This window comes from Scyliorhinus canicula, chromosome 10 (genome assembly GCF_902713615.1).
Source record: "Scyliorhinus canicula chromosome 10, sScyCan1.1, whole genome shotgun sequence".
In the NCBI taxonomy this organism is placed as follows: Eukaryota; Metazoa; Chordata; class Chondrichthyes; order Carcharhiniformes; family Scyliorhinidae; genus Scyliorhinus; species Scyliorhinus canicula.
In genome coordinates, this window is record NC_052155.1 from 36,679,668 (window position 1) to 36,823,846 (window position 144,179).

Consider the following 144,179-nt stretch of genomic DNA (forward strand, 5'->3'; position numbering starts at 1 on the left):
CACTTGCAGCACATCTTTGGGGATTTGTGGGAGGAAACCGGAGCACCTGGAGGAAACCCATGCAGACACGGGAAGAACATGCAGATTCCGCACAGACAGTGACCCAAGCTGGAATCGAACCTGGGACCTTGGCACTGTGAAGCAACAGTGCTAACCGCTGTGCAACCGTGCCGCCCATGTTGCTGCTTCTCCAAGACCAGGCTGCTTTTCTTCTACTCTTCAACCACTACACTACACTCCTACCCTCTGGAACTACCTGACTAGGTCCCTCCACCGTGTCATCTTCCTCCCCACTTTTAAAACCCTCCTCAAAACCTTTCTCTTAATCTAAGTTGCTTGGAGATGCTTCTCAGCACATGGTGAGTGGCGCAGTTGCTGTTGCTTGACCTGGAAATGCTCAAAACGCAGACTGAATTCAGCGTTTCATTCCTCAGCAGTACTATCAATTATCTTGAAAAGATGCAGAGCAAAAAATAAATAAATCTTTAATGCTGAAGGAAAGCTAACTGAAGAAAATCACAGATTAAAGTGAAATGAGTACAATATACAAGCTATAATAGATGCTTTGAGGCGAGTGTTATTTGAATGACTTGAATTTAAATATCTGAAAACAGTATTCTGGCTTAGAAATGGCCTTGGGCGTGAAAAATAAGTTCATGCTCTAAGCTTGTCATGTGCTGTAAACCAGACATAAAAATCAAGCTGTGTGAATAGGGTTTTTAAAATGCTTTATGAGGAGCTGAGCATTGCCTCAATCGCAAAGTATTTTTCAACAGAATTGCAAGAAAATCAAACAGTGAGTTCCTGTCAAACTAAGGGTGCTAAAAGAAGGTGATAATGATATGGGATATACAGTCTGTGGAGATTTGCTGTGTGAATTGCCATCTCTGGCTTGCAAGTCGGAAATTCATAATGTAAACAGACTGTGCTCACTTGGCGCAAGCTGATGTGATGTGTTGGGCTGCTAATCTGCTGCAAACTCCTTCGTCAGTGCTCAATTTTCTGAGGTCAAACGGCAGCGCAATCTCAGTGTGCTGCCATTTTATTATCTGAATTATGCTGTGGCGACCCTTTAGAAAAATAATGTCAGGAAGGACAAGGTCACATTCTCCCAGCTGTGTTCGACAGTGCTGTTGCTAATAGTAACAGCATTTAGACTTTTCCTGATGCCCCATTGGTAAAGTCACTACCTGTTGCAGCACAAAAGAATCCAAGAACACCTATTTGTATTTGCACAGAATCCTGAAGGTGGAAACAAAAAGTCCCAAGGAGCTTTATTCAGAGAATCAGGAAAATGAAAATCTAAGCATCAGTCAATGAGGATTCAGTAAATCTAGCGATGAGGATGGCATGTGATTGATCAGTGATTGTACTCCAAATTTCTATCGTCCTCCTTGCTGGAAAGTACATGTGATGGACCCAAGATTGTGTTTTAGTTTTGATGCCTCTTAAGTTAAATAGCCCGCCAACACTATCTGACATACATTGGAAGAATGGTTCAATGGACAGCAAGGCGGCACAGTGGTTAGTGATTAGCACTGCTGCTTCACAGCGACAGGGACTCAAATTCAATTCAGGCCTTGGGTCTCTGTCTGTGAAGTTTGCACTTTTTCTCCATATTGGCATGGGTTTCCTCCCCCAGTCTAAAGATGTGTAGTTTAGGTGGATTGGCCATGCTAATTTGCCCCTTAGTGCCCAGGGATGTGTAGGTTAGTTAAGGTGTCATTGGGATGGTGTGGGGAAGCGGGCTTAGGTGGAGTGCTCTTTCAGAGGGTCGGTGCATACTCAATCAGCTGAATAGCCTCCTTCTGCACTGTCAGGATTCCATGATTCTATGTGTAAGGCTATTGGGAGTTTTGGAAGAACGTTTCGGGTAAAAGGGGATAAAGTGAGAAAAATATAATTAGCAGCATAAAATTAATCAGGATTCATTCTTTTCCCTCCCGAACTTCATCTCTTATTTCTCTTATCTCTCTGTGGCCTAGCAGTAAATGGGCAGCAGCGGATGGGGCAAAATGGACAGAAGCTGCAGGGGTACCCTTGCAATTTCCTGGGCCATTCCTCATTAACTTGCAGTAAACAGGGTGCCAGCACTGAGCGTGTTCCTGCAAACCCGTTCACAGATTTGGAGGTGCGAAGACACTGACGCAGTTTCCACTTCATTACTGATGCACTTTGCCAAGGCATGCAGCAGGATCTTAAAGGGCACGTGAATTTTTATTGTGTTGCCTGCAGAGCAACAGCGGAATAGAGTTCAGAAGAGCAACTAAAAACCCTTTCAATTCCCTTAGGGTGAGACAATCTCACAAGCTGCAGCAGGAGCAAATATCTCCAGCAGTTCCAAACATCTTTATCGGACAGCAGCGCAGAATCCTACTCACTTCAGTGACAACTGTTTTTCTGAACACATTTTAATGAAGAAGCTTCACAGTTAAGAATGATATATAAATACAATTGTTGTTGTTGATTGAAGGAAGCAAGTTCGTTGTGAAATACTCCCAGAGATAAATGACCTGCCAGCACTCTGGGATGGATTTCACAGGGACATTCCATCTCATTGTGAGATGGTTTTCAAAGTAGCCGGATAAAAGGCGAGCTGTTTTTTCTGTTGCCATCTTGGGGATAGAGTACAATGTCAATGGAACAAAGTACAGAACAAATTGCGATCTAATTGAGTATCTCCACTGGCCATTCTTATATAAACCACTTGATGAGAACTTTACAGACTTTTAATTTCAAAGACCCCGGCATATATGATTGGAAAGACCCCTATTAATTTAAATGAATGTTTCATTACAAGTTAAAACCAGAGAGCAAATTCATCTCTGACAGTGAGTGCACACAGTAATCAAAGAGATATGGCCAACTTTAAATGTCAAAAGTGTTTACCCTTTTCATACATGCAGATTCTTGATTTATATTGGCCTGCTGTAACATTTTGATTAATGTTTGCTTATAAGCAAACATTAGACTAATCTTTTGCCTGAGGCCTCCTGTTAAAGTTTAATGAAAGGAAAGAATAAAAATGTGATTTGAACCAAGTCTACTGCCAGGCACTTACTTACAATGTACATTTCTAACTATTGAAGTCCATTTGTCCTTATTGGATTTGAAATAAAACATTCTGTATATCTAGAATTGATGATGACGCAACGTTGGAAGGCACTGAAATGAAAAGTGCAGCCAGAAGCAAAAGCTTACAAAGCAGTACAGTTGTTGAAGTAAATAAGCACAACTTTGGAGTTCAATATGGACAAGTATGAAAGGTCCCTTTGGACCTGAGAATAACAATTAAAAGGCATTTTCTTTTGCACAAATAATTTAAAACCAGTGGATGGTCAAAGAAGCAATCGAAATACTTTGAAAAGGCATTTAATTCAGTGCCGCACAACAAACTCGTGAGCATTGAATAAAAGGGAACTGCAGCAACATGGACATAGAATTGGTTGAGTGAATGGAAACAGAGTAGTGGTTAGTGGATATTTTTCAGACTGGAGGAATGTTCACAATGGAGCTCCTCCAGATATATGTTACTGATCTGGACCTTGGTGTACAGGGCACAACTTCAGAATTTCTGGATGATATGAAACTTGGACGATTTTTGAGCTGTGAGGAGGATGACTTTCCGCCCAGCACCAACTGGGTGTGCTGGAAGCATCACTGGGGAGGCCCAAATCGGGCTTCACGTCAGGCACAAAACCTTGTCTGAGTCACCCGACCGGTGGCACCTAGCTCAGTGGGCGTGATCCAGATAATCATTAAATATGTGCGGCTTGGTTGAGGCCACATCCTCCGATGCCCGGGAGACACCAGCAAGGCCTCAAAGGGCAGTACAGTAGCACAGTGGTTATCACTGTTGCTTCACAGCCCCAGGGACCCTGGTTCGATTCTGGGGCTGGTTTAGCACAGTGCTAAATCGCTGGCTTTTAAAGCAGACCAAGGCAGGCCAGCAGCACGGTTCAATTCCCGTACCAACCTCCCCAAATATGCGCCGGAATCTGACGGCTAGGGGCTTTTCACAGTAACTTCATTTGAAGCCTACTTTTGACAATAAGTGATTTTCACTTGGGTCACTGACTATGCGGAGTCTGCACATTCTCCCCATGTCTGCGTGGGTTTCCTCCAGGTGCTTCAGTTTCTTCCCACAAGTCCCCAAAGACGTGCTGTTAGGTGAATTTGACATTCTGAATTCTCCCTCAGTGTACCCAAACAGGAACCGGAGTGTGGCGACGAGGGGATTTTCACAGTAACTTCATTGCAGTATTAATGTAAGCCTACTTATGATAAAAATAAAGATTATTAAACAAGTGCTAATTAGTACTGGCCTGCACAACTAGAGACCAGGCGTAATGGCCACTCTAGGGGCCTTGAATGCATTGGAGTCCCCCTAGGTGGTCATGAACAGGGCAGGGAAGTGCCCTGGCAACCCCATGGCACTCTGTGCAAATCAGGCACTTCCAGAGTGCATGGTTGGCACTGTCAAGGGCTGGGGCCTGAGGAGGGTATTGCCCAAGAAGCTGGGGTAAAGGGAGCTATGAGTGGTAGCAGGGGAGGCATGAAGGAGCTTCATAAAGGATCAGGGTGGAGTGGGGGCCCTGAAAGGGGGTGTGGGGTGCTTGAAAGTGGGTGCCCTCAGCCACCCCATAACAGGATGTGCTCATTTTGGGGGTTGTCCATGGGTGGGGGTGTGGGAGACTCGCCATCTCACTTAGAGATCAGGACACCTATTAAAAATGGCACCCTGATCTCTGAGGAGCTGGTCTCGCCAGTGAGTTCAGTTCTCCACTGATGAATAAAGTTTCTAAGTGTGGGAAAGATTGTAGAAGGACTCCCCAAAGCCCCTAAAAAGTGTAAGTGAATCTAGGTCTGGATTTTATCCAAAGAGCTGTCGGTAAATATCCCGACAAATAATAATCTAGCCTTGCAGTCCTTTGAGGATAATATATTGATAGGTAATCCAATCAAGGTGTTTAAAGTGCGAAAGAGATTGAATAAGGGAGATAAGAGAAAATAATTTCTTCACATACAGAGTAGTAGAAAATTGTCTGGAGCTTTGTCCGCTGAAAGGTTGTTTGTGTTGGGTCACTTGAAGCTGTCAAGACTCAGATTGGCAAATGTTGGTGAGGTATGGGTGTCAAGATATATGGAACAAAGGTGGGAAAATGGATTCATGATGCCAATCAGCCATGACCCAATGATCAGTACTCAGAAGAAAGTCAGATAAGCACATTGTGGAGAGAAAGAAATAGAATAGTGTTGGTGGGCACAGATGAAGAAGGGTGGAGCATAAACATTGCTCTGGACCTGTTGGGCTAAATGGCCCATTTCTGTTCTGTATTACTTTAAGACTTGTGATTGAATGGTGGAGCAGGATTGAGAGGTAGGCGGCCTACTTCTATTTCTAGTCCCATAGGTGGCGCACCTTTACCTTCTCAAGGGCAAACAAGGACGGGCAATAAATGCTGGCCTTGCCAACGACGTTCACGTCTCATGAACAAATAAAGAGAAATGCAGGATATGCGATACAAACCTCAAGCCCAACACTTCACTCATGTTCATTAATGTTATATTTTTTTATGTCAGTGCTGGATTTTCTGGGATTGATCATTGCTTGTGTTGGCTTTAATCAAAAAGCAAGAATGTTGATTAGCTTTCAGATCACCATAGCTGATCATTCCTCGGATGGGTAGACGTGAATTTTCTGGATCCTATTTCATTAACATAATAACTAAAACATGAAGGACTTTTATTTTCTCTGACGAAACAGCTTTTCTAAAGGTGCCTGTAAGCTTGAGTACTAACGGGACCTACAATCCAACAAAATTTGTCATTGCGCAGCCTTATCACTGATCCTATGACTCTTCATGCAAAGTTACAGTGCTGGGTTGCAAAAGGTGCAACGTGTGGAGTGTGGAGGTTTGCAGAGTCGTGCCCCGATAGACCCCTTGTTTCCCTGCCCTCCACTCCCTTTTGCATCCATAATGTTTTTTATTCATACACGGAATGCTGGCTGGGCCAGCATTTATTGCCCATACCTAATTGCCCTTGAGAAGGTAGCGGTGAGCTGCCATCTTGAATCACTGCAGTCCCTGAGCGTGTAGGTACATCCAAAGTGCTGTTTGGGAAGGAGTTCCAGGTTTTTTACCCGGCAACAGTGAAGGAACAGAGATGTATTTCCAAGCCAGGAGGGGAACCTCTAGGTGGTGGTGTTCCCAACATGTTTGCGAATATGTGCACAGCTAAGGATTTGAGGTAAAAGCACAATTTAATTATGCTTTTCTGTCAGTGAACACAACGTATTGAAGGTATCACTGTTGCTTTCTCTCCAAGTTTCTTCCCTCCAAAGGTGAAGATTTGTGCTCAGCTTGTACTCACTGGCTGCCATCCAGCACGTCATTAAAACGGCCATGCTTCATGTGTGAATCTAAATGGTGAGTGTCTGAATGATTCAACGAGAAAAGTCACAGCAGTCACACAAAATCCTACCTTGAACCCACATACGTGATTTTACTTTTCAAGAGGAATCATTGGATTCGAGATCAATTAACTCTGCAGTTGAACTGCTGGCAGGGTGATTTTCAACATAGAGCACTCCACCTACAAATAGAGATTGTTGTGTAACAAAGAATTATACATGGTTCTCATGGATTTCTCCAAACACAAAACATTGGAAAATACACTTCAAAGCACTTATGAAAGTGTTTTGCAATACAAAACATTAACAATGTATTGGTCCAGAGACAAGAGTACTTCATTTTGGCTGCATCGTCAGAGGTGGCATCTTTTAAATGAACAAGATCCCATTTGCCTGGTCAGGAAGGTGTAAATGATCCCAGAGCAATATGCAAAGAGGAACAAGAGAGTACTCCTTGTGCACTAGGCAATATTTATCCCTCAAACAACAGACCTAAAAGCTGTTTAATTTTTCACTGATTCTATTGCGATTTATTCTTGCTGTGCTTCTACATTCCTTTGCATTGCAGCAATATCAACATCTCAAAAGTATTTATTTGGTTGCCCATAATTCACAGAAGGTGCAATTTAAGACAAGCTCTTTGTTTTAAAATCTGCATCATTGCTCGTGCCAGTGAGGAGCTCATATTGGCAATTTCACCAGAGATTCAGGAGTTCATTATAGCTCATATGTAAAATGATAAACAGTTCAAGTATCTTTCACCAGCACAATCTTTACTAACCAGTTGCTCTTATGTCTGCTCACTGCTGGCATAATTGAAAATGCGGAATGGATCAATAAACTGGAGCAACTTTGCAATGCAAGACTTGGTATGGATCAATAAACTACTCTGGCTATCAAAATAAAAGTAAAAATACTGCAGATGCTGGAAACTTGAAATAAAGCAGAAAATGCTGGACATTCTCAGTAGTTCAGGCAGCATCGATGGAGAAAAAGAGTTGACATTTCAGGTCGATTGCATTATGATGAAAGGTCCTCAGCCTGAAACAAAACTCTACTTCTCTCCAACGAGGCTGAATATTTTCAGCCTTTTCTGTTATTATTTCCATCTATGAATAGTTAGATTTATATTGGCCTTGGAAGAGGACACGCACTACAAATTCTAGGCATGAAAGGAGGCAATTCCAATGCAAACTTATTGAAGTCAACCATCAGGAAGGGATGGGAGTCAGTTCCAACCGAACCTGCCTGTCAGGGAATTGACACAACCAGATGTGCTATATATTGAGCCTCAAAGCCATCTTTCAGTTGAAGATTGTACAGACGAAGATGAACACATGTTCAGCTACAAGCAACCATCAATGAAGAAACTGTATTTGCACCTCCAAAACAGAGAGGGCAGCAGAAAGGCAGAATAACATAATGCTCAGCTCTTGCGATATATTGTACTCTTTCCCTGTTTAAAATGTAAAATGGTACATGTACATAATTCCTCATAATACAATATGACTGAACCAATATCAATAATACCAAAAATGTAACAGATTTGGTTGCATTGTTGTTTTTACCGTAATTACAACCAAAACATATATGGCCAATATTTCTCGAGTAATTAACATGCAAAATATTTTCCTTAACACCTTAATAAAAATATCATAATTTGACAAGAAGTAATTAAACTAACAATGTCCTCCTTCCTTCCTACATTCTTTCAGCCGAACTATCTGGCTTCCTCCTTCTCTGTCTGAGTATCTCCTTCCATTCCAGCTTAACTCTCTGCTCTTACAACATCTCTGACAGTGTCACACCTAAACTTCAGCTTTGACTACTATGGTAGTACGACTAGAGGTACTACGGTAACTGGGAGTGTGAGCTACCATTGGTGGAGAAGGCCCGCTGCTCATTGGCCCAAGTGTTTGCATTTCATTGGTCGGGACGTAAAGTAGCTCCGCCCAATGAGGCGGGGAATAAGAACATGTGTTTCCCAGCAGCCAACCTTCTTTCTGTACTCGAGCTGCTGGGGAAACATCTTGTTGATTAAAGCTTTCAATTCGGACTACTCCTTCATTTCAGTAGTTATTGATCGCACATCAACCACCAACCCCACTTCATAGTTGGGACCGTGACATTGATTGGTGTGGCTTAATCAATGGCCTTGGCTCACTTTGTTCTATCAGTGGATTCTGTGACACAGGCAAACTTTCAGTTTCTTTTTGACTTTCATTTTCTTTCTGACTGTGGGAGGAATTTGGATTAGAGGCCATTTCTCATGCTCTGCCTTTGTCAGATATCCTCTTTCAAGCAAATGATGGGCATGGCACTCTCCCTGACAGTGTATCTCTCCAATCTTTACTTGCTATGTGAATGCACGGGATCTCCTTAAAATAACTCTAATCACATACTTCTTCTTATCACTATGGTGGTTTTCAGCTTGACTTTCTGACCAGCATTCAACTCTTTACATTTCATACCTGGTGTTTCATAACTCATCATCGCTCTGTATTGTTTTTTTCTTACTTTGTGATTGAGGTCAGGCTTAAGCAAACTAAACCTCATCCGAGGGGCATGTTGAAACACTAACCCGTAAGGTGAGAAACCTATTGCAGACTGTGGGGTTATTCTGTAAGTGAACAGAAAATAATCCAACCTGTGTCAAAGGTGAATCTGCCTAACTGGTCACCAACTCAGCAAATAGCTTCTCCAAAGACTTCTTCACAATCTGAACAGTCCTTTCTGCAGCAGCAATCAATGGTGGGTGCTGGGTGATATGATGGTTTTCCAGTCATTTGACTCCATTCTTATTCAATATTTCAATCTCTCCTGATGTAAACTGGACCATTAGCTGATATCAATATCTCTCAAAACCCATAAATTGCAAACCAACATCTCAAAACCTCAAAAGACTTCGCATTTGTGATGTTGAACAAACACAATGGGCGGATTCTCCATCGGCCGATGTTGAAATCGAGAAATGTGATTGGGCAGAGAATCTGTTTTGACGTCAAAATCGTGGCGGGCACCGGTTTCAAGCCGAATCACAATTCTCCGGAGCCTCGCCAGAGGCTTCAATGAATTCCACTCCACTCTTGCAGTAAATGCCATTGACATATCAGTAGCCGGCCTGACCCGGTATTCTCCGGGGCCATCCCACCGCCCCCACATTCCACTCCCCGGCCAACCGGCCAATACCCACCAGCGGGGCATCTCACTGCCCAATCAAGGGCAATGCTCACAGTAGTCCACACAGGTTTGGGGGGGGGGGGGGGGGGGGGGGGTCACTTAGTGTACCACTGGCAAGGGCAGCAGCAGCCGATTAATGGTTGAAGAATTGGTCTGGGGACGGTTTCAATTTTGCAGGTGTAGAACACCAACAATTCAGTCACGATGTCTGGCGTGGAGAATTCCACCAACTAACTCTGTAGCTACTTAATTTGATATCCTGGGATGCAACCCATCAGGTTCAAGGAATGTAATGATATGTATATAGTCAGGATAGTGAAGGGTTAATAATTGCATCTATGTTTAAATCAAACACTAGCGGGCATTACTAATTCACTGTATTTAACACAGCCTCTCAAGGAATTCTGGGAGAAGCTGAAGAGAACATGGAGAAGAGTAGAGTGAATGTTGACGAGGGAAATATAGCACAAAGTCAAGTCATGGTGTAATTAGTAATTAAATAGAATATTGAATCTATAACCCAGTAGAGTGTGCAAACTTCATTCAATTGGTCGCGTAATAATAAATTAGTTTTGTTTCAATCTTTTGACTAGTATATTCTTTGTCAACACTACATCGGTTCACTCTGGAAGAAAAGACAAAGAATACAACATATTACCAGTCGTGGTAAGATAACAGGGGACTTATTTGCATTTAGCCACATTAGTTACCCTAGTACTTTTTCCTTTGTGATTATTATTGTATTTGTTTCCATCCCTCTGCCCTCCCCCTCTTTTGTCACTTGATTATTTATTTTTGAAATGATATTAGTGATTTCTACTGTGAAGACTGATGCAGAGTGTTTGTTTAGCTCCTCTACCATTTCCTTGTTCCTCATGATTAGTGCCCCAGTCTCATTCTCTGAGAGGTCTATGTTCACTTTGGCCTCTCTCCTCCATTTTATATATTTAAAGAAGCTCTTGATGTCTGTTCTTATATTACTCGCTAGTTTGCTCTCAGAGCTTATCTTCTTTGTCTTTATTATTTATTTGCTCATCTTTTGTTGGTTTTTTAAAACTTTCCAAATCCTCTGGCTTACCGCTAATCTTTGCCACAGAGCTCCGGTGGCGGCATGTGCGAGGAGGTCGCACGTTGGGTAGCTCCCGCGAAAGTTGGGGTTTTGGCACTTTCCACCCTTTTTGGGGGAGGAAAAATCATAAGAAAATTTGTCCTCAGTGAGTCTTAGTTGGCGAAGAATGTCCAACAGCCAACGAAAAGCTGCTGGAAGGATTCGAGTGCTCGTCTGCCGGCAGGGCTGAGCACAGGGAAAGGTGTGTTGGCAGGAAAGATTCCGGAGTCAAGCTCGCAAGGTGGGACCGCCTTTATAACAATCGATACACTGATAGAGGTGATGGCAATTTCAACATCAGTTTAATAAGCGCTTTGAGTGGCAACAGAGGGAGTTGTTGGAATTGCTCAAACATTTGGTGAAGGATCTGCTGGCCCCGATGAGGCTTGGGAGAACAGCGTCTGCAGTGCGGGAGCAGGGTGAGGTGCTGAAGTGGGTGGAGGAGGCACTGCCAAGGCACAGTGACCAGCTCGCTTTGCTAGGAGCTGAACTGGCCAAGGTGTAGGACAGAAATAAGGACCTGAGAACAAAGGTAGAGGACCTTGAGAACAGATCATGAGTGCACATGGTCTACTCGAGGATCGATTTTTTAATAATGGGGAGGTCATTGTTGCCGGGGGTAAGGAATGTAGAATATTCAGTGATTCATGCTTTCCGACCATGTCCGCAACTGGCTGATGTGGCTTTGGAGAGGGGGCTGGCCCAACAGCTGGCGTGGAGTTTGGATATAGGTTGCTCGCGGATCTGGGTTTCTTGTGAGGATGACCAAGGTGTTGGAAGTGTACATGGAATTTAAGAACAATGGGGAGGTCTAGCCCTCGATGCTATAAGAGGCTTTCAGGACAGTGGTAAGGAAGCGATTGCCAGCAAGGTGCAGGTGAATAGTAAAGCAATGGAGGAGCGCCAGCGGCTGGTGAGTGATATATTGGAGGTGGATGAGAAATATTCGGAGGACACAACTCTGGAGTTTTCGTCCAGCAGGAATCTGCTGCAGGGATAGTTTGGTCTGGTGTCCATAGATAAAGCGGTCCAGCAGTTGAGGCGGGAGAAGGGGTGGTTTATGAGTACGGGAAAGAGCAAGCTGCCAGGTGGTGTGCCAGTTCTGGCGGCAGGTGGCATCCTGGAAAATTGTTGGGATTCGAGCGAGAGGGTGGGGAGCAGGTGTCAGTACCAGAGGAGGTGAATGGAGTGTTTGAGGCATTCTATAATAAATTGTACAGCTCAGAGCTGCGGGGGGAATGAGTCGGATATTGTGAAGTTTTTGGAGAGATTGGAGTGTACCAGGTTGGAGGGGGAGGGTCAGGAGGGGTTGGAGGAGTCGTTGGGGGTGGAGGAAATTAGTAAAGCGATTGGGAGTATGCAGACAGGGAAGGCATGGGATTTGGATGGGTTCCCAGTGGAGTCATCATAGAATCCCTCATAGTGCAGAAGGAGGCCATTCAGCCCATTGAGCCCACACCGGCCCTCTGAACATGCACCCTACCAAGGCCCACTTCCCCACCTTATCCCTGTAACCACCACCGCCCCCCTCCCATAACTTCACCTAACCTATGGGCAATTTAACATGACCAATCCAACTAATTCACATATCTTTGGACCGTGGGAGGAAACCAGAGCACTCGGAGGAAACCCACGTAGGCACGGGAGAAAGTAAAAGCTCCACACAGACAGTCACCAAGGCTGGAATGGAATCCAGGTCCCTGGTGCTGTGAGGCAACATTGCTAACCACTGTGCCATCGTGCCGCCTCATTTTACAAGAAGTGTGCAGATCAGGTGGTGCTGTTATTGGTGGAAGCTTTTCAGGATTCAGTGGCCGGGCTCATTCCCGGACACGATGAGCCAGTCATCTATCTTGCTCCTACTGAAAAAGGACAAGGACACGGTGGAGTGTGCATCATGCTGGCCAATCGCATTGTTGAATGTTGATGCAAATGTTTTGGAAAAGCTGCTGGCGCTTAGGGTGGAGGGGTGTCACCCGCAGGTTCACAGAATCACAGAATCCCTACAGTGCGGACGGAGACCATTCAGCCCATCATGTTTGCACCGACCGTCTGAAAGAGCACCCCCCCCTCACCCCCACCCCCCCACACCACTTAACCTACCGATCAATTTTTTTTATCATGGCCTATCTACCTAACCTGCACACCTTTGGAGCACCAGAGGAAAACCCACACAAACAGGGAGCGAACGTGCAAACTCCATGCAGTCAGCCAGGGCCGGAATTGAACTGGGTCTCTGGCGCTGTGAGGCAGCAGTGCTAACCACTGTGCTACTGTGTCACCCCATTGTTGCGGAAGATCAAATGGATTTTGTTAAGGGTAGGCGACTGTCTTCTAACATGTGGCACCTACTGAATGTGGGAATGTTCCAGGCAGAGAGGGGGGAGAACAAAAATGAAATGAAAATGAAAATCTCTTATTGTCACGAGTAGGCTTCAATGAAGATACTGTGAAAAGCCCCTAGTGATAGTGGCATGAGATGCGGAGAAGGCCTTTGATAGGGTACAGTGGGGGTTTAGGAGAACGAGGCAAGTGTGCCTTATGTCCCTTCTCCTATTTGCATTGGTGATTGAGCCGTTGGCATTGCTTTGAGGAAATCGAACAAATGGAGAGGGGCAATGAGAGCGGAGGAGCATCGGGTATCGTTATATGCTGAAGACCTATTGCTGTACATCACAGACCTGAGGCGGAATTCTCCGACCCCCCGCAGGGTCGGGGAATCACCCAGGGCCGGCGTAAATCCTGCCCCCGCCGTGGCCGGAATTCTCCAACACCCGGCAATCGGCGGGGGTGGGAATCACCGAAGTCCCGTCGCTGACAGGCCTCTCCCGCCACCGGGAATTGGAGCACCTCTGGTGCTGGCGGAATTGGCGGCATGAGCGGCCCCGGGGCCCTGGGGGGGGGGGGGGCGATCAGACCCCGGGGGGTGCCCCCACGGTGGCCTGGCCTGCGATCGGGGCCCACCGATCGGCGGGCGGGCCTGTGCCGTGGGGGCACTCCTTTTCTTCCGCCGCCATCACGGCCTCCACCATGGCGGAGGGGGAAGAGACCCCCCCTAACGCGCATGCACCAGTGGTGACGTCAGCGGCCGCTGATGCACCGGCGCATGCGCGGACCGGCGAAGGCATTTCAGCCAGCCCCGACGCTGGGCGGCGGGCGAGGCCGTTGGCGCCAGTTTTGGTGCCAGTCGGCGTGGCGGAAACCACTCCGGCGCGGGTCTAGTCCCTAAAGGTGCCACTCCGCTACGCCGGGACCCCCCGCCCTGCCGGGTAGGGGAGAATCCCGGCCCTGGGTCCCATGATGGGGGATGTAATGGGGCTTTTGAAGGAGTGTGGGGCTTTCTCTGGGTACAAATTGAATTTGGAAGAAAGTGAATGTTTTCTGTTCACTCCACGGGGAAGGGAGTTAACTTTGGAGTATTGCCGTTCTGCCTGACGAGTTCTCATTTTATATATTTGGGGGTACAGGTGACATGGGACTGGGCACAGCTATGGAAACTGAACTTTCTCATTTAGTGAGCAAGGTTAAAGTGGACCTGCAGACAGTCGGCCTCTGTCTTTGGCTGGGCGAGTGCAGTCGGTGAAGATGAATATTCTATGAAGGTTTTTGTTTTCATTTAAGTGCCTTCCAGTGTTTCTGACAAAGGCGCTCTTTGTGGGATGGAATGGTATTTTTTGTCGTTCATTTGGGTGGGTAAGGTGACGAGTATTAGGAAGGTGGTCCTGCAGAGGGACTGACAGTCAGCGGGTTTGGCGCTGCTGAACCTGATTTATTATTACTGGGTGGCGAATGTGGAGTAGGAATTGATTTGGTGCAGGGGTCAGGAGGAGGTCTGGGTGAAGATGGAGGCTAGTTCGTGAAAGGGGACAGGGCTGCGGGCACTAGTGACCGCCCAGCTTCCGTTCTCTCAGGGATAATCCCCTATTCGAGCCTACAACATTGATGCCAGGTTTAGAGGTCGGGAGTATAAAGGGCTGGTGGTAATGGGGAAATTATTCCTGGAGGGGCTGTTCACAAGTCTGGCGAAACTGGTAGATAAGTATGGTTAATTGTTTGAGGGGGTAGAGGATAAGTGTAAGCGGTGTGGGAGGGACCCAGCAATCATGAATGTATGTTCTGGGCATGTCATAAGCTGGTGAACTTCTGTGCTCCTTCCTCAGCACCTTGTCAGCAATGTTATAATTGGAATTGCAGCCTGATCCCCAAGAGGCCATTTTTGGGGTGTCGGGCCGGAGCTCAGACAGGGGCCGGGGCAGATGACGTAGCCTTTGCATCGCTGATTGTTCGCAGGCAGGTTCTGTTGGAGTGGAGATCAGCTTCTCCACCCAGTGCCATGGCATTGTTGGGGATCTCATGGAGTTGTTGTATCTTCAGAAAATTAAATATACGCTGAGAGGCTTAATTGGGAAGTTTTATATAAGACGGCAGCCATTGTCATGTATTTCAAGGGATTGGTCACCGTCAGATGTTAGGGCGTGTTAGGGGGAGGGGTGAAGAGGGATGGAAAGGGCTTTTTCTTTGAGGTGTTTATTTGATTTGTATATATGAATAATGTTTATTAAAAATATATTTTTAAAAAATTAATCTTTGCCACATATGGCCGGGATTCTCCGAAATCCCAGCCAAGTGCTGAGGCCGGCGTCAAAACCGGCGCGATCAACGGTGGCATCAACGGGCCTCCAGGCCCAGTCATTCTCCCTGTCCTCTGCACCTAGAATGGCGCCAGAGTGCTGTGCGCATGCGCGCCACGGCTGTCTTCACGCTGGCCCACGGGAACATGGCGGAGCGCTACAGGGGCCTGGAGGAACATAGGCCGGCCCCAGAATTGGCACTCCAGCCAAACGGTTGCCCGTGATCGCGGGCCTGCCCACCGTGGAGGCGATCCCCGGAGTCGGCTCCCCCCGCCCTCCCACCAGGACGGCCCTGCAGCCAGAATGCCGATGTCTCGCCGGGTAGGACCATACGCAAACGACGACGGCGGGACTCGGGTGAAACTCGGTGGGCACTTGGCCCGTCGAGCGTGCAAAATTGCCACAGGGGCCGCTTTTAACGGCCCCCGACCAGCATCGCGGCGACCGTGCCAGCATGATTGTCGCCGATTCTCCGGTTGCTGGAGAATCGGTACCCCGCCGTTGGAGCAGCGTGGCGCGATTCACCCCGCCCTCCCCCCCCCCCCAACACCCCCAACACCCCCCCCCCCCCCCCCCCCCCCGGTGATTCTCCGACCCAGCGCGGGCTCGAAGAATCCTGGCCTATATATTTATTCTTTCTGTTTAATACTATCCTTTATATCCTTGTGATGATACGGCCTTACAATCATGCATCATCCCTCTAAGGCGGGGGGGGGGGGGGGGGGGGGGGAAGGTATATAAGATTCCTTACTATTTATTTCCTTTGTTGCCATTTCATTTATGTTATTTTATTATTTTAGTTTGTGGACCCATAATCAGAATGTTCCTTTAAATAGAAGACTCAAAGTTGAAGCAGCCTGCTTGTCAGGCCACTGTTTCCATGTTTTGTTTTTGGAAAGGAGAAGTCAGATATCTCGGCACCGAAAGGATCTTCGGACTCGGATTTGGGGAAAGTTGGATCAATTGGTTGGCTGGGAACCAGTGTGTTGGCCAGGGACAGTGTTCTGCCTGACTTCCGTCAGTGATTGGTCCCTCCGTGATATTTTCTGAGATAACTGGGCAGAAACGTTTAGATCTTGGAGTGAAAGGAATGCTCTGTCTCCTACACACTAAAGTGAAAGAACTGCTCTATTGTTCTGAAAGCAGTGAGTACCTGGCAAGTCCTTTGCTGTGAACCTGAAATGATGCGGAACCTGCAGATAAGTAGATCACCTTGCCAGAGGAAATCAAGAAGGAAGAAGTATCAAAATGAAAACCGAACTTCAGAAAGATACTAACTAGAATTCATCCAAGTGCATCAAAGATCTTTGTCCTTTTATTTTTTTGAACATTTTCTTTCCTTTCCACCAGCTCTTCCCCTCTGTGTTATTTGTCTGTGTGTGTCTGTAGAGAGAGTGGGGGTAGTTAGAAGAGTGGGGGGGGGGGGGGGGGGGGGGGTAAGGAAAGGGGTAATAGAGACACAGTTGCATTAAAATCCTGTACATAATAAAAAGTTACATGTGTTAAAGTAACAAACCTGGTGTCTGCAGTTTATTGGGTTCAGCGAAGGACTTCAGGTATTTTAAATAAAATCTAATCTAAGGGGCTGGCTTAGCACAGGGCTAAAGAGCTGGCTTTCAAGGCAGGCCAGCAGCACTGTTCAATTCCCGTACCAGCCTACCCGAACAGGCGCCGGAATGTGGCAACTCGAGGCTTTTCACAGTAACTTCATTTGGAGCCTAATTGTGACAATAAGCGATCCGAGTACAATCTACACAGACGAAGGAGGCGGAGCTACCCTATTATACCAGAGACCGCTGGAACATAAATACACTGGCCTAAGTGTGGACCGGGTGTGGGTGATCCTTTCGGGAATAGGTGCAAATATATATAAGGAAATACATCTTACTTTTTCTACAGTCGCCGCTTCCGAATGTTCGCTTGCCTGAGATTTTACACATGTCTCCAGCATGTGGAATGGCTGCAAACTACCAAAAGTCAAATATTCTCGGCCCTGGGCCAATGTAGCTACTTTCTAGAGGCAACCCAGTCCAAGAAAGGTCACATTTTCCTGCTTCAGGAAAAAGTTAGGCATCACAGATATATTGCTAACATGTCTGGCATCTCTAGATGCATGTAACTACCATGAGAGATAAATGGCTCTGCATCTTCTGGTGGGGCCAATCACTGGGACGGCCTGATACAAGCAAAATTGCTGGAAGCATATCCTCAGAATTTTACGCGCAATAGCATGCAATATACATATTTAAATGGCCTGTGTCATTGCCATGGTCTGAACATCTTTTTTTATATTTACAAGTGTGAGAAAATTACGTAGATGCTTCAGAGTTTCACGACACATGCCGTTTGAAAATCAGAAATTTCAGCTACATCTTGACAACTGACATCTGATCCAGCAGAGGTCAGCAGAGCGGAGCTGCTGATTGGCTGTTGCAGGTAAAATTTGCATCAGTGCATTGCGGTCACTGTATCTAGAAGGTGGTTTGTGGAGGAGCTGTTGTCAAGTGACAGTTAAACCCCAAACACTTCTTCAGTGTTTCCCTCCATACCACCTCCTCTAACCAAGAAACAACAGTCACTGTAAGGATCCCAGCAGATCAAGAGGGAGACTCAAGGGCAGGTAGAAGTAGAAAGATGTTGAACCGTGATGTCACAGCCTGCAGGTAAATGATTCGGTGGTGACTGGTAAGTAGTTTTTCTTTTCCCTGAGGTGTTCTCGTGTGGGGCGCAGTGGTTGCTGAGTGAGTGCTTGCTAAGAAGGGGAGTAATTTTTTTAAAAACCTACTGTTGAGAGTTTCCAGCTAAATATGGTCAGAGTGAGGACAGAGTGACTGCTGGGTAAGTAGTAAAGATTTAAATTGTTTGCACGGGCCCATAACAGCTGATTGCTGTTATTGTGCGGAGCGCAGTGGTTGCTGGTTAAGTGTTTTAGTTTTACCTGTATTTAAGTTGGGCGGTTCCTGAACCCTAGACACTACACTTGTAGTGTCCCCCACCCTTCCATCTCCTCTAACCTAAGGGGTAGAGTGAAGAACAGGTAAGCTCTGTCTTTCTTTTTCTTGTTTTATCTAGAGGGGATGGCAGGGAAGAATGTTTGAGGTGAGAGACGCCGTCAGTGTCCCTGCTGATTTCACCTGTGGGAAGTGCACCAATCCCCAGCTCCTCAGAAACCGCGTGAGGGAACTGGAGCTGGATGAACTTTGGATCATTCAGGAGGCAGAGGTGGTCATAGATAGTAGCTTCAGGGATGTAGTTACTCCAAAGAATCAAGATAGATGGGTGACGGTGAGAGGGGCTGGGAGGAAGCAGTCAGTGCAGGGATCCTCTATGGTCGTTTCCCTCAGTAACAAGTATATCGCTTTGGATGATGCTGAGGGGGACGACCTACCAGGGGTAAGCCACAGTGAAAGGATCTCCAGCACTGAGTCCATCCCTGTGGCTCAGAAGGGAAGGAGGGAGAGCAGGAGAGCAATAGTTATTGGGGTCTCAATAGTTAAAGGGACAGATAGACGGTTCTGTGGCAACGAAAGAGACTCATGGATGGTATATTGCCTCCCGGGTGCCAGGGTCCGTGACGTCTCGGACCGTGTTTTCAGAGTCCTTAAGGGGGAGGGGGAACAGTCACAAGTCGAGGTACATTTCGCTACGAATGACATAGGTAAGGGAAGGGACGGGGATTTAAAACAGGAATTTAGGGAGCGAGGGTGGAAGCTGAGAGCCAGGACAAACCATGTTGTCACCTCTGGTTTGTTGCTGGTGCCATGTGTTAGCAAGGTGAGGAACAGGGAGAGAGTGCAGATAAACACATGGCTGCAGGGATGCTGTAGGAGGGAGGGTTTCAGTTATGTGGATCATTGGAGCACATTCTGGGGAAGGTGGGACCTGGACAGACAGAATGGTTTGCACCTGAACCAGAGGGGCACCAATATCCTGGGAGGGAAATTTGCTAATGCTCTTCGGGGGGGGGGGTTTAAACTAATTTGTCAGGAGGGTGGGAGAACGAGCTGTAGTCCAGAAGCTAGTGTTGAGAGTAGTGAGGTACTGAGGAGGGTATCAAGGTCGCAGGAGTGTACCGGCAGACAGAAAGGTGGGTTGAAGTGTGTCTACTTCAATGCAAGGAGCATCCGGAATAAGGTAGGTGAACTTGGAGCGTGGATTGGTACTTGGGACTACGATGTTGTGGCCATTACGGAGACATGGTTAGAACAGGGACAGGAATAGTTGTTGGAAGTTCCGGGATATAGATGTTTCAGTAAGAATAGGGAAGGTGGTAAAAGAGGTGGAGGAGTAGCATTGTTAATCAAGGATAGTTTAACGGCTGCAGAAAGGCAGTTCGAAGGGGATCTGCCTACTGAGGTAATATGGGCCAAAGTTAGAAATAGGAAAGGAGCGGTCACATTGTTAGGAGTTTTCTATAGGCCCCCAAATAGTAAGAGATGTGGAGGAAGAAATTGCAAAACAGATTATGGATAGGTGTGGAGGTCTCAGGGTAGTTGTCATGGCTGACTTTAACTTTCAAAATATTGATTGGAACCTCTATAGGTCGAACAGTTTGGATGGGACAGTTTTTGTACAGTATGTGCAGGAGGGTTCCCTGACACAATGGGCGCGATTCTCCCAAAACGGGAGAAATCGTAAGGCTGGCGTCAAACCCGGGCGGGTTTGACGCCAGCGCGCCCCTTCCCGACCGGGAACCGATTCTGGTCCCCGGTCGGGGCTAGCAGCCCGACGCCGCAAGCTCCGGCATCACGGGCTTAACGAATTTCGTTAAGCCCGCTTGCCGGAGTTAGCGCCGGCTGATGTGTCATATGACGTCAGCCGCGCATGCGCGGATTGGAAGACTCCAACCCGCGTATGCGCGGATGACGTCATCGCGTATTTTCGCGAAACCCGCGCATGCGCGGGCCGGTATGCCCCTCAGGCGCCCCGCGAATGGATACTGCGGGGCGGCGGAAGGAGAAATAGTGCGCGGGCATTGGGCCCGCTGCCCGCGATCGGTGCCCACCGATCGCGGGCCCATGGCACCCTTGGCACGGCCGTGGTACTGCCATGCCAATCGGTGCCATGGTTATAAAAAGCGAGTTGTTCCCGCCGTTTGTTCCAGAACGGCCAGACCAGGTGTGTTTGCCGTTCGTAAAAACAGCGTAAAGGGCTGGGACTTCGGCCCATCTATCAGCTGTGAATCGCTGCCGGCCGTAAAAAAATGGCGGCAGCGATTCGTGTCGGGAGTTGGGCGGAGGGGGGGGGGGGGAGAATAGCGGGAGGGCGGGAAAAATGTCGGGAAGGCCCTCCCGCTATTCTCCGACCCGTCGTGGGGGGCGGAGAATCGGGCCCAATATGTGGATAGGCCGAAAAGAGGTGGGGGGCACATTGGATTTGGTACTAGGTAATGAATCGGGCCAAGTGTTAGATTTGTTTGTGGGAGAGCACTTTGGAGATAGTGATCACAGTTCGGTGTCTTTCACTATTGCAATGGAGAGGGACAGGGCCATACGGCAGGGCAAGGTTTATAATTGGGGGAGGGGTAATTATGATGCGATTAGGCAAGAATTCGGGAGCATAAGATGGGAACAGAAACTGTCAGGGAAAGGCACAAATGAAAAGTGGAGCTTTTTCAAGGAACAAATACTGTGTGTCCTTGATAGGTATGTCCCTGTCAGGCAGGGAGGAAATGGCTGTGTGAGGGAACCATGGTTCACAAAAGAGGTTGAATGTCTTGTCAAGAGGAAAAAGGAAGCGTATGTACGGATGAGAAAACAAAGTTCAGTTGGGTCGTTTGAGGGTTACAAGGTAGCAAGGAATGAGCTAAGAAAAAAGGGCTTAGAAGAGCTAGGAGGGGGCATGAGAATTCCTTGGCAGGTCGGATCAAGGAAAACGCCCAAGGCTTTTTACTGTTATGTGAGAAATAAAATAATGACCAGGGTGAGGTTAGGGCCAGTCAAGGACAGTAGTGGGAACATGTACATGGAGTCAGAAGAAATAAGAGAGGCGTTGAATAAATACGTTTCTTCAGTGTTCACCAAGTAGAGGGGCCATGTTTTTGGGGATGAGAGTGTGATACAGGTGGTAGGCTGGAGGAGGTAGATGTTCTGAGAAAGGACGTATTAGTAATTTTGAAAAACCTTAGGGTCGACAAGTCCCCTGGGCCAGATGGGATATATCCAAGGATTCTTTGGGAGGCAAGGGATGAGATTGCTGAGCCTTTGGCTTTGATCTTTGGGTCCTCACTGTCCACGGGGATAGTACCAGAGGACCGGAGAGTGGTGAATGTTGTTCCTCTGTTCAAGAAAGGGAATAGCAATGACCCTGATAATTATAGGCCGGTTAGTCTTACTCCGGTGGTCGGTAAGTCAATGGAAAAGGTCCTGAAGGATAGGATTTATGACCATTTGGAAAGATACGGCTTAATCCGGGATAGTCAACAAGGATTCGTGAAGGGTAAGTCTTGCCTCTAAAATTTGATTGAATTCTTTGAGGAGGTAACTATATGTGTAGATGAAAGTAGAGCAGTTGATGTTGTATACATGGATTTTAGTAAGGCGTTTATAAGGTTCCCCATGATCGGCTTATGAAGAATGTAAGAAGGTGTGGGATAGAGGGAAATTTGGCCAATTGGATAAGTAACTGGCTATCACATAGAAGACAGAGGGTGGTGGTGGATGGAAAATGTTCAGATTGGAGACCAGCTACCAGCGGTGTACCACAGGGATCAGTGCTGGGTCCTCTGCTATTTGTGATTTTTATCAATGACTTGGAGGAGGGGGCTGCAGGGTTGGTCAGTAAATTTGCTGATGACACCAAGATTGGTGGAGTCATTGATGAGGTGGAGGGCTGTTGTAGGCTGCAAAGAGCCATTGATAGGATGCAGAGCTGGGCTGAAAAAATGGCAGATGGAGTTTAATCCTGATAAGTGCGAGGTGATTCATTTTGGTAGAAAAAAATTTGAATGCGGATTACAGGGTCAACGGCAGGGTTCTGAGGAATGTGGAGGAACAGAGAGATCTGGGGGTTCATGTCCACAGATCTCTGAAGGTTGCCACTCAAGTGGATAGAGCCGTGAAGAAGGCCTATAGCGTGTTAGTTTTTATTAACAGGGGGCTTGAGTTTAAGAGCCATGGGGTTATGCTGCAACTGTACATGACCCTGGTGAGACCACATTTGGAGTATTGTGTGCAGTTCTGGTCACCTCACTATAGGAAGGATGTGGACGCATTGGAAAGGGTGCAAAGGAGATTTACCAGGATGCTGCCTGGTTTGCGGGATAGGTCTTATGAGGAAAGGTTGAGGGAGCTAGGGCTTTTGTCTTTGGAGCGGAGGAGGATGAGACGTGACTTAGTAGAGGTTTATAAGATGATGAGGGGCTAGATAGAGTGGACGTTCAAAGACTATTTCCTCGGGTGGATGTCGCTGTTACAAGGGGGCATAACTATAAGATTCAAGTTGGGAGACATAGGAGGGATATCCAAGGTGGGTTCTTTACTCAGAGAGTGGTTAGGGTGTGGAATGGACTGCTGTGATAGTGGAGTCGGACACTTTAGGAACTTTCAAGCGGTTATTGGATAGTCACATGGAGCACACCAGAATGAAAGGGAGTGGGATAGCTTGATCTTGGTTTCGGACAATGCTCGGTACAACATCGAGGGCCGAAGGGCAGTTCTGTGCTGTACTGTTCTATTTTCATTCATTTTTTTCATAATTTTGCCTGCGTTATGACTCCAGGTCAAGCTGGGCTGGAATTGACTACACACTAGCCCAGGGTGTTGTGACACTCCAGATTCACATCATGTCGCTGGCTCTTAACTGACCTCTGAAATGGCCTCACAAGTCACTCAATTCAAGGACAATTAGGGATATGTGGGGGTGGGCAAGAAATACTGCTCTTGCCCGCAATGATCACAACCCATTAAAGGATACACTTTCATGAGGTCCCAGATGCTGTGTGGACCACACTGCACCATAACCAATTTGTATTTTCAGCAAATGGTGGAGCAAAATTATACGATTTGATGAGTGACGGCAGCATGGTTGCACAGTGGTCAGCACTACTGCCTCACAGCTCAAGGGACCTGAGTTCGATTCCGACTTTGGGTGACTGTGGAGTTTGCATGTTCTCCCCATGTCTGCGTGGGTTTCCTCTTGAAGAATAGGAGAGAAGACATGGAAAGATAAGTTTCAATTTAGTGTCTTCAGAAGCTGTTAAAAGTGAATGATGTCGATAGGTTCCACAGTCCTGGAACAGATTATACATTAGTGAAAAATGAGAATCCTTGTTTTGTGCATAATATATTGCTCAAGTAGACATTTTTGTTTATCGAATTTCAGTGCATTTCCCTGCCAGTGTTCTGCTCTCTAAGGTTTGGGTAGTTTTGCAAGAGTTTAACATCTTGAATAAAACCCTGTGCATGGTGATATTCACGGTGACAATAGCCGTTTGCTGCTTACTTAAAGTTGTTATTTATTATAATGCTTATTTTAAAGCATGCTGCAATGATCGGCCAGTCAGATGATACATTTCACCGCCACAGCTATCCCCTCTAATCACAGAGGATTTGATCTTTAAATCCTTTCCAATGACAGCAATCAGTTCAACTGCAGGAGGAACATGTTTCCATTGTGTAATAATATTGATTGTTACTGCTGCAGTTCAAAAGGATACAATATCTATTAGGCTGAGTAAATAACCTGGGGAAACTAGTCCCTCATTGGAGGGGACTATGGACACTGGTACTTTGTAGCAAATGAGGTAAATACTGAAACATGACAGTTTGGGAGTGAGTCTGGCAGTCATCTGTTAAATTTGTAGACACCTTTAATCCCAAACACAGCTGGGGTGGGGGGTGGGGGCTGGCCAAAGGATGAAAACAATTGCTTAATGCTTGCTGTAGTCTTAAGGGTAGCTAACCTGTTTTAATAAAATGAATTTGAAAATACATCATATTGATTCTAATTGCTGATTACCATAAAATTAACTTGCCCAGCTAATTAAACCAGAAATGTGCAAGTTGAGCATTCAAGTGTTGACCAATTTCTCAGAGCAGTATTTGTGGGGTCCTCGCATCCACCTTCCACTGAAGTCGTGCACTTGATGTTCTTTGTTTTCTGAATGTGGATGGCTTTGAAGTGTAGTGCCTCACAAATAACATCAAGCGGTGTATTGAACAAAGCTAATTTATTTACACGACAACTAGATTTGACTTGCTTGCTAAGATATAAAAGGTAACTGATTGAATAAACTGTGATTCTATCTCCAGAGTTCGTAATAGCACGACCATTCTCTATCTCACCTAACAACCTTCTCCCCGAATCAAGAATATCACATGATCCATGTGTAGGTGCTTGATCACCATCTAGTGGTTGGATGTTACAGTAAATTGTTAACCCTTCATTATTGTTACAATACACATACTGTCACAGTGAAGTGTGCTGGTGCATATGGCAGGATGGTTCAAAGGATTGGGTGGCACACGGATGTAGCAATCGACATCCTGGTGGGGGGAGGTCCAGAAGAGGATGAGGAATGTCTGGTGCTTGCAGAAGTGAAGAATGTCACTTTGCCCTCCGTTCTCCTGTAACTTGCGCAACTCATTCTGGCCTTATTCTCTTCCAATTGATTTCACAGAAGAAGGGGGGGTCTCCAAACAAAATGCCTATGAACAAAAACTCGTTCCTCCTTGTGACTCCTATAAGATGTAGTAGTGCAGCACCTTTTTAGGTAAAGTCCTCAGAGCAGGGCAGCACGGTAGCACAAATGGATACCGCTGTGGCTTCAAGAGCCAGGGTCCCAGGTTCGATTCCCCGCTGGGTCACTGTCTGTGCGGAGTTTACACAGTCTCCCAGTGTCTGCGTGGGTTTCCTCTGGTTTTCTCCCACAGTCCAAAGACGTGCAGGTTAGGTGGATTGGCCATGATGAATTGCCCTTAGTGACCAAAAAAGGTGAGGAGGCGTTATTGGGTTACAGGGATAGGGTGGAAGTGAGGGCTTAAATCGGTCAGTGCAGACGCGATGGGCCAAATGGCCTCCTTCTGCACTGTATGTTCTATGTTCTAATTTGTGAGATACATTGTGCTTGAGCGTTAGCAGGTTAGTTTTTATTCATTTACCAGTGGGCATTTCTGGCCAGACCAGAAATGCGGTAAACAGTGGCATTGTGGTATTGTCACTCGGCCAGTAATGCAGAGACTCAGTAATTTAGAACATCAGAGACCCAGAGTCATTCTCTGAGAACCCGGGTTTGAATCCTGCCATGGCAGATGGTGAAATTTGAATTCAATAAAACAAATCTGGAATTAAAAGTCTACAGACGATCATGAAACCATTGGTGATTGTTGTAAAATCCCATCTGGTTCACTAATGTCCTTTAGTGAAGGAAATCTGTCACCCTTACATGGTTTAGCCTAGATGTGACTCCAGATCTACAGCAAAGTGGTTGTCTCTTAAATGCCCCCCCATGGGATAGGCAATAAATGCTGGCCCAGCCATGAACAAATTAAAAAAAAACATTTATTGCCCATCCCTAGAGAAGGTGGTGGTGAGCTGCCTTCTTGAACCGCTCCAATCCCTGAGGCGACACCCACTGTGCTGTAAGAGAGCGAGTTCCAGGATTCTGACCCTGTGACAGAGAAGGAATGGTGATATATTTCCAAGTTAAGGTTGTGAGTGATTTAGAGGGGAACTGTCAGGTGGTGGGGTTCCCAGGTATCTGCCACTCTTGTCATTCTAGATAGTAGTGGTTGTGGGTTTGGAAGGTGCTGCCTTAGGAACCTTGGTGCATTTCTGCAGTGTTTCTTGTACATGGTACACGCTGCTGCCACTGTTCGTCAGTGGTGGAGGGAGTGACTACTTGTCGGAGGTATAGCAATCAAGTAGTCTGCTTAGTTTTGGATGGTATCGAACTTCTTCAGTGTTGTTGGAGCTGCATGTACCCAGGCAAGTGGAATGTATTCAATTACACTCCTGACTTACACAGATACATACAAAGATAATAGAAGCAGGGTGGGGGCATTCGGCCCTTGGAGCCTGCTGCACCATTCATGATGATCAAGTCCGATCATCAAGTTCAATACCCGGATCCCGCCTTCCCCCCATATTCCGTGATTCCTTTGGTCTCAACAGCTAATTCTAATTTCTTCTTGAACTGTGATTGTAGATGGTGGACAGGCTTTGGGCGGTCAGGAGCTGAGGTACTCGCTGCAGCATTCCTAGCCTTGACCTGCTCTGGTAGCTCGACACTGGATTCTCCGCCCAATCCGATTTCCGATGTTCGAGGTGTTGCTCGTTATGCTTTCCCTTAATTTGTTCTGTTTTAATTGCCTTTGCTCAAGATTCGCCAGGTATCTTTCCGATACCACCACAGGGTTCAAAGCCGAATACTGATCAATGACTCGATACACCAGTTAGTAAGTTTGAAATCAATACACTTTTATTTACACACACAGTCAATTATTACTCATGCATAAACTCTACTCGCTAAACTACAACTACTACTAAAAGCCTATACTTAGCTTCGGGTAGCCCACTCAGTCAGAGGAACAATGGCCGTTGTCCGGTTCTGATACTGCTGGCTTCGAACTGGTATGGAATAGTAGCTAGGAGCGTCTATCTCGTAGCGTGCGTTGACCTGAGACTTACTTGGCTGGTGCTTGGCGGCCTCTTATCGCTGAGAGCCAAATGCCAAGGTGAAGATGGAGAGGAGTAAGAGTAAGAGAGGGAACTGACCTTGGGGACTCTGCTTTATACCCCCAGGAGTTTTGCGCCCTTCTGGGTGGACCCTGGACTTGGTCCCAATTAATTGGACCATGTCCCAATCGTTTGTATCGATTCTCTCCAATAACGGGGTTGTTCCCTGATCGTTGGGCGGGCTCTATGTAACCGTTGGCCTGCCTTTGTTTTAGCTTCCACTGGCACCGGGAAGTCTGTCCTGGTACCGATTGTTTCAATGTTTCTTTTTGTCCCCGGAGATAGCTCATTACTATGCTAATGGATAGTAGTTTCAGTTCTGTCTGGGTTCTGCAGGTTTCAATCCACAGGAAACCTTGCACCTGCTTGTTTTTCTAGTGCTGTCCATTTTTCCCTGCACTCTTTGCGAGTGTCCATTTTGGAATCGGGACGTGGCCACCCCAGGTGGCTACACTGGTGAGGAATAGAGAATACCTCCCAATATGGCTGCAAGGATAAAGGTACCTTGAAGCCTCTGGTGGACTGGTTAATGAATGGCACATTAACATTTCAAGAATCCAGACCAAGAATATACATCCAAGCCAATGGGAAGAAGTGGGAGTTATGTTGCATGAACCCTCTCTCACACGATCCTGTCATGAGTCTAAAAAGCCCAGGAAGGCTAACATTTTCCTTTCTGCATTCTGACAGTGCAATTCTGACTATTCCCAAGCTAAAGCTGGAATCCACAATGTGTAACGGGTCCTGCTCATTGGCAGACAGCAGTACCTATTCTCGGCAAAAAGAGAAATGAGGATTTTTGTTCACACAGTGAATTGTTGCGCATTGCCTGGAAGTGTACTGGAAGCAGCTTCAGTCGTATATTTTTGAAAGGGAATTGGATATATACTTCAAAAGCAAAACTTTTCAGGGCCACAGGGAAAGAACAGTAGACATGACTAATTGGATTGCTCTTTCAAAGACTCGGTGTAGACACAGACCATAGGGTCTTCTCTTGTTTGATTTTATGATTCTATTATCATGGCAATAAATCCAAGCATATTGTTGCCATCAATAAATGTTATGCGTATCACTACAATGTTTCCCTTAAGTGATTTATTACTTAGACTACAGCTCCTATGTAATGCATCCCCAGTGGCTACAGTATGGGTAGTGAAAGGTTGCGAGCTTTTCAGATGAGACGTTCTTGCGGCCGTGTAAAGCCGATGAGCATCTGACTGCAGACTGCAAGTGGATGCTGTTGGGGAAATTTGTCCCAGCTGACTTTACTGCATTGTGGTCAGTGCCAACTGAATGGATGTCAAGTGTGTTCATGACAGAGGGCAACACTCATTGAGCCAATCTGCCGGAGAACAAACTGTGGAAGCCTTTTGAAGAGTCTGAAAGGTAAAAACATGGGGCTGGATTCTCCCTTCTTGAGAGTAAGTGTTGATGCCGAGGTGGAATTTGTGGACATTCACGACAGCAAAGCCAGCGTCGAACCTGGATCGATTCAGTATCTGTGGAGTGGCTAGCACCGTGCGATACGTGGAACACAATTGATTCCAAAGAAAAAAGGTGTGGGATTCGTCAGGATTGACACTCGGTGGGAGCTGACAAGCTGCAGCCACATATATACATTACAATCCCTACACACACTCATCCCAGCCAACTAGATGGCACTGGCTGTGCTGGAGTGTGTCTATACAGTTGATGGGTAGGCTGGGGCCAGAGGGCACCTAGGGAGGTGGCCTGGGGGGACACCTATACGACCCGTGGACCTAAGTTCACAGTGGGCTGTCAGCGGCGTGCGCAGCTGCATGGCTGCCTTTCCGGCTGCGCCAATAGCGTTCCGTGCCCCTCCACCCCAACCCTCCAGTCCACCTCCTGGCCATCCCTCGCTACTCCTCCCGGCCCTGGCAGAAGCCCTCATGCTATGGCAAGCTTTGGCGACGTTGGACACTTTCTGTACCCCCTCTCACTCCTTCAGCAGCCATGGCGCATGTTTCATGATTTTTAAAAGCACAAGTGAACCCCGCCATCGGAAACTCAGCCCATCAGAGGCCGAGCTCCAAGGAGGCTCTGGAGAATACCGGACCGGGTCCGTTAATGACCTGCAAACGGTGTTTACTGTACGTGCATTCTGGACTGCATTTACATCGCTGTCGAGGTGACGGAGAATTGCGATTTGGCGTCAAATTTGCACCCGCCGTGATTTTAGCGTCAAAATCTATTCTCTGCCCAATCGCGTTTTGTCATTTTGCCGTCAGCCAATGGAGAATTCTGCCCATATTCTTTATCATAGAATCATAAAATCATAGAAATTACAGTGCAGAAGGAGACCATTCAGCCCATCAAGTCTGCACCGGGTCTTGGAAAGAGCACCCCACTTGAGTCCACGCCTCCACCCTAGCCCCGAAACCCCACTTCACCTTTTCTGGACACTAAGGGCAATTTATCATGGCCAATCCACCTAATCTGCACATCTTTGGACTCTGGGAGGAAATGAGAGCACCCGGAGTTAACCCACGCACCCATGGGGAGAATGTGCATACTCCACACAGACAAGGACCCAAGCTGGGAATCGAACCTGGGACCCTGGAGCTGTGAAGCAACTGTGCTAACCACTGTGCTACCGTGTTGTCCTCTTTGACCAGAAATGCATGAACTACTGACGTAGAATTCTGTCTGAACAGTTTGGCTACAGTATTGTCATCATCCAGGAGACACAATGGAGGAAGGTTCAAACAAATTTATTCTGAGCTCAAAAGTAAAGTACAACACAAGTGTCCCTGCCCAGGGCTAATTCAACCCCAGTCCGGGTCTGAGACGGCAATCACAATAGTTGCATTGCTTTTGTGTTTCAAACTCATTTGTATATAAAACAAAAATGAATGTTATATTCTAAACTCCCAATTTTCTGTTGAAAAAAATTACAAAATTAGCAATTCAACAGCACCAATTAAGGTGTATATCTTTAATCCTCTCTGACTGATCCCAAAATCTCCTACTGTGGTAAACAAATAGAAAACACGACAAAACATCATGTAATGTAAATTAAAAACTTCAACAATTACCTTTTGTAAAGGCCATAATTACAAAATTAAAAAAAAAATGTTTTGATTTACAAAGAGGCCCTGCTGTTACCTAACATTCATTGCTGTGAAATTAAGTTGCAGGTCTGTCAAACTCATACTTACCTCTTACTGAGACCTCCAAGCCGGTCTCCAAGGTAAATGTGGTTGTTGCTAAGTTACGGTGAACACCTCCCACTGTTCCACACAATGCCATCCCAACTGGAGCTCAAAAATCCAGGCAGATGCCTACCTCTCATCTTCTGCTTCCTGTCACTGCTGCCAAAATCTGCTCCCTCCTTGGTCCCCTCATCCTATCCCTCAACGTCTGTCAACACCCCCACAGTGATTACTGCATCTATCACTATACAACTGCACTCTCCTCCCCGCCCCCCACCCACCCTTTTATCAGTGCCAACACAACTTGACCTGAGTCTCCCATACCCATTCCACAGCTATGACCGAGATAGGTATAATCTCAAAAGTCCAATCCCAAATCCTGGCTGACCCCCCTACAGAGTGCAAAACCACATATTCAAGCCCGTTGCCGGAAACTGTACGCAGCTATTTCAGGATCTTTGCCGCTGCTGCTCCCTTAACCAATGAACTGAACCCTCTCCCTCCCGAGATGTGGCACTGACCACCACCCTGTGATCTTGAGATTGGCTTTGGACCCAACCACCTCACAAACCGCAGTGATAGGGAAAACTAGATGAATGGGTATAAGATTCTTTAAGAGAAGCATCAGCAGTAAGAGCTTCAGTTCTATTTAATTTAAATAATGTAGGTTTTCCCAGCTCCTAATCTACTCTACAACTGGCCCCCATGCCTCCAGCTCCTTTGAAAACCCATTGCAACCAAACCCCCTTTCAACAGCACAGCTAAATAACCAGATATCAAGCCTTGAAATTCTAGGTCAAAGCTGGCAACAGCAAGGAGAGGGTAATCAAAGTAGGGCAGAATTGCAATCAACTGGGCAAGCTTGCACTATTAAAAAAAATACTCAGCCTTGTTTGCAACCCTACGCACTCCTGTAGGCGACTGTTCAGGAAAAAAACATATCTGTACACCTCTGAATCATTCTTCTCCCCTACCAAAATCTCTCTGTTATCAACCTCTGCTTATCAACTATCTTTCTCTCAAACCCACTCCCTCCTTTGGCTTTGCCACACTCAGGCCTTCCTCACAACTGACCCATTCCTGAGAAAACTGCTATCATTGCTCTTTTGTAAGCAGGATCTGCAACCCCTTCAGCAAGAGGCGGCAGAGAAAGAAGCTACTCATAGAAGGAAGAGGAAGAAAGCTCTCAATAGAAGACTTTTCCATTTGGGATCTTGTTAGTTATTGGGGGTCCTTCAATCTCCAAATCCAGGTCGGAGAATCCCCGGGGGGGGGGGGGGGCGGCGGCTGCCGCGTTCTCCGGCGCCGGTTTTCGGGCGGGGGCGGGGATGACGCTGCGCCGGTCAGGGGCCAATGACAGCAGCCCTCCCCGGCAATTCTCCGGGCCCCGATAGGCCGAGCGTCCACCCGATTTCGGCCAGAACCACCGGCGTGAAATGGACATCGTCCATCACAACGGGACCTGGCTGGTCGGCCATCTAGTGGGGTCCTCGGGGAGGCGTGGGGGGATCGGGTCCCGGGGGGCACCCCACGGTGGCCTGCCCCGTGATCAGGGCCCACCGATCTGCGGGCGGGCCTGTGCCGTGGAGGCACTCTTTCCCTCCATGCCAGCCTCTGTAGGGCTCCGCCAGGGCCGGCTCAGAGAAGAAACCCCTTGCGCATGCGCAAGAACACGGCAGTAGTTCTGCGCATGCGCCAGAACACGTAGGCGGTTCTGCGCATGCACCAACTCGTGCCGGCCCTTCTTCGCCGGTTGGCGTGGCGCCAACCCCTCCGGCGCCGGCCTAGCCCTCAAAACTGCAGAGGATTCCGTAACTTCCAGGCGGCCCAACGCCAGAGTGGTTCGCGCCGTTCTTGGCACCGGCGTCAGGCGATCCGGCCAGTTGCGGGAGAATCCCGCCCCATGAGTTTGGGCAGCATGGTAGCACAGTCGCTTCATAGAATTTACAGTGCAGAAGGAGGCCATTCGGCCCATCGGGTCTGCACCGGTTCTTGGAAAGAGCACCTACCCAAGGTCAACACCTCCACCCTATCCCCATAACCCAGTAACCCCACCCAACACTAAGGGCAATTTTGGACACTAAGGGCAATTTATCATGGCCAATCCACCTAACCTGCACATCTTTGGACTGTGGGAGGAAACCGGAGCACCCGGAGGAAACCCACGCAGACATGGGGAGAACGTGCAGACTCCACACAGACAGTGACCCAAGCCGGAATCGAACCTGGGACCCTGGAGCTGTGAAGCAATTTTGCTATCCACAATGCTACCATGCTGCTTACACGTTCTCATCGTGTCTGCGTGGGTTTCCCCCGGGCACTCCGGCTTCCTCACACAAGTCCCAAAGACGTGCTGTTAGGTAATTTGGACATTCTGAATCCTCCCTCTTGTGTAGGTGCCGGAATTTGGTGACTTGGCGCTTTTCACAGTAACTTCATTGCAGTGTTAATGAAAGCCTACTTGTGACAATAAAGATTATTATTTCTATTTTTATTGTTGTTATTATTATTATTATTCCCTCCATTGTAGTCTGTTAGCCAGCAACCCTTCTCCCAGTGCTCCTAAACCTTGCCCAGTGCTCTCATACTCCCAAATTCACAGGTATTATACCCTGGGTTTCCTCCCTCGCCACTGCCATGCCCAGTATTTCCTCCCACGTCTGAAAACCCCTCGCTCACTCCCAGCACACTCTTCCCAATGGTCCTGAAATTCATGACTCGTCTCCCCTTGTGCTTGCAGATCCTACTAATCACTCCCCAGTTCTGCCAGAGATTTTACCTTCTTGCCAATCCTCTCTCTGCAAAACCATTTTTGGGCCATTCTTTCATCTGGGGCTGATTTAGCTCACTGGGCTAAACCGCTGGCTTTTCAAGCAGGCCAACAGCACGGTTCAATTCCCATATCAGCCTCCCTGGACAGGTGCCGGAATGTGGTGACTAGGGGCTTTTCACAGTAACTTCATTGAAGCCTACTCGTGACAATAAGCGATTTTCATTTCAGTTTCATTTCAAAACCAAAGAATCACATAATTGTTATGGTGCAGAAGGGGACCATTTGGCCCATTGTGTCTGCATCAGCATATAAGTTATATGAACTTAATTTATATAAAGTTACATAAAGCCCCAGTCTGTGCAATACAGAATATATACAATCAACTCCGACCATTTTTCACTTTATTCTGAACTTTAAAGAGAAGATGAAAACAATTAGCTGCAGTTAATCTAATTACTAATGGTAATTGAAATGGATGATTTACAGTCTCCAGCTAATATTCACAAACTCATACTACTGAGGTTATAAATATCGTTAACACTCCTGCTATACGCTATAAAAAATAAAATCACAGATGACTTATTTAATCACTGCAAATCAATGTCCCTGTTGAGATATTTTACACTACAACACATGTATTGTCATATTCACATTGAACATTGCCAAAGGAAAACTGATATTTGACCATATTTTGGTTGTCTGTCCTCAAAGTGTGGTTTAGCTATTTTATTCCTTTCATCCATTTTTTGTTTTTATAAATTTAGAGTCCCCAATTATTTTTTTCCAATTAAGGGGAAATTTAGCATGGTCAATCCACCTAGCCTGCACATCTTTGAGTTGTAGGAGCGAAATCCACACAAACACGGGGAGAATGTGCAAACTCCACACGGACAGTGACCCAGAGCTGGGATCGAACCTAGGACCTTGGTGCCGTGAGGCAGCAGGGCTAACCCACTGCGCCACACTGCTGCCCCTTTAATCTATTATTTGTCTTCACCCACATTTCAAACCACTGGGGCCTTTTTTGCACTATTTGACATGTTCTATGTTCTACATGCAACCAGGGAATCCTTACGGTAAATTGACAAACAGCGATTGGTTACAGTGCGGAAAAAAGGGCCAAACAAAGAAAATACATGAGCAAGAGCAGCATAGGGCGTTGTGAATAGTGTTCTTACAGGGAACAGATTAGTCCGAGGGGGAGTCGTTGTGGAGTCTTGTAGCTGTGGGGAAGAAGCAGTTCCTATGTCTAGATGAGTGGGTCTTCAGACTTCTGCACCTTCTGCCTAATGGAAGGGTCTGGAAGAAGGTGATGTCTGGGTGGGAGGGGTCTCTGATAATGCTGTCTGCCTAGCTGTGCAACCTACAGATGGATGTCATATTGTACATGAATAACAGACGTGAGAATTCCAATCTGGCAGGAAACATGAACAGAAGATCCAACTGCTTCACAAACATTTAAATTTCACCTTTTGGTTGAAAGTCTAGGTCCCACCTGCTCTCTGACGTGCATGTAAAATGTATCATGACACTTTTTTGAAGTGGAGCTGCGGTGCCCTGGCCAATGTTTATGCCTGGGCCAATAGCACTAAGACAGATAATATTGTCATTATCATTTCCTTCCTTGTGGGACCTTGCTGTGCACATATTGACAACTGTGTTTCCAACATAAAAACAGTGGCTGCACTTCAAAAGTACCTGGATGCAGGTCATCCTGAGGCCATAAAAGGCACCGTATAAATACAAGTTTGCTTTTTCCTTTGCAAAATGGCTGACCCCCCATCTCAATTTAATTTATCCGTTTTTGCTTCATATGCCTTGATACCCATAAACTAACAAAGTTTTATACTCTCTGAGATGGACGAGTAAGCTATTTGATTTTATCAATCCAATGTGATGTGATCCAAGGACGTGAGCATCGCAGGCTATGCCAGCATTTATTGCCCATTCCTAATTGCCCTTGAGGGAGCAGTTAAGTGTGAACCATATTGCTGTGGGTCTGGAGTCACATGTAGGCCAGTCCAGATAAGGATGGCAGATTTCCTTCCCTGAAGGACATTAGTGAACCAGATGGGTTTTTCCAACAATCGGTAATGATTTCATGGTCACCATCAGACTTTTGGTTCCAGATATTTTTATCAAGTTTATATTCCATCACCTGCTGTGATGGGAACCCTGGTCCCCAGAACATTATCCTGGGTCTCTGGATTATTAGCCTCGCGACAATACCACAATGCCACCACCTCCCCACTAATCCTAATAGGCAATCCTAGTGGATGGACTCAGTCATTGGCTGTACACATTTGGAAAGACAGCATTGCCATGACATCATTATAAACAAGGATCCTTATTTTTCAGACTTCTCCCTGCCTTCTGGCCTAATATTAGCAGAGAATCGGTGGTGAAATGGGTGGCACGGTGGCACAGTGGTTAGCACTGCTGCCTATGTCGCTGAGGACCCGGGTTTGATCCTGGCTCTGTGTCATTGTCCATGTGTGGTTTGCACATTTTTCTTGTGTCTGTGTGGGTTTCACCCCCACAGCCTTAAGATGTGCAGGTTAGGTGGATTGGCCACGCTATATTGCCCCTTAATTTGAAAACAATTATTGGGTACTCTAAATTTAATTTTTAAGAAGAATTGGTGGAGAAACAATGTAGGCAGCTGCTTTTAGTCATATGCCCCATTTCTTGCATTTCTCCACTTGGAGAAACCCTAAGGAAACTCCAAGAAACATTTTTGAGGAAGTGAATTTCTAAAAAGTGAGTACACTATAGGTATTACAAATTGCTGCCAATGTGCATCGGTGGTGGAGGAAGTCAATGTTTGTGGAAGAGGTAGCAATCACGCTTTGTCCTGGACGGTGTTGAACTTCTTGAGTGTTCTTGGAGCTGCACCCATCCAGGCAACTGGACAGCATTCCATTGCACTCCTAACATGTGCCTGTAAATGGTGAACAGGCTTTGGGTAGTCAGGAGGTGAGTTACTCACAGCAAAATTCCTAGCTGCTCTTAGAAGTGAACAATTGCTACAGTGTAGAAGGAGGCCATTTGGCCATCAATCTCTGCACCGACCCTCTGAAAGAGCCACGGTATTTCAATGGCTCATCTAGATTCAGTTCTGATCAATGGTGACCCCAGGATGTTTATAGTGGGGATTCAGCAATGGTAATGCCATTGACTGCCAAGGGATGATGGTTCGATTATCCCTTGTCGGAGATGGTCACTTAATCAACTTGGAGTCATAGGTTTAAAATAATTAAATAATAGGCAGGGCAAAGGTCCACAAGCACATGCTGTAGTTACACTGTAACCATTTTCCACTAATATCTAGGCTATGTGTGTTAGAATAAAATCCACTTCTAATAAAACGAGCTAATTGTTGCCAGGGAACACAATTGCACCAGGTTTCTGAACAGCTGAAATTGCCTATGGAGGGTTGAGAATTTGAGGTATCCTGTAGTCTCACTACCTCCCCAGTGAAACATTACCCCCTGCCAGCATTTTTCCTTAGGATTAATGGTCAAGGTTATCCTGTAGATTAGCACTTGTAGTAGCCTATCTGCTTAGCAGCACCCATTTTATGGCACGAAAGCCCATGGAAATCATGGCATACGTGATTCATGCCACTGCTTACTCCACATCATAATATCCGAGGATGTTTGGACAACTCTGTCAATATCCTCAGCAAGGATCATCATTCTAGATCATTCTAAGAGATTCTGGGATTTCCATTGATTAATGCCGGTGATCATGCTGCTGCAAGTTAGCCTGAAACGTAATGGTACTTGTGACCTGACAACAGCATAATTTATTGCTCCAACTTTGTTTCTTTAAGATCTTTAAACATGTTTTTCAGTTGGGCTGAGTGTGTTTGCTTATTTCCCAGTCGCTTCCATGCAAATAACAATGAGTAAATCTGCAAAATGCACTGATGGTTCAATGTCACCATTTTACACTATCATGCAAACTCAAAATCTACCCCAGAGTATTTGATTTATTTCAAAGCACCCATTTATTCTAAATATTATATAGTTGTATGATGAAATGCTTACTAATCTAAGACTTAAATAACCAGGCAGTGCAGTCACTGAAGTCACTGATGTGACTTCCAACTACCATGTAATTTGATAGTTCAAGCACATAATTAGTTTGCAACCAATATTTCCATTATCTTCCTCAAATCTTCCTTTACAAATCACAAAACAATAAAAAAAAACATAATTCAAACTCTTGTGGTTAATGCATAGAGCCTGGTAGCTTTTTATACAATTAAATATCTGAGGTTTAGATTTATTGTCACATGGACTGTGACGGATTTCGGTACTCCAAAGCAGAAAACACTATCTTACAAACCTATTATTAGGTTATACCACCAAAAGAGGGAAATGTGTTTCTCGCCTAAGACTCAGAATAGCTCTCACGAGGGGAGGTTGTCTTTCTGTGTCTCAAATAGCCAAACAAGATTTCAGTTACTTTCTCATGGAAGAACTTCCGATACGTCACTCATAACTAAAAATCCCTTATCTCTGTTGGTCGTGGATCCTTGTCATTTAACACTTCCCGAAATGAGTATCTAGGATCTAAAACATATTGAGAGTAAGACTACACGGTTTAATTTCTAATAATAGTATTTTTATTACAAAATACTCTCAATTGATACACATAGAATTGCAGAGTTAAAAATATAAATTGATTAACAGTCCTTAGTTATCTGTTAAGGATATAAAACAGTTTACAATCCTTTTATTTCTCCTAACAAACTATCTTCTCTAAGAGAATGATATATCTAAACATGGAAAATCCTAAAGTATCTCATATCAATTTCTAAAACATTTCTAAGGAGTTTAATAGAAACATACTTACAAAAACCACTTGGTCTTTGTTTGACGAGACAAGCTGCAGAACAGAATCTTGATCCACTCCAGCAGGAGAGAGTGAGATACCAATTCAGCCAAAATGCCCCTCAATGTATACATAATTTCTCCTATTTAGTGTAGGGTTTTCCTGTTATCTTATCTCTTGATGTTGGATAATTTCCTGTAACCAAATGGCCAGGTTTGTTGTCTCATCAACAATATGTGACCAAACATAGAACAGTACAGCACAGAACAGGCCCTTCGGCCCTCAATGTTGTGCCGAGCCATGATCACCCTACTCAAACCCACGTATCCACCCTATACCTGTAACCCAACAACCCCCCCCTTAATCTTACTTTTATTAGCACACTACGGGCAATTTAGCATGGCCAATCCACCTAACCCGCACATCTTTGGACTGTGGGAGGAAACCGGAGCACCCGGAGGAAACCCACGCACACAGGGGGAGGACGTGCAGACTCCACACAGACAGTGACCCAGCCGGGAATCGAACCTGGGACCCTGGAGCTGTGAAGCATTTATGCTAACCACCATGCTACCCTGCTGCCCCTAATGTGCTTTAATGATCTCAGCGTCTGCTTGAATGTCAGGTGTCTAAAATATATGGTTGGGCAAGAAGTTGTTTGAGAGATCTTTCTACTTCTGTCTATTTTCAATGTGTCAAGTTTCTTGGATATATAGATGTTCAGATAGACACTATTCCGAATGGTGTTATCTTAAGTGTCAAAAGTTATACAGCTAAGGAGGGAATTTGTTCATTTATTTTTGATTGCTATCTCAGAATGTCTTTCCCAAGGTCTAGTTTTTGGTTATAATTGCAGGAAGGTAATTTAAAGAATTTACGGACTATCAATTGAAGGATCTTCCTCATCCCACATTTGTCTGGAATGACTTAATGATCCTTGGGAACAGCTAAAGTTTCTCGCAGCAAATGGTGATTTTTGAAGGATCTTACACTGAAGTGATTTTATTCCACTTTGAATTAAAATACTTGATGCATTAATTTCTGCTGCTTATACTTGTTCTTATTCTAAACCGAATTCTGCGGCGAGTGCGATCTCCATCACAGTACAGAGTACAGTGAAAAGTATTATTTTGCATACAGTCCAGGCAGATCGCTCCATGCATGAAAAAACAGAGGTTATACAACAAATAGGCAGAGACATCGAGTGAAGGATATGGAGTATAGTGCTAACATCAGCCGAGAAGATGCACAGAGAGATCAGTTCAGTCAATTAGAGGGTCATTCAAGAGTCTGGTAACAGTGAGGAGAAAGCTGTTTTTCAATCTGTTAGTGTGTGTTCTCAGACTATTGTATCTTCTTCCCAGTGAAAGAGGTTGCAGAGAGAATAATCTGCAGCAGTGAAGGAGGAGCAACATCCTGGAACTCCCACCCTAACCACACAGTGGGTGTACCTACACCTCAATGACTTCAGCGGTTCAAGAAGGCAAATCACCACCACCTTCTGAAGGGCAGCTAGAGATGGGCAATAAACGCTGGCCTAACCAGCAAAACTCACATCCCGTAAATGAATAAAAATACATATACAGAGAATGTAATTAATAGGAGGAGTCAGGTCTGTCTGTAGTTTTGCAGTCTGCTAGAAGATTCAAAGTTGAACACCAGTATGCCATAGGATTTGAGTCTGACAAGACAAAAGTATTTCCAGGTAGTTCCTGAAAGGGACTCTCTCCAAAGGTCTACACAGATAAGCAAGTAACCTGGATTGTTAACATTATTTATAAGTGGCATTTGAACTGTATTAGGTTGCTTAATTGGAATATAGTCGCAGGTGTAGGTAGTTAAAGATTTTCCTTTTATGTAAGAACTGTTTAACTGTTAATTTCTTTGATGTCAATGTGGTTAATTGTGTGTTTAAATTAAAGTTTTTTTTCACATAAAAGATACCAATCAATCAGAGTCATCACTCCTGGGTGAAGTATATTTTCCTCACAATTTTAAAAATTGAAAATTGCTTGGGGTTTCTCCTCCGATATACTTACAAAAGTTGGGGTCTGGCCAATTATCCTAACAGAAGGCCAATGAATAGAAAATGAGTTATAATTGGATCGATCGCAAGAGGGTGCACATCTTAGGTCTACAGCTGCCCTAATTTTCCTGTCACTGCAATTGTTTCCAGGCCCTTCTAAGAATGTGCCAGGATTGCAACTGAGCCAGTGAGGTGAACTGAGAAGGGAAACTCAATTGATTTTGTGGCTGGATATGCAAATGTACCTGATGTACATTAATCCTGTTTAATGGCAGGATAGAAATCGACCTACTATCCATCACAGTATACAACGACCTTCCTTCCAACATAAGGTCAAATCTGAGGATGTTCGCTGATGATTGCACAATCTTCAGCATCATTCACAACTCCTTATATACTGAAGCAGTCCACATGACAATGAAGCAATACCTGGACAATATCCAGGCTTGAAATGACAAGTAGCAAGTAACATTTGCAACACACAAGTATCAGGCAAAGATCACCTCCAATAAAAGAGAATCGAACCATCTCCGATTTATATTCAATGGCGTTACCATCGTTGAAACCCCCACCATCAACATTCTAGGTGGTTACCATTGACCAGACACTGAACTAGGCCAGCCATATAAATACTGTGGCTACAGGAGCAGGAGAGAGGCTAGAAATCCTATGATAAGTAACTCACCTCCTGATCCACCCCCCCCCCCCACCCCCCCCCCCCCCCCCCCCCCCCACCCCCCAAAGCCTTTACACCATTTACAAGGCACATGTCAGGAGTGTGATGGAATACACTCTTCTTGTCTGGATGAGTGCAGCCCCAAGAACACTTGAGAAGCTCAACACCATCCAGGACAAAGCAGCCCATTTGATTGATACCTCTTGCACAAAGATTCACTCCCTACACCACCGATGCACAGTAGCAACAGTGTGTATCATCTACAAGAACATAGAACATAGAACATAGAACATTACAGCGCAGTACAGGCCCTTTGGCCCTCGATGTTGCGCCGACCTGTGAAACCACTCTAAAGTCCATCTACACTATTCCCTTATCATCCATATGTCTATCCAATGACTATTTGAATGCCCTTAGTGTTGGCGAGCCCACTACTGTTGCAGGCAGGGCATTCCACGCCCTTACTACTCTCTGAGTAAAGAACCTACCTCTGACATCTGTCCTGTATCTGTCTCCCCTCAACTTAAAGCTATGTCCCCTCGTGCTCAACATCACCATCCGAGGAAAAAGGCTCTCACTGTCCACCCTATCTAATCCTCTGATCATCTTGTATGCCTCAATTAAGTCACCTCTTAACCTTCTTCTCTCTAACGAAAACAGCCTCAATCCCCTGAGCCTTCCCTCATACGATCTTCCCTCGATACCAGGCAACATTCTGGTAAATCTCCTCTGCACCCTTTCCAATGTTTCCACATCCTTCCTATAATACGGCTACCAGAACTGCACACAGTACTCCAAATGCGGCCGCACCAGAGTTTTGTACAGCTGCAACATGACCTCATGGCTCCGAAACTCAATCCCTCTACCAATAAAAGCTAACATATTGTACGCCTTCTTAGCAACCCTCTTAACCTGGGTGGCAACTTTCAGGGATCTATGTACATGGACACCAAGATCTCTCTGCTCATCCACACTACCAAGGATCTTACCATTAGCCCAGTACTCTGTCTTCTAGTTATTCCTTCCAAAATGAATCACCTCACACTTTTCTGCATTAAACTCCATTTTCCACCTCTCAGCCCAGCTCTGCAGCTTATCTATGTCCCTCTGTAACTTGTAACATCCTTCTGCACTGTCCACAACTCCACCGACTTTAGTGTCATCTGCAAATTTACTCACCCATCCTTCTACGCCCTCCTCCAGGTCATTTATAAAAATGACAAACAGCAGTGGCCCCAAAACAGATCCTTGTGGTACACCACTAGTGACTGGACTCCAGTCTGAACATTTCCCATCAACCACCACCCTCTGTCTTCTTCCAGTTTGCCAATTTCTGATCCAAACTGCTAAATAACCCTGAATCCCATTCCACCGTATTTTCTGCAATAGCCTACCATGGTGAACCTTGTCAAACGCTTTACTGAAATCCATATACACCACATCAACTGCTTTACCCTCATCCACCTGTTTGGTCACCTTCTTAAAGAATTCAATACGGTTTGTGAGGCACGACCTACCCTTCACAAAACCATGTTGACTATCTCTAATCAAATTATTCCTTTGCAGATGATTATACATCCTATCTCTTATAAACCTTTCCAAGACTTTGCCCACAAGAGAAGTAAGGCTCACTGGTCTATAATTACCGGTGTTGTCTCTACTCCCCTTCTTGAACAAGGGGACAACATTTGCTATCCTCCAGTCTTCTGGCACTATTTCTGTAGACAAAGATGACTTAAAGATCAAAGCCAAAGGCTCAGCAATCTCCTCCCTAGCTTCCCAGAGAATCCTAGGATAAATCCCATCCGGCCCATGGAACTTATCTATTTTCACTCTTTCCAGAATTGCTAACACCTCCTCCTTATGAACCTCAAGCCCTTCTAGTCTAGTAGCCTGTATCTCAGTATTCTCCTCGACAACATTGTCTTTTTCCTGCGTGAATATTGACAAAAAATATTCATTTAGCACCTCCCCTATCTCCTCGGACTCCATGCACAACTTCCCACTACTGTCCTTAACTGGCCCTACTCTTACCCTAGTCATTCTTTTATTCCTGACTGAAGCACTGCAGGGACTCACCAAGCTCCTAAGGCAGCACCTTCCAAACCCATGACCGCTACCATCTCGAAGGACAAGGACAGCAGATACCTGGGAAAACCACCACCTTGAAGTTCCCCTCCAAGTCACTCACCAGCCTGACTTTTAATAATAATCTTTATTAGTGTCTCAAGTAGGCTTACATTAACATTGCAATGAAGTTACTGTGGAAATTCCCTCGTCACCACACTCCGGCACCTGTTCGGATACACTGAGGGAAAATTCAGAATTCAGGAAGTCCAATTCACCTCACAAGCACATCTTGTGGGACTTGTGGGAGGAAACTGGAGCACCCAGAGGAAATCGACGCAGAGACGGGGAGAACGTGCAGACTCCTCACAGTGACCCACACCAGGAACCCGTGTCCCTGGCGCTGTGAAGCAACAGTGCTAACCACTTGGCCATCTGGCTTGGAAATGTATGGCCGTTCCTTCAATGTCACTGGGTCAAAATCTTGAAACCCTCCCTAATAGCACTGTGGATGTATTTACACCACATGGACTGCAGCAGTTTTCAAGGCAGCTCACCACCAAAGTTTCAAGGGCAATTAGAGATGGGCACACAAATGCTAGCCTAACCAGCAAAGCTCACATCCCGTAAAAATGAATTAAAACAATTCCCCAGCTGGAAATTTGTAATACATTGTAACATGTAGTCAAAACCCTAATATTCTGCTCATTGGCTCATGTTCAAATATGTCTCATCTGAATTCAACTTTCTTTCACCTTGTTAACACACAGTCAAATGTTCGTTCCTGAATTTAAATATAGAGCAGATATTTTTAAAAAGTGCTGTAAGCGACATCCGAATAAAGGAACAATTTCAGACAATTAGCAAAGTAATGAAAATGCCGCAAATTCCTTGAACCACTGACTGCATAATTTACAGTATCTTCCTCTGAACTCTTTTATTTGGGTCTCATCTGCTCTTCATCTATAATCAGTATGTCTTCTCCATCCCTGAGCTTTCTTATACACCCTACTTCCTATCTGAACTCCTACCTGATCCTAAATAAAAGCAAAATACTTTGTGGAGATTTGAAACCAGAGCTGAAAGTGCTGGAAAAATTCAACAGGTCTGGCAGCATATGTGGCAGAGAAACAGAGTTCATTCGCCACAGACCGGCTGCGCTTTTCCAGCACTGCTTTTATTTCCCGCCTGATCTTTTTGTTCACGGGGCTGGAATATTAAACGGTGAACGCCATTTCCAATGGCAGAGCAGGAAGTGGGTATCACTTCAGCTCACTTGCTTTGTGCTGTTTCCCCCCAATTGCAACTGAAATTTGAACTGCTGGTAACGAACATGGGAAACTGGTCTGGTCACGTGGATGAGGAATGCCTTTCAATGGGAAAATCTACTGAATGCAGAAAATACAGGTGGACTATTAAAGAGCCTCTGTATAAATGGAGCCTCATTCTCATAACTTTCCCGCCCAACTCCACTACCATTAACATTCGCCTCATTGAGAAGCCAAGAGTGACAAAGGAGTTTTCAAATTTAAAATTTGCTTTTCAATTTTCACATTGTATTGGTTTTGCTTTGATCATATGTGCATCGTTGCTTTAATGTAATTAATGGGGGGAGCTAAGGTACCAGCCGTTGTGCAGAAACACAATTTAGTTGGGTTTCAGATTGGGATGTGAGCAGAAGTCAAACATTAGCTCTCACCAAAGTTCAGCTAAAGATATGTCTGTAGACAGATTAGCAGTTTCTTTCCAAGGAGTTCCGAATTTTGAGGCTGGAAGGTGAGCAGAAACAAGCTGAAAAGCGGCTTCAGGGTTTATGCATGGTTCTGATAGGATTGAGGTCTTGCCTTTAAAACAGTCTCAAAAATCATTTCTGTAAGGCAGGTATTCCAGGGGCTGGTTTAGCACAGTGGGCTGAACAGCTGGCTTGTAATGCAGAAACAAGGCCAACAGCGCGCGTTCAATTCCCGTACCGGCCTCCCCAAACAGGCGGCGGAATGTGTCGATTAGGGGCTTTTCACAGTAACTTTGTTGAAGCCTACTTGTGACAATAAGTGATTATTATTATTATTATTTCTGAGTGCTAACTATATTTGAAAGTGGATTGGGAGCTGAGATAGTTTTGTTGTTTGCTTTGGAATAACAATAGCAGTTAAGGGTTATTGTGCCACTATATTCATTAGCATTGATTAAAGGGTAATGGTAAGCTATTTTTGTTGTGGGATGTTAAAGATTTGTTAATAATAAAATTTGTTTTAATATACCACGTGCCTATTTTTCATGATATCTCTCCTGGAGCTAGGTATTCTTTCCTCACAACTAAAATAAAATATTGGGATTTCTGACCAGTATCCAAGACACTGTTGGTGTCTGGACTGCTATCTAATACCCATACTATTGCTAGTGCTTGAGCACAACGATGCAGTCCTTACCCATTTTCCGAAAGAACTTATTCATGGCAATTGCCCAAGCTGTGCTTCTCACTGACTTCAAACCATTGCAAGAATTACCGGGCCTGTACCTAGGCAGTAAATCCCAAATATAATTAGACAGGATTTATTGTGTCAGGGTAACAAAATTAAGTCTGCCATTTGTTAGACTTGCCTTTGCTGGTTTTAAATGTTTTGCAAGTCAATCTGCTCAAAGTGAGAGATGGCAATGTTACTGACTGGGGAACTGGGTCCAGGCGATCTGGGTGAACAGGGCAGGCAACTGTATACCTTCCTAAACAAACAGACAAACAGGGGGTGGGGCACATGAAATAGGGCATACACCCAGCTCACCACCTTCCGGTCCGCCGCTGAGCTCACCCTCATAAAATGTGGGGAGGACGGGCACCAAAATCGATAGCACGCCCACCATATTTAAATAGATAATCAAGGGTTGATTAAGCTTTTTGCTGAAATAAATTTGCCATGATAATAGGCTTCCCACTCCATAACATGATTCACATGGGAAATCAGGTGACAGTGAGGAGCCTGGCTTTTTAAAATAACCTCTTCATAGGGTATGAAGAAGGCAATGGGGGAGGGGAGGGGCTAGGGGTGAGAAGGGGGCTATCTTTGCCAATTGGGGAATGCCCCCCCCCCCCCCAATAGGATAGAACCTTTCCTCCCTCTCTTCCTCTCCGACCACAGCCTTAAAACCACCCTTCGTTTCCCCGCTCCCCACCTCACTGACCTGCCCAAACCTGCCCTGTCCAAGACCCCAGATGTAACTGTTTCAGAGAATCGATGGGCCGTAATCCTCCTGCTCTTGCAGTCAGAGCAGTGCCAACTAAAGCGCTCTTTGTGCTGCTGGAACTGATCGGATTGGCTGAGAGCTGGAGGTCCCACTCGGGCCTTGTTCAGTCCACCCGCAGTTTGTTATGGCTGAAGAGTGGACCAGCATGGAGTGGGCCAACTCAGTACCAACTTTGCTCCCGGGAGAGGTGTGGGGGAGGGGGGGGGGATGAGCTGTCCACTTCTTACACCTCCCTCACTTAGTACTCAAAGCCAAAGCATGCACTCATGGAATAATGAAGAAAAGTACAGACATATTCAGTTACAAGAACAAGTAAAAAGAACAGAAAATAATTATCTACATTCTACTGATGGAGTTTCTCTTCAATCTGCATTAGATATGTGGATGCACGTAATCGCTTTCCATCAACTCCAATCACCTCAGTCAATTTTCACCATGACCTTCCGAGCAGCACTGAGCTCTCTGAGTTTCATGCCTGGTGTATCTTGACTCATCGTCGGTCTCTATTGCTTTTCTTGTACTTTGCTATTGAGGTCAGGCTTAAGCAACTAAACCTTGTCCGAGGAACATGTTGAAACACTAACTCGCAAGGTGAGCAACCGATTGTAAACTGTGGGGTTATTCTGCAAGTGAACAGAAAATAGTCTAACCTGTGTCAAAGGGAAACATGGAAATCACAACCTAGCTTGTCACTGAAAAAACATTTCTGCAAAGACCGCTTCACTCTGTACATTCCTTTCTGTAGCAACGTTTGATGCTGGATGATATGCTCATAGTATAGTCTGTTTGATTTCATTCTTTAAAATATCTCACAACTCAACAAGCTTGAATTCCACAACTGTGGACCATTAACTGACATCAACACCTCTGTTAAATCATAAATTTCATCCCAACTTCTCAAAACCTTTATGGTTTGGGCACATGTGGTATTGGGCATAGACTCAACATTTATCCACTTGCTATAGCTATCAACCAAAAGAAAGTACTCTTTCCCTTCCACTTCAAAGAAATTGACACATATGCATTTCCAAGGTTTGCTGTATTTGATCATGCAATGAAAGGAACCTTGGTGGATCATTTCTCATTCTGAGACAGAACAACTTTGCACCAACTCTTCAAAGTCTCTATCTACCTTTGGACACCAAAAATTATCTTCTTGCTATTTCATGCAGACTGCCCTGTGCACGCTTAATAAAATGGCTCTAACAATGTCTCTCTAAACACTGGTTCAAAGCCGAATTGCTGGCTGGAGGCCTCTAATTTGCCTGCCATGCCATCCTTCAGTGCTTCAATGATCAGGGCACGATATTTACTTGCTGCCCCTGTACGCAGCTAGCACACTTGCCACTGGAAAGTCATGGCTGCCAAAGTTAGGAACCATAGTGCTCAGCTTGGCCCATGGAGGCCACTTGTCAATTGCCATTTCAGCATAGAGTGAAGGATTAGGAATGCTATCCTTGGGCAGTGTGCCATTGCCACCTTTGTCAGGGGATATTGTTGCTTGCCCAGTCTGGTAATGATACAGCTATACCAAACGGGCAATTGAATTTGGTAGTCTGTGTCCCAATGATTAAATGCTGAGCATAATCATTAGCACTCTCACACATAGGTTATGTTTGAGTGTGCACAATTGTTTGACTAGTCTGGCTCCAAGCATGTCAATTGGGCTCAAGTTAAACAGTCTCATCGGCAACAGAGTGCTCATCGTTCACATGTTTTTCCATTTGTCTTCATCCGACCTCCATCTGCACCAACCCTTCCTCCCCCACCTGCCCCCAGCCCCCCATGATTGCATCGCACCCTGAGTCCATGCCAATTTTGCCCAGCCCCAATCAGACTGAAGCCTATATCCCAGCTTCCCTTCCTTTTCCCCCTTGACCCCTGAACTGAAACCCATGCCCTGGGCTTCTGTTCCCTCCCTTCAGATCTATATTGAAGTATGTGTCCCATCACCACAAGGCAGCTAAGAAGAAGGTGCCATGCAAACCTCCCTGTGTACCCCCTCAGCCGGGGGTAGGTGCGGAGCCGCTCTACAGGCTCTTGAGTTCACTCTGCGTTCCCCTCGGAGTTCTACTCGAAAAGTGCACATCTATTGAAACCAATCCTACATCGTGCCATTCAGACATTACACCGCATGTCCTAATAATGATATGCTAATGTATTACAATGATGTTCCCGACATTCAATGGGAGGAAACGCAGTCAGTCACTGAAAGGAGGAAGGAACGATTGCGACATTGACGGGAAATGTGTCTCAGGTCTTCCCGTGAGATTTTCCATTCTTTCCGGGAAACCTGCCCGATGCAAATGGCTAATGGTTATTCAACTTCAGAGGTGTATCCTTGACCTACACGCTTTTCATTTCTAATTTGAGAAACTTCTGCAGTTCTGCATCATCACACTTTTTAGGCCAGACCCTCATCATGTAGCTGCACGGTATACTGAGCTCCATATCCTTGTGGGCTTCTACACTAATTGCTCTGGCACACACTGTCCTGTATGCAGTGTAAATCACAGGCATCTGAATGGCTAAAGATGACTCAGCATTTATTCATATTCATAATGATCTGCTAAATTGCGATATTTACAGGAGGATAAGTTGGGGAGGGGAGGGTTCTGTACAATCCAGCCCACCATGTGGATTCACAGGCATGATTGTATTAACTTGATCTATATCTCCCCAACAGAAACACACATACTATTCCACCTCTCTCTGAAGCCCTCATCGGACCTCTCACGAACCCTTACCACATGGTACTCCAGTCTCTGACCATTGTGAACCACAATATATCGAGTTCCATTTTGCTTCCCCCTACTCAGTACATTCCTCTCAAGCCCAGCAAGCATGTTCCGTCACTGATAGATTATTGATTTATTGATTCATTGATTTGTTGATGTCTTTAGGTACTGATTGAATGCATTGCTAAAGAATGGAATTATTCAATATGCCATGACTGTGAATACATTGTTTCATAATGAATTAACTATTGAACTTTAAGGTCTTGTCTGTAGAAATTCAGACATTGTTTCAATGACTGTTTCATATAATGAATTGACCATCGTATTTCAGTATATGTAGTAATAAGAATGTATCAAATAATTAGTTACAGCAAGGCCTGTGGCCAGCAGTGGCGTGAGAAAACCTATTCTCATGAGGTGGGCATGTCGACATTGAATTATTCTTGATGAACATCAGTAAATCTTAAGTAATGGCCAATGTTTGATTGATAACTTGTCCTCCAAGTAACAGACATCTATTTGAACAAATCGGAGGTCTCAGCTTAGAATTAAAAACCAATGAGAGTAAACAAGGGATTCGATCATAGATAAAGATTCCTTTAAACTTAAGACCTCGGGGCGGCATGTGGCCCAGTGATTAGCATTGGGACGGCAGCACTAGGGTTCAAATCCCAGCCCTGGGTCACTGTCCATGTGGAGTTTGCACATTCTCGCCATGTCTGCATGGGTTTCACCCCCAGAACCCAAAGAAGCACAAGTTAGCTGGATTGCCCACACTAAATTGCCCCTTATTTGGAAAAAAAAAAAATTGGGTACTCTAAATTTATTTTTTTTAAATTAAGACCTCATAGTCAAGGATTTATTCCTGAATTTCTGCTGTCCTAAATTCTTGAATCATCTATCCGTTCGTTTGTGTTTAAAGTGATATTTTATGCTTTTACGTTTAGTGCTTTTTTGCCATGTGTTTGACCCTTTTATGTATTGTTTGATATTTTGTTTCTACGTTTTCATTCCGTTCTTATTCAAGTGTATCCAAGTGAATAATTAGCGATAAAGTTGTATTTTTGACACCTCCAATCAACCGGACTATTGATTCTCATGAGAAAGTAAAATAAGAGACCCCGCAGTTACTCCTTCTCTCTTTCAGTTGCGAACCAAAAAAATGGTTGTGAAGTAAAGGTATATACTTCAGCAGCGCACTGGTGTGACATATCCTGCCATGAAACACATTGGATGGAAGTTTCTGGTCTCGCCCATACCAAGACAGACATTCCGCACAAGTTCAATGGATCTTTCAATGGTTTGTCAAATTTTCCATTGGGCAGCACCGGAAAAACGCATAATTATTTTGGCTCTACAAACCACATGTGCGTAAAGTCTGACCACAGCCAAAAAACACACCCTTTGACATCCTTTTCTACATGTGTAACATTTTTAAGTGAGCAAAAGAGCAGCCCATGTTCGGTTTTCTCTCAACAATGCATGAGAGCATCTTATGATTGAAGAGTTGGAAGCTGTCACGGAGTTGCTGTTGAAGTAATGGTAAATTTGGGGATGGCTTCGCTTAGTTGGCAGAACAGCTGGTTCGTGATGTAGAAAGAAGCCAACAGCGGGGGTTCAAGACCCATATGGGCAGAGGTTATTTGTGTCTTCTCAGCCTTGCCACTAACTTGAGGTGTGGTGACCCTTAGGTTAAGTCACTACCACTCATTGGTCCCCTTCAAAGGGGAAAGCAGCCTATGGTTATCTGGGACTACGTTGACTTTACTTTTATTTTAGTGGTAAATTGACTCCTCTTTGGTGGTGGGAAAAAGTTTTCCTAAGTCTGAGATAGATCACCTGATCCATGAACCTGAAGTTACTGGCTCGATTGGGCACAGCAAATATAGGAATGTTGGGCTGGAGTGCCGTGATGTGGTATACTGTTGCTCTGTTTCGGTCCCAACAGCATTGCCAATACTGTAGGTATTTCTATTTATCTTGGTGAACCAATTTCCTTTATATTACTTCCCTTCCCTTATATCAGTCAAATGACCACACAAACAGTTAGTTAGTTCAAAGGATAGTTTATTTACATACACAAGAGTTATCTCACCATGCAAACACAATATCTACTACGAGCTAAACTACACCTATCAGCTACAATAACCAATACTTAACATCAAGGCGACTGGCACTGTGCAAATGGATAAGGCCTTTACCTGGATTTCACTTGGCTGGTTCGAAGAAAGTGGCTCTGTCTCTGCTGGGCTCATCTATCAGGTAGTGATCGTTGGTCTTGAACTTGGCTGGCTGTTCCTGAGGCAATTGGGCAGGCACAGGCCGGATCCAAAAGAGACAACACATGGCAGTTCTCTATTTTATCCCTCTGGGATTTCACGCTCTTTGGGGCAGCCCTTAACCTTGAACCCAATAATTCAACAGGGCTCTTTGATTTCGGCCAATAAAGGGGCGGGTGCCTTGGTAGCTGGGTGGGTCCTTAGCAGTCATTGACCTTGGCAGTTGTGCTTTCTGAGTAAGGGGAGTGGCGCCAATCAGTCTGTGGCTGTACCGGTTGCTTGATTGGAGTTCTATTGTCCTGGGAAAATGGGCCATTGAAATGCAAACGAGCGGGGGTTACCTGTGTTTTAGATACACACAGGCTGTGTATCTGTCTGAGTCATGGGTTGGTCATAATTCCCATGGCCCTTTGCAGGTGGCCATCTTCGATGGCGACAATGCCATTCACATTAATTGTTGAAATTTCCTCAAGGTTAAGTGCCTTTCTCCGCCAATTTCCCACTGATCACTGTGGTACACCCAGGAAGTGTAACAAACCCAACAAATAAATCTGTCCGATTCTTGTGTATATTTTCAATGCGGAGAAGGGAAGGCCTCACTCTGGGTTTTCCTTGTCCACTTTCAGCTGTTCAATCCCTTCCTGCGTTACCTTCATCGCAACAGTTTAATTAATGCGTTATTTGCATGGAGCTGCTGAACCATTTTTGATAAGAGCAAATCAAAAGCCCTGAGGGACTATCATCCACCAAATCACAGGCGAGTAAAGAGGTCAGGTTGTGTCAACTTTAAAATGAAGGGTTATCCTGCACAACCGGAATTGGCAAATATGGAGAAATATAGGGGATAATGATGTGGTGGGGAGGGGGTGGGGAGGAAGAAACATCACTTAAATGTGTCTGCTTACTCTGAATCCTTTTTTCAGGAAGTGTGAAATCATATCTTGAAGCATGAAATTACAGCATAACTAACCCAAGTTACTATCATCCGATGACTCACACACTTGCGGAAATGAACTGGTCGCATTGTTACATTGTAAAAAGAGCTGTCAATTCTATTTCTATCGTTTTGGCCAATTTACTCGGCAATTTATGTTCATGCAAAGTGCTTCAGCTCCTGCGTCAATGCAAGTGATAAGGTACAACTGTGGAGTTCGGCACTGTTCACTGCGATAGCTGGGAAGCTGTTCCATACAAGTCCACTATTTGGGGTGTTGGAGGGGCTTTATTTTGGGTTCATGTCTTCAAAAGAAGCAAAGAGAGTAAAGAGAGGAGATAATTGAAAAACAAAAGGGAGATATTTTCTGCTTTGTGATTGGGTGGTATAAATATAGATCACTACACAGTCAATTCACACAAGCTGCCAAAACGCAGTGCAGAGAAAGCATTGTATATGTATATATATATAAACATATATATATTTCCACTTCTGCTGTGGACCATGGAGTAAGCGGTCACACACAAGGCAGCTCCTGCCCAAGGTTACAGAAAAGAGCTCTTTTTTAAATCAATACGGGGTGGAATTTTGATGAAAAGATGTAGGTGAATGTTGGAGGAGTAATTTCCTCCAGGAATGGTATCTCTCTTGGTTACCAGACCCGACAGAAACAGTGAAAGATTTGGCTGGAGCTGCAGCAAAGACAAAAGCCTCTTCCAGCATGCAGGCGGGTGAAGGGCGAGCTTAAAGGCTTCAAGCTGGCTTGAGGGCCTTTATTAAAGCTGAATTCTAGCAGCAGAGGGAACAACTGTGAAATGATCTTGCAAAGGCCATTGAAGAAGCGGTGACAAGACTTCCGGTGGTGGCCATGGAGGAGTAGGTCGCGCATTCGGCAGCTCCCGTCTGGAACGGACTCTCGGACCTTTTTCAGGAGTTTCCACTGACTTTTTGGGGCAGATTAGTGAAGCAAACACTGCCAAAAGGATTCCCTCTCTGTTGTATGATAGCTGGACCAGGAATGGCTGGGTGAAGCTATTAAGTGCCAACAGAGAGAAGCGTGCAGAGCGGGCGCCAAGGCACGGCATGGTGGCCGGTATAGACCAGGGTGCATGGGCGCAGTGGGCACAGGAGCAACAGGAGTTCCGTAGGGGATGCTTTGCTGATCTTAAAAAGGACATGATGGCCCCAAAGAAGGCATCAATAGACCAAATGATTGCAACTCAAGTGACACAAGGGAAAGCGATTAAGGAGATGGAGAAAAAGCTACCTGACCCTGAGGACGAGTTGGTCGTATTGGCCCTTAAGGTGGAGGCGCAGGATGACCTCCACAAGAAGTGGCAGGAGAGGCTGGAGGACCTAGAAAACGGGTCCAGGAGACAGAACTTGAGAATTGTGTGCATCCCCGAAGGTGTGGAGGGGTTGGATGCGGGAGCATTTGTGTCCAAGATGCTGAAGATGCTGATAGGAACGGGGGTATTCCCTCGACCCCTGGAGCTGGACGGGGCGCACAGAGCCCTCGCAAGGAAGCCCAAGGCGAATGAACTGCCGAGGGCCATGGTGGTGAGATTTCATCGCTTCTTGGACAAGGAACTTGTCTTGCGGTGGGCAAAAAAAGAACGGAGCAGCAGGAGGGAGAACAGCATGATACACATCTACCAGGACCTGGGTGCGGAGCTGGCCACGAAACGTGCTGGATTCAACCCGGTGAAGGTGACTCTCTTCAGCAAGGGCGTGAAATTTGGGATGCTACAACCAGCAAGGCTATGGGTCACGTCCAAGGAACGGCATCACTATTTTGAGACACCGGACGAGGCGTGGTCATTCGTCAAACAAGAAAAGCTGGACTCGAATTAAAGGACAGCTAAGCTTTGGTGGAATGCGGCGGTCGGGCTGGGTAACACGGTACCGTTTCTAATATAAGATTGTATACCATTTTGGTTGCATGTAAGGGCTGTGGTGTTGACTGGAGGGTGCTGTGTTTTCAGCCAAGTTGAGATACGGAGAGGGGAGGGGGCCCTGTACTTGGCGCAAATTTTCGTGAAGTTGGAGACTTGCTTCAACAAGTGTCTCAAAGTGTTTCGTTTCGTATTACTATTTACTCACTGGGGCTGGAGAGATAGTTTAATTGGTTTGTTCATGTGGGGAGAAGGGTCCGGACCATGAGGCGACAGTCTGATCGGTGCCAGGGGAGGGAGCTGCCGGTGTCAGCATGGGTCAGCTGACACCCGGGAGCGTAGTGGGGGGTGAGCAAGTGCCCAGCTGGTGCTTGGCGGGGGGTTTTAGGTCGTGGGGTTGTCGGGGGGGGGGGGGGGGGGGGGCGGGGGGGGGGGAGGCGGGGGGGGGAGGGAGGTGGGGGGATGCTTCTTTGCTGACAGAGGAGATATCAGTTTTGGGGTACCAATTGAGGGTCGGAGGTGGCGGCTCCCTGTGGGGGCGCTCGAGGAAGCGAATGGCGCGTATCGAGTTTGGCCAAGAAAGGGCAATGGCTAGTCAGCCGGGGGGGGGGGGGGGGGGGGGGGGGCTGTGTGTGTGTGTTAGCCCCCCCCCCCGTCCAGGCTGATCACGCGGAATGTGAGGGGTTTGAATGGGGGGGTCAAAAGAGCACGCGTGTTCGTGCATCTAAGGGGGTTAAAGGCAGACGTAGCAATGCTTCAGGGGACACATTTAAAGCTCGCAGATCACACGAGATTGAGAAAGGGCTGGGTAGGCCATGTGTTCCATTCAGGGCTGGATTCGAAGACCAGACGGGTAGCAATTCTGATCCGTAAGGGTGTGGCATTCGAGGCTGGGAGAATTGTGGCAGATAAGGGGGGCAGGTATATAATGGTGAGTGGAAAGTGGGAGTGGGTCCAGGTTGTGTTTGTGAACGTCTATGCTCCGAATTGGGATGATGTGGAATTTATGAGACGTATGCTAGGCAACATCCTGGACTTAGAGTTACACAACCTATCATGGGGGGAGACTTTAACACAGTCATTGACCCCGAACTGGACCGGTCGAAGTCCAGGACAGGGAAGCGACCGGCAGTAGCTAAGGAACTGAAGGGTTTTATGGGGCAGATGGGGGGGTGGATCCCTGGAGGTGCGTGCGGCCTAGAGCGAAAGAGTTCTCTTTTTTCTCCCACGCTCATAAGGTTTATTCCCGCATAGATTTCTTTGTCTTGAGCAGGGCGTTAATCCCAAAGGTGGCAGGGACAGAATACTCAGCAATCACAGTCTCGGACCATGCCCCGCACTGGGTGGACCTGTGGCTTAGTGAGGAGAGAGAAATTTTCTGAAATATTGAGCCTACTCCTGATGAGGACCTTCAATGAGGCTAGAGAGAAAGGAACCCTCGCCCCAACAATGTTACAGGCTTTGATCTCACTCTGGAGACTGGATGTGGGGCTGCTGGCGACGAAGAGGTTTGTAGGCGGATTAGCAGAAACATCCAGGATTCCCCTGAAAAAAACTATACGGGTGAGGTAGCGGCAACGGTCTGGGAGGCTCTGAAGGCAGTTGTCAGAGGGGAACTCATCTCAATTCAATCCCATAGGGAAAAGAGAGAAAGAGCGGAGAGGGAGAGACTGGTGGAGGAGATACTCCGAGTGGGCAGGAGTTAAGCGGAGGCACCCGAGGCGGGGCTACTGAGGGAGCGGCGGAGTCTGCAGGCGGAGTTTGAACTGCTGACCACAGGGAAAGCGGTAGCACAGCTGAAGAAGGCAGGGGGGGCAGTCTATGAGTATGGGGAGAAAGCGAGTAGAATGCTAGCACACCAACTGCGAAAGAGGGAGGCGGCCAGGGAAATCGGGGGAGGAAAGAATAAGGAGGGTAACACGGTCTTTAAGGAATTCTATGGTAAACTATATGAGTCGGAGCCCCCAACGGGAGCGAAAGGGATGAGGCAATTTTTGGACCAGTCGAGGTTTCCATAGAGGGAAGAGGACCTGGTTGAGGGGCTGGGGGCCCCGATTGAATTGGAGGAGATTGTCAAGAGCATAGAGGGCATGCAATCGGGTAAAGCCCCAGGGCCGAACGGTTACCAGGTAGAATTCTATAAGAAATTTTCTGAAATATTGAGCCTACTCCTCATGAGGACCTTCAATGAGGCTAGAGAGAAAGGAACCCTCACCCTAACAATGTTACAGGCTTTGATCTCACTCATTATTAAATGAGGGAAGGACATGGAACATTGCGGGTCATACAGGCCGCTTTTGCTTTTAAACATGGATGCCAAATTGCTGGCTAAGATTCTGGCCACAAGAATTGAGGATTGCGTCCCAAGGGTGATAGAAGAAGACCAGATTGGGTTTGTTAAAGGCAGACAACTCAATACCAATGTCCGGAGACTTTTGAATATTATAATGATGCCCTCAAAGGGAGGGGAGGCGGAGGTGGTAATAGCGATGGATGCAGAGAAAGCCTTTGACCAGGTGGAGTGGGAGTACCTGTGGGAAATGCTGGGGAGGTTTGGGTTTGGTGAGGCCTTTATTGGCTGGGTAAAATTGCTGTACCAGGTGCCTGTAGCAAGTGTATGTACAAACCGGCTGAGGTCAGGGTACTTTGAGCTTCACCGGGGATGAGGCAGGGGTGTCCCCTCTCCCCGTTACTATTTGCCCTCGCTATAGAACTACAAGCTATGACGCTGAGAGCCTCGAGGAACTGGCGGGGACTGGTTCGGGGGTGGGGGGGGGGAACATCGGGTCTCGCTATACGCGGATGATTTGCTCCTGTCCATTTCGGACCCTGTGGAGGGGATGGGGGAGGTTCTGCAGATCCTGAGGGATTTTGGTAGTTTTTCAGGGTACAAACTGAACATGGGAAAGAGCAAGTTGTTTGTGATCCAGGCCAAGGGGCAGGAGGAGAGACTGAAAGAGCTGCCGCTCAGGATGGTAGAGAAAAGTTTTTGTTACCTGGGTATACAGGTGGCCAGAAAATGGGATGCCCTGCACAGGCTCAACCTGACCCGGTTGGTGGAGCAAATGGGAGGGGACTTTAAAAGGTGGGATATGCTCCTGCTGTCACTGGCAGGGAGGGTGCAGACCGTGAAAATGACTGTCCTCCCCTGATTTTTGTTTGTATTTCAGTGCCTCCCCATCTTCATCCCTAAGGCCTAAGGTCCTTAGGAGTAGGATCATTACGGGCTTTGTGTGGGCGAATAAGACCCTGCGAGTAAGGAGATCGCTGTTGGAGTGCAGTCGGGGGGAGGGGGGAGGTGGACTGGCGCTACCGAACTTTCACAACTACTACTGGGCAGCCAACATAGCTATGATTAAGAAGTGGGCGATGGGTGGGGGGGGGGGGGGGGGGGGGGGGGGGAGCAGTTGGAGGCGGTGTCATGTAAAGGTACTAGTCTTGGAGCTTTGATACCAGCTCCTTTGCCGTTCTCGCCGTCCCGTTACTCCACAAGTCCGGTGGCGGTGGCGACACTGCGGATCTGGGGACAGTGGAGGAGGTACAAGAAGGTGGAAGGAGCGTCGGTCTGGACCCCGATATGCAACAACCACAGGTTTGTCCCAGTAGGATGGATGGTGGGTTCCAGAGCTGGCAGAGGGCAGGCATCAGACGGATGTGAGATCAGTTCATAGATGGAAGCTTTCCCAGTTTGAAGGCGCTAGAGGACAAATTTAATCTGCAGCCAGGAAACGCCTTTAAATATCTGCAAGTACGTGCCTTCCTGAAAAAACAGGTAGTGGCCTTTCCGACGCTGTCGCCACTGAGGATACAGGTCCGGGTGGTCTCCGTCACCTGGGTGGGGGAGGGGAGGATGTTGGATATCTACCAGGAACTACAGGAGGCGAAGGAAACCCCGGTGGAGGAGCTCAAGGGCAAGTGGGAGGACGAGCTAGGTGAGGAGTTGGAAGCGAGTCTGTGGGCAGAGGTCCTGGGCAGGGTTAATTCCTCCTCATCATGTGCCAGGTTCAGTTTAATTCAATTTAAGGTGGTCCACCGGGCACACATGACGGCAGCGAGAATGAGCAAGTTTTTGTGGTAGAAGACAGTAGTATGAGGTGCAAGGGCAGCCCTGCAAACCATGTCCACATGTTTTGGGCATGCCCAGAGCTTAGAGTGTTCTGGCAAGGGCTCGCGAGGGCAATGTCCAAGGTGCTTAACACATGGGTGGTGCCGAGTTCAGAGATAGCGATCTTTGGAGTGTCACAAGGCCCGGGAGTTCAGGGGGCGAAAGAGGCCGACGTCTTGGCCTTTGCCTCCCTCGTAGCCGGGAGACTAATTTTATTAATGTGGAGGGACTCGAAGCCCCCGAATGTAGAGACTTGGGTTAACGACATGGCTGGGTTTCTCAGCCTCGAGAAAATAAAGTTTGCCTTAAGAGGGTCAACGCTAGGGTTCTCTCTGAGGTGGCAGCCGTTCGTCGACTTTCTTGGGGAAAATTAAAATGTCAGCAGCAGCAGCAATCTGTGGGGACGGAGGGGGGGGGGGTGGTGGTGTGGGAGGGGGTGAGTGCTTCATTGGGATGGTGTGGGAAGACTGGGTCACGTGGGGTAATGTCCATTTAATTGTTATTGTATATTCTCTTTTTGCACTATGTTAATGTTCACTCTAGTTTGTTTTGTTATTATGGTTACTACTGTTTTATAATGAAAATTTCTGCAAAACCTTAATAAAAATACTTTAAAAAAATATATATATGTATTTCTAAATGTTGCAAAAGCACAACAGGTCAACCAGTATCTGAAAAAGGAAAGACAAAAATTAACATTTCTGTCATTGGGTCGTCCCACCTAAAATGTGAATCTGCCTCTTGCTACCTGTTGTGCATTTCCCAATTTAGCTCATAGAGATGCCAATTCTTATGCTCAGCTATTTACTGCACTAACACCCCGGCACGGTGAGGATTTAAGAAACAGGAAGCCAAGCCAATTTTACAGCACCATAGTTTTATCAACAAAGCAAAGGCTATAATTAAGCTTTTGTTCAGACCTCAGCTGGCAGGAGCGTCACTGTCTCCACAATCTGCCTTGGATTTAAGTTGTACTCATTTCCTCAGCTTCAGGGGTGGTTACTTGCATATATGACAGCAGGAATTACAATCTAATAACTGACACCAGTACCTACTTTTAGAGAAGTGCAATTAGCTGGCAATCTGAGAATAGAAACAGAAATTTGCAGCAAATCAATTGACATCTGAAAGAGAAAGATGTGCAGGGATCTGCTACGACTGTTGAAAATAACCTTGAAGGATCAGTAGTTTCAACATGAACGTGTCCAACCTATGTAAAATGGTGTAAAATTAAAGGAAACAGAAGATGCTGGAAAGCTCACTAGGTCTGGCAGCATCTGTGGAAAGAGCAACAGAGTTAATATTTTGAGTCTAATATGACCGTTTGATACAGTTCACTCCGAGAGTCCACGTTGCTGTGACAACATGCACTTCCTACAGTGACGAAAGTAGGAACATTTTATATTTCTTGCATTATGTATCTGTTGCAGTAATGTCATTAAAAGGATAGGTTAAGGTATCCAGACTTATGTCTGCTAAAGCTGTGATGTCGCTCATGGGAGGGGCTGAGTCTGTTTTCAGTTTTGTTTTCAGCCCTGCCCTATGTCTGTTGTTTTCAGTTTTATTTTAGAATTCTACTGTGGATTCTGAGGAACGGAGGTGTGTTTCTCAGACTGACTTTTGAAAGCTTCTCTCCCAAGCACTTTCTGAATAAATCTGTAAGCCAATCAGTGCTAACTTTATTAATATGTAGGGGGCACAGTGGTTGCTACTAATGCCTCATGGAGCCAAGGTCCTGGATTCAATCCTAGCCCAGGGCACTGTCCATGTGGAGTTTGCACATTCTCTCCTTGTCTGCATGGGTCTCAGCCCCTTAACCGAAAAGAGGTGGATTGGCCACACTAAATTGCCCCTAAATTAAACAAGAAGAAAACAACTTTATTAATAAGTGTATTTACTGTGTGGATTTGCTTAATTGAAAGTTTCGAAGTAGATGGGCAAGTAAGCTCAAGGACCTTAATTTTGTTTTCCAACTGTTTACCAGTTAACAATAAAGTTTGTTTCAATGTAATCAACCTCTCGTTATCCGGAGAATCACTCCTGGAGAGAAGTATCCTTGCCTCACAGTTGACAAATTGAAAAGTTGTTGGGGTTTCGTCTGGCTTCCTAAAATAAATTAGGGTCTGGTCCGGGTGCCATAACACGACGTACATTTTGTAGTGAGGGCTTATGGGTAGCAATGCGAGAGTCTCCAACATTCTTTTCAACACATGGCTGGTCAGGAACCAACCTGTTTGGTTGGGTTATGAATGCAGTTTCCTTGGCCATCAAATCCTGGGGTTAAGCTCAAACCCAGACCATCTGGCTCAGAGGCAGGCATGCTACACTTTGTGCCACAAGACCTCTGGTCCACGTGAAGCAGCAGTCAATGAAGCCAATTAAATATTAAACAATGTCGCCAAAATAGCAGAAGTCAGGTCTAACACACATCAGAGGAAGTTACGATCAAATTGCACGGTGCTCTAACCAGGTCACCCTTCAGACATGGTGCCCAATTCAAATTGCTGAGACACAATGCATAAGAAATAGGCAGAGAATGGAAGCAGGGTTGCATCATTCGGCTCCCTTGAATGTACTCCCGACCTCCCAATCCCATGCCCTGGCCAGGCCCACCACCTCCCCTCTCCCCACCAGAAGGAATAATCTGTTAAAACTAGTTGAAGACTGTCGCTGTATCTACCAGGCTTTTAACCGGTAGGGGACCAATCGGAACAATGGAGAAATCCAACCAAAATCATTTGGCCACAGGTATTGTCAGCCAGCTTTGGCGGTGACTAGTTTGCGATTGACTGGAAATTGACTGGCTGATGTTAGGGCACTGTTTTCTCTATGTGGACGCCTGCAGTCCATGGTGCCACATATGGCTGATCAAACAAGAGTTCCACATTCGTGTGCATTATCAGATTTGACAAAGGTTGCGAACCCTTGCGCATGTGCTGGTTGCCGAAGTTTGTGAGGTTATCCATTTTGGTCTCAAAAATAGATTATTATCTGAATAGCCATAAATTAGGAGAGGGAAATGTGCAACAAAACCTGAGTGCCCTCATACTGAAGTCACTGAAGGTAAGCATGCAGGCACAGCAAGTGGTAAAGAAGGCAAATGGTATGTTGGCCTTCAAAGAGAGAGGATTCAACTACAGGAGCAGGGATGACTTGCTGCAATTATAAGGGGCCATGGTGAGGCCGCACCAGGAATACTCACCCAAAGCCCTGTATCATCCAACTCAATAGCCTAATCCCATTTTCCCCCCACATTTTTGATCCTCTTCGCTACATCTAACTGCTTCTTGAAAACAATTTTGGCTTCAACTGCTTTCTGTGGTAGTGAATTCCACAGGCCAACCACTCTCTGGGTGAAGAAAGTTTTCCTCCTCTCTGTCCTAAATGGTCTACCCCGTTTCCTGAGTTTGTGACCCCTGATATTGGTCTCCTTATCTGAGAATGGATGTTGTTGATATGGAGGGAGTGCAGGAGGTTTACCAGATTTTTTTCCTGGGATTGCAGGACTGACGTATGAGGAGAGATTCAGTCAGTTAGAATTTTATTTTCTGGAGTTCAGTAGAATGAGGGGGGGATCCCATAGAAACCTACACAATTCTAACAGGACTAGACAGAGTGGATGCAGGAAATATATTCCCGATGGAGCTGGCATCCAGAATCAGGGGTCACAAACTCAGGAAACGGGGTAGACCATTTAGGACAGAGAGGAGGAAAACTTTCTTCACCCAGAGAGTGGTCGGCCTGTGGAATTCGCTACCACAGAAAGCAGTTGAGGCCAAAATTGTTTTCAAGAAGCAGTTAGATATAGTGAAGGGGATCAAAGGATGTGGTGGGGAAAGTGGGATTAGGCTATTGAGTTGGATGATCAACCAAGATGATAATGAATGGCGGAGCAGGCTCGAAGGCTCGAAGGCCCGTTAGGCCACCTCTTGTTTCTATTTTCTATGTTGCTATGCTTACCAGGTAGTTCTGTGTTATAATATTGCACCGACTCCCTCCAAGCCTCTATCCAAGGTGACCAACCATTCTGTATTTAACAGGATTGGCCCAGAATTATTGGTGTAATCCAATAACTCACAGGGCTGGAGTAGAGTGGGTGGTTCAACAGGTCTGGGGGTGAGGGGCAGGGGGTTCTGAGAGGGGGGGTGCTGTGGGTCAGGGGGATGTGGGGGTCTGCTGACCCGCCATATCCCATGGAGGACCGGGGTGTGGCGGATCAGCAAGCCTATAGGTGTGGTATCCTGCCAGGTCTGTGAGTGTGGGAGTCTGCCAGCCCATAGGTGCTGAGGGCTAGCCAAGCCTAGGGATGTGAGGTTTGAGCAGGCCCAGGGGTGTGGGGTTCTGGCAGGCCTGGGGGGGGGGGGGGTGTGTGTGTGTGTGTGTGGGGGGGGGGGGGGATGTGGTTCCAGCAGGCCTGAGAGTACAGATGATTCACTAAAAGACCCACCTTCCTGGTCACTAGTATTGGCAAAGTGTCACTTATTTATTTCCAGCAGAGCTTGACCTGCCTCCACCTTTTCATCCAATTACTTTCACTGACTCAGTGCAATTGCAAAAACAGCTAGGTGTGTAGGTTTAATGTAACTCAAGTTCCCATGAGTTTGTGCAGCTCCAACAGGAAATGCTTCATTTGCGCGTGTCTCATTTCCTCAATGCATGAATGTGCCTTCCATCGAGGCCACACAGCTCCTAGACCTGCAGTTCTGGTTTGTTTTTTAAAGTATTCAATAATTATTTCAAAAACTTTGGTCCGAAATATGCTTTCACAAACTTTTTCAAAATAAATTTAGAGAAACCAATTAATGTTTCCCAATTAAGGGGCAATTTCGCGTGGCTAATCCACCTAGCCTGCACATAGAACATAGAACAGGCCCTTCATGTTGTGCCGAGCCATGATCACCCTACTCAAACCCACGTATCCACCCTATACCCATAACCCAACAACCCCCCCCAACCTTACTTTTTGGGACACTACGGGCAATTTAGCATGGCCAATCCACCTAACCCGCACATCTTTGGACTGTGGGAGGAAACCGGAGCAAACCCACACACACACGGGGAGGACGTGCAGACTCCGCACAGACAGTGACCCAGCCGGGAATCGAACCTGGGACCCTGGAGCTGTGAAGCATTTATGCTAACCACCATGCTATCTTTGGGTTGTGGGAGTGAGACCCACGCAAACACGGGGAGAATGTGCAAACTCCACACAGGCAGTGACCCAGAGCCGGGATCAAAGCTGGGATCTAGGCGCCGTGAGGCAGCAGGTCTAACCCACTGTGCCACCGTGCTGCCCTGCTTTCACAAATTTAATCTTAGCTAGCTCATCCATGGATATTACAATTTGACGACTGTAGATGGTCTGTACTCACAGAGTGACAAGTAAAACAAAAGATTAGTGATTGTATGATTAAAAACAGAAAATAATGTATTTCTCACTACCTCTTGCCCTATCGCTGCCTCTCTCTCCTCCCTCCCTGCCCCCCTGCCTGTTCTCCCTCTCTCTTCCTTCTCTCCCCATCACTTTCCCCCTTTCTTTCCCTCTCCGTCTCCATCATAGCTATTCAATAAGACCATGGTTGATCCGATTCCAGACCTCAACTCCACTTTCCTGCCTGTCTCCATACTCTTGACTCTCTTTGCCAATCAGGAATGTGTCCAACGCAGCTTTGAATATGCTTGAATATGCTTGAATATGCTTGAATATGTTCAATGACCGAGCGTTCATTGTCCACTCGGGAAGCGAATTCTTAAAAATTACGACCCTCTGAGACAAGAAGGTCCTCCTCATCCCCATCTTAAAATGGGAGACCTCTTATTTTTAAACTGTGGCCCCTGGCTCTCGATTCCCCCACAAGGGGAAAGACCATCGATCTTGCCCAGCCCTTCAGAAGTATATGCTTCAATAAGATCATCTCTCATTCTTCAAAACTCATGATCAACCTTTCCTCAGAAAGCAACCCCTTCATTCCAGGAACTAATCTAGCGAAGGGTCTCTGAACAGTCTCTAATGTAAGTATGTCCCAAAGCCCTGAGAAACATTAGGAACATGAATAAGGTAAGCCCTCAGGCCTAATTCATCATTCAGTTAGATCATTGCTAGTTTGCACGTCAACTCCAGCTTTTTGTCTTTGTTCCATATTTCTTTATACACTTAGCTGACGACAATGTGTTGAGCTCAGGGTTGTTAGTATTTGTTTGTCCTATCATCTGTGACCTTCTAGGGGAGAAAGTTCCAAGTTTTCACTCCCCTTTGTGTGAAGAAAGTATTTTCAAATTTTGTTCCTCAGTGCCCAAGTTTAATTTTAAGGTTATGAGATTGATTGTCAGTGTGGAAGAGAAGCTATTACGGCCTGAGAATGAGGCACCTGGGAGGTGATCTCATTGATGTATACAAGATAGTTAAAGGAATGGGGACGATAAATCCAGAACAGCACAGCTTCCAAACAGTAAAAGGCAAATTTAGGACCAATATCAGGAGATTTGAGGGTAGATGAGTGGTTAACTTTGCTGCTCATATAAGCTATACACAACGGAGCCAGGGAAACTTGATTTAGATACTGAGTGAAAAATTAACATCTCTCGTTGAAGAGAATTAAACTCATCGAGAGTAACTGCTGAATTAAAAAAGCTAGTGCAGAAGATGACATAGGATGTACAGCACAGAAACAGGCCATTCGGCCAAGCAGTCCATATTGATGGTTATGCTCCACTTGCGTCGATAATTTCTCATCTAAATCTGCAATCACCATTCTCACCATTCTTTGAATAAATAAGTTTCCACTGAGTTCCCTGCTGGCTTTCTTGGTGACTATCTTATATTGTTGGAGTCTAGTTATGCTCTTCCCCGTAACAGGAAACCTTGGGCGCTATTCTCCCACAAAATGATGAAGGGCTCGATTCGCCTAAATGGGAACAAAGGCCCATAGCGAACGTGATTAGCTGTGTGTTTTCCGGTGCTCGCAGGATGCGCACAGCCATGTTTGTGCACTGGGGAGCTATGCTCGCCGGAATGCCCCACTGAAGCAAGAGATGGATGCCATTTTTAAATGGGGTTCCAATCTCTGAGGCTCCCGAAGCGATCCATGACCCCCCCTCCATCCCAAACGCACTATCGGGGAGTTCTCCAACTCTGCCCGCAACCCTCCTAACACCCACACAGGGCAGTTCCGGCCCGTTCACACATAGGCAGAAAATGCCAGCTTTGCACCTTAGCAGTGTCACCCTGGCCGGGCACCTGCCAGTTGTTAGTGCCATGTTGGCACCTAGGTGGCACCAGCAGTACATGGGCACCACCCTGCCCAAAGGGCATGCAGCTGGGGGCCTCCGATCCCCTGGGAGACCTCCACCAGTGTTGTTCCATCTGGTCTTCATTTGGGGAGACCAGTACTGAACAGTGTTTGCCTAAGGTCTCCGATGTAAAGGGGATGAATCCCAAAATCTGAGGTACCTCGGGAATCTGCACATTACAGTGAGACTAACTGTGCCACCGTGAAAGAAAGTCTGCTTTTCTAATAAATCAATCATTTTGAGTTTATTGAAGGGAGCTTCTTTTATCCTTGATCTTACAGTAACAAAGGTAAATAACCGGCCATTCTGGTGACTGAATTAAACTTTTAAACTAGTAGTGTGACCTGTGGAGTAATGTGGCTAGATAAACCTCCCTTCCCTGTCATAACATACTGGAAAAGTCTTTACTGGAGTGCGCAATGCTCACGGGGACAGTTAATATAAAATATTACTTTTCGTTTGCACCTTGCCTGTTAAGGATTCTTGATGTTTCCAGACCACCTGAACTGTGACTCCCTTCTACATAATCCTTTGCAGTGTATTAACTTGGAAAGTTGCCCCAATTTCCAAAAGCCAGGCTCAGCTGCTGCCTCCACCTTCTCAGAGTGAATTCTTTTCCAGCTCTTATATCATGACAATTTGTCATCCAAGCAAACCTGCCAAGATTTACTCCCCACAATTGTCCTATGCATTTCCTCAAGAATTGCAAGAGCTTCATAAAATCTCAGCCAATTGGCAATTTAATTGCCTTAATATTAATGCATAATTGTCCATTTTTAGAAGCTGTACCCCAATGGTCTTCCATGTTGTTGTGGACAAAGGTGATGATTTATTTTTTATTTGTGCATGGGATGTGGGCATCATTGGCTGGTCCAGCATTTAGTGTCCTTCCCTGAGGGCATTTAAGTGTCAAGCATATTGCTGTGGGTCTGGAGGCACATGTAGGCCAGTCCAGGTAAGGACGACAGATTTCCCTTCAGAATCACAGAATACTGTCGTGCAGAAGAGGCCCTTCAGCTCATCGAGCCTCCACCGACGCATGGAAGGCCCTGACCTAACCACCTAATCTCACTTTCCAGCACTTGGCCCATAGCTTTGAATGTTATGGCATGCTATGTACTCATCCAAGGATATTGGGCAGCACGGTAGCATTGTGGATAGCACAATTGCTTCACAGCTCCAAGGTCCCAGGTTCGAATCCGGCTTGGGTCACTGTCTGTGCAGAGTCTGCATGTTCTCCCCGTGTGTGCGTGGGTTTCCTCCGGGTGCTCTGGTTTCCTCCCACAGTCCAAAGATGTGCAGGTTAGGTGGATTGGCCATGCTAAATTGCCCTTAGTGTCCAAAATTGCCCTTGGTGTTGGGTGGGGTTGCTGGGTTATGGGGATGGGGTGGAGGTGTTAGCCTTGGGTAGGGTGCTCTTTCCAAGAGCCGGTGCAGACTCGATGGGCCGAATGGCCTCTTTCTGCACTGTAAATTCTATGAAATGAGTGAACCAGATGGGTTTTTACGACAATCGACAATGGTTTCATGGTCATCTTTAGACTTCTAATTCCAGATGTTTATTGAATTCAAATTTCACCATCTGCCATGGTGGAATTCGAACCTGGATCCTTAGACCATGACTCTAGGTCTCTGGATTACTGGTTCAGTGACAATACCACTACGCCACTGCCTCCCTGATGTCAGCTTCCTGGTCCAATGCCATGATAGCTGGAAAGTTATCTGATCAGCCACAGTTAAATTCAGCCCTTTGTCTTTATTCATCTATGGAGCCCCGTTAATATTCAGTTTGTTCTTTCTATTTAACAGAATACATTTTCACTTAACACTGTTGAACACCATTTAAAAAAAAAAATTTAGATTACCCAATTATTTTTTCCAATTAAGGGGAAATTTAGCGTGGCCAATCCACCTACTCTGCACATTTTTGGGTTGTGGGGGCGAAACCCACGCAGACACGGGGAGAATGTGCAAACTCCACACGGACAGTGACCCAGAGCCGGGATCGAACCTGGGACCTCAGCGCCGTGAGGCGGTTGTGCTAACCACTAGGCCACCGTGCTGCCCTATTGAACACCATTTTAAATATTTCCCATTGTTGTTCCACACCACTGTTTATCAATATCATCACTCATTTTATTTTTCCAAGTTTTATTCTCAGCCCTCAAAATCAGCTTTTCTCTCATCCATTAATGTGGTTTCAATCATACTATGTCCTTCTCTATCATCAGCTTAAAGTGTATGATATTATGGCCACTATTGCCGAGACGGTCCCCTACATTTACATCTCTTATTTGCCATTGTTCATTCCCCGTTCCGAGATCCAATACCAAATCTTACCTTGTTGGTGTTTTACATTTTGGGTTTGAAAGGAGTCCTGTATACATTTTAGGAATTCTATCCCATTATCCCCTTTTACCTACCTCTTCTGCCAATTAATATCAGGGTAATTTTAATACAATGTTATTATTGTTCTGTTTTTCAAAATTGAATTCCCGAATCTGTCTGCATTGTTCTTCCATTGCCTCTCTTCAACCATTAGTTGGTCTGTAGACTACAACTATTAATGTGACAGATCCTTTATTAATTTTAATCCCTATTCGTATGGTTTTATTTTTATCTTACCGGTTATTACATTCCTTTATCCTACTGCCATTATGTTCTCCCAGGTAAGTACAGCTATTCCAGCTGCCAGTTTTCTCTCTCTCTAACTATATTACACCCAGTCGTGCTTAATTCCCAGTCCTGATATTTCTGCTACCATGTCTCAGTAATCCCTACTGTGTCTGGTTCTTTCCAATGCATGAATATCTCCAGCTCCCCTGTTTTATTATTAACACTGCATTGCTATACAGACATCCTGACTCATTTTAATAGGATTTGCTCTCATTTATGCTCAACCGCCTTTTTAGATTCCGTTACATAACTCGATTTATTCTCTTATGATCAATGTTTCTATGTTCTCCTGACCTGTGCTGTTTACATTTAGACTGTTTACATTTCTTGTAAATCATTACCCTCACAAACCACCCTTCCCCCCTTTCCACTTACTGGTTTGAAGCCTTTGCTACTTCCCCATGTGCCTTTCCACCCGAAAAGGGGTTCCATCCCATTGATGCTGCTTCTTCGTGTAAACCCTTGAAAAAGAACCACTCTTTCCCACAGCGTTCCTTATCCACCTTTTAATTTTTCTTCTCAGTCTGCTCCTATTTCAATTTGCACGCAACCTGAGCAATATCCAGAGATAATGATCGTCGATGTTCTGCTTTTAAGTTTAGAGCCTATCTTCTGATATCCCTTCATCAGGACCTGAATCATTGGGGTCTGTTCTGCATTGTGGCTGTCCTCCTCGCAGTCTTTCCCCTTGTCCTAACAGGTCGAGAGTACATTGTACCTGTTCCTGTTGGACAGGACCAGTGCCTGGGGTATGTCTATATTCTGGATAAAATTGTCCAGTGACTCCTTGCCCTTCCTTATGTGTCAGGGTCTCTGCAACTCACTCGACAGCTCAATGACTCAAAGCCGGGGCAATTCAGGATGGAGACATCCTCTGCAGAAATGTTTGCTCATGACTGTCCACAAACTTCAGCCTTCTGCAGCCCAAACACATGATCAATGGCAAAGTGTATCTCTGATAATCATACACTGTTATCTCTGGCGAGATTCCAAACAGCAGCCTTATAGTTTCAATGTTGCCGTGAGTGATCAAGACATTAAATGGAGGTAAAAAAAACACTGGGATGATTGACAGGACAAATGAATGTTGCAAACAGGGAGATTTGAATCTTTCCAGGTGGATAAAGGAATATGGTGTGAGGGGCCTCCCTCTGATTTTAATGACTTTATTGTGATCATGTCCCCCAGGGGCTCCAAGCAATGCTTGAGATGGAATTGAACCATACAGGCTAACTGGATCACTTGGTTTGTCTTCAGTTGATTAGGGTAAGCAGCAAAATAGTAAGATATCTCTGGATGGGAAAAAAAGTAATGAGGTGATTGGCCTTCCTTATTTATAAATATCCTATGGCCTCAATACAATCATAAGTGGCTTTACAACTCATATAGAAGGAAAAGGAAAATAACTGATAATAATTATGTTCCTGATAGCTACTAAATGATGTATAGCTGCTGAAAAATGTCATTATTTTATTGTCAGTTGAGGGACAGAATTGGGTTTGATTATAATGTTCCCTGCGGCAGAATTCCCTGATACCCAATGGCTACTTGAGTGAGATACCTCACAACACGTTGGTCGGAATTCTTCGATTGCTGCGATTCAATTTCCCTGCTGGCAGCGCTCCCCCGCCAGTGGATTTCGCAATGGCGTGGCGTGGCTACAATGGGAACCTCCTTTGACAATCACGGGAAGATAGAATCCTGCTGCCAGCGAGCGGCAGCGGTCGAGAAAAAGTGGCTGGCGGACCGGGGAATCGTGCCCAGTGTCTCAGGACTGCAAAAAAATTGAAGGGAGAATTGAAAAAATAAATGGCTGAAAATGTACGTTGGTACAAACATATATGAGTTAAATTCTCTTGTTTCCCTTTTTCCCATGCCATTGTGACAGATTTCGCCCTCCCCCTCCAATTTAGCGTCTAGCTCTATCAGCACATTTGTTCAAAGCTCTCTTGCAAAAAGACTCCTGAATTGTCTGTGGATGAGTGCACTGCTGGGTAAAATAGTACCTAAGGCAAAGTGTATTCTCTCTGCAAATTTCTTTATTCTGATTCCACAAAAAGGAATTCATCTTTTCTTATTAAACGTACACACAACAGCAGGTCAGCATTCTAAATTTATTACTCTAATGTGAGGAATTGATAAATATAAAAATGAAAAATGCATTGGGAGCTGTACCCGCAAGGTGGTGTAATTTGTCCAGTTAATATTTTGTTTCGTGGAAAAAACCATGCATTTTCTCAAGATTGAAATCCAGGTCAGTGATGCATTATTGTTTTTCCGAAAAAATAACCCTCCCTTAATAATAGAGCAAACAATGCAGTGTAAGCTTTCGCTAATGGTAGCACTCTCATCTCCGATTCTGAGGATTCTAAATTTAAATTACACTCCAGAGACTTGAGCACATAATCTAGGATAACACGATGCAGCATTGAGGGGGTGCTGTGCGGATGTATCATCTTTTTGATCAAATATTAAATGTGGGTTTGGGGTTATCGAGACTGGGGTGGGGGGGGGGGGGTGCTCTGCTGGGGAGGATTGGTGCATGGGTCCTCCACGCCAACCCCTGGATCATGTGTACCAGTTCAGGGGTCAACACGAGTCCTTGCCTGTCTGCCCCACCAACCACCCATAACTCCCACTGATCGTATAGGCTTCTGGCCATGTAGCTGCAGGCTATTGCTAATCGGGAATTGGCAATCGTAGTTAAGTGAGCACTTCACACATCACAAGTGCATCCCTGTGGGTGGGCGCACCATGGAGCATGTGAGGCTTATTGTGGAGCATCCCAATCAGACTGTGATGCCCGGACACTGTGCTTGATCACTGCGGATTGGATTGGATTGGATTGGATTTGTTTATTGTCACGTGTACCGAGGTACAGTGAAAAGTATTTTTCTGCGAGCAGCCCAACAGATCATTAAGTACATGGGAAGAAAAGGGAATAAAAGAAAATACATTATAGGGCAACACAAGGTATACAATGTAACTACTTAAGCACCGGCATCGGATGAAGCATACAGAGTGTAGTGTTAATGAGGTCAGTCCACAAGAGGGTAATTTAGAAGTCTGGTAACAGCTGGGAAGAAGATGTTTTTGACTCTGTTCGTGCGTGTTCTCAGACTTCTGTACCTCCTGCCCGATAGAAGAAGTTGGAAGAGTGAGTAAGCAGGGTAGGAGGGGTCTTTGATTATGCTGCCCGCTTTCCCCAGGCAGCGAGAGGTGTAAATGGAGTCAATGGATGGGAGGCAGGTTCGTGTGATGGACTGGGCAGTGTTCACGACTCGCTGAAGTTTCTTGCGGTCCTGGGCCGAGCAGTTGCCATACCAGGCTGTGATGCAGCCAGATAGGATACTTTCTATGGTGCATCTGTAAAGGTTGGTAAGGGTTAATGCTGACATGCCGAATTTCCTTAGTTTCCTGAGGAAGCACAGGCGTTGTTGTGCTTTCTTGGTGGTAGCGTTGATGTGGGTGGACCAGGACAGATTTTTGGAGATGTGCACCCCTAGGAATTTGTAACTGCTAACCATCTCCACCTCAGCCCCGTTGATGCTGACAGGAGTGTGTACAGTACTTTGCTTCCTGAAGTCAATGACCAGCTCTTTAGTTTTGCTGGCATTGAGGGAGAGATTGTTGTCGCTGCACCACTCCACTAGGTTCTCTATCTCCCTCCTGTATTCTGATTCATCCTTATTCGAGATCCGGTTCACTATGGTCGTATCGTCAACAAACTTGTAGTTGGAGTTGGAACCAAATTTTGCCACGCAGTCGTGTGTGTACAGGGAGTAGAGTAGGGGGCTAAGTACACAGCCTTGCGGGGCCCCAGTATTGAGGACTATTGTGGAGGAGGTGTTGTTGTTCATTCTTACTGATTGTGGTCTGTTGGTCGGAAAATCGAGGATCCAGTTGCCGACTGGGGAGCCAAGTCCTAGGTTCTGGAGCTTTGATATGAGCTTGGCTGAGATTATGGTGTTCAAGGCGGAGCTGTAGTCAATAAATCGGAGTCTGATGTAGGAATCCTTGTTGTCGAGATGCTCTGGGGATGGGTGTAGGGCCAGGGAAATGGCGTCTGCTGTGGACCGGTTGCAACGGTATGCGAATTGCAGTGGATCAAGGTATCCTGGGAGTATAGAGGTGATGCGTTTCATGATCAACCTCTTGAAGCACTTCATTACGACTGACGTCAGGGCCACCGGGCGGTAGTCATTGAGGCATGTTGCCTGGTTCTTCTTTGCGCCCGGTATGATGGTGGTCTTCTTGAAGCAGGTGGAGACCTCGGAGTGGAGTAGGGACAGGTTAAAGATGTCCGCGAATACCTCTGCTAGCTGGTCCGCGCAGGCTCTGAGTGCACGATCAGGGATCTTGTCCGGGCCTGTTTCCCTCTGAGGGCTCACTTTCAGGAAGGCTGATCTGACTTCGGAAGCTGTGATGGTGGGTATGGGTGAGTTATGGGCTGTTGGGACACTAGATAGTGGATTGTTGGTTACCTGCTCGAACCGAGCACAGAATGCACTGAGTTCATCGGGGAGGGGTGCACTGCTGCCAGTGATATTGCTCAGCTTTGCTTCGTAGCCCATTATGCTGTTTAGCCCTTGCCACAATTGGCGAGAGTCTGTCTGTGACTCTAGCTTGGTTTGATATTCTCTCTTGGCATCTCGGATGGCTTTGTGGAGGTCGTACCTGGATTTCTTGTATAGGTCAGCGTCGTCAGACTTGAACGCCTCAGATGTGTCCTGGGGCTGGTTTAGCTCACTCAGCTAAATCACTGGCTTTTAAAGCAGACCAAGCAGGCCAGCAGCACGGTTCGATTACTGTACCAGCCTCCCCGGACAGGCGCCGGAATGTGGCGACTAGGGGCTTTTCACAGCAACTTAATTGAAGCCTACTCGTGACAATAAGCGATTTTCATTTCATTTTTTCATTTTTCAGTATGGAGTCAATCTCGTGATCGGGCCAGGGTTTCCGGTTGGGGAACGCACGTACTGCTTTCTTTGGCACACAGTCGTCCACACATTTGCTGATGAAGTCTTTGACAGTGGTGGCATACTCATTTAAGTTGGTCGCTGAGTTCGGGAGGCAACACCACAGGCACAGCAGCCAACCTGCAAACACTCAGGTATGGGCCCCAGTTCCAGGAACATGTCCACGGCCGGGGAATGGCGATGTTCTGTTTGGGTGTCTGGGGTGCAGGGTGTGTGTTTCGGTGGGCAGGCATCCACCAGTGCGGCCAGATGTGCGTGGGCAGGGCGTGTCAGATTGGGGGGTGGGGGGGTGTATGTGGGGGGGAGGGGGAAGGACCCCATGTTTGGGGGCATAGGGGCTAGGGATTGGTGGTACGCCTGCATCGCGAAACAAAGAGTCAGAGGCATCATACTGATTGTGGTGAGGGTTTTTAATTTGTCTCGGACAAGTGTACACTCTCCTGATAGTGTTGCTCCACTCTCAGCCCTCCCTCCCCCCCCCCCCCCCCACCTTAACCCTCCCTCCCCCATCCATCCCCACCTACGCACACTCCCCTCCTTACCCTCCACATACTCTCCCCCTTCCCCAAATGCCCTCTCAGTGATCCTCGACGTGCTTGGCCTTCCTTGCTCTACCGCTGTGTCCAGGTGTCTTCCCACGATGCACATCAGAGGCGGAGGCAGCCAGCTGCTTCCCAGGTCCCGTGGCCTTCGATGCCCCTGGCGGGTGTCCTCAGGGGGTTCTGGTGCCCCTCAAAATCTGCCCTGTCAAGACACCTCAGAATTTTATATTACATCCACCATCAATTAAGTTACCATCATCTTTATTGATGGTTGAAAGATAATTATTGCCCAAAGCTGAAAATGGAGCCACATCTCCAAATCAACACAATGAGGCTGGTGGATGTTTGCCCTTGCACCTATTTACAAATGTTTACATCTTCAAATTGAGCCTGTTTTCCTGGACCGAACATCAATACTAGGCATTGGAGGTATTGTTTTCAAATTAAAATATTTGCCAACAGAGGGACCAGCTGACACCAATAAAACGAGTAAATAATAGATGGCAGAGTTTACAGAAGAGCTGTTGAAGTAACCCTGGTGAATTTTCTCTGGAGATTTGTGTCTCATGCATACCCTCTTTCCAAGAAACTGTATTTTACAAAGAACAAGTGAGCTTTACATCTTTGACTGACATAAAATAATGCTTAGGGCCTAACCGTTCTGCAAAATACTGCAAAGTCTCCCCTCATGCCACCGTGATCTCAATTTAGGGTGTAATTATGCAAAAATTATGTTTTTATTAGTGATAAATACATGCAGCCTGCTTATCTAGTTCATTCTACTTTGCTTAATTTCCAGTGCTGTGTGGTAGTCACCACTGATGTATATACTGTATATATAGGATGTGCTTTACAGTAAGGCCCCTGTACTACAGGTACGGGGGTAGGTCCCTGCCTGCTTGCACTGCCCAGTAGTCGGAGTATAAATATGTGTGCACCCCGTACAGCAGCCATTTCATAAGCTGCTGTAGGAGGCCACACATCTCAGTGTAATAAAGCCTCAATTACATCCTACTCTTGTCTTTGCGCCATTGATAGTGCATCAATTTATTACACTGAGTTTTTCAGAGATGGACCTCCGCATCAAGCCGGATCGCCTGTAGCTGCATCCTCAAGCAGACAATGCCAAAAAGGACTTCGAACATTGGCTAGCCTGTTTTGAAGCGTACATCAGGTGTGCGCCAGACACAATTCCCGAAGCACAGAAGCTCCAGATCCTGTACACGTGGCTGAGCTCCAACGTCTTTCCACTCATCCAGGACGCGCCGACCTACGCAGAGGCCATGTCGCTACTGAAGGAAAACTACACCCAGCGGACTAACAAAATCTACGCTAGGCACCTCCTCTCCAAGCGGCGCCAACTTCCCAGTGAGTCGGTGGAAGATTTCTGGTGTGCCCTGCTCGCCCTTGTTAGAGACTGTGACTGCGAGGCCGTTTCGGCCACGGAACACTCAAATTTGCAAATGAGAGACGCATTTGTTACGCGCATAGGGCCTGACTACATCCGCCAGTGCCTCTTAGAAGGGGGCCACGCTCGACCTTACGGAGACCAAAAAACTAGTGCTCTCACTTACGTTCGCATCACGCAACATTCAGGCCTATGCCCCGACTGCGCGCCCCACCCCCTGTCCATCGTGGACCCCATCAGCGACCTCCCTCAGCCAACCCCACGCCTGTGCCGCGCGGCAGCCAACCAACACGGGGGGCCCAAATGCTACTTCTGTGGGCAGTCAAAAAACCCCCGACAGCGCTGCCCGGTGTGGAGCGCCCTCTGCAAGGCTGTGCCAATAAGGGACATTTTGCTGCAGTGTGCCAGGCCCGCTCAATCGCCACTATTGTCCCGGCACACCCCACGTGCGGCCAGTGGGCGCCGCCATCTTGCTCTGCTCACAACACGTACGGCCCGTGGCCGTCACCATCTTGTTCCTCCCAGGACCAATGGGCGCCTCCATCTTGCCTTCGTCACCCCATGTGCGGCCAATGGGTGCCGCCATCTTGCTCAACTCACAACACGTGCGGCCCGTGGGCGCCGCCATCTTGTACCTCCCAGGACCAATGGGCGCCGCCATCTTGCCTTCGTCACGACACGTGCGGCCCGTGGGCGCCGCCGTCTTACCCGACTCAGGACCTCTGCCCATCGGGCACCTCATCGGGCCGCTCATCGCCTGCAACCACCAACGACCAGCCGCGCCTCGCCTCGGTCATCATTGACCAGTCTCGACCACACAACCTCGCGACTGCTTCAACTAAAGTGAAGGTCAATGGGCATGAGATCTCCTGCCTGCTGGACTCCGGGAGCACTGAGAGCTTCATTCACCCCGATACGGTAAAGCGCTGCTCCCTCGCGGTACACCCCGCTAACCAGAGAATCTCCCTGGCTTCCGGATCCCAGTCCGTGGCGATCCGGGGGTACTGCATCACCACCCTCACTGTCCAGGGCGTGGAGTTCAGCAGCTTCCGCCTCTACGTCCTCCCCAACCTCTGTGCTGCCTTGGTACTCGGCCTGGACTTCCAGTGCAACCTCCAGAGCCTAACCCTGAAATTCGACGGGCCCCTACCACCCCTTACCGTGTGCAGCCTCACAACCCTTAAGGTCGACCCGCCTTCCCTTTTTGCAAACCTAACCCCGGATTGCAAACCCGTCGCCACCAGGAGCAGCGCCCAGGACAGGACCTCAATCAGGTCTGAAGTTCAGCGGCTGCTTCGGGAAGGCATCCCTGGAGAGCCCAAGTGGTAGTGGTCAAAACTGGGGAGAAAAACAGGATGGTCATTGACTACAGCCAGACCATCAATCGGTACATGCAGCTTGACGCGTACCCCCTCCCACGCATATCTGATATGGTCAATCAGATTGCACAGTACCGGGTCTTCTCGACAGTGGATCTGAAATCTGCCTACCACTAGCTCCCCATCCGCAAGGCGGACCGCCCATACACTGCATTCGAAGTAGACGGCCGGCTTTAACACTTTCTTAGGGTCCCCTTCAGCGTCACTAATGGGGTCTCGGTCTTCCAACAGGAGATGGACCGAATGGTTGACTGGTACGGGCTGCTGGCCACTTTTCCGTACCTGGACAATGTCACCATCTGCGGCCACGAACAGCAGGACCATGACGCCAACCTTGCCAAATTTCTCCACACCGCCACACTCCTCAACCTCACGTATAACAGGAGAAGTGCGTGTTCAGCATGAACCGTTTAGCCATCCTTGACTATGTGGTCCAGAACGGAGTTCTGGGGGCCGACCCCGATCGCATGTGCCCCCTCATGGAACTCCCCCTCCCCCACTGCCCCAAGGCCCTCAAACGATGCCTGGGGTTCTTTTCGTATTACGCCCAGTGGGTCCCTAACTATGCGGACAAGGCCCGCCCACTCATTCACTCCACTGTTTTTCCTCTGATCCCGAGGCTCACCAGGCCTTCAACCGTATCACAGCCGACATCGCCAAAGCCGCGATGCATGCGGTCGACGAGATGTTACCATTCCAAGTCGAGAGCGATGCATCAGACGTCGCTCTGGCCGCCACTGTCAACCAGGCAGGCAGGCCCGTGGCATTCTTTTCCTGCACCCGCCATGCCTCCGGAATTCAGCACTCCTCCGTCGAAAAAGAGGCCCAAGCCATCGTTGAAGCTCTGCGGCATTGGAGGCATATCCTGACCTGCAGGAGATACACCCTCCTCACTGACCAATGGTCGGTTGCCTTCATGTTTAACAACACACAGCGGGGCAAGATCAAAAACGATAAAATCTTGAGGTGGAGGATTAAGCTCTCCACCTACAACTACTAGATTTTGTATCGCCCCGGTAAGCTCAACGAGCCCACCGATGCCCTTTCCCGAGGTACATGTGCCAGCGCAAAAGTGGACTGACTCAGGACCCTGCACGACCACCTCTGTCACTCAGGGTTCACCCGTTTTTACCATTTCATCAAAGCCCGCAACCTGTCCTACTCCATCGAGGAAGTCAGGGCGATCACCAGAGACTGCCAGGTCTGCGCGGTGTGTAAACTGCACTTCTACCGGCCAGACCGTGCGTACCTGGTGAAGGCCTCCCGCCCTTTGAACACCTCAGCGTGGACTTCAAAGGGCCCCTCCCCTCCACCGACCGCAACACGTAATTTCTCAGTGTGGTCGATGAATATTCCCGATTCCCCTTTGCCGTCCTTTGCCCCGATATGATGTCTGCCACCGTCATCATAGCCCTCAACACCATCTTCGCTCTGTTCGCCCCCCCCCGCCTACGTCCACAGCGACCGGGGATCCTCATTCATGAGCGATGAGCTGCGCCAGCACCTGCTCAACAGGGGCTTTGCCTCGAGCAGGACGACCAGCTATAACCCCAAGGAAAATAGGCAGGTTGAAAGGGAGAATGGGACGGTCTGGAGGGCCGTCCAGCTGGCCCTACGGTCCAGAAATCTCCCGGCCTCCCGCTGGCAGGAGGTCCTCCCCGACGTTCTTCACTCCATTCGGTTGCTCCTGTGCACCTCGACTAATGAAACCCCCCATTAATGTCTCTTTGCCTTCCCTAGGAAGTTCACCTCCCGGGTCTTGCTCCCAACATGGCTGGCAGCTCCAGGACCCATTCTCCTTCGTAAACACGTTCGCCTCCACAAGCCGGGCCCGTTGGTTGAAAGGGTACAGCTACTTCACGCCAACCCACAGCACACTAACGTAGCATACCCCGACGGCTGCCAAGACACAGTCTCCCTCAGGGACCTCCCCTTGCTCCCACCCAGGGATGAATAGGATTTCGACACGCTCCCGGAGTCACCGAAGACCAAGCCACCGCCAGAGTCACCACCAGCACTTCAGCACTCTCGACGACAGATCAAGGCACCGGACCGCCTCGATTTGTAATATTATCTGTACTTTTAAACAAAATTTTCGGTATATAGTTCTTCACCACCCCCACCGGACATATTGTTTTTAACAGGGGGTGAATGTGGTCGTCCCCACTGATGTACATATTGTATATATAGGATGTTGATATCGGTGCATTACGGGAAGGCCCCTGTACTACAGGTACGGGGGTAGATCCCTTCCTGCTGGCTCCTCCCAGTAGGCGGTTTAAAAATGTGTGTGCTCCCCGTACATCAGCCATTTTGTCAGCTGCTGTCGGAGGCCACACATCTCAGTGTAATAAAGCCTCGATTACATCCTACTCTCATCTTTGCGTAATTGATAGTGCATCATGCTGAAAAATTAATTGAATTTTAGAGAGGGGTGGCTACATAATTTACTAGAACCATCTCTTTCTGCAGGCTTGGAAATAAACTCTAAAATAAAAGCAAAGTGTTGCAGACACTGGAAATGTGAAATAAAAACAGAACGCCCTGGAAAAGATATGTAGAGGGTCAGGTTGTGTTGAGGAAACAGGGAGGCTGTTGAAGAAAATGGGCATGCTGGGAGAGTGGGCAAAGAAGTGGTGGATGGACTATAATGTTGAAATGTGTGGGTATATGCATTTTGGTACGAAGAATAGAGGCATAGATTATTTTGTAAATGGGGAAAGGCTTCAGAAATCAGAAGCACAAAGGGACTTAGAAGTCCTAGTTCAGGATCCTCTTAAGTTTAACATGCAGGTTCAGTTGGCAGTTAGAAAGGCAAATGCAATGTTAGCATTCATGTTGTGAGAGTTAGAATACAAGAGCAGGATATTACTGTTGAGGCTGTATAAAGCTCTGGTCAGATCCCATTTGGAATATTGTGAGCGGTTTTGGGCCCCGTCCGTAAGGAAAGATGTGCTAGTCTTGGAGAAGGTTCATAGGAAATTTACAAGAATGATCCTGGAATGAAGGCCTTGTCATACGAGAAGTGGTTGAGGATTCTGTACTCAATGAAGTTTGGAAGGGTGGGGGGGGTTCTCATTGAAACTTACAGAATACTTGCAGGCCTGGATAGAGTGGATGTGGAGAGGATGTTTCCACTTGTCGGAGAAAGTAGAACCCAAGGGCACAGCCTCAGACTGAAGGGATGATCTTTAAAACAGAGATGAGGAGGAATTACTTCAGCCACAGGGTGGTGAATCTGTAGAGCTCATTGCCATCCATATGGTTTTTCCAGTATGGAATGATCTGTTTGCGCTAAGGCAGAACAATACTTTTCACTGTACCTCAGTACACATGACAATATACCAATCCAATCCACAGAAGACTGTGGAGACCAAGTTACTGAGTGTCTTTAAGGCCGAGATAGATAGGTTCTTGATTAATAAGGGGATCAGAGGTTATGGGAAGAAGGTAGAAGAATGGGGGTGATAAACATATTAGACATGACTGAATGGTGGAGCAGATTCAGTGGGCCCAAGGGCTTAATTCTGCTCCTATGGCTTATGGTCTTATGGTCTAAAAGCTCAGCAGGTCCACCTCAATGAAATTTGGGTTTGGCACAGTAATTAACTCTTTTTTTGTCGCCTTCACCTATATGCTCATTTCTTTAGTCAGGAGTCCTGCTGCCGGCCAGCAGACTCCTTCACCCACATCCAGTACTCTTCCTCCACTTGAAAACCTTCCCTCTACACCCTTACCTGCATTGAGGTGCGACAGTGACATCTCAATTTCTCTGCTCTCACTAATCGCTCTGTCTCCCTTTGAATTTGCTGCACTCTGCCCTCACAGGAAGGACCTGACTTTGCGACCAAACCTCCCCCTGGACCATGAAACTATCACATAACATCAAGCCATTGATTCCTCTGCTTTCACTGACCTCATTGCCTCTGAAGATCGTCCCTCCAAAACCTCCCAGCTTATAGTTCCCAATCCCTGTACAGCCCACTTTGACCTCCTTCCCAAAATCAACAAACAGAACTGTTTTGATAGACCCATTGTTTCAGCCTGTTCTGGGCCCACTGAAATTCATCTTCCTATCTTGGTTCTATTTTTCTCCCCTTGTCCAGTCTCTTCCCAGCTACATTTGTGATTCCAGTTTCCTGACCCTAAACGCCTTCTCTTCATGGTGGCTGTCTAATCCTCCACAAGGCTGGTTTAAGAGGTCTTAGCTTCTTCTGAGCCCAAAACAATCTCCATCCACCACCACTCTCTTATGCCTGACTGAACCTGTTTCCTCGTTGATTAATTCATCAATTAACTTGTCTCACTTTCTCCAAGTAAAAGGCTATGCTATGGCCATCCACAAGGGCTCTAGTTATGCCTGTCTTTTTGTGGAATATGTGGAACATTCCTTGTTCAAGTCCTACTCAGCAATCTCCCACAACTTTTTTCTCTGGTGCATCATGACTGAATTGGTGTTGCTGCCTGCTCCTGCCCGGAACTGAAAAAGTTAATCAATTTTAATTCCAATTTCCACCTTTCTCACAATTCCATACAGTTCAACTCCATCACTTCTCTTCCTTTCCTTGACATCTTTATGTCCATTCTGGTGCAGGCTGTCTACTGATATTCATTATGAGCCCACCGACAGCTATTTTGACTACAAAAAAACAGTTCCAAACAGAGTCATATTTGACTCGAAATGTTAACTCTGGGCGGAATTTCTTCAAAAATGGTGTAATGTCACAATGTGCCAATTTTTACAATGTGTTTAATGCTTTTATTGTGAGGGGCGGGGTTTAAAGATGCCAGCAAGCCCAGTTCCACAGAGATGGGGTACCCAATCTCAAATTGAATTTAAAGCCCCCCTCTCATCATCCTCCATGGAGCTTGGGTCCCCCCCCCCCCCCCCCCCACACACACACACACACAACCCCCCCCCCTCCCGATCATTGATTTCAGGCATCAACCTGAACACCCGCCCATCATTGATCGCTGGCATTGGGGCATCGTGGCCCTCCCTATAGGGCTGCCCCATGGCCCAGCCCCTTAATGCCCCGACCCATTAAGCCCAAACCTTCAGGCCCTGCTCCTTGGCACTGCCAGGCTAGCACTACCAGGATGCCAGGTTGGTGCCAGGCCACTGCTCTGCCATGTCCCTGACCACCCAGCAGGAGGTCTCAAAGCTCCTGGCGTGGTCATCACATCTGGTCTCATTTTTGGAGACCAGTAGTGAATCACGCCGGTATGCCGCGTCTCCGGCAGGTGGGAACATATGACATGCCTGGAAGATTCGGTGTTAAACCGATTTTGAAAATTTAATTATATTCAAGTCCATGGCAATCAGGTCCATGAGCCTTGCTGGACATGACCCTGATTATGTCACCAGCGAGAGGGTGTGACAGGTGTGGAAAATATTTCATTCTGAGACCTCCGTCGCAAATCCCGCTTTGGCGCACTCACGAGTGTTTCCAGTCATTACAGGATTTGTGCCCACGGAGAAGGGGCCTGAAAAATCGAGGCCTCTGTTTCCCTCTCCGCAGATGCTGCCTGACCTGCTGAATTTTTTCAGCACTTCCTGTTTATATTTACCATTGAAAATAAACCTTATCATTGCCGCACACAGTGAAAACATAATCCCAAAGAACTCAGAAGCAGAATCCTCCCCACAAAGGAATGTATTCTGTATCACTCAGTTCCCCTTGGGGAAGTCACTGAAACAGCACAGATAAAAAATTCAGCTAGTTCTATTATTGGTTATTATTATTGCAATAGTGTTTGCAGAACTACAATTCTGCACCTTTTATCCGGATAAAGCTGCAGTCAAACAAAACAGGTAATGATGGAATTATTTTAGTTCGCCTCAATCTACTGAAAGCTATTCTCTGGGATCCAGTCCTCTATTGAACTAACCGTTTCTTACATTTAATGGAGGCCAGTAGCAATGCAGGACAGTTAATAAATTGGCAGGGTAAATTTGATTGAGAAGGAACCAATGAGCTGACAACACAAATTAAGATTCCTTATGGCAACTTCTTGCTGGTGAAGGTCAGCAATGCCCCTGCTGAGAAATTAGATTATGGAAGAATTTCCCAGTGTCAAAAGTAAGATTTTCCTGGTCAAGTGAAATGGAGAATAAAGCTTGCTCTTTCTACCCACAAAAGGCATCAATACAACATTTTGCCATCACTTACATGAGCCATCCTTCTGACATATCTGTGTAAGATGCTCCCTCTCAACCTTTCCTCATCCTGACAATGCATAGGTCAGAATTTTGTCTGTCCCTGTCGCTAATTATTCCTGGAACAGGGTCGTTATTCTGTAGCTAGGGGTTTGTAGCGTGAGGGGCATTACAACACATCATGCATAGCCACACTCACACACACACACACACACACACACACACAAATTAAGGGACAATTTCATGTAGCCAATCCACCTGGCCTTCCACCTGGAACTGAGATGAAACTGGAGCACCAGGCGAAAACCCACGCAAACATGGGGAGACAGTGCAAACTCTGGAATCAAACCATTGTCCCTGACGTTGTGAGGCAGCATTGCTAACCAGTGTGCCACTGTGCTGCCCATTTATGACACATTTAGTGCTAATTCTCAAGAAATTAGGATGATTTACGTTTTGTGGGATTATATCTATCGGGAGCACATTCAGAATGTGAACTCATACAGAATGCTGAATGATCCTCGACACTTAGATTGGATTTCACTTTGCTCCATACATAATGAAAGCCTTGTTCCAAACATGGGTATCAACACTGAATTTGAGTGGTAATATGAGAGTAATTGACCTTGTAGCATATCACCAAGAGCACTAGTAAATCTGAGTCAATGAGAATTGAGAGTTAATCCTTCTGTGATTGAAGTCATACATGGCAAAATCAAAAACGACTGCGATTGTTTTAGTCCGGTTGTCTTAAACCAATGACATAATATATGGAGTTCCTCAGGCAACTGGCTACTGTTTGATTTGCTTATGGCCTTTTCTCCATCAGAAGGTCAGTTTTAACCATATAATTTTCAGCTCCATTCTCATTGGTTTGACTGCACCTGGAGTACAATGTGCAGTTTGATCGCTTTATCTTAGGAAGGATATTATTGCCATGGAGGGAGTGCAATGAATGTTCACCAGACCTGTTCCTGGGATGGCAGGACTTCCTATGAAGAGAAATTGGGGAATCTGATACTGCATTCTCTTGAGTCTTGAAGAATGAGAGGTAATCCCATTGAAACCTTCAAGGAAGAGACAGGGTAGAGGCAGGTAAGATGTTTCCCTTTCTTGGGGAGTCTAGAACAAGGTGACATAATTTCAAATTACGGGGGAAGTCAATTAGATGCGGAATATGTATTTTACTCAGGGTTGTGAAACTTTAGAATTTTCTACCCCAGAGGACCGTGGATGCTCATTTATTCAGTCTGTTTAAAACAGAGGTTAACACATTTCAAAGCACCAATGGCATAAGGGTTTTGGGGATTTTGTGGGAAAAAGGCATTGAAGTGGATGATTAGCGTTAATTGTGATGGAACAGGCTTGATGGGCTGAGTGACCTGCTCCTGCCCCGATGTTTCTATTTTCAGTTCCTGAACTGGTGCAATTGTCTAAGTTTATATGCAGCAGGACTGGGATATCATCTGGCTTTGACAAAGAGTCGGCAGCATGGTGGCGCAGTGGTTAGCACTGCTGCCTCACGCCACCGAGGTCCCAGGTTCGATCCCGGCTCCGGGTACCTGTCCGTGTGGAGTTTGCACATTCTCCCCCTGTTTGCGTGGGTTTTGCCCCCACAGCCCAAAAGATGTGCAGGTTAGGCGGATTGGCCACGCTAAATTGCCCTTAATTGGAAAAAAATGAATCGGGTACACTAAATTTATTTAAAAAACAAAAAAAAAGCTTTGTCAAAGAGTCATCCAGACTCGAAAGGTGAGCTCCGTTCTCTCTGCACAGGTGCTGTCAGCCTTGCTGAGATTGTCCAGAGTTTTCTGATTTTTTTATTTGATCCAGACTGTGTTGCCAGGCAGAGATAATGACTGGAATTCTCCGACCGTTCGCTGGTGGCAAGATTCTCTAGTCCCACCGGCAGCTCACCCTATCCCATGGGTTTTCCCAATGGTGTGGGGTGGCTTCAATGGGAATTCCCATTGCCAGCGGCGGGAGCAGAAAATCCCGGCACCAGTGAACAGTGCACCACCTCCCATCACCGAGAAACATGCGGATGGGAGGCCGGACAATCCTGCCCAATATTGTGCAATGCAATAACCAACCCCAGCAAGAAGGAGATTAACCACTTCTCTGCACTGCCATCACCCCTACCTTGACATTTATCAGCATTACCAATGAGCCAAATCCCCATAATCAGAATTCTGGAGGAATACCTTTAGCCAAACCTCAATTGGACATGCAGCATAAATTCTGTAGCCATAAAGTGGATGATGAGGTTGGGTATCCAACATTTGACTCCCCATTGTTTCTTCACGTGCCAGGGGTGTGATTCAACACTCTCTATTTGCCTGGAAGGGTGTAACTGAAATAACAATGAAAAAACCTATTGCTTGGACAAGCTAATCCTTGATCGGTGCGGCATCTACTTGCCTACACATTTGTTTTCGTCAGTAGCTACCATCCATACGATACATAGCCATTAGATTTTTAAAATTAGACAAACATGCAGGTGTAAATTTTGGCCTCTGTGTCACCAGCTGTAGTCCAATGGTAGAGTCCCAGGACAGGTCGCAAGAGCATTGGGGAAGGATGGGATGATCAGTTGTGTCAGAGAAGTGATTTGGAGGAGGGTGGTCAGAAATTGATAACAGTTTACAGAACTGCTGTGGAGCCTGGAAAAACAGCCTCGCTCTTCCACTTTCATATTGAACTAATTACCTTTTTAAGAAGCCTTCTAGTGCATCCTTTAAAAGCCTTTGGTTAGGCCGTGTGTGGACTCAGTTATTCTGAATGCAGCATGCTCAATGTGTGCTGTGGTCCTATAGTGAGGATGCTGATAGACTACACAGCCGTGAATGTAAAAGTCACCCTCTAGTGTATTGATGTAATAACATGACCAATAATAAATTCTACTCGAATATTTGAGAATAATGCAGTCAGCTTTGAGAGCTGATAGCATTCCACATTATAAAATGTACTGTTACATGACTCACTACATCTTAATGCCATTAGGCTCAAAATTCTGATGCAAAGCAAATGCAGGTCTTTAAGTGTGTGCATGTTTAAAATGATGGAACATTAGCAGAAGGATCAGTGAAACAAAGCAGTCAAATTGCTTTAGGCAGCCGGGCATAATCCCGAGTAAAAGCTCTTCAGTCCTATTTGCAACAAATGAGTATCAGGAGATCAAAAGATGATATGAGTTTGAGATGCTAGAAGTTTCATTTAAAGATGCAGCTTCATGCCATTAATGGTGTGAGTGTGGAGCCTGCATTAACTGAGCAACTGACATGTAAAAGACATTTTAAAACGCTAGATTATAGTTGTGTACCAAATAATATGAGACAATATTTTAACTGTATTTCAGGTGGAGTATTGCATCAGAATGTTAGAAATAGGAACAGGGTAAGCTATATGGCCTGTAGCGTCTGCCCGACCATTCAATGTGATCATGGCTGATCTTAGGCTTCAACTCCCATCCAGTCCCTCTGTACCTTGATTCACAAGGCAGCAAAAATCTCTCTATCTCAACCTTAAATATATTCAGTGATGGCTCATTCACAACCATTTGCGGTAGAAAATTCAGAAGATTCTTAATATGGATTGTAAATAACAGGCCAGAGCATTGATCCTTGCAACTCTTCAATCCTTTTCTTTTTGCAGGATTTTGCTGGCTAGATCAGCATTTATTCCCCATCCCTAATTGCCCTTGAGAAGGTGGTAGTCAGCTGCCTTCATAAATCACTGCACTCCCTATAGCATAGGTACACCCACAGTGCTGTTAAGGACGGTAGCCCAGGATTTTGACCCAGTGACAGTGAAGGAATGGCGATATATTTTCACAGTAAGAAGTCTTACAACACCAGGTTAAAGTCCAACAGGTTTGTTTCAAACACGAGCTTTCGGAGCACGGCTCCTTCTTCAGGTGAATGGAAAGGCTTGTTCCAGAAATGTTTATATAGACACAGTCAGAGATGCCCCGGAATGCGAGCACCTGCAGGCAATCAAATCATCAAAGATGCAGAGAGAGAGGTAACTCCAGGTTAAAGAGGTGTGAATTGTCCCAAGCCAGTTCAGTCGGTAGGCCTCTGCAAGTCCAGGCTTGTTGGTGGGGGCCGAATGTAATGCGACATGACATGCGACATGAACATGATATATTTTCAAATCAGGATAGTGTGCGACCTGGACAGAAACTTCCAGGTGGTGGTTTTCCAACGTGTCTGCTGCTCTTGTCCTTCTAGATGATAGCAGTTGTGGGTTTGGAAGGTACTGCCTCAGGAGCTTGATGAGTTCCTGCAGTGCATCTTGCAGATGGTACACATTTCACGAGGCACAGCCTGCCAATTTGAAAATGCCCCATTCATCCCTACTCTCTGCTTCCTGTTCATTAACTAATCCTCTATTCATGCTAATATATCACCCAACTCTATGAATATATCTTGTGTATGAAGCTTGTGTAACACATTATTGAATGTCTTTTGAAAAGCACGTATAATACATCTACTGGTTCCCCTTTAGCTACCCTATTAGTTATATCCTCAAAACATCCAATAAGTTTCCCTTTAGTAAAACCATGTTGGTTTGTTCTAATCAAACTGTGCTTTTCTAAGTGCATCGTTAAGACTTCCATCATATTGTATTCCAGCACTTTCTTGGGGCGTGATTCAACGGATGAAAGTTAAAGTCCGGTTTGGGCATGTTTGGCGGGGAGCTTCACGTTGTCACGTTGGCAAGATCGCAGCCGTATTCAACTTAGTGCCAAAAATGAGCTCCCATGAGAATCTCAACATTACTGGCTCACTCACACTTTGATTTCCCGACTTGTGCCTCAGCTGATGGCGACTAACAAGGGGGAGCTGCTTTTAAATGCTCCCTCGCCACTCACTCCCAGTCAACACACAAGTATAGAAGCATACAGATCTGCTTCTCGCTTTTGCAATGCTGACCTGACAAGGCTTCTTGACACTGTGGATGAGAGGTGGGGTCAGAGGACCAGCAGGAGTGCCAGCAATGCCACTTGGGAGGCAGTGGCAGCAGCAGAGAGTGCGGGCAGCATGACCAGGAGGACAGCCGTCCAATGTAGGAAGAAGACAAACAACCTCAAACAAGCTGCAAAGATATGTTACCACCTCCTTCCTGGCATCAGCTGCTGGTGCACATCAGGTGCAGGCAGGAACATCCAAGGGATACAGCAATCGGAGGTCTGCTGGATCCCAGGACACAGCTGGGTCCAAGCCAGATGTTGAGCCTCTGGACAAGGTTTTCGCAGAGCTTTTGCAGATGATTGGACAGAGCCCTGAGATTCAGGACAGGGTGTCAGCGGCATTTCAGTTATTGCTAGGCTGATTGGAGGAGTCCCAAAAGCTTCAGGCACAAGAGACGGTGCCGGCCACGCATAGTACCGAGGCCAGCTCTGCTAGGGTGGTGACTATGGTGGAAAGCTTGGAGTGGAGTTGTCCAAGGCATGGTTCAGTCTGTGATGACCATGGCCGAGGGCCTCAACATTATGTCCCAGTCATTGAGGGACGTGTCTCACTCTCAGGTGGACATTGCCGAGGTGCTCCAGAGCATGGCAGAGTCACTGAGGACCGTCGCTGAGGGCATCGACACCATGGTGCAGACAATGGGGGGCCTCCAGGACTGGCAGAACCAGATGACTCAAAGGCATCTGGAGCTCACTTCAACTGCCCCTCCACCCTATCGAGTCCCCCAGGGCCCGATGGGCACCATCACGGAGGAGGAATTACTGGAGGCCAACCTGGGGTCTTCCAAGGAGACGACAGTGGTCTTCAGTTCTTCTGAATCTCCCTCTCCTGACACTGGTGCATCTCAAGGGCAGCGGGCAGAACAAGGTGACACGGCAAAGCCAGTGACACTGTTAAGTTGGCCTGGGCCCTCCAGTTCCATGCCTCCAGAGGACGTCCACGGGGTCCACAGGGTGAGGAAAGCAGCAGGCTGCCTCCAGCTCTGATGTGCACCCTGGTGACATACCCAGACGTAGAACTAGACCACGGAAGATCAAGAAGAGTGAGGGGTGCTGAGTGGGCACTGGTGAGGTCATTATTTGCTGCTAGGGAGAATGGAAATCTGTCATGTGAATAGTTCACTGTTAAAACATATCATACCTGTACATGTGAAGCCTCTGTCATTGTAGTCTTCACAGTGGGTCTGTCCCCAACTTCTGTTCCCCGCGGCTCCCCACATCCCACTTGCACAGTGGACGAATATAAAAGCGCCCGATGCAAACCCCATTCAGAGGATGGTGTGAGCATGCTGTCAGCATAAAGACAGAATTTATCAGATCCTGAGCAGCACCAGAGTTTTCCTCATAGCGAGCAAGTATCACTCTCCTGCCTTGTATAGTGACTGGCTGACAACACAGGCCCATCACCCTGGAGTGATGTTACACAGAACTTCAGAAGGGGGAACAGGATGGTCGGGGACGGGGGCGATAAGATGGAGGTGGGGCAGGAATGGGAGGGGGGAGGGAAACATGGGGGAGAAGGAAATGGGGGGGGGGGGTGTCATGTTGAGCTGATGGACACAGCCTTGTCCTAGGAGAATCTGGAGACAAAGAGGGCCTCCTTGGTCTTTCTCGCATATCAGACCTCATTGTAGCCTATCCTCCATCTGCCAGCTCCCCCTTGGCCTGTCCTCCTGATCCTCCTCCTCAGATGAGGCCTTATGTCCCTCTGCCTGTACCTCTTCCTCCTCCTTCAGCTTGTTGCCCTGCTGCTGCGCGAGATTTTGGAGGACACAGCAGACCACCACAAAACTGGAGACCTGTTCAGGGTCTTCTGCAAGGTACCACCAAAGCGGTCCAGGCATTGGAGCCACATTTTCAGTAGCCGAATGCAGCACTCAGTGACAGCAAGGGTGGCAATGTGGGCCCCATTGTAGCAACTTCCACATCGGTCTCAGGCCTCCGCCCCGGCGTCATCAGCCATGTCCTCATCAGGTATTCCTTGTTCCCCACAAGCCAATACATCATCCTGGGGTGGTCCTCCAAGACACCGGGGATCTCTAAGTGCCCCAGGATGTAGCTGTGTTCCCAGGGTAGCCGTCACCTCCCAGATGCAACCCTGGGTGGAAAATTGGGATATGTGGGCTACCACCTCCAGCCTCTGTTGGCATTGCCGCCACCTTCTCCAGCATCTGCCCAACTCAACTGCCACAAGCACAGCGAGGGAAGCCTTCATGGGATCTACACCACCAAACATTTTTATCTGGAACGAATTGGAAAAGGAGAGAGACCAAAAATCAGTGAGGGCTTCCATCCCGGAATCCTCAAATACCCCAAGCATCCCCAACCCATATCACCCCTACCTGTTGTGTCTTCTCTCAGAGTGCCACCCAGTGAGCCAGTTGTGCTAGTAAACCTTGCTCTGCACACTCACCTCCAGCATGATCTGGATCCCCTAGACCCCAGACCTCTGCTGGGAACATTAGGAAGGCCGTGCTCAGCTGCCCTCCGCTCGTCTACACATTAACCTTTGGCCGCGAGAGGATCCTCAGTGGATAGGCCCTGCTCTTTAGTGTTTGATTGTTGGACTGTGGGAGGAGTCAGGAGAACCTGGAAGAAACCGACGCACACATGGGGAGAACGTGCAAACTACACTCATTCATCCAAGTCTGGAATGGAACCCAGTTGCCTGGTGCTAGTCACTGTCCCACCATGCTGTGCATTGGGAGACTAAAGGGAAGCTGCGTGACTGCTTTGCGAAACACCTTTGCTCTGACCGCAAGCATGGTCCCAACCTTCCTGCAGCTTGCCATTTTAACTCAGCACCTTGCCCTCATGCCCACATGCCCGCCCATGGCCGACTACAGTGCTCCAGCGAAACCCAAAGAGAAGCTCGAGGAGCAGCACCTCATCTTCCGAATAAGCACATGACAACCCTCAGGTTCAACATTGAGTTCAACAACTTTAGACTGTGACCTTTCTCTTCCATTTTAAATCTCGTTTTTAAATAAATAGGATATAATCCTCTAAATTTATTGTCTCAATACAAAAACTCTCCTCCCCCAATACCAGACCATCTGTCTGATGTTTTTAAGGTCGCTATCTGTGTTGTTGCAATCTCCCCCAGCTACAGTTTAATAACCAGTACATTACTCCTCTCTAATTCTGTTGAAGAGTACATAGACTCAAAATGTTAACTCCGTTTTTCTCCCTGCAGATGCTTCCAGACCGGCCCAGTTTTTCCCGCATTTTCTGTTCTTGTGTTAGTCGTAACTCAATGGTAGCATTCCTTAGTTTCACCCTTACGAAAATGATTAGGAAACACCTCACAGTCTATGATAGTCCATGTTAGGAATGGATAATGGCAAGAAAAACCTACGTGGATACTAATTATAATATTAATAATAATCTTTATTGTCACAAGTACGCTTACATTAACACTGCCATGAAGTTACTGTGAAAATCCCCTAGTCACCACATTCCGACGCCTGTTCGGGTACGCTGAGGGAGAATTCAGAAAGTCCAATTCACCAAACAGCACGTCTTTGGGACTTGTAGGAGGAAACCGGAGCACCCGGAGGAAACCCATGCAGACACAGGGAGAATGTACAGACTCCGCACAGACAGTGATCCAAGCCAGAAATCGAACCTATGACCCTGGAGCTGTGAAGCAACAGTGTTAACCTCTGTGCTACAATTAAGAGCACGAGTTGAAAAAGTGGCAGATACAAATGGAACCAAGCTCAAAGAAATGAACATAAAGACACAAGAGGGGAACCTATCCCCTTCCTGCACGAATACTATTCCTTCTGGGGGACATTCCTTGCTTCTCCCACTCTCCCGTAATTGCCGTCGCCCTCCTGCTCCCTCCTGCGGCTTCCCAACCTCTCTCCAGTCATCGGATCCTGTACTGCTTCACTTGCCAAACTTCCAGACACGCCTCTCATGAGCTGCTTAGTTGCAGCAACACCCCTCACTCCCATACATGCCCGGCCCCTGCAGAATGTGTTGCATTCTGCATGGAACAACTGGGCAGGTGCATTGAAAACATGCGATGTAACACTGTTACGTTGCAACACCATTGATTTCGATCCATAAACACCAGTAAAGTGACCAGATGGAATGTACATACCGGTTGAAGATTAAGGTGCTCGAGGTTGTGGATAGCACTCTGAGGGGCAGCAGCAGCGATAATGATGCCTCCGGCATTGGTGAGTTTGAAGAGAGCACTCGAGCGAGCAACTGCAGCCAGAGTAAATATCCTCTCATCGATTCCCGATGTGAATGCTTTTTGAGATATCAGATCAAAGCGAGATGCTTTCAAAAAATATCTCCTCTCTGGCAGAATTAAAGCTTGCCTGAAATAAAAGGAGGCCAGAGAGTAACAATGGAAGAGAGAGTAAGGAGGTTTTGACATAATGCAGATTCCAATCCAAGAAGAAGCAGCTGGAGGCTATGAACTATATAAGCTGCAGGAAGAATGATGGAACTGTCAAAACTAGATGAGATACAACTGTTATCTTAATGTTACATAGTACACCTCTTTCGTGACTGATGCAGCTCTGTCTAATCATAAACAGATGATGGAGTAAATTAGTGTTGTACAACTGACCTCCCAACTCTAATATATAAACGATGCAAGTTATTTTTACCTGTGTTGCTCGGCTAGATGAGTCTGTAAGTCTTTTGTACACTGCAATTGTTTTCAAGGTAAGGATTCCATTAGACCATAAGACATAGGAGCAGATGTAGGCCACTCAGCCATCGAGCCTGCTTCACCATTCATTGAGATCATGGCTGATCTGATATAATCCATAATTCCACTTAAGTAAAGCTCATAGTAAATCTGAGCCTGTGTTATCTTTTTACATGTAGGATACTGAATACATACCTGTTTTACTGACAGGTAAAACTGTCAGGTGACATTGAGGTACCAACGAGAATGTAGAATAAGGTGTATACACACACAACAAATTTCTTATTTGCCAGGGGCTTGGCTGTTGGTGTCTGGAAGTTCGATGGACTGAAGGGAACGCTGTTTTATTGCAGGCAGCATAGAGGACGTCATTTCCCTCAGCAGCATGTTGCTTTGAGACACCTTGCCACAGAGGTTCTTGACTAATTTAAAGCTTAAACCTTGATCTAACTTTGCATGTTTCACCCATCACCTCTAGAGGTAGCTGGGGAGGAGGTTTTCAAAAAGAGCAAAAATAATGTCAGAGAAAATACACAACTTCAATAAAAGACAGAAATCTGGCAAACCATTCAATGTGCAAATGTATGGAAAGCTTAAGGTCTGTGTTTTGATTAACCGCTTCACTTTAACATTTTTGCATTTGAACTGTGCTTTTTTGTTGGTTTTGCACTGTTTATTTGCCTTTTGCTTGTGCATCACAATAAAGCTTGAAACTTCCAGTGCACATGGTCAATTTATATTTCACTGGCACACAGCACAGGCACATCTTTTTTCTTTCATTAAATTAGTGGTATTGTTAGGAAAACAGAAGTAGCTTTAATGGATTTATACTTGCAAGAATAAACATTGGAAATAAGGTATAGTTTTAAGTGTATTAAAACCTATCGTTAGATTTGTGCTGAACAAAGGTGTTCGTATGTGTGGGGGTTAGTGAAGTTCCAACTGTGTGTCTATTGTGCTTAGAGGGCTTTGGCATGAAGAATAACTAAAAGTGATAAGCATGTGGATGTTGCTTAGCGACTGGGTTGTAAGGTAGATAAGCTTTTAAGTTTTTAGCTGAAGTAATGGGCGGTTGGGAGGAGCGATAGATAGGTCATGAAGGGCGGCATGGTGGCACAGTGGTTAACAGTGCTGCCTACGGCGCTGAGGACCCGGGTTTGATCCCAGCCCCGGGTCACTGTCTGTGTGGAGTTTGCACTTTCTCCCCATGTCTGTGTGGGTCTCACCTCCACTTCGCAAAGATGTGCAGGTTAGATGTATTGGCCTTTCCAAATTGCCTCTTAATTGGAAAAAAATATTGGGTGCTCCAAATTCATTTTAAAAAAGGAGATAGGTAGTGAGAGAGAACGTAGCACTTGCTCTACTGGAAACAATTGGTTTGGAAGGCTAGGGGGAAAATATCTCTCTCAACTTTGCGAGAAGAAAAGTCATACATGGAATAATGGTTAAGTAAACAAGTGCAGAAATCTAAAGAATAGCTAGTTAAGGAAACTAGAAAAATGAAGCGAAATGTCCAATATGTCTGAAGTTAAGTGAACAGAAACCAAGGTGTGAAGAATTCAGGGAAAATAATACAAAGTGTTATGAGTTAAACTGGAGTAACTAGGTTTAAAGTGGGTCAGCAGCCTTCAAAAGTAAATTTGATGCCATTTTCGTACAGTCTGGGAATTGAGAGTTAAAGCAATTGTGAATAGTTTGCACAGCAGTCAAGACAAGTAAATCTCAGCAGAAAGCTTAACTGTCTTTGATATGGTCCAAGAGCTGTAAATCATGGATAGATGTTTATAAAGATTGTGGTTAGTTTCATATCTGACTACTTGAAATCCACTCAAGCATGAAGGGAAATAAGATTAAATAACCCAGACTGCTGGCTGTGTGTGCAAGATGTCAATTACAGCCTAATAAAATCAATTTTACATTGAAATGAATAAAAGCACTGCAAATAAAAGCTCTGAGGGGATTTAAACCCAGTTGATGTGGTTTTCTCATTCCAGGAATTATAGGTGATGCTCCCTCGGCCTGAACCAGCAGGTGTAGCTCACAGGTGACCTTTAAAGCAATTATGTTTTTCTCTGTTTATATCTAAACTGCTCTCAAGATTCCCCACAGGAGTCTCTGTAATGGGGGCTTCCAGGCAGGGATCTCCATTATAGGGGGCTTCCAGACAGGGTCTCTAATGGGGGATGGGGTTTCTGGTGGGAGTCTCTACAATGGGGGTTTTTTGGTGGGTATCTCCCTTATGGGGGATGGGGGTGTGCTCTATGGGGGACTCTGGTGGTGGAGGGCCAGTGGGGTAGGGGAGCTGTTGGTGGTGGTGTGGGCAGGTTTTGCATTGTGCGGGGTAGGGTGGGCAGTGCAGAATCCAGACTCATAATTATGAGAGTAAATTTTAAAGTGTGTTTTTGGGAGTAGAGTTTGGAAAATCTCACATGACAATGAACTGGGGAGATTCTGAAGAGATATCCACAAAACATCACTTGGGGTTTTGTATGGTGAATGTATTTACCCACAGTCATCTTGTGTGTTTAAAATGGATTTTGTGTTAATTAGACTAAGATGCACTTTATGATCCATGTTAATCTTTAAATCTTAACGTATTTGTTAAGCTAAGGGGGGAGTAAATGAGTATTGTATCATAATCTAATTTTTACATATCTAATAAATGTTTTTTCCTTGTTGAAAATAATTAGCTGTCCTGCGACTCTGTTCCTCCACATTTTACAAGAAAAAGATGCCAGTTACAGTCTTTTGAATCAGTCACGGTCTTTTGAACATGTGCCTGCAGAGTGACCTGTCCCATATTTTATGGAATTTCTCTGTGGCTGCTTCTCCCATAAAGACGCCTTGTGTCCTGTGGTGGTATGATTTGCATAGCTGTCTGCCATTGGTGCAGAACACCGGCTTACCATTGGCCCTGGTCGGTCATGTGCCTCTCGACCGATTGGTTGAGACTAGTCATGTGACGGCTCTCCGAATGGTCGAGAGGCTGAGTTAACCGCGCCCCCATACCGAGGTATAAATAGTCAGAATGCCCGGCGGTCGTCCATTTATTGTAGTCGACCGCAGGGCTAAGTTCTAGCTTATTAAAGCCTAACCTTTGTACAGCAACTCATCTCACGTGCAACTGATGGCTCATCATGTCCTATGTTTTCTGGACAGGCTGTGGCAGACTGATCCTGGGATCTTCCAGGGCGAGTGTGAACGATTCAAGTGGGACTGCAAGTGACTGAATTTGTCAGCAGGGAGATGATGGAAACATAAAAGAAGCAGGAGGAGGCCATTTGGCCCTTCGAGCGTGCTCCACCATTCATTATGATCATGCTGATCATCCCAGTCATTAACCGCTTTCCCCCATTATCCTTTGGTTCCTTTAGTCCCAAGAATTATATCTGATTCCTTCTTGAAAACATGCAATGTTTTAGCCTCAACTTCTTTCTGGGATTTCTGGGAGCGAATTCCACAGGTTCACCCACCTCTGGGTGAAAACATTTCTCCTCATCACAGTCCTAAATGGTTTACCCTGTATCCTTAGAGTGTGACTCCTCTGGACTCCCCCGCCATTGATAACATTCTTATTGCATCTACCCTGTCTAGTGCTGTTAAATTTTATAGGTTTTGATGAGAAACCCCGTCATTATTCAGAGCATATAATCCTAACCAACTCAATCTCTCTTTCTCCACCAGTCCCACCATCCAGGAATAAGTCTGCTAAACCTTCATTGTGCTCGCTCCACAGCAAAAACATCCTTCCTCAGATAAGGAAACTAAAACTGCACACAGTATTCCAGGTGTGATCTCACCAAGGCCCTGTATAATTACGGCAAGGTATCCCTGCTCCTGTACTCGGGTCCTTTCACTAGAAAGGCCAATATACCATTTGTCTTCTTCACCGCCTGCTGCACCTGCATGCTTACTTTCAGCCAATGGTGCATAAGGACACTCAGGTCTCATTGCACATATCCCTCTCTCAATCTATAGCCTTTCAGATAATAATCTTCCCTCCTGTTTTTTTCTACCAGTGTGGGTAACCCTCACATTAATCCACATTATGCTGCATCTGCCATGTTTTTGGCCACTCACTCAACTTGACGAAATCACACTGAAGCATCTCTGTATCCTCCTCAAAGCTCACCCTCCCACCCAGATTTGTGTCATCTGCAAATCTGGAGATATTACATTTGGTTCCCTCATCTAAATCATTAATATATATTGTGAATAGCTGGGGTCCAAGCACCGGCTCCTGAGGTACCCCATTAGTCACTGCCAACCACTTGCAAAAAGACTTGTTTATTCCTATTCTTTGTTTCCTGTCTGTCAACCAGTTTTCTATCCATCTCAGAACATTACCCCCAATCCCATGCACATTAATTTTACACGTTAATCTCTTATGTGGTACTTTGTCGAAAGCCTTCTGAAAGTTGAAATAAATCACATCTAATGGCACCCTCTCATCAACTCAATTCTCAAAGAATTCCAGCAGATTTGTCAAGGATGATTTCCCTTTCATAAATCCATGCTGACCGTCCAAACCTAGAATTCTTTTCCAAATTCTCTGCTATTAAATCTGTTATGATGGACCCTAGTATTTCCCCACTTCCAACGTCAAGTCCATAATTCCCTGTTTTCTCTCCACCTCCCTTTTCAAATAATGGGGTCACATTAGCCTCCCTCCAATCTGTAGGAACTGTTTCTGAGTCTATAGAATCTTGGAAGATGCCCACCAATGGATCCATTATTTCTTGGGCTAATTCCTTAAGTAATCTGGGATGTAGATTATCAGGCCTTGGGAATTTATCCACCTTCAACCCCTTCAGTTTTTCCAACACCCTTTCCCTATTAATACTGATTTCCTTCAGTTCCTTGCTCTCACTAAATCCTGTGCTCTCCAACGTTTCTGGTATGTTATTTGTGTCCTTCTTTGTTAAGACATAACCAAATATGTGCTTAGTTAGTTAGTCAGCCGTTTATTTGTTCACCATTATAAATTCCCTTGTTTCTGTCTGTAAGTGACCTACATTTGTCTGCACCAGCCTTTTTCTCTTCACATACTTATAAAAGTTTTTACAGTCAGTTTTTACGTTCCATACAAGCTTACTCTACTTTCCCCTCCTTTATCAATCCCTTTGTCCTCCTTTGCTGAACTGCTCCTAGTCCTCAGGTCTGCTGTTATTTTCCTGCCAATTTGTATACCTCTTCCTTGGATCTAATACTATCTCTAATTTATCTTGCTAGCCATGGTTTAGCCAACTTTCCCTTTTTATTTTTTGCCACAGACAGGAATAAACAATCTTTGCAGTTCACCCATGCGCTCTTTGAATGTTTGCCATTGCCTATGCACTGTCATCCCTTTAAAGTAATGTTCCCCAGTCCATCATAACCAACTCACATGTTGTACCATCGCAATTTCCTTTATTGAGATTCAGGAATCTAATCTCAGAATGAATTTCATCACTCTCCATCTTAATGAAGAATTTAATCATATTATGGTCGTTCATCCCCAAGAGACCTCACATAAGTAGATTGCCAATTATTCCCTTCACATTACACAATATCCATCCTAGGACGACCTGTTCTCTATTTGGTTCTAAAACATATTGGCCCATAGAATCATCCAGAGCATACTCTGGGAATTCCTCCTCTGTGGAAATGTTATGAATTTTATTCGCCCAATCCACATGCAGAATTACTGATGTTCCTTTCTTGCATATGTCTTGAATTTCCTGGTTAATACCATTCCAAACATTTGCGGTCTATATAAAACACCCACTGACATTTTTTGCTCCTTGGTGTTTCTCAGCTCTATCCATACAGATCACATTGTTGCAGCTAATAGCTTTCATCTCTATTGGGTTAATCTCTTTAACCAGCAATGCAACTCCACCGCCTTTTCTTTTTTGACTGTCCTTCCTAAATACTGAATACCTGTGAATATTCAATTGCCACCCGTGGTCACTCTGCAGCCATGTCTCTGTAATTCCAACTATATCATACCGATTTACACCTATGTGTATGATTGATTCATCCACTTTATGGATTCATCCACTTAAGCCTTTGTTTCCCATTCCCATTATTTTCCATTGTGGCCCTGTTTGTATTTGGTCCTTGATTTCTCTGCCTATCATTTTTCTTATTCCCTTTACCATCTTTTGTTCTTATCCTTGTTTCTGCTCCTCTGACTCATTGCATCGGTTCCCAGTGCCCTGCCACTTTGGTTTAAACCCTCAGGATATTTCTGCACTACCTGCCCAGTTCTGTGGCTCAGCTTGGCGGCCATCCATTCCCTTCAGGTCTGTGGAATCTTAGCCTGTGGTGTGATTACCTCTCCATATTTTATCCTTCTAATTTCTTCTTATTTTTTGATATTACCATTTTTTTACCCATGGATGTTTCATGCCTTGAAGACCAAGCAGCTTACCTTTAATTTAAAAACAGGACACTCCAGTAGGACGAGCTGTTTGTTCTGACATAAGCGATGACCCGGACTGATTGGCTTAGCTGGTGGGCAATGAGCTGTCCCATGAGCCGGGTCCGTCTTGGGGTCAGGCAGTGATTGGTTCTGCTGTCAATGGAATGTTCCTTTGTGAGACCAGGTTTTACTTTCATTTTGATGTCAGTAGCCTGGAGGGTCACAGGTCTAATATCTCTCTCACCTAATGGATTCTTTCTAAAGATCCAAGGTAACAACCTCTCTCACTGCACAGCCAGACTAAATTGCAAGGAAATTCAGTTCAGACATCAGCTGCAGGCAGGGTTCAGTTGTCTGAAACCCTTTTAAAATCCTGTGCGGGGAACTCTGTTCATATCTCAGTAATTCTGCTGGAGTTGAAAACAAGTAAGAATTTAACAGGCCTGAGGCTGTTCCTTTGAATAAAGGCCCAGGTTGATGAAAGTTAAAGTGATTCTCCAGAGGGAATCCTATTATCTGGGAACACTGGCCGAATGGAACTGCCAGCAGACCATGTCTAACACTACACCAGTGGCTTTGATTCCAAAGCATCCAGGGACGACAGCCTGATGTAACGACTTCAACATTGGAAGCAAGGACATATTAATCCCCTTTATATTTTCCCCTTTTTTTCCCCCTTTGTATGTGTCTACCTTATGTGTATTTGGGTAAAGGGAGGAACGGTAGAAGGGGTAGTAGATTAGCTGGCTGTTATTCCATTATAATTATTGCATATTTCAACTTAGTTTCTCTTATAAATAAACAGTTATTGTGTTCAAATTACAAACCTGGTGGCTATAACTTCTTGAGCCAAAGATTCTGCAAATTTTATACAAATAATTGGTGAGTTCTGTCATGAGAATATCACTTTAAAAACATGGTCATCTGCTAAAGTTACTGCAGTGATGTCAGAGTGCGGGTGGAGCTGAGTTCTGGCTCTCCTTTTTAGTTTCACTTTGAGAACAGCTTGGGTGTGTCTGTTTTTTGGTTTAGTTTCAGTGTTGGAGCTGCCATCAGCTACAGAAGGTGCAATGTTGTTCTCTCTGCCATGTAAAGACTATCGGCAGGATTCTCCCCCAACTGGCGGGCGGGCCGTACTGGCACCAAAGAGTGGCGTGAACCACTCCGGCGTTGGGCTGCCCGGAAGGGGCGGAATCCTCCGCAGCTACGGGGCTAGGCCAGCGATTGAGTGGTTGGAGCCACACCAACCTGTGCCGAAGGAGCTTCACACAGGCCGGCGCGGAGGAGAAACCCCCTGCGCATGCACAGGGATCACGCCAGCGGTTCTGGGAGGCTCTTCGGCCAGGCCACTGTGCCCCCTTCCAGGGCCATATCTCCCCCCCCCCCCCCCCCCCACACCCCCCCTCCCCCCCCCCCCCCCCGCCTCCCGCCCGAGGACCCTGCAGGCCATCCTCAGAGCCAGGTCCTGCCAGTACAGACCTGGTCTAATCCACGCCGGTGGGACTGGCCGAAAACGGGCGGCTGCTCAGCCCATCGGGAATTGGAGAATCGCCGGGGGGGGGGGGGGGGAGGGGAGGGGGCTCTGCCAACGGCCCCCGACTGATGCGGCATGATCCCCGCCCACGCCAAAAAACCGGCACCAGAGAATTCGGCAGCCAGCGGCGGGGCGGGATTCATGCCGTCCCTCCCAGCCCTGGTGATTCTCCGACCTATCTCTTGATCATTTGGTGAATTCAGAGTGATAACTGTTCTCAGTAGTGAATTTAAACCTGGTGTTCTTCTGTTGAAAGGCTTTTTTAATGTCTTATGGATATTTATAGGAAAATAAAGAATAGAACATAGAACATAGAACAGTACAGCACAGAACAGGCCCTTCGGCCCTCAATGTTGTGCCGAGCCATGATCACCCTACTCAAACCCACGTATCTACCCTATACCCGTAACCCAACAACGCCCCGCTTAACCTTACTTTTATTAGGACACTACGGGCAATTTACCATGGCCAATCCACCTAACCCGCACATCTTTGGACTGTGGGAGGAAACCGGAGCACCCGGAGGAAACCCACGCACACAGGGGGAGGACGTGCAGACTCCACACAGACAGTGACCCAGCCGGGAATCGAACCTTGGACCCTGGAGCTGTGAAGCATTTATGCTAACCACCATGCTACCCTGCTGCTGTTGTATTCTTTGGGGGTTGTATTTGAATTGATGGTTGCTTAGATGTTCACTGTATGTTTTAAAAAGGTAACTTGAGTTCATAGAATAAACATTGTTTTGCTTAAAAAAATACTTTTTGATTTCTGCTGCACCACACCTGTGGAGTGGGCCGTGTGCTCCCCATACCACAATCTAGTAAAAGTTGTGGGTCAGGTGAAATCCATGATACATTTTGGGGTTCTCTAAACCCTGGCCCACAACAGTTCACTTGTGTTGGGACTCTGGGGTCGATGTGGCTAGAATCGACTGCACACGAGCCCAGGGTGTGGCAACAATATGTCCTATCCATGATAGGATGAACAAAGAACAGTACCCTCAAAACCCTCGGTGTTCACAGCCTCTGCACCAGCTCCGAAACCCAGGCTTCCAGGAGCTGTAGTTGGTGATACTTCCAGCCCGCATGCTGGCCCTGAGCACTGGAAATGTTCCCACTTTTCCACACAGAGAGCAGGAGGAGCACACCAGTGGTTGAACTTTCCTGCCATGACTTACCCTTTAATTAAACCTTTTGGAAGATACTTAAAATCAAATAATATAAATTACTCTCAGGCCCATCTTCCCAAGACCTCATTACTACAGCATACAACCCTTACAAGCTATACACCACAAAATAAAGACCTTACAAACTATAAGTTACCTGACCGTACTCACACAATCAGCTGCTTCCACTTGCCTCATGCCATTTTTGAATCCTGAGGATGCCTCAAGAACTCCAAACTTGAAGTTAGCACTCAGATTTCTCATTGCACTTCTGCGCTGTTTTCATCTCCTTTCGCACTCTCCTGTCCATGATGTTCACATTGTGAGTCTTAAATAAGTAGAAATTTTAGTTGATGACCTTCTACCTCATTATTATTCCCATCTCAGCCCTCTCATATTGAACCCCATTACCCTGCCCCCCCCCCACCCCCCTGCTCTTCATACAGTAGCACAGTGGTTAGCACTGTCGCTTCACAGCTCCAGGGTCTCAGGTTTGATTCCCGGCTTGGGTCATTGTGTGAGGTCTGCACTTTCTCCCCGTGTCTGCGTGGGTTTCCTCCGGGTGCTCCGGTATCCCCCCACAGCCCAAAGATGTGGGTGGATTGGCCAAAATAAATTGTCCCTTAATTTCCAAAAGGTTAGGTCGGATTACTGCTTTATGGGATAGGATGGAGGTGTGTGTTTAAGCTCTTTACAAGGGCTGGTACTGACCCGATGGGCCAGATGGCCTTCTTCTGCGCTGTAAATTGTCTGATTCTATGAATCCCTGTCCCTATGGTTGTCAACATCCTACCACCCACAACTTCTTAACCCCACCGTCCCCCCCGTCCCCCCCCCCCCCCCCCCCCCCGTCCCCCAGCTCACTCTGGTCCCATGGTAGAAGTGTTTCTTTTTTTTAAAATTCACATTGTAACCTTGTACACCCTTCATAGCATGTCTCGAATAGGCCCAGTTCCGGTTGAACTGGAGAATTTAATTAACTTAGCTCGACTGTTCAGCAGGAAACCAAAACAAGTGGTCAGTCGAAAACAGCTCAACTGGGCACGTGGGACCAATTCAACTGGACCCTTTTCAATTTCTATTGGAAATGGGTCACATTCGGAACTGGTTTAAATGTCCGACAGAAGTAGTGTGAATGGGTGGCACGGTGGCACAGTGGTGCCTCACAGCGCCAAGGACCCGTGTTCGATTCCGGCCTTGGCCGACTGTGTGGAGTTTGCATATTTTCACCGTGTCTGAATGGGTTTCCTCCAGGTCGTCTGGTTTCCTCCCACATCCAAGGATGAGCAGGTTTGGTTTATTGGCCATGCTAAATTGCTCCTTACTGTCCAGTGATGAGCAGGTTAGGTTTATTGGCCATGCTAAATTGCTCCTTACTGTCCAGTGATGTGCAGGTTAGGTTTATTGGCCATGCTAAATTGCTCCTTACTGTCCAGTGATGTGCAGGTTAGGTTTATTGGCCATGCTAAATTGCTCCTTACTGTCCAGTGATGTGCAAGTTAGGTACGAGGTTATGGGGATAGGGTAGGATGAGTGGAGGAGGGGGCTTAGGTGGAGTGTTCATTTGGAGGGTCGGTGCTGACTCGATGGGCCGGGTGGTTTCCTTCTGAACTGTATGTAATCTCTGATAATGTTGCGCAGAAATTGGGCTGCACTGTTGAAACGTCCCATTTGCATCCAAAGCAACCAGCATCGGTTAATGACGCATTGTCATAAGCTTGTTTTCTGGCCCTGGGCTCTTTTACACTGTATTCATGATGTGATCCCATTCTCAGAAAGGTTCCCTACTTGTTCTTGGGAATGCTAGTAATGTCACATTTTATTATATGTGATCATCAGGAGGTCTCCTGTGAAAATTTGCCATCAGATGTTGAAAACTGAAAAATTGAGTTTGATTCTTTGATCACTCAGCCACGGGGAAATCAAGAAGATAATTTAATTCACAGCCAAAGAAAATTCAATTATTAATCATCTGCTTTGCATTTGGAGCTTTTAGTAAAATGCAATTGCTGCAGCTGAAGAATGAGAGACAGCCACACAATGTGGTAAGGATAGTTAGCAGGAATAGAAATGTTGTGGACAGGTCCCTTGTCGCAGCTGCCCCAGAAGCAACCTGCCAATTCTTTGGTTAAGTGGCCATAATAATAATCTTTATTATTGTCACAAGTAGGCTTGATTCATTGATTTGATTTATTGTCACACGTACCGAAGTATAGCGAAAAGTATCTTTCTGCGGCTGAGGGAATGTACACAGTACGTACATAGTAGACAAAAAGAATAATCATCAGAGAACATTGCCAAATGGTACATCGACAAAACAGTGATTGGTTACAGTGCGGAACAAGGGGCGAAGCAAATACATGAGCAAGAGCAGCATAGAGCGTCGTGAATAGTGTTCTTACAGGGAACAGATCAGTCCGAGGGGGGAGTCGTTGAGGAGTCTTGTAGCTGTGGGGAAGAAGCTGTTCCTCTGTCTGGATGTGCAGGTCTTCAGACTTCTGTACCTTCTGCTTGATCTGGAAGAAGGCAATGCCTGGGTGGGAGGGGTCTCTAATCATGCTGTCTGCCTTCCTGAGGCAGCGCGAGGTGTAGACAGAATCAATGTGGGGGTGGCAAGCTTGTGTGATATGTCAGGCTGAGTTCACCACACTCTGCAGCCTCTTGCGACCTTGGACCGAGCAGTTGCCATACCAGGCTGTGATGCAGCTGGATAGGATACTCTCTATCGCACATATATAGATTACATAGAATTTACAGTGCAGCAGGAGGCCATTCGGCCCATCGAGCCTGCACCGGCTCTTGGAAAGAGCACCCTACCCAAGGTCAACATCTCCACCCTATCCCCATAACACAGTAACCCCACCCAACACTAAGGGCAATTTTGGACACTAAGGGGAATTTATCATGGCCAATCCAGCTAACCCGCACATCTTTGGACTGTGGGAGGAAACCGGAGCACCCGGAGGAAACCCACGCACACACGGGGAGGATGTGCAGACTCCGCACAGACAGTGACCCAGCCGGGAATCGAACCTGGGACCCTGGAGCTGTGAAGCGATTGTGCTATCCACAATGCTACCGTGCTGCCCTGTAGCATCTACATCTGTAGAAGTTTGTGAGAGTTGATGCAGACATGCCAAATTTCTTTAGCTTCCATAGGAAGTAGAGACATTGTTGGGCTTTCCTGATTGCTGCATCAATGTGAGTGGACCAGGACAGATTGTTGGTGATGGTGACTTCCAGGAACGTAAAGCTATCGATCATCTCCACTTTGGAGCCATTGATGCAGACGGGAGTGTGTGTCGTGCTGCGCTTCCTGAAGTCGCTGATCTATTCCTTGGTCTTTCTGACATTTCGAGAGAGGTTGATTTTGGTACGCCATGCAAGCAAGTAATTTATCTCCCTCCTGTAGTCTGATTCAACGTTGTTTGAGATATGGCCACCACAGTCGTATCATCCGCAAACTTATAGATTGAGTTGGAGTTAAATCTTGCCACACAGTCATGTGTGTATAGGGAGTAGAGTAAAGGACTGAACACATATCTTTGCGGATGCAAACTATTATGGAGGAGGTGCTGTTGCCTATCCTGACAGATTGCGGTCTGTTGTTGAGGAAGTCAAGGATCCAGCTGCACAGGGAGGGGTCAAGTCCAAGATTGCAGAATTTGGTTATTAGTTTTGTCAGGATAATGGTGTTGAAGGCGGTTCTGTAGTCAATGAACAGCACTCTTTATTGTCCTTATTGTCAAGGTGTTCGAGTGTTGATGTGGAGCCAGGGAGATGGCATATGCTGTGGACCGGTTGCGGTGATAGGCAAATTACAGTGGATCGAGAATGTCTCCAAGGCTGGCATCCGTCTCATGGCTAGCTGCTCGAAGCATTTCATGATAACAGACGTCAAGGCCACTGGTCGGTAGTCATTGAGGCAGGCTACCTTGTCTTCTTTGGTACTGGTATTATGGTGGTCTTCTTGAAGGAGGTGGGGACCTCAGAGCGGAGGAGTGAGGTATTGAAGATATCTGCGAATATACTCGCCAGCTGATCTGCGCAGGCTCTGAGTGTTTGCCCAGAGACTCCGTCGGGGCCCGCCGCTTTCTGCGGATTCAATTTCAAGAAGGCAGCTCTTGACCTTGAGGCTGTAATAGTGGGTATAGGTGTGTCCAGGGCTGTTGGGGCGAGTGGCACTGATACATTGGCTGATTGCTCAAAGTGGGCGTAGAACGTGTTCAGATCATCAGGCAGAGACGCTCCAGCCCCAAATATTCTGCCTGGCCTTGCTTTGTTGCCTGTGATCTTGTATAGGCCTTGCCATAGTCGTCGGGGGTTAGTGTCGTTGGCCTGGGACTCTAGTTTGATGCGGTATTGTCTTTTTGCATCCCTGATGACTTTCCGTACGTCATACCTGGATTTCTTATATAGGTCAGGGCCGTCAGACTTGAATGCCTCCGTCTGGAACTTCAGCAGGGAGTGAACCCTTTGGTTGAGCCACGGTTTCCGATTGGGGAATACCCGTATTGTCTTCTTTCGTACACAGGCTGACACTGCAATGAAGTTACTGTGAAAAGCCCCTAGTCACCACACTACAGCACCTGTTCGGTTACACAGAGGGAGATTCAGAATGTCCAATTCACCTAACAGCACGTCTTTCCGGACTTGTGGGGGAAAACTGGAGCACTCAGAGGAAACCCAAGCAGACACAGGGATAACGTTCAGACTCCACACAGACAGTGACCCAAGCTGGAATCAAACCTGGGACCTTGGTGCCGTGAATCAACAGTGCTAACCACTGTGCTACCGTGCTGCCCATAGCTACCATGCCACCCAACAGTGTTAATGTAAGCCTACTTGTGACAATAAAGTTTATTATTATTAAGAGCAGGTAACATGGTGACTTGGTTGCTTTTTACTTCAGCAGGAATGGAACTGTCAGCTTTCCAATATTGGGATAAAGATTGGGTATTAAGATGGTGGCAGACTGAGGCTAGATTGTGCTCCTGATTGGCAAGTAGCAGGCGCCTAAGTTTAATACATTAGCACCTCATGCATGCTCATTAAAACATAATTTTCCCAGATTAACTTGGACCTTTGCATTAAGTCTGCAGCAAATGACAAACAAATGCTTTCAGTGTCCTGATTGGTTAAAAGTGGCATAGATAAGTCTTGCTGCCAGATTTGGACTGAGCAGGAACTACTTTTCTTACGGAGGGACTTTTGTTGCATCAAGGCAGAGGAGGCACTGATGCATTGAAATCATATGTTCACTGTGAAAGGGAGAAGGGGCGTGGTTGACTGAAGGAGGTAGAGGTGGGGTTGGCTGTGAAAGGCGAATTGGGTCGTGGAAGAGGGGAGAAGGAGCAGTAAGGCACCCTTGGGGCACTCTGCAATGATGAACACTGGGGCAGCTAGCTTGCGTGCCTGCTTCCAGGATTGCACCTTCCTGGCTCCAGGGCAAGAAGGAGCATGTGGAAGTAGATCGAGGTGCCTTGCTTCCCTCTCGCCTAGCCACTGCTGTATAGAGCCCTTGGCCAGAGTGACTGATTGCAGGTCCGAGGGCATATCCAACAACCCCTAATCGTTCTGCTGAACCTGGCTCTCCATGACAGTCACCAAGTTTTATTATTAATTGCAAATTAATTTTGTTTTTCTAGCACAGAAGGAGGCCATTCAGCCCATCGTGTATGTGCCGGCTCCCAAAAGAGCTACCTGGCTAGCCCCATTCTCCAGCCCTACCTACCTAAGTTAATCACTTTCAGATATATCCAGCTCTCTTTTGAAACCTCCTATGGAATCCGACTCCAGCACTCTCCCAGGCAGCACATTCCAAACCCCAACAACTCTCTGAGTAAAGAAGTTTCTCCTGATCTCTCTTGCTGAACAATCTTGAAATTGCAATCCCGAGTCACTGACTTACCAACTAGTGAAAACAGAATATCCTTCTTTACCCTGTCACAATTGTTCAGAATTTTGAACACCTCCGTAAGGTCACCTCTTAATCTTTGCTTCAAGAAGATCAAAACCCAATTTCTCCAATCTTTCCTTGATGCTGGCATGTGGTGACTAGGGGCTTTTCACAGGAACTTCATTGAAGCCTCCTTGTGACAATAAGTGATTATTATTATTATCTATAATTCCTGGTATCATTCTCGTAAATCTCCTCTGCACTCTCTCCAGGACTTCAACATCCTTTCTGAAATAAGGTACCCAAAACTGAACACAGTACTCCAAATGTTGTCTGGCCACTGATTTGCAGAGGTGTGGTATCAATTCCTTGCTTTTATACTCTGTGCCTCTATTTATAAATCAAAGAATCCTATAAGCCTTCTTCACAACTGTTTCAACTTGCCTGCCTACCTTCAGAGAATTATGCACTTGAACAGTCAGCCAATGCATCAGTGCCACCTGCCCCAACAGCCCTGGGCACACCCATACCCACTATTACAACCTCAGAGGTAAGAGCTGCCTTCTTGAAAGTGAATCCGCAGAAAGCGATGGGCCCCGACGGAGTCCCTGGGTGAGTACTCAAAGCCTGCGCAGACCAGCTGGCGAGTATATTCACAGATATCTTCAACACCTCACTCCTCCGCTCTGACGTCCTCACCTCTTTCAAGAAGACCACGATAATACCAGTACCAAAGAAGGCAAGGTAGCCTGCCTCAACGACTACCAACCGGTGGTCCTGATGTCTGTTATGAAATTCTTTGAGCGGCTAGTCATGAGACGGACAACGCCAGCCTCCCAGATGGTCTTGATCCACTGCAGTTTGCCTATCACTGCGACCGGTCCACAGCAGATGTTATCTCCCTGGGTCTACAATCAACACTCAAACACTTCGACAAGAAAGACACCTATGTAAGACTGCTGTTCATCGACTACAGCTCCACCTTCAACATCATTATCCCAACAAGATTAATAACCAAACTCCGCAACCTTGGACTTGACCCCTAACCATGCAGCTGGATCCTCGACTTCCTCACAACAGACCACAATCTGTCAGGATAGACAACAGCACCTGCTCCACATTAGTCCTCAACACCGGAGCCCCGCAAGGATGTGTGCTCAATCCTCTACTGTACTCCCTATACACACATGACTGTGTGGCAAGATTTAACTCCAACTCAATCTATAAGTTTGCGGATGATATGACTGTGGTGGGCCGTATCTCAAACAACGACGAATCAGACTACAGGCGGAAGATAAATCACTTGCTTGCATGGTGTACCGAAAACAACCTCTCTCTAAATATTGGAAAGACCAAGGAACTGGTCATCGACTTCAGGAAGCGTAGCACGACACACACTCCCATCTGCATCAATGGCTCTGAAGTGGAGATGGTCGATAGCTTTAAATTCCTGAAGGGTCACCATCACCGACAGTCTGTCCTGGTCCACTCACGTTGATGCAACAGTCAAGAAAGCTCAACAGCGTCTCCACTTCCCACGGAGGCTAAAGAAATTTGGCATGTCTGCATCGATTCTCACAAACTTCTACAGATGTGCGATAGAGAGCATCCTATCCGGCTGCATCACAGCCTGGTCTGGCAACTGCTCGATCCAAGATCGCAGAGTGTGGTGAACTCAGCTCAACGCATCACACAAGCTTGCCACCCTTACATTGATTCTGTATACACTTCCCGCTGCCTCAGAAAGGCAGACAGCATTATCAGAGACCCCTCCCATTGCCTTCTTCCAGATCCTTCCATCAGGCAGAAAGTACAGAAGTCTGAAGACCCGAACATCCAGACATAGGAACAGCTTCTTCCTCACAGCTACAAGACTCCTCACCGACTCCCCCTCGGACTGATCTGCTCCCTGTAAGAACACTATTCACGATGCCCTTTGCTGCTCTTGCTCATGTATTTGCTTTGTTTGGCCCCGTGTTCCACACTGTAATCAATCACCATTTGTCGATGTACCATTTGTCAATGTTCTCTGTTGATTATTCTTTTGTCTACTATGTACATACTGTGTACGTTCCCTCGGCAGTAGAAAAATACTTTCACTTCGGTACATGTGACAATAAATCTAATCAAATCAAATCAAAAACCCCGAGGGAGATCCATCTGCCCCTGTACTACTCTCAAAGTTATACGGTTGAGCCTATATTGTCTCCCTATGTTTCTTCACTCAAAATGCATTACCTCACATTTCGCTGCATTGAGGTTCATCTGCCAGGTGTCTGCCCATTTGGCCAAGTTGTCAATGTCCCTCTGAAGTCGCTCAGCATCGTCCTCACAATTCACTATTCTCTCTCCCTCAGTATCATCTGCAAAATAGGGATATTGCCCTCAACACCCACTTCCAAATCTTCTGTATAAATCAGTAAAAAGCAAGGCTCCAACCACTGATCCCTGTGCTCATCTTACTGACCTTTCCCCCATTGTCTCTCCTTTTGCCTTCTGCTCCTTTTATATCTTTTCTGTTCTTATTTTTCATTTTTTGCTTGCTCCCCAAGTCTCTTATGAGTGTTCCATACCTTGTTGCACTTAAAAATGAATATTAAAATGGTTCTCTTTCTGCTGGTTTTCACTTTGAAGTCAGAACTGGGTGAAACCTGAATCCATTTTTTCTTCCAACTGTTCAAAATCGTTCATATTAAAGATTGATGCTGATGAAACTCTGATATCGATAATCATCCAAAGAGACAAATGGCTCCCAATAAATCAGGGTATACTAAAAAGAGAAAGAAGCCTAGGCTTTATCATAATGGCCTCTTTGCATCACCAAGGGGTGATAAATGCCTGCTTGTTCCCTACTTTCTCAATGGTGTACTCTCCTGATAATGTTGTGGCTGGAAACTGGTCCTGCTGCCATTAACTGTTCAACGATGGCATTGTTCACTAAATATTTCAAACAAAAACAGGTGTCCAATATCTGCATCATTGCAAAATGTTTGACATGTATTTCAAAGGCACAACTGCCCTGAGCCACAAAGACAAGGAAGATCCCACGTTCATTATCGGGTAAGGAAAAGCAAAATACTGCGGATGTTGGAAATCTGAAATAAAGACAGAAAATGCTGGATAAACTCAGCAGGTCTGGCAGCCTCTGTGGTGAGAGAAGCAGAATTAACGTTTCGAGTCCATGCGAACCTTCTGCAGAAGAGTCCTGAAGAAGAGTCATACGGACTCGAAACATTGGCCGGAATTCTCCGTTTGGGAGACCGCGGCTGGAATTCTCCAGCTGTTGGGATTCTCTGCTCCTTCTGGCAGCGCACCCTCACTCGTGGGTTTTCCGACAGCGTGGGGTGGCTTTAGCTGGAAATCCCATTTGACAAGCGGTGGGAGTAGGGAGTCGAGCCATCAGCGAGAGGTGCATCACCAAGAAACACATGGCTGGGGGAATCAGAGAATCCAGCCCTAAGTATTCCCGGCGGGACTGAACAGTATTCTATTCACGTTTCCATTGGGACACTATTTGGTAAGCCAGTCAGAACATGCAAATGGACCAGTACTCTGCTGCCACGAGGTGAGAGCAATTCCTGGCCGAATGGGCGTTGTAACCGCTGAGGGCAGTATTAGCGCTGAAGAGCCTGACACCTGGAGCTGTTTTTCAGTGCTTAGCTTACCACATACTTACTGCAGCCATGGAGATAGTTCAGAGAAGACCTGACCCCCAACCCCCCACCCCATTCTTGAGTCTGAGGTGGACCCAATGCCCCATGCCGTTGATGAGAGGAGGTACACCCTCTTTTCCAGGTTGGGCCACAAACTCAAGCCTGATCAGTGCCTGGGAAGTGGTGGCAGAGGCAGTCAGCACTGTCAGCCTGACCAGGAAGAGACAGCTGGTGATCCTGAAGGTTGGGGGGTCAATGGAGAGGCCTCTATCCTGCGATGGGCAGAGAACATAGTGAGGGTTCGAAAGGCCTTCTGATTGGGATGAGCTCTGCTAATGCCCTGCTTTCCCTGCAATGGGGCAGCACTTTGAGGAGGTGGGCCACTGATTGAGCTTGGCCACATGCATCCCCTTGATGATACAGCTGGGATACGAGGATATCCAGTGGGCTTCCAGATTACCAGAGGCTCTCTGTGCATTAGAACAAGAACATAGAATATGCAGTGCAGAAAGAGGCCATTCGGCCCATCGAGTCTGCGCCGACCCACTTAAGCTCTCACTTTCACCCTATCCCCGTAATCCAATAACCCCTCCTCACCTTTTTGGACACTAGGGGCAATTTAGCATGGCCAATCCACCTAACCATTCACAGGACACAGCAGGCAGTCAGCAGTGTGAGCAGTGAGGAGCCTGTAACTAACCAAAGGGGTGCATTTCAAACACCACAGCAATGACGATCTGAGCCAAGTCACCCCCGATGCTGAGGGGGGCACCTCGAGTCCACAGACTTGGCAGCAAGTTGTTCCCTGGTACTGCCCCTGGCCTGGGAAACCACCTTCTCCGCCAGCACACCCCCCCCCCCCTTTGAAATCTTGACAATATTTGAGGCTTTTTTCAGTGTTCTTTCAGCCTCCTGCTCCCCATCAGCGGCCATGTTCCCCACGCCCTGCTTGTAAATACCTACACTAATTTGCGCCCGCAAGACTTCCGCTAAGAAGGACAGAGCATCGCGGACGGGTGCAACAGAAAGTTTCCAAGCTACGAATGATATTAAAATCCATGAAAATGATGATTTTGCATGGATCCATGGTGCAGGACGCAAACATTGATACCTCCGGCAGCGAGACGGATCATGGCATGGAATAGGATTTATCCCATTTGCACGATTCTCCCCCCAAACACAATTCTCGTTTCCGGTGTCACAAAGCGGTGAATCCAGTCCATTAACTTTCTTCTTCTCTCCGCAGATGTTGCCAGACTTGCTGAGTGTATCCAGCATTTTCTGTTTTTACTTCCGTAGCTTGCATTTTGCTCAATTAATTGCCTCAGCCAGAGCAGTGTTGGAATAATATGAATGGCCCCATTAACTGTGAACTCGGAAAGCAAAATTTAGCAAAGTTTGCGAATCCTGGTCACTGGCTAGCGGTAGCAGTGTGGGGAGATGTGTCTCAACATTGACTGAGGACAGGGTGAGATTTAAATGATTAAGTACCTCATGAAGCTCACATTCAAATTACAGAGCTGAGCTACCAGAGCGCTATTCACACTCAGGGGACCTTACCGTAGGATGAAAGATAATGGAGAAGGGGATAAAACATATGCTGGACGATAGTGCTGCAAAGATGAATGCATGCAACCATTACTGTGCTTATTGATAGATCAGTAACAGTGAGAGGGAAAGGTTTCCTATGAAATATTAATCAGTCCATCAGAGGAAGGAGCGGTCAATCTGCTGTGTACAAAAAGAGATGATTGGAAAATGGCAAGAAACCAACTTTAGATCTAATAGCCCTGATTTTGCAAGGCTGTGGAGGTGATGTAAAGCCTTGTTGCTGAAATCACGCCTGTGGCAAGGAAATTGGCTAGAGTTCAGCAATATGAGGGCGACAGGAATTGGTGCTATACCAGATTTCGTACTTTTCTCAGATCAAATGCACATTGACCTCATAGAAAACTGGTATATCGATAATACACTGGTCTGGTCAACAGAAATAAGCTGAACATGGAATAACATTATATTCTGCAGTCTCTCCTTCTTTCCCTATGTACCTTATGCATTGTTTGTACAGCATGCAAGAAACAATACTTTTCACTGTATACTAATACATGTGACAATAATAAATCAAATCAAAACAAAATAAACTGCCTCCCCTCTATTCAACTTCCTTGGTTGGTCACACAAAGGCAAAGGTTGTAAGTTTCCTTTTTCATGAAGATAAATCAGAATATATTTATCTATTTCAGCTGTAAGAAATAAGGAGCCAATCAAACAAGGCATTTTTGAGAGACTATTAGACCTGGGAACATCACACATTTGGCCTTCGTGCAGTCATTCAAGTGCACACACACACATATCCGAAATAAGGGGAGTTAGAGTCCAATAAAAAAAGGTAAAATAATATATGGTAAAGTGTCCTTTGATTTCCCCTTAATTTCATAGAATTTATGTGCAGAAGGAGGCCATTCGGCCCATCGAGTCTGCACCGGCTCTTGGAAAGAGCACCCTACCCAAGCCCATACCTCCATCCTATCCCCATAATCCAGTAACCCCACCTAACACTAAGGGCAATTTGGACCCTAAGGGCAATTTATCACGGCCAATCCACCTAACCTGCACATCTTTGGACTGTGGGAGGAAACCGGAGCACCCGGAGGAAACCCACGCACATACAGGGAGGATGTGCAGACTCCACACAGACAGTGACCCAAGCCGGGATTCGAACCTGGGACCCTGGAGCTGTGAAACATTTGTGCTATCCACAATGCTACCGTGCTGCCTCAAGGCATGGATTTTAAATACTGTGGCCGATTTGGGTTAGCTTTTCTCTTGGATGCGGCCTTTTGTTGAACATGTTGTAATTATTATAAGGTTCTGGGTTCACTGGTAGATTTCTGGTAGAGTTGGCTTCTTGAACCTGGTGACACTCTTATTCCAAAAGAGAGAGAGGGAGAGAGGGTATCCTTCTGCAAAGTCTTTCTTGACACCAACTGTGTCTCTTGCAATCTCTCTCTTGTGGGTGATCAGCCTTGCTTTGAAATACTTCACCCATTGTGTATTTCTGTATGGTTTTATGTGTGTCTGACTGTGGCGGCCATTGTTTTAACACCCAATACTCTGCATTTTTAACGTCTCGTTCTGAGAGAGTTACAAGTTTTGATGGGTGCCTTGATCATAGGAAATGTCTCTCTCTTCACAATCCCCTTGAGGTGCTTAATTTATTTCTCATCCTCGCCTTAGAATGTGACCTTGCGTTTTTAAACAATTTGCTCTGTCTCAGTTTGCAGTCAGTTGAAAGTTGGAAAATCACATTTTCAAAATATTGCCATGAGGCTACTGTGACTCTGGAATTAAAATGATAAATATTGGAAATGCACAGCTGTGCAGAGAGAAGCAGAGTTAATGGGATCGGTTTTACGGAGATGGCAAGGGCCGAAAGCAGGGAGCGTTCCTGTTTTGGCAAGGAGTGGAACTATACTTTGCTAGTGGCAAGCAAATTAAGTGGCCATGCCAGGCTACCATCCCTATTAAGAACAGTGATCAATATCTCAACAGCCTTAGCAGCTCTGCTGATAGCCATAGCTATCGTTGGGGCTGCACCTGAAGGATGAGGATTGTCAATGGCCATGTGCCTCAAGGACAGGTCAGTGGTTTCTGGGGGTGCCAGGGCCAGTCAGGCCCACTCCAGAGATGGGAGAGTATGGTTTCTGAGAGCAGATAGTTCAGTTGTTGCAAGGAGTTTGCCTGGCAGTCTCAATGTGGCGGAAGGTCTCCCAAGCATGGCTACAATTCCAGCAGAGGTGGGAAGAGGTTCTGAAGCAGCTCAATTGGGCTCCGGGTGTGCAGGCTATCTGTCATCTTTCCTGCTGCTGGCAATGTGACGCGGTGGTGGGATGATGACGCATCACGTGTGGCCTTCCATCACCATTTTCCCAGACCTCCTGCCATCAAGCTCATCCCCAAAGGGCTTGTAAAATTCAGCTCCATGTTTTAGTTCAATGACCTTTCATCAGAACTGAGAAAGAAGGCAGCCCACCAAAGGATATTGTGATGTCATCTGAAAGCAAAATACAGCTGACGTTGGAAATCTGAAATAAAAACAGAAAATGGTGAATTAACTCAGCAGGTCTGGCAGCATCAATGAAGAAACAGAGATAATGTTTTGAGTCCATGTGACCCTTCCACAGAACTATCTTTACAACATTTTACAGAAGATATTGTAATGTCACTTTCCACATGTAAACACCACAGACCACTGCTCCAGGAAGAAGGCGAACTCATTACACTTTCTACTTTCCACAATCCAATATTCAAGAAGGTTTCTTAATTACTGGTCAAGCACAGTAAACCATCAGAGTGTAAAATGTGTATCGAGCAGTGATCTGCTGGTAAATAATTCAGTGACCTGGTCACATCCCCACAACTATCACTGCAGCGTGTCTTGCTGTGAATTTAAATGAAACTATGAAGACTCCCTTGGCTAACTCAATTGGGGGGGGGGTGGGGGGTAATTAGGCAGTTCCCCAACTTTAAACCCTGCCACAGTGGAGGACATTAATTTTCCACCCATATTACTGCTCTTCTGCACTTCTTAAGGATCTTCTTAAGGATCTCTGCATCTTCAAACCCAGTAACTATTCTGGATGCACTGGATCAAGGCACCTCATCTTGCAAAGGTCGCAAAGGAGCAGAAGAGCGAGATGTTTCAATAGGTTCAGTGTGGAAAACCTTCTCACAGAAGGTAAGGTAAGGGGACAATGAAACCTGTATGCAATGTATTCCTCTCTATGTCACTGAATGAGAGAGTGAATAAGGGTAGCAAAATATACCTCTATCCATAATGCCATGTTTATAGACCACTCACTCATTCGGACGTCATTTCTAAACTCACCAAAACAAGAAAACAGTTAACTCAGCACAAAACAGTGCTTAAACTTTCTTGAAGAAGAGATTTCAGTCACGAACATTTCTGAAAATTGATGATTATTTGATAATTTATGCCGATAAGCAGAAACAGTCTATTAAAATATCAGCATGAGTCTTCGTAGTCTCATTTAACTTCACAGCAGGAAACACTGCAGTGAGAGTCATGGGATGTGACAGGTAATTGAATTATTTACCAACAGATAACAAGAAGAGCCCTTCACTCTTAGATACAGATTTTACACTCTGATAGTTTATGGTGCTGTAACAGTAATTAAGAAACCTTGTTCTTCATTATTGGATAGTGGAAAGTAGAAAGTGTAATGAATTTACCCCCTTCCTGTAGCAGTGGCCTGTGCTGTTTAGATGTGGAAGGTGACATTATGATATCCTTGAACGGGCTGGCTTTTTAGTTAACAGGGCATTGGGTGACAAAGAGCGGTTATATGCAAGCCTTTCACTATAATTGTGAGTCACGTTAACAAGGGCTGCTGGAAAAATGTCACTCTGGATGCTCTCCTGAGTTTGTGACTGAGGTAATTTGATGGAGCAGGAGTACATGCTAGTGCACATGTAACGATTTATTCATTTCATTAAAAGAAAAACAACATGAAAGGCCAAATGCTTTGGCTCACGCCACAACGAGTGTTGCAAATAATAGATGACAAGTTAAATCAGGAATTAATTGCTGAAACATTGAGCTGATCTCCTTCCAGCCTTTTGAATTGAATCACGCTCTCTGACAACATAACCCCAGCAACAGATTTAAGGAGCATCTGGATATAAAACCCCATTTCCAGGTTATCAGAAGAATTATCTGGCTCTTTGCTGGAGCTACCTTATTAAGTATTCTTCCGCTCTAGCCACCTGGTCCTTTTTTTTCTTTCCTTCAACCCGTGCATTTAATGATGATGGGATCTCCAGTTTGCAGCTTCAAGCTTTTTTTTACAAGTTGCTCCAGACAGAGAGGATTTTTGCTGGAATCCTCAAGGCCACCAGGTCAAAAATAGTTAAACTAAAGCCATCATTTGCACCCTCCCCGAACACAGGAAAGTATAGAGGACGCGATTCTCCCAAAACGGGAGAAATCGTAAAGCTGGCGTCAAACCCGGGCGGGTTTGACGCCAGCGCGCCGCTTCCCGACCGGGAACCGATTCTGGTCCCCGGTCGGGGCTAGCAGCCCGACGCCGTAGGCTCCGGCATGACGGGCTTAACGAATATCGTTAAGCCCGCTTGCCGGAGTTAGCGCCGGCTGACGCGTCATATGACGTCAGCCGCGCATGCGCGGATTGGAAGACTCCAACCCGCGCATGCGCGGATGACGTCATCGCGTATTTGCGCGAAACCCGCGCATGCGCGGGCCGGGTTGCCCCTCAGCCGCCCCGCGAATGGATTCTGCGGGGCGGCGGAAGGAGAAAGAGTGCGCGGGCATCGGGCCCGCTGCCCGCGATCGGTGCCCACCGATCACGGGCCCATGGCACCCTTGGCACGGCCGTGGTACTGCCGTGCCAATCGGTGCCATGATTATGAAAAGCGAGTTTGTGACGCCGTTTTTACGAACGGCCAGACCAGGTGTGTTTGCCGTTCGTAAAAACGGCGTAAAGGGCTGGGACTTCGGCCCATCGAACAGCTGTGAATCGCTGCCGGCCGTAAAAAAACGGCGGCAGCGATTCGGGTCGGGAGTTGGGCGGGGGGTGGGGGAGAATAGCGGGAGGGCGGGAAAAATGTCGGGAAGGCCCTCCCGCTATTCTCCGACCCGTCGTGGGGGTCGGAGAATTTCGCCCAGCATATCTGAGTGTAGTTTAAAGTTGAGTGTTGGGAAGAAATATTTGGAACTGATCATTGAACATTCAAGAAAGGTTCAAGCAGAGTGTCCGGAGAATACAGGAGAACTAATCAGGATCATGGGCTGTATTCCCCGACTACTCAAGACAAAATTGGGGGAATGATAAAAAGGGTCATCTAAAATTTGCTGACACTCTGTAGTACAGTGCACAACTTAAGACCTCCACTTCAAGCAACTGATTGATGCTCTAAGGCATCCCAGTTAAAACGCACTCAGCTCGAGATTGAACTAGAATTTAACAGAAACATGTGATAAAAGCAATAGCATGGCATAATTATGATTTTCAGTGCAAAAGATTGGGAAATTCAGCTATAAGTGGCTTACGTTTATTTTACACGCCCCAGAGTTTCCTTCATCCTCTCCACCAATTCAACAAAAACTCTGCTAACTCACTCACTAATCATTATCATAGCTCCATAACACATTCAGAAAAGGCGTAAGCTTATCCCAAAGATTTAACTGCATAAGAACATAAGAACATAAGAACTAGGAGCAGGAGTAAGCCATCTAGCCCCACGAGCCTGCTCCACCATTCAATGAGATCATGGCTGATCTTTTGTGGACTCAGCTCCACATTCTGGCCCAAACACCATAACCCTTAATCCCTTTATTCTTCAAAAACCTATCTATCTTTACCTTAAAAACATTTAAGGTAAATGTTTACCTTAAACATTCGGCCCTCCAAGCCTGCGCCCACCAAGCTGTCTGTCGAAACTAAAATCTTCTACACTTCCGGGGTCCGTATCCCTCTATTCCCATCCTACTCATGTATTTGTCAAGATGCCCCTTAAATGTCACGATTGTCCCTGCTTCCACCACTTCCTCCTGCAGCGGGCTCCAGGCACCCACTACCCTCTGTGTAGAAAACTGGCCTTGTACATCTCCTCTAAACCTTGCCCCTCGCACCTTAAACCTATGCCCCCTAGTAATTGACCCCTCTACCCTGGGGACAAGCCTCTGACTATCCACTCTGTCTATGCCCCTCATATTTTGTAGATCTCTATCAGGTCGCCCCTCAACCTTCTTCGTTCCAGTGAGAACAAAACAAGTTTATTCAACCTCTCCTCATAGCTAATGCCCTCCATACCAGGCAACATCCTGGTAAATCTCTTCTGCACCCTCTCTAAAGCCTCTACATCTTTCTGGTAGTGTGGTGACCAGAATTGAACACTATACTCCAAGTGTGGCCAAGAAGCAGGAATGTCGCTCAACACTTACTGGCCCAAGCCTGAACATTTTTATTCTGTTTCTCTCCATATAGACTTGCTGAGCATTCCCAGCACTTTTTTTTATTTGGGATGGGTGCTCTCTGGCATAAGTGACACAGTGTGTTTGTCTCGATTCTTGTGGCCTTGTTACGACTTGTAGGGTCAGGTGGCAGGGGCACGAAAAGTGGGTTTTAGTGCTTGGGAGAGGTGTGGGTCCAATATGGCATAAGCTCAGCTGTGGTGCATCCTGTCCTGGAATCATAATGTGGTCACCCTTCGTATTCCCACTTTTCAGGAGAAATTCTTTGATTTTTAAAACAATGCAACCACCCTCAGATCTCATCCTTCTCTGGAGGATTCAATCCACTTGTGCAGGAATTGAACACACTGGAAATTTCCATCTTGTCCGGCCTTGTCATCCCTGATATGGGTTCCCAAATCATTCGAAAGTCAGAACTCCTTACAGTAGGATATCACTGCAACCCCAGGAAAATTGACTTCTCTGTGCTCATACCCAATAATAATAATAATCTTCATTGCTAAGTAGGCTTACATTAACACTGCAATGAAGTTACTGTGAAAAGCCCCGAGTCGCCACATTCTGGCGCCTGTTTGGGTACACAGAGAGAGAATTCAGAATGTCCAAATTACCTCACAGCACATCTTTCGGGACTTGTGGGAAGAAACCGGAGCACCCGGAGGAAACCCACGCAGACACAGGGAGAGAACGTGCAGACTACGCACAGACAGTGACCCAAGCTGGGAATCGAACCTGGGACCCTGGTGCTGTGAAGCAACAGTGCTACCCACTGTGCTACCATGCCGCCCAAAGGGTGGAACTTCATTCAGCAGTTTTCTTACGCAGAGCTCCATGCTGGACTGTTTCCAGCTCACACCCATAACAGAGTGGTGTGTTGATCCTCTCAAACACAAAATTGTCCACAATCTGCTCATGTTTTCTGCACAAGGTACACTAAAAGTTGTCAATCCATTATATAATTCCAGCTAAAGATAGTGAAGGTTGTTAGAATTGTAATGCTTCTTACATTCAAACATCCTTGTCAGTTATATTCAAAACATTATTCAAAAGTGTCTGAAGTGTTCTGTGTCTCTTTTAATTTACGCTCAGTTGCAGAATGAATAATTGACCACTTCACTACTTGGCCCTGTTAAATTTTCATTAAAGGGTCATTAATTTCCATTTAAATCCGGTCTATATAACATGTCCTCTTAAATCATAATTTGTATTAATATTATTTGTGGTAACAACATTATTTGAAATGCCCTTGCTATGTAACCTCGACTTTGAAACACATAATTAAAATTTGGATGAAATGACGAGTAACAAAACAAAAGCAGAACGTGAGCTTGTTCTGATGAAAGGTTCCAGATGCAAAACATTAAGACCTGGAGTTTCACCCCTGCGTTGGTTGTGCAGATTGGGAAGAACTCCCGGCTCGGTGAACCTGAATTCTATAAATGTCTGCGCCACCATCAGATTTTCGGTCTTTGGATCGATTACATTAGGAAATAGGGCAGGTGCCCCAGGAGTAAGAGGTCAAGGTGAGGGCCCAATGTGGGATGGCAGATAAAAAAATCTGTCCCTCAGAAAGGCCCATTTAAGAAGTTGGTTGACATCACTCGACCTCGGAATAGAGGTCAAAAGCATGGAGTGGATTCACAAGACACAGCTACGTCCCTTAAAACTTGCCGCTTTATGGCAGCTAGTGCTGTAAAAAGATGGCATTTCGTCCTTTGCTGCGCCCCTTGTGTACCGCTGGTGGATTCCCGGAGCTGCCTTCTCTGTTCCAGTCTCACCCGCCCTGAGTCAGGAAGGTCAGGAGAGAAGGGGCTTTGGATTTCAAGGTGAAGTCAAATAATTACAGAGTGCCAATCTGCCAGTCATCTCCAGTTATCCAGGAAATTACCACAACTGACCAGGCCAATCACAATCATACACTGTCCTGCTGTAACAGCGTGACCCAAGAGGGAAGAAACCAGGAGGGCTGTAAGTGGTTGCAAAGCACAACATGTTACCTTCGAGTCACAACATACATGGCACCAAGCATTTGTGTCAAATCACTTTCTCCAGGGCAATGGGGGTGAAAGGGCGGGGAAGGATCCGGCTGCACCATTGTAGAAGCCAGGTACTTCTAACACATCTAATATAGGTAAAAGATAGCTGTTTAGCGTACATATTAAGCCCCAGTTTTAAATTAAGGATTAAAAACACATATTCTGCAAATTCATTTCTAACTCAACTTTTAAATACATAGTTTAAAAGAAACACAGAAGTCTGATAAAACAATTACTTTTCACTACATTTCTCCAAGGACAAGTGCTGAATTCCATGGCAACGAGGTGACAAGAGCCCAGGAACTTAAAGGTACTATTGTTCTAACAGCAGACCAGTTCAGGCCAATTGAGATAACAGCCTGAATCGCATTCTGTAACTCATACAGGCTGAAACATTTTAGACTACTGCTGCATATGAAAGATGGACAGTTAGAACATCGAATTAAATATATTTGACTTCAACCCAAACCAATTAGGATTAAATTAGGGTGTAATTAGATGCCTGAAAACAGATATGACTTGGTATAACTGTTATGGATTTTCAGCCATCTTCTCTCTTTTTCGCTCTCTCTGGCTCTTCAGATCATTCTATATTCTTTTGGACTTACTAGTCGTTATCTTCAACCTGTCTTTCATATTTCATTTTCAGACTTTGACTTTTAAAGTTATTGTCGAGCTGTTTGCCTAAGAAAGTAAAATTTTATCTGTGATTGTTTGAAAGTTCAATTGTCTACAAATTGCCTCTTTGTGAGCCACATGATGGCTGGACATTAAAATGAATCAATAGAAGACAAATAAAACAATTCTTACTTGCACCTGACAAGTTTTAACTCAAATTTCTACTGAGTTCCAGTAATTGCAAAGTGTTGCTGGTAACCGAATGGTTAAATCCATCAACTGGTGTAGTCGGCAGGATTCAACTGAGTTCCAGTAATCGCAAAGTGCTGCTGGTAACCGAATGGTTAAATCCATCAACCATGTGTTGTGTGTTCTTACAATAATATAAGTCCTTCAGGTTCTTTGCTTTATAAGACACAAGGCAGCAATCACTAATATAGATTGGGGTGCACAGTGGTTAGCATTATGGCTTCACAGCGCCAGGGTCCCAGGTTTGATTCCTGGCTTGGATCACTGACTGTGCGGAACCTGCACATTCTCTCCGTGTCTGTGTGGGTTTCCTCCGGGTGCTCCGCCTTCATCCCACAAGTACCGAAAGACGTACTGTTAGGTAATTTGAACATTCTGAATTCTCCCTCTGTGTACATGAACAGGCGCCAGAATGTGGCGACGAGGGGATTTTCACAGTAACTTCATTGCAGTGTTAATGTAAGCCTACTTGTGAAAATAAAGATTATTATTCTTATAAACATGCTGCGAGTCAGTGAATAAGATATGCGAACAGTTACATAGAGGTATAAAGCTTGAAGGCATCAGATGTGTGTGTGTGCATGTGTGTGCTCTGCTCAAAGAAAAAGTGAAACCACGACCAGATAACATGACAAATGTCCCTCCTCATGATGTCATGCATCATGCCTTAAAGTCAAATAATAGCACCATTATTCTCTGATTAGGACCATCACATTTTGATGGAAGAGATCCAGAAGAGCAGAACATTCTTGCGCCCTGCAGGCAGGTGTACACAACCAAGAAGTCCTGAGCCAGAATTTTAAACTCCCCCCACACATCCCGGCAGATACCGAGATGGGGTATGGCTGGCGGTGGGGCAGGGAGGAGGGTGGGTTGTGGGATATTGCATGGATGGGATTCCCTCCTGCTTTCCGCTCACCCCGATCTGGTTACGATTTCACGCAGGGGTGGGCAGGGCCTTCGATGAGAAGTCCGTGTTTACCCCGTCTCCAATTTTTAGCTTGGACAGCTTAAATAAAGATAGTGGGATCTTGGGCGGGGAAAGTAGGGGTGCCTTCACCTGAAGTATTATCTAATCGGCAGGGTATTATTCAAATGTTGCTCGATTGGAAAATAGTAATGTGCAGCGGGACCTGGGCGTCCTGTACAGAACTGAAAGCAAGCCAAGAGTTGGCATAAAAAAACACGGGCGAAGAAAATAAAGGAAAATGCCAAGGTATTTGTTTAAAGTATATTAAGGACAAGAGTGTAAGCAGGGAAAAACAGGGCCGGCAAGGACCAAAGTGACAATTTGTCTGTCAAGCCGAAAGATGTAGGTAAGGTATTAAATGGGGTATCAAAAGGGGCTGGTTTAACACAAGGCTAAATCGCTGGCTTTGAAAGCAGACCAAGGCAGCACAGTTCAATTCCTGTACCAGCCTCCCTGAACAGATGCCGGAATGTGGCAACTCAGGGCTTTTCACAGTAACTTCATTGCAGCCTACTTGTGACAATAAGCGATTTTCATTTCAAATGAATATTTTGCATTTATATTCACAATGGAGCAGAAAGATGCGGGTATAGAAAGCACGGAGGGAACCTGTGATATAATCAAACAGATTAGCATTGAGAAGGAGGAGGTGTTGGTAGCATTAGCAGCTGTTAAAGTCGATAAATTCTCAGGCCCAGACGAGATGGATGATGAGCTGCTATGGGAGGCAAGATAAGAGATTGCAGGGGTTCTTACACTAATTTTCAAAACCTCTTTGGCCACAGGAGAGGTGCCAAAGGACTGGAGGACAGATAATGTAGCTTTGTTTAAGAAGAGAACTAAGGAAAAACCAGGAAATTGCAGGGCAGCGAGTCTAACATTTGAGGGAGTGAAGTTATTGCAAAATTATTTTGAGATACAGAATTAATCTCCACTTGGAGGGGCAAGGATTAATCAAGGATAGTCAGCATAGCTTTGTCAGGAGGAAAGCATGTCTAACAAATTTGACTGAATTTGTTGGGGAGATGACTAGGTAGATAAGAGCAGTGCAGTTGACGTAGTAATGTGGCATGGATTTCAGTAAGGCTTTTGACAAGGCCCCGCATGGGAGGCTGATCAAGAAGGTAAGAGCCCATGGGATCCAGAGCCATGGCTTTGTGATAGGAGGCAGAGGGTGATACTTGAATGTTGTTTTTGTGACTGTAAGCCTGTGTACCGCTGGATACCTTGCTGTTTATAGTGGACGTTAATGATCTGGACGTGAATATGGTGGGGCGGGGGTATAATCAGTAAGTTTGCAGGTTATCCGGAAATTTCTGGTGTGTTTAAAAAGTGAGGAGGAAAGCTTTAGATTACAGGAGGATATAGACAGGCTGGCCAGATGAACAGAACGGTGGCAAATGGAATTTAACCCTGAAAACTGTGAGGCAATGCATTTTGGAGGACTAACAAGGCAAGGGAATATACAATGAATGGCAGGACTCCAGGAAGCACAGGAGACCAGAGGGTTATTGGGGTGCATGCTCAAAGATCCCTGAAGGCAGAAGGACTGGTACATAAGGTGGTTAAGAAGGCATATGGGATACTTGCCTTCATTAACCGAGGCATAGAATATAAGAGCAGGGAGATTATGATGGAGCTGTATAAAATGCTAGTTAGGCCACAGCTAGAGTACTGTGTGCAGACCTGGCCACCACACTATAGGAAGGAAATGATTGCACTAGAAAGGGTGCAGAGGAGATTCACCAGGATGTCATCTGGGCTGGAGAATTTCAGCAATGGAAAGAGGCTAGTTAGGCTGGAGTTGCTTTCCTTAGAGCAGAAAAGGCTGACAGGGAAGCTGATTGAGGTGCACAAAATGATGAAAGACATAGAAAGGGTAGATAGGAATAAACTATTTCCCTTAGAAGAGGGGTCAATAACCATAAATATAAGAGTTGAGGCAGGGGATTTCGAGGGAATTTGAGGAAAGACCTTTTCACCCAAAGGGTTGTGGGAATCCGGAACTCACTGCCTGAAAGGGTGGTAGAAGTCAGACTCCTCACAACATATAAGAAGCATTTAGATTGTCATAATATACACCAGTATATCATGGTGCAGACACACACTGATGGACACACACAGGGACCAATCAACATGTACAAACACCACAGCCAATCACCAGTTAGAATACACACACAATAAAGGCAGAGGGCACCACGGTTCCCGTTCATTCTGGGTGCTGCCTCTCAGTGTAACAGGAACTCATCCAGCCCAGCACTGACTCACACCACGTGCTGAGAGAATCAACTGGTTCAGACAAGGCCTAGGTCTCTAGTTTAAATTAGCATCACTTAGATCCACAGTCATCGTGTGTTAGTTAGTTAGAAGTTAGTTAATAAAATTGAGTTGAACCTTCATCAGTGTTGGAATGTCTGTTCATCTCTCAAGCCTACACTAGCCAACACTTCATAGATGAGCACTTGAAAATGCCACAGCATACAAGGCTATGGACCAAGTGCTGGAAAATGCGATTATATGAGATGATTGATGGGCAGCTTGATGGCTGATTCAAACACCATGGATGAAAGGGCCCCTTTCTCTGCTGTGAGGCTCTGTGACTCTATGCAGCAGGCTTAAGGGACCAAATGGCCTATGCCAGCTGCTATTTTCTATTTTTTTTTTGCAGAAGCCTCCTATGTCTTGGGACGCCTTCCCCTTAAGGTCCAGTGACCTCCAAACATGCCACCTCCCCCACCAGCCTATCCCTGAGACCCCGATAATGTCCTACATGACCGCCGCCAGGGGACTCCTTCCACTTATCTTGTCCTCCAGTTCTCGATGCTGAATTCCAGGAACCTCCCTGCAGCACCTCTGCGGCACTGTGCATTGGAGGGACAGGAGAACTGCCGACCAACCTGATTGGCCAGCAGCTCTCCAAGCTAGGACTTCCTTCATAGTGAAGGCAGAAGTCCCTGCTTATGTCAATCAATGCTTTTTAGAGTATGATATGGCATGGGGGCTGCTGGAGCCAGAGGGCATATAGTCTCCACCGGTAGGGTAACACCGTGACAGGATGGCATAGTGGTTAGCACTATTGACTCACAGCACCAGGGACCTGGGTTCAAATCCCGGCTTTGCGTGACTGTCTGTGTGGAGTTTGTGCAAGTCATAGGTGTCATGGTCGGGTGAGCGTCCACCATTTTCATACTGATAGAGAGGTTCTCCGTGCTGCAAAAATCCAGGCCTAACTCTCTCTCTACAGATGTTGCCAGTCCTGTTGAATACTTCCAGCATTTTCTGTTTTGATCATTCTTTTAAACATTATTTGCTCGCGGAAATTATAATAATCTGGCAATTAAAATGTCTTTGTAATAATTATCCTTGAACACATGCCAACAGCATAATAGCGAGGTATTTGTGGAAGTCACCAAAACAAAGAAGGAAAGGGAATAATAAATTAAATTCTTTGTTCAAACATGCTCAATTATCGCTCAAAAGGAATGATAGTAAATGTAATCATCTGACACAGATTTAGATATTACTGGGTGTGAGTGAAAAAAAGCTGGTCACTTTAAATTTATTTTATTGCTATCTCGAAACACAAATCCACGTCTTGTCGCACTTGGTTACTTACACCACCAATATCTCTCTACCTCTCTTTCCCCCTTGTAGACCAAGTAGATTAATGTATAGTTATAAAGGCAAATAACTATTTACAGAGAGTGGGATAAAAGCTACCAAATTCCTAATTAGCAATAAAACCTCTGTTCAGCCCCAGCATTTGTGCGTTCCAACCTGATTGGCCTTACAGGTCACATAACCCTCTGAGAGTTCACTCCTTAAAGGGGTATGCTACCACGCCCCTTTTGGATGTTCTTTAATTATTTGATTGAGTTTCTGGTCACATGTCCTGATGTCTCCTTCTTTGGCTCTGATTGCACTCCAGTAAGAGCGAGAGCCCCAAGACCCCAGACCTCTGCCATGTACATTACAGAGACCACGCTCAGGTGCCCTCTCCAATCCACACACTCACCCTATGGTCACGAGGATATCCCCAGAACGGAAACCCATCTCGTGAGTGTTTAATTGTTGGCTGCTGCCTCTATGGTGCTGACGTCACTAGAGTTCAGGCAAAATGTTCAGGCTTCAAGGTTTGATTGAAATCTGATGCAATAATCATTTGTCTGAGACATACAAAGAACAAAGAAGAACAAAGAAAATTACAGCACAGGAACAGGCCCTTTGGCCCTCCCAGCCGGCGCCGACCCAGATCCTTTATCTAAACCTGTTGCCTAAAGTGAACCCACGGGAATGCACTTGAGAATACTTTGTTTATTAAACGGTCAACAGTACTTTTATAACAAGAGATGAAAAAACAACTACCAAGAACAAAGAGCAATACAGCACGGGAACAGGACCTTCGGCCCTCCAATTCTGCACCGACCATGGTACCTGCCTGAACTAAAACCGTATGCACTTACGGAGTCCGTATCCTTCCATTCCCACCCTATTCATATATTTGTGTAGATGTCCCTTAAATGCCGCTATCATATTTGCCCCCACCACCTCCCCAGGCAGCGCGTTCCATATATTTACCACCGTCTGTGTAAAAAACATACCTCGCACATCAGTTCTAAACTTTTCCTTGTGCACTTTAAACCTATGCCCCCTAGTACTTGACTCTCCTACCTTAGGAAAGAGCATCTCACTATTCACTTTGTCCATGCCACTCATAATCTTGTAGACCTCTATCGGGTCGCCTCTCAACCTCCGACGTTCCAGTGAGAACAGACCGAGTTTATCTAACCTCTCCTCATAGCTAATGCCAGGCAACTGCTTCTGTACCCTCTCCAAAGCATCCACATCCTTCTGGTAGTGTGGCGACCTGAATTGTACACAACGTACCAAATGAGGCGTACCATCACTAAGGTGATGTAAAGCTGCAACTTGCCAATGACTTGCCAACCTTTCTACTCAATGCCTCGACTGATGAAGGCCAGCATGCCGTATACCTTCTTGACCACTTTATCCACATGCGTTGACACTTTCAGTGATCGGTCGACATGCACGCCCAGATCTCTCTGCCTGTCAGTACTCGCAGGAGTTCTACCATTTACTGTGTAATTCCTACATGCATTGGACCTTCCAAAGTGCATTACCTCACACTTGTCCGGATTAAACTCCATCTACCATTTCTCCGCCCAAGACTCCAACCAGTTTATATCCTGCTGCATCCTCTGACAATCCTCTTCACTATCCGCCAATTTTTGTCTCATCTGCGAACTTACTAATCAGTCCATAAATCACACTAACCATTAATCAACAAGGAAAAGGCACTGTGCCATACACACACAAGTACCTTTCCGCTGCAGAATACAAACCTAAAGCTACAACAGTTAATTTGTACAAAGAAAACCCAAACACACTGTATCACCACAGGCAGATCCTCAACAGAATGGAAGATCCTTACTGTGCGGTCGTTTTATATATCAATCTCTGATCCATGAGTGTTGTACAGGCCTTCGAATATGACGTAATTTAATTGGAACCGAGGCTCGGCATCCACATGGCATTCAAGGTGCAGTAAAACAGCCACGATGTCCAGCATTTTTGACGTGTGGTCACGTGCCAGTCGATATGCAGCAGTTACCACACTCACAATAAAATCACCAACAATCTGCAAAAGCAATTCTCCAACGCCTTCATCATGTTGCTCATTTGGATTAATCTGCCTTTCTCTATCCCTTCTGCAGTTCTCAGCAGTAAACCCCTCAACAAGGGAAAATCACACTGATGCAGACCATGCTAGAAGAAAGAAAGAGGTCCCCTTCCCCTTCTCCAGATTTGGAAGCTGGTCATCTTACTTCCTCCCTTTCCTTACTCCAGGCCATAAATGAAACGGAGCAGCAGCTGACAAGCATACAGCCTCTAGGCATTAAACAGTCAACAGTACAATAAAGAGGGCAGCACGGTGGCCTAGTGGTTAGCACAATCGCCTCACGGCGCTGAGGTCCCAGGTTCGATCCCGGCTCTGGGTCACTGTCCGTGTGGAGTTTGCACATTCTCCCTGTGTCTGCGTGGGTTTCGCCCCCACAACCCAAAAATGTGCAGAGTAGGTGGATTGGCCACGCTAAATTGCCCCTTAATTGGAAAAAAATAATTGGGTAATCTAAATTTTTTTTAAAAACAGGACAATAAAGTACAATCGGCAAAAGCATTTCTTCAACACCTTAGTCAAGTTGTGCATTCTGATCAATCTGCTTCTCTCCCTCCTGCAGCTCCCAGCTGTCGGCTCCTCAGCAAGGAAAAAACAACAGCGGCACAGAGCACATCAGAGGGGAGAAATAGCTCCCCTTCCCCTTCTCTAGCGCTGGCAGCACGTCATTTTTCCATCCTCCCTTTCCTTATTCCAGGCCACAAAGCAAAGGGGCAATGTAAACAAACACACAGCCTCCAGGCAGCTGCAAACAGCAACAAGCAGCAAACACCGTTCATTTGGATCAATCTGCCTCTCTCTCCCCTTCTTTCAGCTCCCAGCAGTAGAATCCTCAGCAGTGGAAAATTATACTGACCCAGAGCATGCCAGAAGAGAGCACGAACCCCCATTCCTCTTCTCTTTCCCAGGTAGTAGGTCATCTTACCATCCTCCAGAATACAGAAAAATAAGGAAACAGCTGCCGCAGCCTCCAGGTATTTGCAGCCACAAGCAGCAAACACAACCTGCAGCACCACTAGAGAATATTTTGTTTATTAAATGGTAAACATTGACAAAAGATTTGAAAATCAACCATGGAACATTTCACACTTCACACTAACCATTAAACAACAAGGAAATGTCATTGTTCCATATTGGTACCAATACAAAGCTATATCAGCTCATTTTCCAAAAAAGAAATAAACACACGGTATCACCCCTTGCAGGTTCCGCAACAGAAATGGAGGATAAGACTGAGAATGTGCTATCAAGTCCAGAACTTTGTCGTTGAAAAAAATCTGTCCATCAATGTGTGACTTCTTCCACGTATCAGAGCCATTCTCCATCCAGGATGCGCAGCTGTGCAAGCCCTCTCCCACAGCCCAATCCCACTGGAACCAAATCCTGGCATCCGCATATTCTACTTGTGCTCAAGGTGCAGTTGAACATCTTGACTTAACCTGTGGTGACATGCCAATTGTATGCAGCACTCACCACACCAGCAACAAAAGGATCAGAAATCTGCAAAAGCATTATTCAGAGGCATTAGCAGCTGCCCCATTTGGAACAATGTCACGCACCAGGTCCTGCAGCGTCTTCTTTTTTCAAACCAGATTGCCAATTGTACACCTACCTCCCCCCTGAGCCTGGTGTTCCAGGAACCAGACATCTGGGAAAAAATTGTCCTTCTTTCTGGCCACACAAAAGGAAGGCAACAGCAATAGCAGTCTGCAGACATGTGCAGCCACCAGGAGGAGCAAGCAACAAAATACTGCCTGCAGCTGCAAAATGCCCTCACAACTTACAAGGCCAATTCTTTATTGGCAGTAGGCATCAGCTGTGAAGCCAGAGGCTGCACACAGTCAAAGGGAGTTAAAGTGATCTTCAGGATATAACCAAGAACAGGGGTTCGTCCTGGAGGCGTTTGGTATGATAGACAGGCAGCAGCTGTAATTGCCACTGCTATGGGTATCCTAAGAGATGGCTTGAAAACTTTACAGATGGAAAGCTGCTTGTCCGCCCCCCCCCCCCCCCCCAGCCCAGGGGTGGCCCCTGATTTGGAACCATATTTTGGCGCAATCGGAACCTGCCATCCGGAGCGGGCTGGTTAGACAGCGTACTGATTTGCGTCTGGTGCGAATCTCGATTTTGCCCTTTCCCATTATTTAATCGGCACGCCCAGATTTGCAGCAGGCGCAATGCAGTGGTTAAAATGCACCCTCAGTGTGGGTAGATATCGCTGTGGATCTCATCAAACAATCTGGCAAAAAACACGGCGCCAAACTTGCCCAAAATGACACTTCGAAATGTTTCCGTTAAATCACGTCCTCAATGTTGCTGGGTCGGGGAAGAATTCCTATCTTCCTGTATTTCCACCTGTGGGTGAAAAAAAAATGTGACTGCATTGGTGACTGGTTGAAAGGAACCTGTCGGCACTTCACACACTGCAAACTCAACTATGTGGGTGATCTCAGTAGAAACAGCCCCTGGTAACTCTTTGCATAGCATTGATTGTTTGAACCTGCCACAATGCCAATTTATTACCCCACTAAACAGGAGGCAGGCTCTGTCACTGAATCCACTCTTAAAGCAGGGATATTCTGATTACGGCAGGACGGCAAACTCCGAGAGGCAGCCACATGTCCAGTGACTTTGGGCAGGCATTTCTGGTCCCACCCAAAATCTCACCCAAAGTGACAGGCGTGTTCACTTGGCCTTGACAGAGCTGATGCTGAGAGGGTGTTTCCCCTCACGGGGGTGGGAGGGGTTCTAGAAGGAGGGGGGGCATCATTTCAGAGTAAGATGTGGCCCAGTTAAGATGGAGGTCAGGAGACATTTCTCTCCTCAGTGGGTTGTGAATCTTTGAACTGTTCTACCCTAGACAGTAGTGAAGGCCGAGCCATTGAATATATTCAGGGTTGGCTTTGGCAAATTTTTGAAATGTAGGGGAGATAAGGGTTATGGAGAGCAGGTGGGAAAGCGAAGTTCAGGCAAAAGGCAGCTCAGCCGTGATGTTGTTAAATGATGAAGCAAGCTCAAAAGACATACAACCTATGGCTGTTCCAATTTCTCAAATGCTTACCTTCTTATGCATCTTTTGACTGCATATGCTTCAGAATGATCTTCACAGAATATAAATGTAGGCTAATGGACAGGTTTGAGGGATCCTTTGAAACCTATTTGACATACGGCATAGTGACAAAGAGCTGCTGATTCTGAGGATAAATGTGACTGTCTTCTTCCAGGAACTCAAAGACTGCATGTTGGCAGTAGGATTCCCAACCTGGATATACCATGTCGACAAATTAGTGTGAGCTAGTCCAAAGGTAGAAGTAGTCATAACAAATAGCCTAATGACACGTTAATGTTAAGGTTAATGTGCAGGTTCAGTCGGCAGTTAAGAAGGCAAATGCAATGTTAGCATTCATGTCAGGAGGGCTAGAAAACAAGACCAGGGACGTACTTCTAAGGCTGTAAAAGGATCTGGTCCGACCCCATTGGGAGTATTGTGAGCAGTTTTGGGCTCCGTAACAAAGGAAGGATGTGCTGGCCTTGGAAAGGGTCCAGAGGAGGTTCACAAGAATGATCCCTGGAATGAAGAACTTGTCGTATGAGGAACGGTTGAGGACTCTGGGTCTGTACTCGTTGGAGTTTAGAAGGATGAGGGGGGATCTTATTGAAACTTACAGGATACTGCGAGGCCTGGATAGAGTGGACGTGGAGAGGATGTTTCCACTTGTTGGAAAAACTAGAACCAGAGGACACAATTTCAGACTAAAGGGACGATCCTTTAAAACAGAGATGAGGAGGAATTTCTTCAGCCAGAGGGTGGTGAATCTGTGGAACTCTTTGCCTCAGAAGGCTGTGGAGGCCACTGACTGACTGTCTGTCTGTCTTTAATACAGAGATAGATAGGTTCTTGATTAATAAGGGATTGGGATTAAGGGTAGAAGGCAGGAGGATGGGGATGAGAAAATACCAGCCATGATTGAATGGCGTAGCAGACTCGATGGGCTGAGTGGCTGAATTCTGCCCCTATGTATTATGGTCTTCTGGTCTTATGGTTAATCTTTATATTATGAGGGCTTAAGTATAAAGGGGAGGAAATGATGCTTCAGTCGTACAGAATATTGATCAGATCAGATCTGGAGTATTCAATGGAATTTTGGGCAGAAAACCTCATAAAGAATAGAGAACGGAGAATGCTGGAAAAAACACAGCAGGTCTGCCAGCATCAATTAGGAGAGAAACAGAGTAAACTTTTCATCCCCTTTAACTCTTCATCACAGAATCTCTTTTGTAAAGGAGTCAAAACATTAACTCTGGTTTCTCTTCTGATAGATGCTGGAAGACCTGCTGAGTTTTTAACCAGTGACTCTGTTCTTATTTCAGATTCCAGCATCCACAGTCTTCTTCTTATCGCTTTTATTAAATTCATTTTTGTGGGATGTTGGCTTCATTAGCTCGGCCAGCCTTTGTTGCCCATCCCTAACTGCCCTTGAGAAGGTGGTGGTGAGCCACCTTCCTGAACCGCTGCAGTCCAGGTGATGTAGGTACGTCCACAATGCTGTTCGGGAGGGAGTTCCAAGATTTTGACTCAGTAACAGTGATGGAGTGTGGATATATCTCCAAGTTGAGATGGCGAGTGACTTGGAAGGAGGTTCCAGGTGGTGGTGTTCCCATGTGTCTGCTACCGTTGTCCTTCTAGATGGTAGTGGTTGTGGGTTTGTAAGGTGCTGCTTAAAGAGCCTTGGTGGGTTTCTGCAGTGCATCTTGTAGGTGTACACAAGGCCAGTGGAGGGTTTGAATGTTTGTGGTTGTTGTGCCAATCAAGTGGGCTGCTTTGTCCTGGATGGTGTCGAGCTTCTTGAGTGTTGTTGGAGCTGCACTCATCCAGCCGAATGGGGAGTATTTCATTACACTCCTGGCTTATGCCTTGTAGTTGATGGACAGGTTTTAGGGAGTCAGCAGGTGAGTTACTCACTGCAGGATTCCTAGCCTCTGACCTGCTCTTGCAGCCATAGTATTTATGTGGCGAGTCCAGCCAGTTTGTTGTCAATGGTAACCCCAGGATGTTGATGGTGGGGGACTCAGTTATGGTAATGCCATTGAATGTCAAGGGTTGATGCTTTGATTCTCTCTTGTAGGAGATACTCATTGTCTGGCTCTTATGTGGTGTGAGTGTTACTTGCCCCTTATCAGCCCAAACATGGATATTGTCCATGTCTTGCTGCATTTGCACGTGGACTGTTTCATTGTCTGAAGAGTCGCGAATGGTTTCCTTATGTTGGAAGGAAGGTCACCGATGAAGCAGTTGAAGATGGTTGGGCCGAAGACACTACCCTGAGGAACTCATCCAATGATGTCCTAGGAATGAGATGACTGTACTCCAGCAACCAGAACCATCTCCCTTTGTGCTCGGTATGACTCCAACCAGTGGGTAGTTTTCTCCCTGATTCACATTGACTCCAGATTTTCACGGGTTCCTTGATGCCATACTCACTCAAATGCTGCTTTGATGCCATGGGCAGTCACCCTCACCTCTGGGGAGTTCAGCTCTTTTGTCCATGTTTGAACCAAAGCAACAATGAGAGCAGGAGCTGAGTGACCCTGGTGGATCCCCAACTGAGCGCCCATGAGCAGGTTATTGTTGAGTAAGTGCTGCTTGATAGCACTGGCGATGACCCCTTCCATCACTTTACTGATGATTAAGAGTGATCTGATAAGGTGGTAATTGGCTGGGTTGGATTTGTTCTGCTTTTTGTGTACAGAACATACCTGGGCAATTTTCCACATTGCCAGCTAAATGCCAGGTTGTGGCTGTACTGGCAAAGCTTGGCTAGGGGTGCAGCAAGTTCTGGAGCACAAGTCTTCAGTACTATTACCAGATATTGTCAGGCCCATAGCGTTTGCAGCATCCAGTGTGTTCAACTGTTTCTTGACATCACGTAGCGTGAACTAATTGGCTGAAGACAGACATCTGTGATACTGGGGACCTCTGGAGGAGACAAAGATGAATCATCCACTTGGCACTTCTGGCTGAGAATTACTGAAAATGTCTCAGTGTGGTCTTTTGCACTAATGTGCTGGGCTCCTCCATCATTGACGATGGGGATGTTTGTGGAGCTTTCTCCTCCAGTGAGCTGCTTAATTGTCCTCCACCATTCACGACTGGATGCAGCAGGATTTCAGAGCTTAGATTTGATTCTGTTGTTGGCAGGATCGTTTATGTCTATCACTTGCTGCTTATCTTGTTTGGCAAGTAACCCCAGGGGAGTTGGTTTAGCTCAGTTGGCTGGACATATGGGGCAAAATTCTCTGACCCCCACGCCACGCAGAATCGCCTGGGGCTGCCGAAAATCCCACCCCCGCCGTGGCAGAAATTCCCCGCCACCCGGGAATTGGCGGGGGCGGGAATCGCGCCACGTTGAGCGGCGAGCCCCCTGCGGCGATTCTCGAGCCTGCGATGGGCCGAAGTTCCGCCACTGGGAGGCCTCTCCTGCCGCCGAGGTTTGAACCACCTCTGGTGGTGGCTGGATCGGCGGCGCGAGCGGGCCCCCGGGGTTCTGAGGGGGGCGCGGGCCGATCGGACCCCGGGGGGTGTCCCCACGGTGGCCAGGCCCGCGCTCGGGGCCCACCGATCGGCGGGCAGGCCAGTGCCGTGGGGGCTCTCTTTCTCTTACGGCGCTGCCATGGCCTACACCATGGCGGAGGCAGAAGAGAATCCCCCAGGCGTGTGCGCCGGTTGTGACATCAGCGGCAGCTGCCGGTGGTTACATCAGCGGCCGCTGCCGCTGACGTCACCACCGGCGCATGCGCGAACCGGCGAAGGCCTTTCGGCCAGCCCCGGCGCAGGGCAGCGGGCGTGAAAGGCCACTGGTGCCGGTTTTGGCGCCAGTCCGCGTGGTGCCAACTGCTCTGGCGCGGGCCTAGCCCCCAAAGGTGCGGAGAATTCCGCACCTTTGGGGAGGCCCGACGCCGGAGTGGTTGGTGCCACTCCGCTACGCTGGGACCCCCCCCCCCCCCCCCCCCGCCCTGCCGGGTAGGGGAGAATCCCGCCCCTGGTTTGTGATGCAGTGCAAGGCCAAGAGCGCACGCTCAATTCCTATACCGGCTGAGTTATTCATGAAGGCTCCACCTTTTCAACCTTGCCCCTTGCCTGAAGTGTGGTGATCATCAGGCTAAATCACCACCACCATCTATGGCAGCTTTACCTTACTTTAAGGTCCAACGCGCCGGTCCAACGCGCTCCTGCTAATCTCCCCACCGGCCAAATGTCCGTGGTCGGGATACTCGCTGAAAACCACGGAGAGTTGCCCGACGGAGGCAAAATGGCGACTCTCCAGCACCCCCACTATTCTCCGGCCCGGATGGGCCGAAGTCCCGACGTCGTGATGCCATGTCACGACGTCGCCGTCCACACCTGGTTTTAAAAGTCGCCAGCCAGTCGTGCTGGCTGATGAGGAGTGAGGAGGTGAGCAGACCGTCCCCACAGTGGACGCAGGGCCAGCTGCGGGAGCAGAGGGAAGGGCCGAGGAGTTGGCCGTCGCCGAGCAGCATGGGGGGGGAGGAGGAGGAGGAGGAAGAGGCATCGGTGGTGGAGCCAAGGCGCCAGAAGCGACGACGGAGGCCTAGGGTGTACCGTGCCCAGATCTCATTCCAGACAATGCCGGACATCACCTGCAGGAGGAGACTCCGGTTGAGCAGAGAGACGGTGACACACATCTGCCTCCTCGTGGCCCACCTTGCCCAACGTGGAACAGAGGAGGACATGCGATCCCGGTTGCCGTCAAGGTTACGGTTGCACTGAACTTTTATGCAACCGGCTCCTTCCAGTCTCCGAGCGGGGACCTCTCCGGGATGTCCCAGGCATCGGTGCACAGGTGCATCCGGGATGTGACCGACGCCCTCTATGCCATCGCCGACCGCTACATCACCTTTCCCGAGGACCGAGCAAGTCAAGATTCACGAGCTCGTGGATTTGCCAGCATGGCCGGGATCCCGATGGTGCAGGGGGTAATCGATTGTGTTCACGTCCCCATGCGCTCGCCTGCAGGCAACAGGGAGGTGTTCACAAACAGAAGGGGGAGATACTCCATGAACATCCAGGTGGTATGTGACCCCCACATGAGGGTCATGCACGTGTGCGCAAGGTACCCTGGTAGTGTGAATGAGGCGGAGGGAGAAGCCAGTGGCAGTGGTGCCAACACGGAGGAGGAGGAGGTGGAGGAGGAGGTCGGTGCAGTGGCGGGCGCAGCATGCAGACAGGACCCGGGTGCTGGTGATGTCCAGGACGCTGCACGACGGCAACGGCGAGGACAACGGGCAGGCGACACGTTGATGGCAGCCAGATTCACGCGCCACGCGCGACGTCCCCGCTGAGCACCAACACAACCACCTGCATCGCCAGTGGCGCAGACAGTCAACACACAACTCCCACCACCACCACCACCCCCCCCCCCCCCACCCCCGCACCCCTGCTCTGTGTGATCAGTGCCATGTTGAATGATGACAGCCACCTCTGCGATGAGCTGTGAGCTCAGAATCGTTAGACAAAGTCTGACTCATGGCAATAGCTGAACCATCAATCTCGGTGGCCGCTGAGTTCGTCAGGGACACTCCATCACGTGCCCACGTGGGGAAGCTGTGGGAGGGGGTGGGGGGGGAGGGACTACACCCCCGGCACCAAAATTTCACCGCTCGTCAACTCCAGCGACACTCGGTCACCATCACGATCCCTGTGGCTGCGGAAAAATCACACGGTCTTACAAGTTAGGTGCAACAGTGAGTTTAATGGTTAACATTATGTACAGATGCCCTAGCCCCTACAACTAAACTGTGCCCTTCACTACGTCTAAGTGAATCCCCAGATGGTACAGCAGGAGTGGAGGCGGACTGCTGAGAATCACGCCCCGCGACATGTCTCCCCGTCGGCACTCGTTTCCTGGGGCGACCTGGCCTTACTTGGCCAGGCTGCTCCGCGGGCATTTCGGATGATGTGGTGCCACTCTGCTCTGCCTGCTGCCCACCCGATGCACCAGGGATGGGACGGGGGGGAGGCCGAGCATTCCGGGACGTCCCATGATGGAGTTAATGGGACGGGCCCCGGGACCTCCTCCTTCCTCGGGAGCCTGTGGCCCCCGGGCTTCAGTGTGGGATGGAGGTGCGAGCGGGGAGGTGCCCCGTCGCCCCACCAACACCTGGCGCTGCCAGTCCTGGAGGCCTGCAACCGAATCAACCAGGGTCCAAAGGTTCCCAGAGACATAGTCCAGGGAGTGAGACATTCCCACCAGGGAATGTGCGACCTCAACCAGTGAGTGCGCGACGCCATCCAGCACGTGCGTCAGGCGGTTGATGCTCTCCGCGAATGACTGCTGGGACTGTGCCATGGCCTGCTGAGACTAGGCCAAGGCCCGTAGCGCGCCGGCAATGTCATGCTGGCTCTGGCGCATTGCTGCCTGTGAGAGGGCAACCCTCTCCTGGGCCATGGATGATGTGCGCACATGAAGCCCAACGCCTTGCAGAACCTGACCCATGGCCGATACCGTTTCACCCATTGCCTCGACTGCGGACGCCACCCGTGCGGTGTCGGCCTGGGTGGCTGCGATGAGCGGCACCACTCCCTGCTCCTGGACGCGGATGGACTCCTCCAACTGCGTCTGCAGCTGCTGGAAGATAGCCCTCATCCCGTCATTGTGTCCCTGGGTTTCAAAATGCATCGGCTCTGCGGGTGGGTCGAGTAAATCCAGGAACCCGGAAAACGTCTGGGAGCCAGCTGAATGCTGGGCCTGGGCTGCCCTCCGACAGTCCGGGCCCTCGGCTGCTCCGAGCTCCACCTGCTGTACCGGCTCAGCTGTGTGGTGCACACCATACTGTGACCCAGGAGCCTCATCACTTAATTGGCCGACCGAGGTGAATGTCTCTGGGATGGTGGATGGTGTGGGAGACAGCAGTGCCGCAAGCTCTAGATTCTCGTCCGTCATAATCTCCGCAGTGTCATCGTCCCAGTCATATCTGGCCGCAGGGCGCACGCGGCCCATGTCTTCTTCTCCCTCAATGGATTCTGCTGAGTGTGTCGCCATGTGTGCGCCCTGCTGGAAGGTCCCGGGTTGGGAGGATGGCACTGCTGGCTGACCTCCTGCCACCCTCTGGCGTGCGGCCCTGGGTGCGGTGGTGGTGGCGGATGTCCAGCTGGGTGTGGCAGCAGACGTCCCTGGATGTTTGCCAGCACGCCCTAGGGAACAGAATAAGACGGGGTTATTTAGACATGCTCGGCCGGGCATTGGATGGTCCAGTGGGCTGAGTGTGAGGGGAGAGAGGATGGGGGGTCCAGTGGGCTGAGTGTGAGGGGAGGGTGGATGGGGGGTCCAGTGGGCTGAGTGTGAGGGGAGAGAGGATGGGGGGTCCAGTGGGCTGAGTGTGAGGGGAGAGAGGATGGGGGGTTCAGTGGGCTGAGTGTGAGGGGAGAGAGGATGGGTGGTCCAGTGGGCTGAGTGTGAGGGGAGAGAGGATGGGGGGTCCAGTGGGCTGAGTGTGAGGGGAGAGAGGATGGGGGGTCCAGTGGGCTGAGTGTGAGGGGAGAGAGGATGGGGGGTCCAGTGGGCTGAGTGTGAGGGGAGAGAGGATGGGGGGTCCAGTGGGCTGAGTGTGAGGGGAGAGAGGATGGGGGGTCCAGTGGGCTGCGTGTGAGGGGAGAGAGGATGGGCTGGGGGGGGGGGGGGGGGTGTGTTGTCATGTAGGGTTGTCTCACTTGGTTCTGCACTGCCAACCTCGCATTGCGCGTCCTCTTGGGTGCCAGATCCCCCAGCAAGGTCCAATGCCCTCTGCTCAAAGGCGGTCAGGGGGTGCATTATGGGAGAACCCCCTCCGGTCTTGTTGTGCTCCCGGTTGTTGTGAGCAGTCTTGCCCTGTTGGGGGGGTGCATAGATAGATCATTACAATTCGGCAGGTATCGGCAGACCATTCAGATCTTGGCACAGGTTGGGGCAAAAGTTGCAGCTAAACCATGGCATCTCTCCAGGGGGTTGCAGCGCTCATGTGGGTCAGTGACAACTTTGTTAACCACCCTCCACTCACTCTCGATCCCCCCTCCCCCTCCCCCTCATTCCCGGGGCGGGGGGGAGGTGGGGGATGAGGGACTTGGGGGGAGGGGGGGGTTGTTGTGACCCGGGGGCACCCTCTTGGCACTTACCCTGGCAGCCCTGGTGAAGTCGTGGAGCTTCTTTCAGCATTGCTCCCCAGACCTAGGGGTCTGCCCCACAGCACTCACTGTCGTGCCCACCTCACGCCAGGCACGTCGCACAACACTGGCAGGGTGGCGATGCCCTCTTCTAGGGCAGATGATGTCCCTCCGCTGCTCCACCGCATTGAGGAGGTTCTCCAGGTCACTCTCTGTGAACATCGGGGCGGCCCTCCGTGGCTCCGCCATCCTCCCTCTCCGTCTGGTGATCTCGTCGCCTGCGCCTTTTTACATCGCGGAGCGGCGTTATACCGTCGTCATTCGGGCGTCGCACGCTTCTGGCGTCATCGCCCACGTGTTTCCCGCGGCCCCGCTCCTAGCCCATTTCCGGGGCCTGAATCGCTCGGGAACGGGGCTGTGGGGAGCCGTCGTGAAACTCGGCCGAGTTCACGACGGTGTTCCCGATTTTTCCCGGGTGCGGAGAATTTCGCCCCTCATGCCTGGAACCATTGCAATAATAAATCAATCAAATTAATCAATCCTCTCCATCTTCACAAAGACCCTCACATGTTTTTAAAGTGTGGTGACCAGCACAGGACACAGTACTATAGTTGTAGCCTAACTTTGAGAATTTTGAAGAATCTGCATATTTTCTGAAGAGCCAACCACATATCCTGGGCTGAAAGGTTCAGCATAAGCTCCCTACCTTTGAAGTCGATGCCTCTACTTATGAAGCCCAGAATGCCATATGCTTTTCCAACCATTCTCTCAGCATGCCTGGCACATTCATAGATCTATGCAAATAAACTTCCAGGTCCCTCTGTCCTTGCACATTCTTTGGAATTATGCTATTAAGTCTACATTGCCTTTCCCTATCCCTCCTGCCAAAATTCATCACCTCATGCATTTCTGCATTAAATCTCATCTGCCACCTGTCCGCCAATTCTGCTCACCTATCTGTGTACCGTTGCTGTCAATTTGCATCATCCTCACTGTCTGCAATACCTTCAAGTTGATATCGTTGGTAGATTTTGAAACTAGTATCTGTGGATAGAGTGTGGGGTAATACTAAAACTAAGTTTTGAAAACATTGTAACTGTGGGAAAATCCAAATAAAGAATTATTTGGGATGTCGATTAAATGCAAGCTTGTATTGTTCTGACTCAAGGACAGATTATACATTTGCAGTTTGGTGGTGATGTAAATGAAATGTTAGGCCAGCCTTTCAGGATCCAAACTGCAAATGTGCAAAGCAAGTAAGTTAGATACCAGTATGTGTGATGGTATGGAGCACCATTCAGAAGTCACAATTCAATTGTAAGCCAATTAGGGGCAGAGAGGCGGCGTGTTACCAGAAAGTGCAGGTAAAAAGCTCTTGGTGCACGTTGCGCTCTCTCTTCTTTGTTCTCTTTCCATTGTTCTCTTTCTTATGTATGCCCCGTTGGGCTTTTGTTTCGCTTGTATTTGAAAGTGTACCAACCAAGTTTCGCAATAAACTCAATCTCAAACTACCACTGGACCCCGTCTCTAATTAGAAAATAAGAGATCCTACACAGAGCTTTCAGGATGTTGAGTGCTCAGTGCATAATGTGCAACTGTCCACTCTCGGAAACCCATGGCCAGTCAACCTTCGCTTGAGCGTTGATTGGCAATAGGCGGACGTCTGTCTACCCTTGGGAGGAAGTTCCGCCTGTGAGAGTTGTCAACCAACCTGATTGACCAACAACTCTCCAAACTGTTCAGGCACAATATTGCAGTGGTCAGAAGGGGCTGCAGGGGGGGATGCCCTGGGGGGTTGGGAGGGAGCGATAATGACATTGTCATGTCTGTCAGGGGGGTACGTGAGCCAGAGCTCCAAGGTCACAGAGGAGAGGATGGTCCAAATCTGCAAGAGCCTTCAGGTGCCTCCACGTCTGAGATGGAAAAATGTTTTTTTCTCTATTTCCCACCCTACTCGCACCCACAACCACCAGTCTAGAAATTGAGGCTGGGCAGCAAAAGGTCCTTCAATGGCCATTAAGTGGTCACTAAAGGGCTTTAATAGGGTCCTCCCCACCCCCCCCCCCCCCCCCCCCCCCCCCCCCCCGTCCAACCTTGAAATTGCACCTGGTTTTGGATGGGCGGGATTCCAGGGGGGAATCACGTCCAAGCCATGTTATGCTTCCCCCCCCCCCCCACACACACACAGACACCCTCCTCAGAACCCATCTTGTGGGGAGTGTAAAATCCTGCCCCACATTTCACTACCAAATCTTTTATACCATGACGCTCTGCTCTCTATCCTTAAGCCAACTGTTTGTATCCAATCTGACACTGACCCTCCTAATCCATGAGCCTCAATCTCGTCAACCAGCCTTTTATGTGGTACTTTGGTGAACTATTCCTTAAAATCCATATAGCAACATGCTTTGCTTTCCCTTCATCAACCTTCTCTGCAACTCGATCAGAAATCATGAATAGAATTTGGATATCAATGGGAAGCAAAATTGAGTGAGGTGTGTCCCCCCTTTCAATATTGCCTCCTAAAGTTGAAACTTCTTTAATTTTACTCTTTCTCAGTCAATCTAAGAAGCTTGCAGTTTTCAGGGGGTTACGTATTTGAATTCTTTGGGCTGTCTGTTCAGCCACATATTTCAATGTCCACTTATTGAATGCATACATACCAGAGTCATGGCTGGCTCCTCAGAAAGGGTGGAGGGTCCTTCAGGATTCTCAAAGATGATAAGACACAGCTATCAAATCAATTTAAACAATAAATAGCACAAATGACTGATTTCCCGCATGACCAATTTGTCCCATTAACCCCATTCATGTAAGTTAGCTTAACATGAGGTCAACTACTTGCTCTTAATACTTGGGCAGAATGTCCAAAAGTCCCAGCTCTGCAGAGCAAGAACAGCATTATCTGCCCTTGTCAGGGTGCCAGCCTGGAATGTCAAACAATTGAAATTAATTTTGCTCTGCATTTTCCCAGTGTCCTGTTGAAGGACGAACATAATGGGGGAAAAAAACAATTGCATTTGTGGTGTTGATTTTCTAAACAGGAAACAAATAGCAGTTTGTTAAATGTTACATGATTCATTATTCATTATTCATCAATCATTTACATAATCAGACACCGCGTTAAAATAGGTTCTTAGCCAAGTACAAAAGACCTTCAGTGAAGTAGAACTGGAAAGTTGAAAAGGTATCTCATCAACACTCATTTTGACTTAGCCCAGCGCTGGTGCTTTTACCTCTGAACGACAAGGCTGTGTGTTTGAACCTCATATCTATGATTTGGGAATGTAATCTAAAACCATACTTCAATGTAATGAGAGAGAGAACGCTGCACTGTAGGATGGTAGCAATAATTGACAAACAATAAGCCCTCAAATGAAAATAAAACAAGCACTAAACATTTCTGTGGACAAAACAAATGTAATCACATTGTTTGAAGATTTACAACCATAACTGTTATAACCTGCACGTATCTTCCAGGATAGGGATGATGAACCACCCCGTGGATCTTGCAGAATACGCGCTCCTCTGATAAGGACCTTGAACAATACTTGGTTTTGTATGAATGGAGTCGGCCAGCAAAGCATCGACTAGGGATGACCCACTAGGGAACCACTAGAGCTTTATATAATAGCTATTGTAAAATAAAGTACATTTTTGTTTCGACCTACCTGGTGAGGATTCTTTGTTGCCCTTACAAAAATAACCCAATTCCTTTTGCTTAATTTTTAATCTCAACCTGCTCCTCCTCTGTGTTCCATGAACTCATTTACAGATGGCGTCATGTGAAAACCAGCATCTCCAACATTGTCCGCCACTTATGATATCATTCAGTGGAACAGTTATGGAAGAAGAGATTGTCAAGATCTGAGGGATGAACTGTAAGGACTTTACATGTTGTATTTTACTGTATGTTAGTTCTCAGAATTTAAAGACAGCAATTGAGGGCAGTGAATGGATGCCTATGTTCCGTGCTGCCTATGTTCTGTGCACACTGGTTAAATCGCGGGAGAGGCTGAAATTGGGAAGCATGCCGGCCGGCAAACAGTTCGCGATTAAACCGGTCCACTCACGTTGATGGGTTCTCGATCCCGCCCAAAAGCTGCGTGGCACCAATTGAGACCAAGTAAGAGCAATCTCATCTCATCAGTGAGATGGAGGCCCAAAATGCCGGCTTCTCGGCCTCTAACCAGCTCCGCAGCGGGGGGTCACATGGGCACCATTTTGCACTCCTCTTTAAAATGGGAACTTGGCACAATGGCTGCCGAGTAGCCACTTTCATTTTTGGGCCGGCAACCCAGGGGCACTGGACCTGCTGTCCAGTTCTTGGGTGTAATGGGGAGTGCCCGGGGGATGGGACTGGTCGGGGGCTGCAGAGGGAACAGGGGGTTGTGGGGTGGTGGGGTGTGGGTTGCCCACTGTGAAGAATAACGTGACAGAGGCTTTGCCTGCATCAGGCGCAACATGTTTGAATTGTGAACATTCAAAACCCTCACTCTCCCTCACAACAGATGGTGCATTGAGTGGGCATTGTGAGCCACATGCTTGATGCATCTGTGGGGGTCTATGGCGGGTGAGCAGCCCTCCTGTGCATTGAGGTGATGTGCTGGTGGGTACCAGGGTGTGCCAGGGCACAGGCATGGTAACATGCCGGGGGGTGCAAGGTGCCAGCTGCCGACTTCTTGGGGGAGTGGAGGGAGCAGAGGTAAGGGGGCTGGCAGGTGGGACAAATGCCACGGGGCTAGTGTTAACGTACCCTTGCAGCCTGGTGGAGTTCATTGCTCTTCTTCCTGCACTGGACAAAGGTCCTCCTGGTCAGGCTGCCGGTATTGATGGTTGCCGCCAATGCCTTCTAGGTTGCATTGGCGGCCCTGTGGCTGGTCCTCTGACCCCCCTCAGGGGGACAGGGTGTCCTGTATCACCTCTACGGCGTC